Source organism: Physcomitrium patens, chromosome 15, assembly GCF_059467195.1.
Source record: "Physcomitrium patens ecotype Gransden chromosome 15, ASM5946719v1, whole genome shotgun sequence".
Classification (NCBI taxonomy): Eukaryota; Viridiplantae; Streptophyta; class Bryopsida; order Funariales; family Funariaceae; genus Physcomitrium; species Physcomitrium patens.
The window spans coordinates 796921-941099 of record NC_143424.1 but is presented as its reverse complement, the minus strand read 5'-3'; the positions used below and the strand labels follow the sequence as shown (position 1 = coordinate 941099).

Below are 144179 nucleotides of genomic sequence, written 5' to 3'. Positions count from 1 at the left end.
TGTGACTCTTCATACAATGTTCATGTTCAATGAGTCGTCTAATTATTCTTTTAATATGATGATTAGATTATATTTCATATATATATATATATATATATATATATATTAAATCCATACTGTCCAGATATATAGACCAAGTCATTAAAATCAATTGGTGGAGCATATTTAAAATCATGTAGATTGAAGGGCTTTATTTCTTTGGATTGAGGATAATTCATACATAAGTGAGGTGGTCCAATCTTAGCTACATTTTGTTTCAATGCATTTCAAGAATTTATGTAAGATATACATATGAGAATGTTAAATAGGCCTATGCTTATATTAAATAGATCCACCTTTAATGGAAAATATGATAATTATGGTGAATGTAGTTGGTTTTTATTGATTGCAAATCCAATAATGGGAAAATGAATCTAAAAATCATTAATTTTTTCATGATGGTTAGGATGGATGAATCGATTTAGTAAAAAAAATAGGTCTATTTAACATTCTCTTATATATATATATATATATATATATTTATACATATGTATTATATAAAAAATAGATTTTTTTTTTTTCAAATCACTATGTTTCTTTCATTTTTTGATAATTATATCTTTATGCCAAATAGGCCAAATAAATACAATTCTTTTACATGCTTAAGGCCTAAATTATATATCTTACTAGTGAAAAGAGAAATCATATTCTAATAAAGAATTTTATTCTTTAATATTCCAAATTGAAAGGGATTGAATTATTGTGTATCACAAATCTATTCATTTTTTTTATATAGATTAATTATTTAGTCCTAACAAACTAATGATAGCTACTAAGGTAAAAAACGAATTCAATTACAAGGTTTTATAACAATTTGATATTTTTGTCCCTATAATAGTTAAGTACAAATTTAAAGCAACTTTGATTTTTATAAAAATTCTTTTGCTTGATACTTGAGTTGATTCAAATAAGAATATTCTTAGTTGATTGATAAATCTTCATCACAGCATAATCTTCTTAATTATAAGCCAACATAATGTATTTCAATTTTGATTCGTTCTTTGAGTACAAATTGTGAATTTTTTTAAGATCCTTTGATATTGAATAGAAAGTTAAAAGATAATTGTAGGAAGATTGTCACTTTAATGAGTATAAATCAATTCAATCATAAATTTTGGAGGATAAAATTTATGTTGTATTGGTTAAAATCAAAGTCTTGGAAGAAAACTAAAACAAATCCAAAAATATGTATTATTTGAGTATGGTTTGAATTTATAATCAGCTTCTTTCAATAATAAAAGATAATAGATTTAATTATATATAAATATATTTTATTCTTTTGAAGCTATTCACATAGAGTGAAACAACATTGCAAGGATATGAATCTTAGAGAATTAAAAGTTCGATACACTCTTTTGTCACTTGAAAAGATTAGAAAATCATTTAAAGATGGTATAATATTAAACTAGAATAATTATTATCAAAGACAAGAAGACTTGAAAGTCTTGAAACAAGTCTAAAGACTAAAAATGCATTGACAAGAGTAGAGAAGGCTTGACTTTCATCTCTATATATACTATCTAACTAAGAGCTATGTAGCAACATTCTATAGGACCTCCAACACATATTTTACCTTGCAAAGTAAGTTTCTTATATATGCACTATATCATTAGCTTGTATACCAAGCTATTTACATGTGCAACTTATAGCTAATTTATTGTCCAAGTTTCTAATCTACCAATCAATTATAAACATGTGTAAATTCAAATATGCCTCTATGAAACTTCTAAGATATTTTGCTATAAGATAATATCAAATCTTCTTACATTTACTTTTTATTTAGCACTTCTTATCTAGATAAATATGTATGTCTCTGATATTATCTCCTCTTCTAAAGATGAGTTCTACAAAGAGTAATTATCATATGTTGAAGAAGTCCACAATGTAGTGAATTGTGTTTGCCATGTATTTAAATTTTGTTCCTTTTAAAAGTAGTTGATAGGTCTTTTCATCCATTAATAGTATCCTATATCAAGGCAAGAAGACTACTCTATTACTTGATCATTATTGATGTCTTTGTAACTCCCTTCAAATAAAATATTTGGAGCTATGTTAGGAGTTGTTCTTATTTCTAATAAAACCACCAAATATCAAGAGTCACTTCTAAGATTGTGATATAAAATACATTATACTTCACCATCTAATTAAGAAAGAACATGTGTTTTTTGAAGATCTTCATCTTTATTACATCTTTTTGAAGGTTGTGGCAATTGTAATGTCTTGTCCAATAAGTTACTAAATAATACTTTTAAAGTTGAATCTGCTAGTTGTTGATTTTTTATTTCCTTAGTACTACAAATACACAAAAATTACAAATAAGGATAGAAAATAGAATACAATTTTCTATACATCTTATTTCTTTTATAACAAAGATTTGATATTCTTCATCTTGATTTTGATGGATGTTGTTGATAAAAAATATCAACTTTCTTTACAACATTTGTAAGATTCTTGGAAAACTTCCATGTGCATTTATTAATATCACATCTATACCAATGAATAAGATATTCCAACCTATTTTGGCATCTCCTTGAATCTAAGTCCTTTTTAACTTTATATTTTTAATTATTGTCCACTTCTACATAAAGAGGTGGTATTTGTCTTCTTCTCAAGATATTCACTATCTTATATGGCTCAAAAAGAGGCATGTAGAATACATGATAAATCTTGATAGATTTTAGTAGATGTAATTAATAAGCAACAAGATTGATTTGTTTACATATAAAAAATGATCTAAGTTTATGATAATCCAACTTATTTTAAGTACAATTAGTCTTAATATTGTGACAAAGTAATTATATCTTTTTGTCAATGTGAAATTGAGGTTACTCCTTGCAATAGGCATCTATGTTGGTCTTTTGTTTTTTTGAGCTTCTTTTAATTAAACCTTCATTGTTGTATTTAATTCAAATAAATAATTTTCAAAATATTTTATTATAGAATTATGAACTTTTGAAAAATTAAAAGTATCAAGTTGTGGATGATAGTAATAATTAAAAAAATGATATTTATTATGTAAAAAAAAAACTATATTATTATAATTAAACTCTGCCAATGTTTAAAGAATTGTCTAATCATCTTATTAGTATTTAATTATACACTTCAAATATTATTCTAAAACTTGATTTATGTGTTCTATTTATCTATTATTTTGAAGATAAAAAGCCAAAGATAGCTTTATATCCACTTTTAGAATCTTGAAAAGAATTTTTTAAAATCTTAATACAAATTGAGTCTTCTTATTTGATATAATATCTTTAAATAATCTATGATAGTAATAAATATTGTCAATGAAAAACTTAATAATTTTTATTTATTTATGATAGATTTTGTAGATGATACAAAATGTGTCGTCCTAATAAACTAACTACTATTACAAATATAAAATCATAAGAATTTGAGACTAGAAGATCTATGATAAAATCCATAGAAATAAAAGACCATAGTAGTTCTTGAATAGATAATGGCTAAATAACTCTATAAGGTCAATAATGAAGAGTTTTTGATCTTGAACAAATGTTACATGATTGTACAAAGTCTTTAACTGCCCTTGTCATTTGAAGCTACAAAAAGTCTTTAGTTTCAAAGTCTTATTGTATCCAAAATACCTAATTGTTTAAAAGTCATGCAAGCTTAATCAATACATAATTGTGCTTTATCTTTTAAAATATATAATTATTCTTTGAAATAAAGTAGATTATTCTTAAACTTAAACTTAGAAGTATTATAAGTCTTAAAAGAATTATTCTAAATATCATGAATAAGAAAATTAGAGGACATATTCAATAGAACTTGCTTAAGAAAGGTTGAACCAATAGTTAATGTTGAGTCCTTGATAGTCCATATACATCCATAGAGATCCATCTTTTTTCTTTAGAAATTAAATTGAAGCTCTTATTGGAGATTTTGAATGGCATATGAAGTTCTTAGCCAAGCTCTCATCACTATATTCTTTAAGTGCATCTAACTTATTTTGTGATAAGCTATAGATTGGTCCAAATAGTAGTTGAGCTCTTTCTTGAAGATCAATGGAACAATCATAAAGATGATGGCTTAGAAGAATATTGACATTCTTTTTTTCAAAAATATCTTAATATTCTTGATATTGACTTGGATTGGTATTTGAAGTCTTTATTCTATGAAAAACATGTGTAGCATATATACTAAAAATTAACCATTTTTTTGTAGCATGCATGAAAGCTCTTGCACCTAATAATAAGAATTTGGTTGTATTGAACCTATAAACTTTTGTTTAACTAATAGAATCTTAGATTAAATTAAAAAAAAATAAGATTATAAAAAATTTAGTATATTTGAAGGTTATACTTCTCTAGTCACAACAATTCTAAAATAATTAGATTAGAAGAAAATATAATAAAATTAATTATTACTAAACTATTATAAACTTTAGTTACTACATCTAAAGGAATTGTTTGATGGATAATGTCTTTAGAGGACAACAAAAGATTATCTATGATTTTTACATGTACAAATTTATTTTTCTTGACTAAAGATATTTTTTATTTTTTAAGAAAGACATTATTTAAAAAACAAATTGAGGCTCTTGAATTTAACAAAACAAAGACTTTTTAATTTTTTGATCATAAAACTTCTATTATAAAATAAAGTGAGAGATCTAAGGAAAGAATAGAACTTTTATTAGATGTTGTACAAGATTTTAGTCACATAGTTCTTATTGTAGCTGGAGAAAATCATTTTCTAATATATCATCTTCTTTGGCAACTATACTCCTCATTTTGTGGTTACATTGCTTTTATAGATAATGTTGAGAAATGTGCTTGGATTTTCTATAATATATATATAAATCTTTTTGACAACATCAATTATTTTTTATTCAATAAGAAATTTCAAATATACTATATCAATTTACATAGGCTCTAGCTTAGATGAATAAGCTTTCAACAACTTAAGAGGTGTTTCTATTGCTTGACTTGTATCTCTGAAATCAAATCTTTATTCTTAGCATCTTTTAAAGAATTGATTGTTACATGTAATGGCTTGAATAATAAACTGCTTCAATGAGTTTCTTTTCAAGAATGTCAATAAAATATCCTTGGTATTATCTTTCAATCTAAATCAAAATTCATTGATAAAAGCTTTGTCATTCCTATCCATGTTGCAAATAAGGTTTTGGAATTTAGTAGCATATATGGTTGCTTAATATGATTCTTAACTTGAAGACATGAATTTTGTCTCAACTTTCTTTTCTTAATTACTTTCTCTAAATGTGGCCGTAAATACTTCTAGAAATAAATTCAAATTATAGAGTAGTTGTGAATATTTTTCCATCAAATGTTTAAACGAAGAAAGAGCACTCCTAAATAGAAATGCATCTATAAATCCAACTTGAGTAAATATATTAAAATATTAAAAAAGATGCAACCTTTGATAGAACTTCATTTATTATAGAAATCCTTGAAATTTTGATCTTATTTTATGAAATTTCTTTGGCATACTTATTCTTGTATCTCTCATACTTATAATAGAAAGGCTTTTTAGATTTGATTGTAAATTTGATTTTCTTGCTTCTCTTAATTGCACAACTTCTTGGCATAATCTTTGAATTTCATTGTTGACTTCTTTCATTGGCATAGAAATAATACCTCTATGATATTAGAAATACATGAGATTTGTATCCTAAGAGTGTTGAAAATCTTGTAAAGATCTATAATAGTTATAAATCTATTTTCACTTTTACCAAGAATAACATCCATAATTTTTCCTTCTATAGACAACTCAAAAAATCCATAAGTCAAATTAATGGAGGATAATGTGCAACTTCTGGTACCAAATAAAAATTTCCATAAAAAAGAATAATTCTTTCTTTTCAAGGAAAAAAAATTAATATTCTAAAACTAAATATTAATTTAAAGATAGATAATTTATCATACAACAATAGAAGTAAAATAATCTACTTCATTCTAAAAAAAAAATAAGAAGAATAAATTAGTATTTTTATCAAATTATTAAAAAAATAAATCTCGAAGAATTAAAAGATCAATAGACTCTCATGTTACTTGAAAAGATTGGAGAATTACTCAAAGATGATATAATATTAAACTAGAATGGCTATTGTAAAAAACAAGAAGACTAGAAAGTCTTGAAACAAGACTAAATACTAAAAAGGCGTTGATAAGAGTAAAGAAGGCTTCACTCTTGCCTATGTATATACTATCTAACTAAGAGCTATGTGGCAATGTTTTATAAGACCTCCAACACATGTTCAATTTGCAAGAGACATATCTTAACTTGCAAGGTAAGTTTCTTATATGTATGCCACATTATTAACTAATACTTCAAGCTATCCTCACATGTAGTATATGGCTAACTTCTTAGCCAAGTTTCTAATCTACTAATCAACTATAAACATGTATAAAGTCAAATATACATCAAAGAAGCTTCTAAGAAGCTTTGGAATAAAATAATATCAAATCTTCCTACATTTATCTTCTACTTAGCATTTCTTATCTAGGTAAATATGTATGTCCGAGACACATTATTACTTGAAATGACATAATATGTTGTAAGAAGAAATGCATGATTCTACTAAAAAATTATATTTTAAACTAAATTATAAGCATTTGATTTAGATAATTAAATAAATAATATCATAGGCATCCATATTTTTCCTATCTTGTTTCAATTTTTAAACTTATACTTTGTTTATGCTTTATGCATAATATGTATTAAAAAATAAGCTATTATTTTTTAAGAGATATATGCTCTATACACATTAGCCTAAAATATAAGAATTTTTGGATGTTTAATTGACTTGGTTGTAATGTACATTTTATCCATTTTGCCAAAAGAATTTCGGTTGTATCTTTTAGATCAATTAAGCCTATTTTTTTTTTATTATTTTCTTTAGATATATAACAAATTAATTAAGCTACTTTGGACTAAGTTAGCCTTTGTATACTATCCATAGAAAGTTTTAGACAAGATTCAGAATTAAGTAATATTCAAAATAACAAGGCTCTTGCAAAAATAAAATTCTAATAATTAATTTTTTCTAAATATATTCTAAATATATTATCAAATTTGATTAAAATCCTAGTAGCAACTAGCTTGAATTCTTTAGCTAGATATTTAAAAATAATCAAAGTAGGAATGTAAAGAGCACTTAATATAAAAGCCATATCTAAGTCTTATATTTCTTTAGATTTGAATAGCAAATTCCAATGTTATAATGTATATATATAATATTTGGACTAAAGTAAGAAGTTGATTTGAGTTATACAAACCATCTTTTTAAAGTTTTTTCAAAGATAAAAGAATTCTTCTCTTCTAATTTAGAATATTGATAGAGATTCCTTCACTATATTTACATAAGTAACAAGAAACTTTTTAAGAATTTTAAAAGGTGGAAACCCTTTAAAAAATTACAAAATTATATCATATTTATGTAATAATAAGGTTATATCAACCAACTATAGTAGAATCAATAGTAATTTTTTAAAGTTTTTTTTTTTTTAAGAAATTTAAAATAATATCAATTGTAGTCATTACAAAGAATCTTTCTTGATTGCATCTTTATTACATATAGATGTCTCTCTTACCTCTATTTGCCATAAGCTTTAGCCATCTCAATATGTACATTGTTGCACTTTCCTAAGGTATATTTGGCTTGCGTTTGAATTCCTCTATATATAAGAATATTGTTTTGAATAATATCAACAAATGATACCATTGCAATCAAATATTTTTAATCATTTCTTGGTTTTGGGAAAAAAAATAACATTATTTTTTTGAAAATAAAGAATACAATGCTATAATAAAAACTTCTAAATGTCTAGGTTTGATTAAAAAAGAAACAAAATGCATTATACATCAATAATTTCAATTTAGAAGTAAAGAGAAAATAATTTGCATTGAGTTTTCAACAATGGTAAAATATACAAGACACTATTTAATTCATGCATTTTTAGGTATAATACCTAAACAAAAAATCGAGTGAAATGTACAACTGTTTTTGAAATGCTCAAAACAATTGTGGAGTGTGTTGTCAAATTTTACTCCATAAGGCATGTAGAAAGCAATTTATATTTCATTTCACTCTATCATGATTTTAAATCATCACCATCAAGGAAATAGAGTATTGCCAAGATGCCTCAAGGCCACATCAAAGTTGGGTAAGCTCTCTACTCTCTCATCGCTCACATTATCACAATTTTTTTGCATCATGTACTTATTTATATAAAAATACAATAATATTAAAATTACGGAAATTTTCACACTGCTCGGTCCTTGAAATCACTATTATAAAAATGAAAAATAAAAATAAAAATAAAAGTTTCAAGGAATCAAAAACAATTTACTGCAATTATCACCACAGCATCCAAGTAACTTCCTCCGTCAGGGTCTGACCAATGTGAACAGAGCATAAAATCATCCATTTATTGTTTTCCATCCACGATGTTCAATCGACCTCGTGGATGAACTCACCTTCACGAGAACCATTCGCGGGGATGTCACGGGATATTAAGATGCATGATTTAGCTAAACTGGCGGAGGATTAGGAGAGCTTAATTAACCATGCCTTAGCAGGAAGAGATTAGAAAGGTGTTAATTAATTGCCCCCAGCGGCCCGATTCTCATTTAATTGAGCAGTTCCTCGCGCGCGCTCCTCCATCGTCTCCTCTCCTCCTCGCCCCCCATTCCCATTTCCATGTCGATTGCTTCTCGTGTTTCTACCTCCCTCATCTTAAGTCTTCTTAATTTTCTCTAACTACTTGTTTTTAAGAACGCGTAACTTGCAGTTGGAGAATCGAGAAGCGGCATCCACGAAGTGGAGTTTATTCGTCGCTGTAACTAATTCGGAAGGGGTGAGGAAATGAATGTACAAGGATTTTTAATGTTGTCGCGCTTAACATCTCGGCGTTCATGTGCTGCATGTAAAGCTTGACATGTATCTCTTGTGTGGTTACTGCTTGTATCCGCGAGGTCATGTGATGCTTGCAAAATTGTCTCCTCTAGATGACATTTGCTTCTCACTGGGGTATGATTGTTGAAGAGTATATCATCTCGCTGTTACGCAGCGACTGGGATTGTAGTGACTGTGGATTGGCCTCGGAGATTGTGATCAGAATTGATGGTTGTAATTGGTCAGATGCAGTGATATCGTTGAATCTGGCTTGCTTGATGTGGTTCTGTATCTGAATGTGGCTCAAAGCATTCATAACTTAACCTAACCAGTAAACTTGTTGAATTGAATGAGGGATACTTTGCAGGAGGTGAAACGTTACTTTGTAGAAATGAAGTTTTCGTCTTTTTGGATGTGGAGTCATTTCGTTTCTGATTCGACAGTGAGATTTTTTTAGTTGTCTCTTCAGAGGTTCTGAGTTTTTATTGTACTTGAAACTTTAATTCTCGTCCAGAATACCTTGACTTGTCTTTTGCGGCGGAATGTGTATCGGATTCGTTCATGGAATCCTTCCACCCCGAAAATCCGTAGTTTTGATCTCATTCTTCTGCATTCAAGAATATTAAACCGTGTTTTTCTTCGCTGATCGGACCTAGGATCTTGCATAGTGTGATTAGAATGCTATGTGAAGCCATTCTGCGAGTCCGGCATCCTTTGAATTTGCTGGTTATATAACGTTGCTGATCAGTGTGATGCTGCTGATAAGGAATGTTGGATTAACATGTTACTACGTTGCTCTTGAGGTTCTTTCAGGACTGAGGCCCGACCTTAAGTCAGACAGCGATACTACGTTGCTCTTGAGGTTCTTTCAGGACTGAGATCCGTAGTTAAGTCAGACAGTGAGCGAGAATGTTCCAACGAGGTCAGAGTTGCGGTGGAGGATATAGCTCTCTTGGCTACTTGTTCGGAGGTGATGATAAACCCCGCGTCTTTCCAAAAAGCAGACCCCTGCAGCAAAGTATCCATGAAGAACCTGTTAACGAGCGACAAAGTGTAGGTGTTAGTGGCCGAAGAAATTCACTCCACGGCTCGTCCCGTCCTTTAATTTCTCCAGAAATTGAGAAGCCGGCTGCTGGCAAAGTTTTTCATGATGAGAGGGACACGCCACAAGGCAGAATGGGACGAACAAACAATAACTACCAGCGCGTAGACGGCCAAAACTGTGGCAACTTCATCACGGTCAGTGAAAAGTTCCAAACTTATTGTTGTTAGGTGATGATGTAGCCTCTCTTATTGAATTTGATTATAATGTACTCGTTACGATTGCTGGAAGCGTAACATTTTGGATGCAAATGTGGAAATATCACTGCTCTGACAGAGATCGTGATAGAGGGATTGCAGGTAACACCTATTTAGGGCGGTTCGCTTTCACAGAACTCCTAATTACAGCCAACCATGAAATGTTCATATATAATATTACTCTTCTCATGTAGTTAATCAGTGCTCTAAAATTTTGTGCAGTATATTGCATGTCCCAAAATAAGCACATTCTCTTGTTTCTCTGAAGATCATGTCACATTGATGAGTATGTTTGTGGCCCATGAAACAGGATCGCCCAAGCACCAGAGTGCAAGCATCTCCAGGCGGCCAGTCGTCACTGGGCTATCTGTTTGGTTGAGCCGGATATTTGGTTAATATATCCCCTTTGTCAGAGGGCCTCTAATATTTTGAACATTGTGAAGCGGAAACAAGGATTTTAAATAGGAAAAGACAAGTATTGTGCACATGTAACTTAAAATTATGACTTTCAGGTTAACAGTTTTATTAAGTTAGCGTTTCATATTGGCAGCGGGCATTTTGAAGAAGCATTTTGCATCACTTCAAATCGTGAGGTTCAAGACGCAACAATCCAGAGTGGCATGCATTAGGATGCAGCGTACCAACTCAAACAGCACGACAACAGATTACATAACCTAGACTTTCTCTTAAAGATAGGATAAGATGTTTTCATTGCAAACTCGTGAATGATATCTACATTTGTGTTCATCGAGGAGTTCAACAAGCAGAACACACGATTCGTGATGATTCCAGCGCCTGGTTCAATAGAACGCCAGCCAACCGGAAGGAAATCGCTCCTCGTTTCCCGAAAAAAAAAACCTTCATCATTTCAAGGATTTGAAATGAAATAACTATCTAGTATAAGCTCACTATTGTGGTTGGCTACCATTCTGTACACATGCTTCACAAGAATCAGCACGAGGTCAAAGATCAACACACTTGAGTAGTCGAGAGTAATGTCATCCTGGATAAAAGCCCTGTAGCAAGGGATTCCATGATCGGTGTGCATTCCGAAACTTTTTTTCAAATTTCTCAAATTGGGCGCTGCTTAGATTCTGTAAAAGAGTTTAACCAGCATTGCCGGAGTTTCTGTATGCACCCAAAAGAGTGGCGTGGATCAGTAATCACGACCCAGGAACTCGGCAAACTCAGCGTCATCGCTTTCTCCGCTCTTATCGACGCCCTCTTTCTTCTTCTTCGGTGGCAGGAACGACCGCGGCATGGGAGGCTTCCCTATCCTTTTCGGGATTGGGGCCTGCTAACAAGAAATGAAGCAGTGACATTAGCAGATATCATGCAAGAATGCATTCATTCTTCATCGGTTGATTACTAGCGAGAAAGTTGGAGGAAACATACCTTGGAACGAGCAAGGGCTTTCCGCCGACGCTCCTCCAAAGCTGCTGCCAGTGCGGTCATATTATCTTCTCGGGCCTTCTCTCGTCGTTCTTTCTCACGAGCTTTTTCCGTAGCCTTCATGAACTCCTGTGGGATGCCTTTCAACATCTGCAGACCATCTTCCATCCTTTGCTGCACAACCACAAACTCTAGGAGTTATCAACAACGAAGCGCCATGCGGAAAACACATGGTTGTCATTCAGCTTAATTCTATTTTAGGTCGGTGACTCATGAAAGCTGTAAATATAAGTCAAAGATGATAGAGAATGGAGGAGTTAATTGTGCCTCAAATCTACACCTCAATCATGGAGAGCATTTGCAGGGTTCCAAGGCTCGGGTCGGGATCCATTCCACACCTCAAATACGTGGACAATACTTTGGTGCACAGCATTTCAAAGGTAATCTCATGCTCCGTGCCCTCCACGTTTAGGCTCGCGTTCCTCTTCAGAGTTGCTTGTTTTTCATCTTCTAGCCTCACCTGAGCTTGCAAAGCCTAGAACATATAAAGCCACAACCACAAGTAGGGTACTAAGTTTGAGTTATTCCTAATCTTGCAAATTATCAGGGAAGCTGACTACTTTCTAGACTCAAGCAAATGCTTATGCATTGAAGTCCGAACAAATAGAAGATACTTAGAACCGTGTGTGGTTAGTGTTCCAATAATATACAGCAAGTTGGGATCGCAAGCTGTTAATATCAGTGTCGTTTGTAGCCCTTGCATCTCGCATTTTGGTTTTAAAAGACTCAAGCATGCCCTCTATTTCTTGGCATTGTTGTAGAAGCGCAAGATTTGAAACTTCTATGTCGTTGTAGATCTCTAGCAGCTTCAATTGCACATTCATTGTAAATTCAGTTTCTTTTCCATGATATTAAAAACTCCCCAAAAGCTTATGGCTATATGAATTAAGTAACAATACATGGTTACGTGTTTTAGAAGTAACACATGTTCAAACAAAGAAAGAGGATATATATATATATATATATATATATATAGATTGAATTAGCATTTTTATATTTAATTTTTTCTAAAATAATTTCATTCTATGGTGGGACCTGATGAGGATGCTGAAAATATGTCACTTCCTCCTCCTCTTCCGGTTCAGTGGGCGTCGTAACACCTAACTCAAAACGGGTCTGGTTATTAATGTAGTTCTGTTATCAGATGTTGTAAACAAATTGATCCGTCCGATGAGTGATGCAATTCGAGTAATGGGGATTATGCCTCTAACAAGTACCTTGACTAGCAAGGTTTCGGCGCTGCTCTTCTCGTTCAGACTTCAGAATAGCTTGCTCTTCAAACCACTCGAAGGGAGTAAGCCTCACCAGAAATTCCTTGTACTTCTTGCAGTCTTCGAGTTGCTCTTCATACTGCAGTCTTCATCCCAACCCACACCAGGTATTCCATGCCACGGACTTTCTTAGTGGGACCCTCCAAGTTGAATAACCCAGCTGTGTACCCCTGTATCTAGAAACTATTTCAAAACTTCTATCTCTAAGGTGCTTCCACATCAGTTCGTCATAGAATGAGAGGTCACTTAGCTGTGGTGCTGTATGAAGGAAGCCCTAAGACGCTGTAAGATTACTGTCAATGATTGCGATCGGATTGAGAACAGCATCTGATAAGGAAATGTGTGACCTACCTTGCTCACTTCGGCCCTCACAATCCCCATTTCAGTGTTCAACTTCTTGATTTCCATCACCTGCGGCACGTTGTATGAACGTGGTTGGCTCGATGAGTGCACTCATAAAGATTATATATATATATATATATATATGAATAAGAAATTAGGTTGGACTAAAGGCGATTATTTGTTAGGATATTAAGCTGGGATGAAATGTCACCTTGTCTTGTTTCAATTTGGTGTTCTTTTCTGCTTTCTTGAGGGCTTCTTGCATCTAAAAAAGCGAATTCAAATTTTAAATTTGCGAAGACAATATACATAAATTTCCCTGGTTCTATTGAATTCTATAATAAGCTATAGCAATGTATTTCCTACGGTTCGAGAGGAGTAGGTTTCAAGATATCTAGAAAAATGGAAGAGAAAGGCGTCTTTTGGAGATTTGACGTGCAAAACAAGAGACAAAATACGAGAGAGTGATATCACTTTAATAAGCGGAGAAGAAAGAATGGTTCAGACCTTTTCATCGTTCTTTTTGAGAAATGCATCGAACTCGATACTGTCTTCCTCTAGCATCTCTTCACTTTTTCTGAGTGCCTATTAGAATTTTGACGACAGCATTCATTACTGTTCAAGGACAGAAACTGAAATACGCTTTGATCGAAGATTCCCGTGCGTAGCAGCCAACTGGTTTCAAGAGATAACAAAAATATCCAAACAATACTATGCAACCTTTAAGTCTATCATTGTATGATGATGCTTCTCAAAAGCTCTCAAGTAGAGGTGGTAACAATTTTGAAAGCAAACTTGAAAGCGAAGTCGAAACCTCTTCTCGCTGAAAAATACGTTCTTCAAGCTTGCGAATCTCCGATCGTTTCGTATCCAAGCTCATTTGAACAAAGAAAATTTCTCTCTTCTTTGCAACAAATTCTTGCAGGTTTTCCTAAGCGTAGGAAAGAGAGACGGTCAGGGAAGTGGAATAACTTCATATGTCATTTCATCGACAAATAGAATATGAAATTATATGTTGAATCCAAATCCATCTCGCCTTATCACGATGATAGTAACATGTTTGAAGCATAGGTGGCTGCTGCTTCAGCGATAGCAAAAGCTGCTCCATTTCTTGATCCATTGCTTTCAGTTCCTGCATCCATTCCATACCAATCATTAATCAGCATAGAAGTCACAGTGAACTAAGAATATGATTATATACACACACACACACATACATACATACACACACACACACACACACACACACACATATATATATATATATACAAACACATACATATGAAATGAGTTAAAAATTGCTGACATTTTTTAGCCTCTCTGAGCCAACAAAAGCTGCAGATCTAGATGCAAATGTGGTCTTGTCTTGTACAGAACGAAACATATCCCTCTGCGCATCCTCCCTTTCCTTCTTCTTTGAGAGGGCTCGAATATGATACACTTTCTCATCGGATGGCATGACGAATGGCATTTTCGCCCATTCACTGCTCAAAGGGTTTACCGATCCAGCAAATCAATAAGACATGCTCACACAAATCATCGAGGAATAAAAACGAACCACAACGAAAATACAAAACCAACGTGAAAACATAGAAATAGAAACCTACCGCGATCAGGAATTACTTCAGAGACAAAAGCTAATGTAAGGATTCATCCTGGAATATGTTCAGATTCTATCTCAGTGAAAGAAATGAGACGATTAAATTACGGACATGCAGACATCGTCCAACTCTGATTCAGGTGGAGACAGTTTGATGCCGCCAGCTTCAAGGTCTTTTGCCTTCTTGTTAAGGCCTGTCAATTCCTCATCCAGTATACCCTGCTCCACCAGGAGAAGATAGAAGTTATGCTAGTATGCATAGTCACGCCAGCATTAACACTCTATTTAGAAAGTTTGAAACTTGACGACAAGGACACATGACTAACCACACGGATCGAACAAGTAAATTGTTACATAAGACAGCAAGTACTTGGAACAGAAGACATTCAACTTCAAAATTTATGCCAGAAAGAAGCTACTTCGTATTCCTCAGATGACGACGACGATTCCTTTGACAAAGGTGGCTCCCTCTTGAAGGTCTGCACACTTGAAATACATTAGCTCTGGACAAAGTGACCTTGAGGTGAGTTATCGTCACAGCTAAAAGCCAGGGTTAAATAAACAATGAACCAATAAATAGAGCCAGCTGGAAAGAGTAAAGTTGAGTGAAACATTATGCTGTCCAATTAGTTTGGTCTGAATCCGAGCACACAAATTATGCAAGAGTGACGAAACCACTTTAGGGCAGCTTGAGCTTCAAATTGCACTGAATAACGACAATATTATTTATATATGTGCATGAAGAGCGAGGACATTCATCTCAATTCAGATGGAAACTTAGTAATTGAGAGCCAAGCATTGAAGGATTCACCCCTTACCTCAAGGAAGGGAGCATCGGTAGCAAGGGCCTTGAGGAAGAGATGTCCTTCACTAGCCGTGCGATCACGAATGGAAGCATCAGCCTTGCTCAAGGTCCGCTCCTTGAAGAATGTTTGGACCTGGCTAACGCTCCTGAGCTTTAGGTCCCCCGACTTTGCCCTGGATTTCCTTGACGACGGCGGTCCGCCATTCAGGGAGGATCTAGTGCCGGTTGAGAGCGAGAGCCCGCTCTTCCTCGCAGCAGAAGCCCTCACGGACGGCCACCTTCTCCGTACAATTGAACCTCCTCTTGAAGGAGGTACGTAGGGTATTGGTGTGCCCAAAGGTGATTCTATCAAGTCTGAACTGGCCATTGCGTCCAAATAAGTCACAATACTTCTCTCAAAAATTCGAATAACCCAAATCGCTCCCAAACGTCAATTCCACAGCGTCAACCAGACAACAACAATCCAGAGAGTGCTAGTGAATGCCTACAGACCCTCCACAATCTTCACATGCACGGCGACGAAATTAAGCGTCTCTGCTGTAGGCTCTAGAACTTTCCCATGGCACAAAAACCTGCCTTTCCCAATCCCCTGACAATAAACTTCTCCCACAACTAATCATCCTCAGCTTCATCTTTGAACACGAAAACAGAGAACCTAAGCGTCAGGAAAAAGGTGTTTGCCATCTCCCCATCTCCCGAATTCCATTAGAAACTATGAGCAACTCTGAGAATGAGCGCGCAACTGGCACCAAAGCGTGAACGATGATCTATTTGTCCGGATGCAGGGGTTTGGGAGATGCAGAAAAAGTGACTTGCACAAGGCACTCAAGCTTTCTCGGCAAGCGTGTACAGCGTGTTGATACCGCGACCTAAAAGCTGGGGCTCTTCCAGATCGCGTTTTCATTCCGTGACCAACTATCAGGAGTGGCTACATTGATTTGTCATGGTTACCACCCATCCGCCCTTCGTCCCATATGACATTTATTGCCACGATACAGTCTTCGCAGAGTCAGTTCAGGTATGATGTAGGTGTTTGGATGACACTGAATTTGCTATACTCAAACCACAATTCCAAATTAGTAAATGGAATGGGTCATGTACAGTTCTGAAACCATTTCATAGTGCAAGGTTATAAAAACTGGAGCGTTCCAATACATTGCCTTTATATCCGGTAGTTTGTTAACCATAACTTGGACTATGTTGCATGACACTATCTGGTCATGTGGTTTGTGTGTTCGTCAGTCACTTAATCATGTTGATTTTACCAATATTCTGAGACACAACTGAACAGTGCTTCTCACACATGACAATTCATTTCATGGGGAAGCGTGAGAAAAACCTTCCCAGCTCTATTTAATTCAGTTTCGGTGAATAAAAGTCAGTGCACAGTGCCATCAACCTTAATCTTCAGCTGGTCACTTCAAGTAGGCTCAGAATTAAAAGGTACATCTCAAAGGCACTTCGCCTCGTATTCGGGAAAAAGTTCTCGTCATGGCCTCATGGTTAACCCTAGACACATTCATAGTATTCTACCACAAACCCTTAAGACAAGCGGACACATTATCAAACAAATGTCGCAACCCTTTCGAGGCTCTAAGCTCAGGAGTCACCAGATCCCGGAGGGGTTCACATCTCTCTGGTCTGCACCTCAAAGCATCTAAAGCCATAGCTGGGTGTTTCAAGTCCAACCGCTCTGATGCTCTGCCTTAAAGGTGAGACAAATTATCCCTAATACATACAAATGGTAATACAAACATATGATACCAAGAGGATGTGTCAGCTGTCTGTTGTGACCCATAGCAAGATTGCTAGGCCTCCGCTGAGTTAGACTTGCATATCATATCATCAAAATCACCCACATCCTCTCTCCACGAAACAAACCCACAAGCCCAAGACTAAAGCAAACCCACCACCAACTAAGACCTACTCCAGAAGCACACAGCAACAAAAAAATCGAACCAACTGACTCTACAAATCTGACCGCAAAGGGAGCCAACATAATACACGCTGAAGTGGTCATGGACACCGACGACACAACCAGAAGGCTCTACGGTGAAGACTCTACGGCGAATACAAGACGATGAAAGAATGGACGAAGGAAGTGCTATTTGTTGACCCAAAAGCTCCACGGTGCGGCGCTACCCGGCAATCATTAGGGTTTTATTTCAACCTAGAAATCTAGGGTTTGTTTCCATAATAGTTCGAAGCTCCATATCTACGAACATCTTTGGTAGTAACAAGATGAATCTCCGAAAACACTACGAATGTTTGAAGCGAACAATCTGATGCTGCAAATCATGTTCCAACTTTGTTGTAAAAATTGTTACGTATAACGGTGTCTGTGATTGACTAATGTATACAGAAGTGAGAGGGTTTCACGGCAGTTCGTATATTGCTGCATATGTCTGATTGTGAAAGCAATAAAATAATATGAAAAAAAATGATGTGGAACTAAATCATTATATTCATGCAAGTGAAGAGTTAATTTGTGGTTGAATAACTGAATTGATGAGTTGTATGATGATGAAGGTGATGAGGACATTTTTAATTCAAAACGCAAAGCATAATCACAACATTTTCAAGTTCAAGTCATGGTTTAAAGTTTACTGCAATGTCTTTCAAAATTGTGCTTAATTTGTTTAAGTGAGAAATTTTAAATGCTTTTGGTTGTAACCTGCTTTATTCTGAAGTTAAATATTTCATGGACATTTTTTAAATTACTAACTTAGAGAGTAGTTTTTAATTGAGATGATGAATTGAACTACTTACAAAAAAAAAATACTAAAAGATTAAAAATGCACCATGATATGAAGTGCAGAAACTAGTTATTTAAAAGAGAGGATTCAAAATACACGTGGATTTGACTACAATATTAGAAGATTCTTGACCACAAGAAATAATTTAAAAGCATATATCAAATTTATGTATTGGAAAACCATTATTAATGTAAAAAAAAAAACTATTATATTTGATTAATTTAAAGCCCACATACTCCTTTATAATTCTAAAACTAATTCAAAAATTAACATTCCTAATATAATATCCAAACAAAATCTCTTAAAATCAAGTCAAGGTCAAATAACTTAGAAGATATGAAGTTTTTTTTTTTTTTTTTTTTTTTTTCTTCTTCTTCTTCTTCTTCCAATATGCACCTCTTTTCTATTAAGAGTCAGAATATTAGGAAGTCAATACAATTGGTAGTATGTTGTAAAGGTATGACAATAATAATAAACTTTCAAAGTAGTTCTTTGTAAATTAAAATCTACTTAGGCTTCACCATATGATTAATATTAGAAAAAGACTACCTCTTGTAAATTATTTAATTAAACAAAGAAAAGAAATAAATAAATCTTAGTGTTAGAAAAAATCTTCTTTCCAATCAAAGTGTGTTACAAATCAAAATAATATGAAAATCCAAATTTCTTTTGAAGAACTCTTTTAACTAAAGAACTATTGTTATTAGAATTAAAATTAAGCTTCAATCATCTTTCAAAAACAAAGAAACATCAAACATCAAATATACATATTGAAAAGAATAATATACAAAATCATAATAAATTATTACATTATATATTTGTTTTTAAAGAACTTTGATTAACTTGTGGATACTATTTTATTGTGGTTTATTGACCTAAAATAAAAAACCATAGAATTATTTAATTAATTGAATCCACCCTCTTAACCATGTATCGACAAATAATAGCATTCCATGAAATAATAAAGTGAAAGAAATCTAAGAGTTCAAGTCATTACCTACTATCTAAATAATAATATTAACTAAGTGTAAGAAAATAGATACAAAAACTTGTCAAAACTTGTATTAATTGCAAAAGAATCAAATAATTCTATAAAAACATATTGAATTGGTACAAAATTTATCAAAAACAAATATATCCTAATAATTTACAAGCTACACAAATATCATATGTTGTTTTGTTAGATCAAGTTTTATAAATACACATATTATGATACTATTTAGCATTCTATTTGTTAGTAATGCAATGACCAAATAAAGCCTCATACTAATATTTGAAAATAACTTTAGAGTAAAATTTTATTTATTTATTTATTTTTGAGTATATAAGTAAGCTTTATATTATTTAAAGCTTAAAAATATATATTTCTAAATATACATTATTTATTAAAAAAATTAACCTAGTTAATATAATATATTTAGTTAATCAAAATTAGAATTAAGAAAAAAAAAAAATGAAAGATAGAAGACCAAAACACACCTAACTTACAAATTTAATATAAGCTTGAATTGATTTTTAACAATAAACAAGAACAACACAAAAAATCCAAAGAAAATTACTAGAATCCAACTATTAGTAGTCAAAGTTTACATTAATCTTTGAATTAATTATTTTTCTTTCATTTGCACACATGGCACAACTTAGATTCAACTCATCGAAAAGCACACATTTAGCACCATGGCACTAAAATGATGTACCACGAATAATATTGAAACAATAAAATAAAAATTAAATTAAATTAAATTGCTATCGATTCAACGATGCTTTAGAAATCAAATTATTTATTTATTTTTGGCTATTCCATGATCAACTGTTGCTCAACGAAGACCATAGTAATAATCCAAAAAGCAACAATGTGCAACCAGCTCTACAACAAGCATGGGTGCGAGCTCCGCCGCAAGCTCTGCGACTGACTCAATAGGAGGTGCTACTATAGGCTCTGTTGTATTCTTTGGGACAGACTTTGCAACTAGCCCAACAACAGAGTATAATATTCTATTGCACCAAGTTGGATTGCGGCAAGCTCAAAAGCAGCATGTTGGATAGATAGGACTGATATTTTAAAATGTCATGGATTTGGAGTAAATTTACTAACTAGATTGTCTCTTACTCCATGATGTATCAAAATATGAAGGTTGTGAAATTTCTTGTTATTTTGAATAGATCAGCAAGGCTTGAATGATGGTAGAACAATTAGCTTGTTCTAGAATTAGAGGAATTAGATACATACCTAGTTGAGATAAGGATTGGAAATGTTTTTGTTTGGAAAGAGATTTTGTAAATATATTTTCTCTCATATGTGTGGTTGGCACATATTTCAATTTGATTTCCTTGGCAAGGATCTTTTCTCTAGTAAAATAGTATTGTATGTCCTCATATTTGCTTCTAGAGTGATATTTTTGATTTTTACTAAGAGTAATGGCACTTTGACTATCTGAATATATGGTGGTTGATACATGTTGAGAAAATCCAAGTTCATATAATAACTTTCTTAAGTATATGGCTTTAGTTGTGGCTTTTGTTAAAGCCATGTATTTTGATTCTATAGATGATAAAGCTACAAATTTTTATTTCTTGCTGCTCGAAGAGATAACTCCTCCATCTAGTAAGAAGAAAAATCCAGATGTGGAACAATACATGCCCTTGTCATCTATCCTATCTGCATCAAAATAACCATGTAGAATATCAATGTGAGATAAATGTTGATATTTAATTCAAAAATTTAATGTGCCTTTTATATATCTCATAGTTCTTTTCAAAGTTTGAATGTGTGTAGAGCCTAGTTTAAAAAGATATTAGGCTAAACTGCTAATAGCATAAACACAATCTAGTTTGGAATTAACAATGGCATGCATTAAAATGCCAATAATTCAAGAATAGAAATAATCTTAGAAAGTAATGTAATCTTCATTACTCAAATAAATTCTTACTTGAATTGGACTACTTAATGGGTTGAAACTCAACATATTAAATTCATGAAGTTTATTTGTTAAATATTTGGCTTCATAGAGGATTATCCATCTTTCTTTTTGGTTTCTTAGAATGTCATTGCCTAGAATGTAATTTTTTTTTTTTTTTTTTTTTCATCTGACATATCAAATTATTCTTGTAAAATGTTTTTTACTTGCTGAACTAAAGAAATTTTGTTGCTAATAATGATACAATCATCAATATAGATTGTAATTATAGTAATTTTTTTTTTTTTTTTTTTTCTTTTGATCTAAATGTTTGCATATGATTCTAGATGTTGATATTTATGAAGAAGTAAGTATTGATTTAATCTTTGATACCAAGCTTTAGAAGATTGTTTAAAATCATGGAGGGATTTATTTAATTTACATACCTTGTTAGTATATGTAGGAGGTAATCTTTCTGGAATAGTCATATATATGTATCTTCTTCTATAAAACCATTTAAAAATGCTATTTTTCCATCTAGTTGATATATTTCCAAATTATGTTGAGTGACTAAGACAAGAAGAACTTTGATAGAGTTAAGTTTGACTATGGGAAAGAATGTTTCTAAGTAATCAAGGCCTTGAACTTGGATGAAATCTCTTATAACTAGCCTTGTTTTATACTTCTCAATACTTCCATCAGCTTTAGTTTTGATTTTAAAAATCCATTTTGAACTGATTGGTTTTCAATTAGGGTGGTAAATTTATCATTTTCTATTTATTATTTTTGTTTAAGGATGTAATTTTAGCATTAATTGCTTTTTGCCATGCTTGAGCATTATCCCTCTTCATTACTTCTTGAATGGAGTTTGGAGCTTCTATGATGGTAGAAATAAGGTGGACTTAGTGATGCCTATGACATTGACATTTATATTCTTTTGATCCTTGTATAGACTCTAATAACCATGTGGTTGGTTTAATAATTCTTGTTGGTCGAGAACTAAAAGGAAAATTTGAATCTTGCAATGTGGAATGAGCTTCATCATGTTCAAGAGGTAATATCTCATCATCATTGGATAATAATAGTAGTTGTCAATGACATCAATGTGAGAAGGAAGTTGTTCTTCCATATTTTGAGAAGTACTAGGTAGTAGATATTGATCAAATACATGGATGTCTTGGAGGTGTGGCATTGATGGTGAAGACATTCCTTGAATAGGAGGGATATTTTGCTCATTGGTCCTTATAGTTGTTATAGGGTGCTTAAATAATTCTAAGTCTAGTAAGAGCTTTTCATTTTCATTTGGTAAGTATTTTGCTTTTGAAGCATGTAAATCTTCATTAAAAAAAACATCTCTGGAAATAAGAATTTGTTAATTTTGTATATTTATAAGTTTGTAGGCTTTAGATTCTTCACTATAGCCTAGAAAGATAGTTTCTTGTGAATGAGAGTCTAACTTCTTTCTTATTTCTTTAGGAATAAATACATGAAATTTGCAATCAAATATTATAAGTTAAGATAAATTTAGTTGGCATTTGTACCGTAATTCAAATGAAATTTTGTACCTTATACAAATTTGGTAAGGCTCCTATTTTGGAGGTAATTGGTAGCTAGGAGTCCTTCACTCTAATATTTTTTAGATAAGTTTGAATAAGATAGCATTACAAGAACTACTTCTACTAATGTTTTATTTTTCTTTTCAAAAATGCTATTTTATTGTGATATATAAGCTATACTATATTCTTATTTGATTATTTTTTTGTTACATAAATCTTTAAATTCATTTGATTTATATTCACCTCCACAATCAAATCTTAAGATTTTGATTTTGAAACTTATTTGTTTTTTCACAAATTATTTTGTATAAGGTAAAATTTTCAAATGCTTCAGATTTATGTTTCATCAAATACACTTGGCAATATCTTATTAGATTATCAGTAAATGTAATGAAGTAAGTACATCCTGAATGTGTGCCTTCTTCTTTAAGGCCACAAATGTCAGAATGTACAAGTTCTAACAATTAGATAGTTCTTTGTGCATCTTGTATACAAAACTTCTCCTTATGTTGTTTACCTCCTATGGAAGCTTGACATAAGGTAAATTTCTTTTCATCCAAGATTCCAATTCTTTTTGCCATTGTTTGTATTTGTTTGAGTCTTTGTTGATTTATGTACCTACTCTTAGGTGCTAGAAATCAGCTTTATTGAATTATATTGTTGCTAGAATTACAATTTGAGGCTTGTTTAAAAGTATTGTTATACCTAATTCATATAAATTAGGGTTCAATTTGTAGATTGCAATAGTATTACCAAATTTATTGATTAGTGTAGTTGTTCTAGCTTTTATGTAAATTTCTCGTTCTGCCTTATCCAATTGTTTGACAAAGAATTAATTCTTGGCAAGTCATGGTATTTGTAATACATCAGATATGATCTTTTCATCATCATTTATGAGTTTGATATTTACATCACCATGTCCATCTATGATATATGTTGTAGTATTGTCTTTTAAGTAGATGACTTGTTTGTCTTTATTTTTGATATATTTGACAAATCCTGCTAACTTATGACATATATGTTGTATTGCTTTGTAGTCCACATGTCATATTGAATTTGAGTTTTCTTTAATTATAAGTTTTGTTGTATATAGTTTATTTGATTTTATAATAATATTTGTTTTTTTTTTCTATTATTATAATTTTTAATTGATATTTTTGTTTTACAATCTTTGATCAAGTGATGAAGTTTCTTATAAAAAAAAAATACTTCTTGTCAATAGAAAAATTGCTCTTTTCATGTGGCTTGGAGGTACTATTCTTTCTTTGTGGACTCCTTTTGAAATTCTTATTAAAATAAAATTTCTTATTATTATTATGAAATTTCTTGCATACATAAAAGGTTAAATTATTATCAGATGTTAAACTCATGTTTTTTATGAGTGTTTTTTCTTGGATCACACCTGTTATCAAAGATGCTAATGTGATCAAAGAGCTAATAAAAGATCTATAACTTAAAAGCAAACTTCTTATTAATGTAAGAATTGCTTCATCATTTGGAACTTTTGATCCTGTTGCTAACAATTATTCCATATGTGCTCTAAAGGTATGTATGTGTTTAATAACACTATCATCTTCTTTCATTTTTAAGATATGTAATTTATTTTTTAAATACATCTTAGTTATTGCATCATATGATTCAAATATTTTTACAAGTTCTTGCTATGCTGAATTTGTTGTTGTGCAAGATTGTATATATGAAACAATGTTGTTTTCTAGGCAATTGTTGATTATGGTTAAAGACAAGGTACCCTTGTCTATCCATGTGCTTATACCTCTTACTCCTATCGTAGGTAAAGTTGGGATTTTGGCAGCAACTTTAGCTATTGTTGATTCCATTAATAATCATTCTTCACCACTTACTATGAATCATAACTTTTCAGCCTTGATTAGTGTTAATCTATGTTTTCATATGTTAAAATATGAACCATCAAATTTTGAAACATGATTGATGTCCACTTTTTGTGTCATCTTCAATATTCTTAATTTGAAGTTGCATTAAAATTATTTATTAATTAATTCTTAATCAATTCAATTTTATCGTTGCTATTTTCAGGTTAAGAATTGCTTCTCATGGTTTAAAGAACTTCAAGTTCTTCATCAACCTTTCCTATTACAATAGATTATATTATTGTTGTCATCACAATCTAGTTTATATTTTTAGCAATTTTTTTCTCTGTAAAGCATTTTTTAAAGATTTCTAAGGATCAAAAATTTCTATTGCTTTGATACCATGTTGGAAAACTCTTGTATATTAATATGATCAATTCTCACACAATATATTATGTGTACAAGTGTGACACCAAGAGTCACAACTCTTTGTAAGGTCATAATTAAGTAGATAGTATTCTATACTGGAAACTAGTGTACTATACTGAATATTTCTCCCAATAGTGATTGCCGCCAATGTTTCCATCTTCACCACAAGAGCACTACCATCAAGCTCCAGCATTCCATTTGAACAAGTCTGTGAATATGCACACCTTTCAGTGCAGTCCTTAGCAGAATACATTTTCGCTGCAGGCGTTGCGACCATGAGAGTTTCGAGATCTTGGACCTGAACCTGAAAATGTGGCGGGTCCAAGTCGCACTCTATACACCCCAACAGTGAGATTTGTGCTGGGGAAAATTGGTAGAGAGGGAACATTGGACTTTTGGATTATTTGAGGAGTTTTGTGTTAGTTTGCTGCTGAGTATCGGCTCTTGCGTCTCCTGGTTAATAATAATGCAGATTGGCTGCTAAGCGTTGAACAGAGTCGACTCCGTCAACATCTACATGTCTCTGATGGTCACCAGTAGAGCTGGTGCATAAGTTTAAATATTGTTTGAATAACTTAGTGGCTTTGACGGCTGACCATGAGTTTGGAGAATCGGATCTGAGGCGAGGTCTGAGTCGCCAAACTCATGATCAACTTAGGTCTTGTATCACTAGGGGGAATATACTCTGGTTCCATTTCTTTTTAACGGCATCACAGTGGAGGTTTGTTTCACAGGCTGGATAGATCAACTGTTTTCCAGACCTCGTTGGAGCGATCCCGGTTATTAAGTCGATTGTGAGTCTGTGCAGAACCTGTCATGTCTTGTTCAATACTTTGTTGCTTGATCTAGACTAATCGGTTACGAGACTTGACACGTTAAACCTGGTGTCGATTAACGCCGGTTAGCTCTTATGATAATTCCAAGGTCCTTGCTTCATCGTAATTGGCAACTTCGTTTATGATGCTGTTCACACTTCCGGGTTACGTCGCACATAAATCTTCGCAGTGTTCAAATGTTCTACTTTCTCACATTACAAAACACTGCGGCAGTGGTATTCGGATGTGGCTAGGCGGGAACAAATAATGGCTTCTCCGATCAAAAGCCTACCACTCCCTCAATTGTGGAAATGCTGCTTCGCGATTGCCTGCAACTTGTTGGTCTTAATGATGGGCTCAACCGAAGCTGGCAGGGGATTACACGAAGATGAACCCTGGCTGAAACTCCGGGCGTACACTGACGATACCAACAGGCCTAGGCACGCTCCCCCAGCTCAATCTTACCTGGTTTCAGACGGTAGCTGGGTAGATTGTGTACCCATCGAGGGACAAATCGCAGCTCATCACCCTTCCCTTAGAGACCACATTATCCAGTTGAAGCCGTCGATATCTGTCAAATATCACCCTTTCCGAAGCGGGGAATCGCACCCACAATTGTTTGCTCGGGAGCATGGCGGTTGCCCCGACGGCTACAATCCAGTTCAACGACACGACCGCAGCCGCGTCCGTTCGCGAAAAACTCAAACCCCGCAAAGCCCTAGTGCTCCTGCAGCGGGGGGGCGTAGAAACTCATGAGTACGCCGTGACAAGCGTGCCGGTGGTACCTGGTGCTTACTATGGAACTTCGATTATCTCCAGTGTAAATGCTCCCACCGTTGCAGGTGCATCAGATTTCAGCCTGTCCCAGCTTTGGATTGCTGATGCCATATCTCCTGGCTTCATTCAGTGCACAATCGAAGTCGATTGGCAAACGTTTCCTCGTCGACACAAAAACAACCAAGAATCTGCTCCTCACCTTTTCGTATTCTGGACTGCGAACGGTTACAAAGGATAAGGATGCTACGATCTGAATTGCGCCGGCTTTGTCCAAGTCAACAACAGGTGGGTGATCGGTGGCGCCATGCCGTCCTCCACCACTCTTGCAGAATTGTCTCATGAGGTGCAGGCCGAAGTTCTCACTGCAGTGCAATACGACCCAACCCAGCGTAACTGGTGGTTATATATCAACAATGCGCCGATTGGGTACTGGCCAGCGGCGATCTATGGTCCCACCTGTTTGCAGGGGAGCGCAAGCCAGATACAGTGGGGAGGAGAGATCGAGTATCACAGAAATAGTTCGGCTCACACGAAGACTGTGATGGGCTCCGGTGCATTTCCTCGCTATGGCTACCCTTTAGCTGCATATATCAGAGACATCACATTCACGGATGTTGGGACTGGATATACTGGTGTGCCCGTCGATCCGGCGGTTTTGATGGTTCCAGGCAATTTGCAGCGAACAGATCCCAACTGCTACGATATTTCGGTTCAGATGGGGAACAGTTTGAATTGGGGGACTTACTTCTTTTACGGTGGACCAGGAGGACTCAATCCTGCTTGTGTAGGCCAGCTTTAGTGCCGTTGGAAGCACGAATTGGATTTTAGACATCAGAAATTGGTTAGGACGGGAATAGGAGTGTGTAATTGGATGGTGACAAACTGTGCTTCGAATGAACCTGAGGGTAGGCGAGGTTTAGAACAATCTGCGGTTGAATGAGCACAGAATCCTGCAAATTCATGTGCAGAGAGTTTAATCTACCTGTCTTTGTCTTCTTGCAAAGAGCGGCGAAAACTGATGCTCTCAATACCTGAAAGACAGTAACTGCACCGCTCTTGCAATTGTGACCAAGCTCGTTATGGGTCAAAAAACTCAATTGCTACTATAAACAGCGGCGCTCGGACGACACATTACCCCCTCACTCCAACAGTGAAAACTGGAGGATGGACAAATTTTCACAACGTCATGATGTTTCCAGCATGGTATATTCCTACATTACCTGATCGAAGGAAATGCATCTTGTCGACCGAGCACTTGGCTTGATTCCAGCTGTTCCAAATTCCAGCTTGAACTTCTCGCAGAAGTTGTGTTACTCCGTCCCCCTGGTGATACTATGCCAATACAAAACCTTCATTTCCAGTCACTCACATGAATGTTGACACACACTCACACAGACAAAAAACTCCGGTGAGAGTCATTCAAGTGTCGATCCACAGGGTGGATATCTAATCAGCAGCCATGCTCCAATCTCATTGCTCAATGAACTCATAGTTGCACTGCAGAGTAACTGCACAAGCAACCATGCATCTTCTTCTTTGCTCATCTTACGATGCTTCACTATGACAAGAATACTACAGGAGCAATGTGTATTTTATTTTTTCAATTACGTTTCTATTCTTTTTGAATTGAAGATACAAAAGTATTTTTACACCATTCTCTAGTAAGGAACCGTGATATTTATTTATTTATTTTAACTGTTTACAAACTTGGGATTCAATACTGGAACTTATGACTAAAGAATGTGGTTTTCAGATGCTTTGCAACTGCTCACAATGTCTTTGAATAATGGTTTTTGTTCACTGTATGGATGTTGATTCCATCTGAACAAAACTTAACTGCACTTGTCGATATATTTGGCTTTGCTACATGGGTGGTTCTAAGGTTGGGTGTTGGTATCTAGTGTCGCTCTGTGGTACTTTTGTCCAAAATTTTATTTTTTGTTTCCTACTGAAGTAAAAAGTGCACCCTGTTGTGAGAATATTTAATGAAGTATGGGTTCCTGTATTTGTACAAAAATTTATAAGTTACTAAAGTTAGTACTTCATATTTGAAAAATATGAAGTGCTCAAAATCATAGATGTTCATAGATGTTTCAGATGATCATGTACATGTTTCAATGGTTTTTTGGAACAATTTACACTATATGCATTCATATGTTATACAATACTGGATTTTATTAGAATGCTTATAAATAATTGGAAAAAATATTGTTACAATTTTAAACAAACTGCATGTTGTTTTTAGAACTTTTAACACAAGCTAGGATTTTTAAAAGTGAGGAATTTGATTTTTAGGGATTCTTCTTATTTTTGATTTTACAATACCAAAAGTACCACAGAGCGACACTATATACTGTCTCCATATACTAAACCTTCTACATAAAAGGTAGCTATCTGCTTGCGCCTGCACTTGCTCACCTTGATTATTGTATCTTCCATCATCTCAATCATTGTCCCTTCCATCGCCTCCATCATCATGCCTTCGATCACCTGGCCGTTTTCTTTGTTAATTGTGCCCAACATTTTAGAGTCACTTAAATCTCCTTTGCCATCCTCCAGCTGCCAATTTTTTCTTATTGATAATGAGTTTTTTTGTGATAAAAATTTGACCGTAGTGCTTTACATGTAATGTGTGGTGAATTTTTGAAAATGATCGAGTCCAATATTCAAACATGTAGGAGAGTTGTGTTTTTAGATGTAGTTGGATGACTATTAGAGATTTATTTCTTCTATGGCCAACAACATTACTTTTCAAATATAAAAAGGAAATTTTACATATTCTAGTATTACAAATAGAATGAGAATTGATTTATGTTTTTTTGATTGACTTTCTTTGCATGCTTAAGATTTCACAGTTGAATTATGCTCTTGTAGTTACTACAATAAAAATGGAGTAAGGTGGTAGAAGCTTGCCATTATATTACATAAAGTCTTGCTTGCGAATGCTTTAAGAACTTGGTTGTAGAAGGTAAATTAGAAATTGCAACAAGAAGATTCTAATAGCTCTAATAGAATCCTAAGTAAATTCCAATTAAATCTTAATAATCTTATTCAAACCTTCATCAAATCCAAAAGAAGTTATATAAAGAATATAAAAAAACATAAAAAAATCTTATTTTTTTTAAAAAAAATCATAAAAAGCTTCATAAAAAATCTATAAAAATATAAAAATTTGAAATTTTAGTAAATTCTAATTTAATCTTATACAAATCTTAATGAAACCTAAAATAAATCTTAAGAAAATTTTAACTTAATCATAATCAAATTCTATTGAAATCTTAATCTAATCCTATATAAATCTTAACCAAATCCTAATCAAATCTTGGTCAAATCCTAATGAAATTCTAAATCCTAAACCAAATTGTAATAAAACCTAAATAAAATCTTAAATCCTAAATAAATCTGTAATCAATCATATAATAGATTGAAATCTCAATAACTAATAATTAAATTGTATATCCTTCAATTACTATATCAAAATTTGTATATCCTTCAATTACTTAATTAAAAATCAGCACAAAGAATTTGAAGAAGATTGAAATTACCAAATAAAATATAAATCCTATAATTGACTTAGATATTAGCTTGCCTCCTTCTCCAATCTTGATGCCATTCTTCTAGTGCCAATATTTTTTGATTTTACCATTTTATGGCTTTTAAACCTTGCACAATTTTTGAAAATCAAGTCTACTATTAATATGCAAAATTATATCTTAATTCAACTAATAAATTATTACAAATCTTAAAAATCATCACCAGTCCTGTAAACTCCTATTCCTATGACTTCAATACTTTGAATTTCAATAACCTTCAAATAAATCATTCAATCAAGTTCAAATTTACAATACACATTTGATACAATAATGATCATTCATTTACAAAATTTTAATTCTAGATTATCTATCAATTATACAAATTTTTTTGAAGTATTAACTCTTTATGTTTCTCAAAATCCAAATTCACCTCAAAACAATCTAAACTTTGCAAAGCCTTTGCAAAGTTATTACAAATTCAAATCATTCAAAATAATGCCTAAAAAACTTTTTTTTAAGAATTTGCTCAAATTTTATTTTTTAATTAAGCAAAGAAATCTTGAACTATTGTAGGTATGTAATTTTGTATCTTGGGATCTCATTTTAATCTTATTTCACAATTGGTCTTCTTTACATACCAACTCTTTATTTTTTAAAATAAGTCTTGCCATAAATTATTCTTAATTTTTATTTAAAGATGCCTACACTAGTAATTTTTTTATTTTACTTTTTTTCCTTCATTTATAGCTATATAAAATAAGTAGAAGCTTATTTTATAAAGAAGCAATATTAGAACTTAATATTTTTATTACTCCTTTGACTATTATCTATACTTTTAAAGTAATTTTTTACAATATTTTTACTTAAGCTCTTTTATAATATATATTTTTTTTCTTTCATCTAATAGCTATATTACAATACAACATCTCATAGTTAAATCTTTATTTGGTAATGTAGTCATAAGTTTAATGAGCTATAAGAGTACTATAAGAATGGCAAAGTAGAAGCCAATCAAGCTAAATGGCTAGTTGAGATATAGAAGCAATTACGTTATTGAACAAAAGAATAAACAATATTATTCTTATAGCCTATAAATGGAAGAAGAAGTAATGTCATCAATGAATGGGTAATGACGACCATTTCTATTTAACTAAAGAGGTTTTTTTAGATAGAAGTTTAGTGATACATTGACAAGTATACAAAAGAGGCATTAGTAGAGTAATTTTTGCAAACACACCTTATAATGTGTTACTTATTTGGTTATTTTCTATTCTATATGTAAGCAAGGATTTAATACAAAGTTATCAAAAATTCAAGGAGATAGTTAGCCTTAATAAAAGAGATGTAGTCTTTGAAGAAGTTGCAATGTAAAAGAACACTCTTGAATGTAGTTGTGAATGGTGATATGTATTGTTAAAAAAAAACTATTTGAAGAAACTTATGTGTAAAATCTAGTAGTATATAAAAAGTAGCAAAAAGATAATCTATTCATAAGATGAAGATTTGGCTACTTTTTAGTTGCAAAAATATAAAAAAGAGGAAATTTTCTACCTTCATATGTTGAATGATTTAAAGGCTGGTAGACGTCAATGACTTAAATTTTAAGTAATAAAAAGAATATAGTAAATAAATAGGTGGGATGTAATAAAAAGATTTAATACTTTTTTATATGCTTCTTAAAATATTAGTATGTTGATTACTTCTACTTTCTAATTTAGATATGTTTTTTAGAGTTTAGATTTTCTTTAAAATTTTTAAAAGCTAATGGATGAGAAACCTAATACATAAAGCTAAATTAAAATATAAATCTAAAAAATCATAGATGGATAATTTAGATTCTTGATGAATATAATTGCTATAAATTCTATTGTAGCAATATCTTTGTTCAACAATTCTCTTTGAAATAAGAAGAGATAAAATTCATGGACTATTGATTAAAGTAACCTTTCTTGAATAGATTACAACATTGGAAGCTAGTCCTAAACTATAAGATATGTTCACAAGTATAATATTAGAAGAAGCTAAAGTAAACTAAAGATAATAGATATTTTTTTCAAATAACAATCAAATGTGGATCTTGTCAATTACCACATAATACCATAGTCAAATTGGTACAAATCTAGTAGGTCCAACAATCTACTAGCCTTTGTAATTCTAAATATAGAACAAATTACCTTTAAGAATATTCAACAAGATTACAACATGAGTTGATGAACAAGGTGCTATAACTACATTATAAAAAAAATAAGAATAGCAACATATTACAATAATTAGAGCTTACTAATAAAAATTGGAATAGGAAAAGAATTAGAAAAAGAAGAAAATAGGAGAAATATTGAAAATAAATCCAAATCCTACTTTGACTATGCTTCTTTTCAAAAAAAATCAAATTCCAGCTTTTTTTCATTCAATAGTATTTTATCCAACTTTTAGCCATTTTTTTCTTATGATTATATTACATGATTAGATTTAATAGATGCCATTTCTTTTCTTTATAAATATCATGATAATTAAGCCATTACAAGTAGAGGCTTAAACTAGTAAGACTTAAGCCTCTACTTGTGAAAGTTTATTTCTTACTTTTCTATCCATTCTTTTTATAATTAACTATAGGAGAATAAAAATTCAATGCCTAAAATACTATCATTTTTAAAAAGTTATACTAAATTTTTTACTAAGATCTATTTTTCTATTATTAATACTAAATTCTTTATCTTTATAGGATTTGCTGCAATAACTAACCTTAAGTTTTGTTTTTAATTCTAAAAGTGCATTCTTTTGTTCTAAAACTATAAATGAGTGAATTTGATGATTTATAATATGTTAGCAAGATATATAGTATAAGTTAGCAATAAAAATTCTATTAATTGGAATAATATTATTTATTATGGATTTTATAAAAAAATATTGATTTTAAGTTGAAAATGATTTCTAGAGCTTATATTGTGCAATCTTTAAAAATATTGCACAAATGTTTTAGTTATTTTATGCTGTGTAACTAAAGTCTTACAGAAATTAGAAGAAATCTACATATGAATGTATAAGAATTAACTTAGCTAGGAGTGCTTAAGGAAAAAAAATTGTAGTTAGCTATGAGTATTGAAAGAAGGTTGATGAGGGCTTAAAGGCAATAGATTTTTATTGATTTTTGTTGGAAAATTAGGAAAAATCAGTAGTAACATGTTAGAAGTAAATTTAGTGTGTAGCCAAAGTAGATTAATGAGCCACAAAGTTATATGTACAACTATTCTTAAAGAAATCGTATTGAGATAGTTTTAGAATTTTGTTGAGAATGGAATGTCTTATTGAAAGGTTCATTAAGAGTTGACTCCAAATTAAGTTCAAATGCTTGATTGTATAGACGGGTTAAAAGTATCTAAGAAAAAAAAGAATTAAGACACTAATTGAGTTTTTTTGACTTATTAGACAGATGCATCAAATAAAGGGTGGCAATCAATCTTTGAGAATTGATTGAAAGTGGCAAAAGAGGAAGTTTTGTAGTTATTAATTCTTGATAAGATTAGACTGATGATGGACAATAAGACGAGTAGATTCACCAAAGTTGAATGTAAGTAAGTAGAAGATTATTATTGATTAGTAAAAGAAGAATGAAATATATTAAATTTTCTAAAAATACTTAATTATTATTTTATTTTATTTTATTTTATTTCTTTTTTGTCAAAGAATAGTTTTGACATTGCAATATAAAAGCTTTGATCTCTTGAGCTCTAAAAATCAGCAAATGGATTGATTTCAAGGTAGATAGTGCCCTTTAAAAGAAAAAGTACTAGGTTGAAGGGCATTTTTGTATGTAGAATTTTTTATTTTGTTCCATAATAAATCCTTGATCCTTCTTATTTGTATTATTTTGGTCTTGAGTGGTGGTTTTTGATAATGCAATTGCTATGCTTGAAGAGAAGTTGTACTAGATTTTTCCTTGAATATTTTCAATATTGAGCTGCGAGAGTAATGAATAGAGAGAATTATGATTGCTCAATTGTGCATCAATACACCATTGAAAATAAGGGATATGGCTAAGAAGTGATACTCTAAATGACCAAAGCTAGTGATTAGCTTGAGTATGAATTTGACTTCATTTGTATGCTATTCTATAGTGATGAAGGTTTGATTTATAAGAAGAGTCTATGGACTCTATTTTTAAAATTCTTCTTTTCAAAAGAAATTTGGATACAAAAAAGATCCTATTGAAAAAAAAGAAGTCTAAAGGCTACAAACACTTAGCATCAGCAATGATTGTACTCTAAGAGAAAGTGTGGAGAAAGATAATTCTTACTTCCAACACTCTTTACTTATAGGTGGTGGTTTGCACACCAACGAGGCAACTTCCATCCATTTGATATTACATCCATTTCTACTTCATCTTACTAAAGCCTCGGTACCACCACAATAACTTACTTTACCTCTTTGCTACCTTTTTACTATTAACAACATACTATGCTTAAACTTTACATTGTCATGTTGTAACACGAGTATACCGTGAAAATTTAAAGAAAGGAGACTTTTATTAATGTTCAGTTACCTCGAATATTGGGAGCAACGACCAACTCCAGTGCAAATACTGAGTGGTCAGGTTCAGTCACCCCATTACAGTCAGCCAGGGCATACTGAAATGCTCCATTCGATTCCAATAACGGGAGTCAGCAGGAAGAGAAAGGACCAATTCACACGACGGGTGAGCCTAGTTCGAAGAGCCAATTGGATCCAATTTCAAGAATCCAATTCGGGTCCTCTTATCCAATATGAGACCTGAATTGGCCGGACAATCCAATGCAGTCTTACTATGGGCCTCTTAGCCAATCTGACACGAGGACCAATTTGACCCAATTATGCGAACATCCAGGTTACTACGGGCATCTTACCCAATATGAGACCTGAATTGGTCGGGCGACTCAATGTGGACCCGAGTACGGGGTTTCGATTCTGTTTCAGACTGTCCTATTCTCTGTGCCATTTCAGGGAATGTTGTTTTCGGTAAATGGATCTCTTAAAGGTAAAAATGGAGGAGAAAGCTCTGACGACGAGAGCCAATTTCGGATCTAAGCTCTGACGGTTGGAGCCAATTTCGGATCCAAGACGGAAGATTGAAGAAATTCAGAGGATAAGGTTAGGGGAGGTTTTTTTTTATGGGGAGGTTTTGAAGAAGGAGGGGGCTAGCTTCATGCTTCGAACGGGGGAAAGAAGACAGAGAATTGGGTTTTTTTTCTTCATAGGGTTTTGGGAAGATTGAGGCAATCATTGCTGAAGTCAGTGTTGTAATGGTGAATCGGGATTTTTAATGAAGTGGGTTTGATTACTCTTGACTGTTTTGTGAAATCGAATTACGTCTGTGATGAAGAGTTAAAAGGGTGTGTATAGGATTGAGTATGCGGAGTGAATGAAATTTATTGGGTTAATCTAACAAGACAGTCAATGGATACAAAATCGTGAGTATAAAGCGGTATCAAAGATTAGCAGTTTGGGTTGTTCGAGGTTCTCTGTAACGTTTAGAGACCTACCGGTCGGGACAAAAAGGACTTCGGCGAGCAGTCGAAGGGCATCCGTATAGATTTACGATGTATTCTTGCAGTCATTTATATTCTAACAGTCAAAAGCTGATAGACTGCTTGACTATTGGCGAATCTCCATACTACCTTCTACAGCCAGACGCCCGGCACGTTCTCGAGCAGGAAAGCATGTAATACGACAAAAGTGGTGAACCCGACGTGAAAGCTTGAGGTGGAAGGTATTGGATTTTGGTTGATTTTATCTTTATTTTATAGAAAACGAAAATAAAAATTTTGAAGGATTTTTGGGAGGAGTTTCTGGTGGGGATTCTTCTAAAGGACAAGATATGCACATGGATCCGTCTATTGCTAGTATGTTTCAAGCCTTCTCATTATCAATGCAACAAGAGCAAAGCAATGATCGAAAGGAAGCTTTGGCAACTAAAGCATTGCAAGCAGTGGTCAATAAAATTGATCAATTTGATGGAAGGAATATTTCAAGGTATTTAAAATGTTATGTTCGTGAAATGAAATTAAATCGGGTTTCTGAGAAGAAAATGGTTGAACTATTTGGACTTGCCACGATACTGGAGATAAGAGACCACATTACATCGATTACGGATCGTTATGGGAATTCATGGGAGATTTTTTCACATGCATTAAAAGATGAATATTTCTTGGAAGATGCTGATCGCGTTACTAAGAAGCTGTTTCTGGAATGGATTCAACGGCCCAATAAGAATTTGCAAGCAACAGAGCTACTAAGGGAATTTGAGAGGCACTACTTTCAATTGTCGAAGGTAGAAAAATTGACATTGGAGCCGAACAAAGTTGATCTATTTCTTCAAGTTGTTGATGGAGAATTGCAAGGAAAATTAGAACTCTTTCTTGAAGACAAAGAAGAAGATGAAGGATTGACAACGAAGTGGAAGAACGTTGAAGATGCGGTGGGGTTGCTTACAAAAAAAGAAAGGAGGAAGGATAGGAGCAATATTCCGAAAACAGTACAAGCATCCAAAGCTCCTGTATGTACAACACCACCAACAATGCCTACAGTTCAACCTTCGACATCCTTATCAAAGAAAGCAGATATGGGAATGGAAGAAATTATACGAGGAATGCGAGATCTTCAAATCAAATTGGCAAGACTTGAAGAGAATATTTCTATAAAAAATTCGAAGAATGTTTCAAAACAAGGATATGTACAAAGATGCATTTGGTGTGATGATGCTTCATACACCAGAAAAGATTGCAATGAATTTAATAATATGATACGGCAGGGAATTATTTGCTGGAAAGATGGGAAGATAGCATTGAAAGATAGGGATGATCTTCTTCAAACCAATTTTGGCAAGGGAGGAATGAGAGCATTGATTCAAGATTACCTAAAAGAGCATGAAACATCAGCACGAGAAAGTGCAAGTTATGATGTTAGAGTAGACGATGAAATTGGTGGAAGTACGGAAACTAGTGAGTTTTGGGCTTCTGCCGTTTCTACAATGCAAGAAGAGAAATTACCTCGAGAAGCATTATTGAGGACTGCAGCTACAATACGAGGTAGAACAGATTGGGAGGATCCTGTTGAGTCTCTTTCAGTTCATGCATATATTGCTAAGAGCCAACATGAAGCTTTGACGGAAGAAAAGAGACGAGGAAATTTTGATGATACTAGAGAAGGAAATTCTTCTAAGAAGCAAACTCGAGGAGACAAGGCTCTGGAGGCAGCTTCACAAGAATTGCCTGTAAAGGATACCTCAGCATCATTGGGAGAAAAAACAAAGGAGACAAAAGATAAAGGCAAATCAATTGCTGATAAGCTACTTTCTAACATTGAAGCGGCAACAAATTTGAAAGGGGTGTTGGAAGAACGTATATTACACGCTAAGGTGGAATTCACATTGAAAGAAGTCTTGGGAATTTTAAAGAAGGAGTTTCATGATGTTATCATTGACAACATTAAGTGAAAGAGGCAATTAATGGGCAAAACCGGAATGAGTCATGCTATTGATGCAAGAAAGTTGATGATTTTAAAAGAAAAGAAAGAAAAAGATTATATGATATTGAAGGACAATTACGCAAGTTAGGTACATTGCAAGATGATGAGAGGATTTTAGGTATTTATGAAGAAAATGGACTAGAAGATTCATTGGAATTGATTACATCTATTGGATTAGGGGATAATGATAAGATTGTTGAGATTCATTCAAGAGAGGTTTATACCATACTTGAATCTTTTCAAGCACCAGAAGTCACTGTAGAGACGAGATATAAAACGGCAGATAAGAAGGTAAAGCCTGTTGCCGGACCATTACCAGAAGATTCTAAAGAACAAATGGGAGAATAATCAAAAAAAGCAAGTTTAAGAGATCCAATGAGTATTGGACATTAGTTTACTAAAGAGACTTTTGAAGAATTGAAGATTGGTTCTGATGGTTCTTTATTACCGGAGGAAATTACTTGCTTCAAAAAGATGTTGGCTAAACAAGGTAGATCGTTTGCCTTCGAATCTAATGAAATTGGGTGTGTGGATCCAAATATTATAACACCTATGGTTATCTTCACTGTACCACATGTACCTTGGAATCTAAGACCGATTCCAGTACCGAGGGCACATTTACCTAAATTGGTTGAGCTATTAAAAGAAAAGATAAAGATGAAAATATTGGAACCCTCGTTTGCGCCGTATTCTAGTCGATGGTTTACGGTACCTAAGAAGAATGGGTCACTACGGTTTATTCAAGATATGCAACCGGTGAATGCAGTAACTGTCACGAATGCAGGAATTGGACCTATTGTGGATGAATTTACTGAGGCGTTTGCTGGAAGGGCGATCTATTCAATGGGTGACTTGTATTTAGGTTATGATCAATTTCAACTTGCCGAAGGAAGTAGAGATATGACAACAATGAGGACACCACTTGGATTAGTTAGAATGTGTACTCTTCCTCAAGGCGCGACCAACTCAGTTGCGCATATGATGAATGGGATGAATAAGGTATTGAGAGATTTTATTCCGGAAAAGACTATGTTTTTTTTGGATGATGTTCCTATAAAAGGGTGCAGAGAAGGAGACAAGGATGAAACTTTAGATACGAGGGGGTGTCGCAAATATGTTGTTGATCATATACAAGATTGTGAAAAGATTTTAACTCGGCTTGGAGAAGTTCATCTTACATTATCGGGTATGAAGTTCGTATTTGGGGTACAAGTGGTTGTGATTGTTGAACATTTATGTGGATCTTACGGAAGAAAACCAGATCCGACTAAAGTTGATGCAATTGGAAGGATGAAAGAGGATTGTGATTCTTTAACAGAGGTTCGCAGGTTTTTGGGTGCATGTGTATTTTATCGAATCTGGATCCCTCATTTTACTCACATAGCAGATCCATTATATGAACTGTTACGCAAGGGTTACCGATTTAAATGGAAAGAAAGGCATATTCAGGCAATGCAAAGATTGAAGAAATTATTGATGTCACCTCCAATATTGAGGAAGGTTGATTATAAATGCAATAGACCAGTGATTCTTACTGTGGACGCTAGTCCAATTGCCATTGGATGGGTTGTGGGTCAAGATGATTCAAATGGGAATAGATTTGCAGTTCGATTTGGGACTAAAGTTTTAAGTATTCATCAGCGTGCATATTCGCATGTCAAAAGAAAACTTTGGGGAGTTGTTTCGGCTATGAAAGCTGAAAAGGACTATTTGATTAAGGCAGTAGTAGTAATTGAAACAAATTGCTTGCCATTGCTTGGAATGATTATTAACTGTTCAACGCCAGATATTGCAATGTTGAGATGGATTGCTTATATTAAGTCACTAAATCCAGAATTTAAGCATATCACTGGAAAGGACAATTTAGTAGTTGACATGCTATCTCGAGCAAGATACGAGAGAGAGGACGAAATGATTGAAGACATTGATGACGTCGGATAGAATTATTTGCTGGAAAGATGGGAAGATAGCATTGAAAGATAGGGATGATCTTCTTCAAACCAATTTTGGCAAGGGAGGAATGAGAGCATTGATTCAAGATTACCTAAAAGAGCATGAAACAGCAGCACGAGAAAGTGCAAGTTATGATGTTAGAGTAGACGATGAAATCGGTGGAAGTACGGAAACTAGTGAGTTTTGGGCTTCTGCCGTTTCTACAATGCAAGAAGAGAAATTACCTCGAGAAGCATTATTGAGGACTGCAGCTACAATACGAGGTTCCCTAAACCCTAAACCCTAAACCCTAAAATCTGGTCGCAAAAATGGCCAATTGATATGGAACATGGATGGGCAATACGAGCAGCTAATAACACACGAGGCGAATTATATGGAGCTTGTCTAGATGTCAAAATTCGGATTGGGGATGTTGCTACGGAGCAACATTTCTTCGTTCAAGATACAACGTCTTATCCGTTGATTTTAGGACAACCTTATATTATGGCAACACGGATGGAAACAAAAGTACTTGACGATGGTTCTGCTTATGCAAGGGTACGGAGCGAAGATGGGAGGAAAGCTGTACAATTTCTAACAGTACCTCCTAACCATGAACGGAATCGAGATAGGTTGAGGGAGAAACCATTGCCAAAGATTGTTGAAGGATTTAAGGATTTTGGGGAGGTACCACTGTAAAGCGAGATTATGGAGGTACAAAAGAGGAGGTACTCTCGCGAGATGAAGGTGCCTTTGATGCGAGTTTTATTGATATATTGGAGAATGGAAATATTATGTATAAGAAAGTTGATGATTTTAAAAGAAAAGAAAGAAAAAGATTATATGATATTGAAGGACAGTTACGTAAGATAGGTACATTGCAAGATGATGAGAGGATTTTGGGTGTTTATGAAGAAAATGGACTAGAAGATTCATTGGAATTGATTACATCTATTGGATTAGGGGATAATGATAAGATTGTTGAGATTCATTCGAGAGAGGTTTATACCATGCTTGAATCTTTTCAAGCACCAGAAGTCACAGTAGAGACGAGATATAAAACGGCAGATAAGAAGGTAAAGCCTGTTGCCGGACCATTACCAGAAGATTCTAAAGAACAAATGGGAGAATAATCAAAAAAAGCAAGTTTAAGAGATCCAATGAGTATTGGACATTAGTTTACTAAAGAGACTTTTGAAGAATTGAAGATTGGTTCTGATGGTTCTTTATTGCCGGAGGAAATTACTTGCTTCAAAAAGATGTTGGCTAAACAAGGTAGATCGTTTGCCTTCGAATCTAATGAAATTGGGTGTGTGGATCCAAATATTATAACACCTATGGTTATCTTCACTGTACCACATGTACCTTGGAATCTAAGACCGATTCCAGTACCGAGGGCACATTTACCTAAATTGGTTGAGCTATTAAAAGAAAAGATAAAGATGAAAATATTGGAACCCTCGTTTGTGCCGTATTCTAGTCGATGGTTTACGGTACCTAAGAAGAATGGGTCACTACGGTTTATTCAAGATATGCAACCGGTGAATGCAGTAACTGTCACGAATGCAGGAATTGGACCTATTGTGGATGAATTTACTGAGGCGTTTGCTGGAAGGGCGATCTATTCAATGGGTGACTTGTATTTAGGTTATGATCAATTTCAACTTGCCGAAGGAAGTAGAGATATGACAACAATGAGGACACCACTTGGATTAGTTAGAATGTGTACTCTTCCTCAAGGCGCGACCAACTCAGTTGCGCATATGATGAATGGGATGAATAAGGTATTGAGAGATTTTATTCCGGAAAAGACTATGCCTTTTCTGGATGATGTTCCTATAAAAGGGTGCAGAGAAGGAGACAAGGATGAAACTTTAGATACGAGGGGGTGTCGCAGATATGTTGTTGATCATATACAAGATTGTGAAAAGATTTTAACTCGGCTTGGAGAAGTTCATCTTACATTATCGGGTATGAAGTCCGTATTTGGAGTGCGAGAGGTTGTAATTGTTGGACATTTATGCGGATCTTATGGAAGAAAACCAGATCCGACTAAAGTTGATGCAATTGGAAGGATGAAAGAGGATTGTGGTTCTTTAACAGAGGTTCGCAGGTTTTTGGGTGCATATATATTTTATCGAATCTGGATCCCTCATTTTGCTCACATAGCGGATCCATTATATGAACTGTTACGCAAGGGTTACCGATTTGAATGGAAAGAAAGGCATATTCAAGCAATGCAAAGATTGAAGAAATTATTGATGTCACCTCCAATATTGAGGAAGGTTGATTATAAGTGCAATAGACCAGTGATTCTTACTGTAGACGCTAGTCCAATTGCCGTTGGATGGACGGTGGGTCAAGATGATTCGAATGGGAGTAGATTTGGAGTTTGATTTGGGGCTAAAGTTTTAAGTATTCATCAGCGTGCATATTCGCAAGTCAAAAGAGAACTTTGGGGAGTCGTTTCGGCTATGAAAGCTGAAAAGGACTATTTGATTAAGGCAGTAGTAGTAATTGAAACAAATTGCTTGCCATTGCTTGGAATGATTATTAACTGTTCAACGCCAGATATTGCAATGTTGAGATGGATTGCTTATATTAAGTCACTAAATCCAGAATTTAAGCACATCACTGGAAAGGACAATTTAGTAGTTGACATGCTATCTCGAGCAAGATACGAGAGGGAGGACGAAATGGTTGAAGACATTGATGATGTCGGATTGAAATTCTATTCAATATCAAATTTCAACAGAGAAGACAAGCTATTTCTTGAAGAAGCTTATGAAGGAGAATTATTGGATATTGGTCATTATTTGAATACCTTGTCTAAGCAGGGGAATTGGTCTACAGAAAAATTCAAACAAATAAGAAAAAAAGCATATGGATTTTTACTTCGAGATGGATTCTTATGGAAGAGACCGAAGAAAGGAATTGGGATGCCACGACGAGTGATAGGCAAAAGGGAAGAAAAACTAAAATTATTAAAGGAGTTTCATGATAGTTTATGGGCAGGGCATAGAGGAATGTAGGCTACTTTTGCTAAACTCAAGGAACGATATTGGTGGAAAAATATGTATCGAGATGTGCTCTCATTTGTAGAGTCATGTGAAATCTGTCAATCGTATTCTAATATCCGACATCGAGATGGTCTTCATCCTACGTATCCTCTGGCTATTCATTTTAAATGGGTTGTTGATTTGGTTATTATGCCAGTTGGGTTATGGCAGATGAGATATTTGGTTTTAGCTCGTGAAGATTTATCAAATCAAGTAGAAGGAAGAGCATTGAGGACAAAATCTACAGAGGGGATTTGTAGGTTTTTGCTTGAAGATGTCATTTGCCATTACGGGTGCGTAGGAAAAATCACTGCAGATCGTAGAGAATTAAATGCACAAGAAGCTCGTAAGTTCTTTGAAAAATGTGGAGTTAAACTATCACTGACTACTGCTTATAATCCGGAAGGGAATGCGAAAAGCGAACGCGGTCACCCGCCGATTGTGAAAGCATTGGTTAAAGTTTGTAATGGGAAGGTTAAAGAGTGGCCACGACTTTTTTCATTTGCATTATGGGTTGATCGAACAACACATAGTTCGGTGACAGGATATATGCCAATAGAACTTATGACAGGTCGAAAACCAATTATGCCGATTGAAGAAAAGGTACTTACTTGGAGTATGCTACCATGGGAAGATAGATTGACAAGAGAAGAACTTCTGGCTATTAGGATTCGACAATTGGAGCAAAGAACGGAAGATGTCCAGATAGCATTAGAAAGGTTAAAAAGAGCAAGGTTACAAAAGAAGGCGCGATTCGATAAGCAACATCGATTGAGACCAAAAGCAATCGAGGAAGGTGACTGGGTACTTGTTTATGACAATAGTCTGGATAATCAACATAGTACTTTGTGGAAATTTTCAAAACGTTGGTTTGGACCATATGTAGTAACAATTGTTCATGATAATGCGACTTACTCATTACGGGAGTTAGATGGTACAAAATTGAAAATACCAATTGCAGGGAAGAGCGTAAAAATATTTAAACGAAGACACGCAGAGATGAATATGGAAGACCTTAATGAAGGTACAGAGATTCCGTAGTAAGAAGATGAAAGTGATATGGATAATGAAGGTGACGAAGACGAATTGGACAAAGACGTAGGGGATATATTCTGAATCAAACAGCAATTGGGTAAATTGGTGCATACCGGAGGATGCACATGTTCAGAGGAGGTGGATGTCGTGTTGTAACACGAGTATACAGTGAAAATAAAAAGAAAGGGGAATTTTATTAATATTCAGTTATCTCGAATATTGGGAGCATCGACCAACTCCAGTACAAATACTGAGTGGTCAGGTTCAGTGACTCCGTTACAGTCAGCCGGGCCATACTGAAATGCCCCGTTCGATTCCAATAACGGGAGTCAGCAGGAAGAGAAGGACCTATTCCCACGACGGGTTCAAGGAGCCAATTGGATCCTATTTCGATAATCCAATCCGGGTCCTCTTACCCAATATGAGACCTGTATTGGTGGGGCAACCCAATGCAGTCTAGTTACGGGAAATCCAGGTCTTACTATGGGTCTTAGCCAATCTGACGCGAGGACCAATTTGACCCAATTACGGGAACATCCAGGTTACTATGGGCATCTTTACCAATATAGGACCTGAATTGGTCGGGCGACTCAATGTGGTCCCGATTACGGGGTTCGATTCTATTTCAGGCTGTCCTGTTCTCTGTGCCGTCTCAGGGAACGTTGTTTTCGGTAAATGGATTTCTTAAAGGCAAAAACGGAGGAGAAAGCTTGACGGCGAGACCCAATTTCGGATCCAAGCTTGAGGTGGGAGCCAATTCCGGATCTAAGACGGAAGATTGAAGAAATTCAGAGGATAAGGTTAGGTGGGATATAGTTTTGGGGGTGGTTTTTTTTTGGGAAAAATCGGGGGGGGGGAGCGAGTTTTCAAGCTTTTGCAAGGTTACCAGTTCGGTTTTCATTGGAGGTTTTTTTGAAGATCAAGGGAATTAGAGAGAAGAGCTTCATGCTTCGGGTCGGGGAAGGAAAGACAGAGAATTTGGATTTTTCTTCTTCGTGGAGTTTTGGGAAGACTGAGGCACTCGCCGCTGAAGTCAATATTGTAATGGTGAATCGGGATTTTTAAATGAAGTGGGTTTGAATACTCTTGACTGTTTTGTGAAATCGAGTTACGTCTGTGATTGAAGGATTAAAAGGGTGTCTATAGGATTGAGTATGCAGAGTGAATGAAATTTATTGGGTTAATCTAACAAGACAGTCAGTGGATACAAGATCGTAAGTACAAAGCAGTATTGAAGATTAACAGTTTGGGTTGTACGGGGTTCTCTGTAACGTCTAGAGACCTACCGGCTGGGGCAAAAAGGACTTCGACAAGCAGTTGAAGAGCACCCGTATAGATTTACTGTATATTGTTGCAGTCGTTTATATTCCAGCAGTCAAAAACTGATAGACTGCTTGACTATCGGCGAATCTCCATACTACCTTCTACAACTAGACGCCCGGCGCGTTTTTGAGTAGGAAAGCACATAATACGACAACGTATCCTCTGGCTATTCATTTTAAATGGGTTGTTGATTTAGTTATTATGACAATTGGGTTATGGCAGATGAGATATTTGGTTTTAGCTCGTGAAGATTTATCAAATCAAGTAGAAAGAAGAGCATTGAGGACAAAATCTACAGAGGGGATTTGTAGGTTTTTGCTTGAAGATGTCATTTGCCACTACGAATGCGTTGGAAAAATCACTGCAGATCGTGGAGATTTAAATGCACAAGAAGCTCGTAAGTTCTTTGAAAGATGTGGAGTTAAACTATCACTGACTACTGCTTATATTCCAGAAGGGAATGTAAAAAGCGAATGCGGTCACCCACCGATTGTGAAAGCATTAGTTAAAGCTTGTAATGGGAAAGTTAAAGAGTGGCCACGGCTTTTGTCATTTGCATTATGGGCTGATCGAACAATACATAGTTCGGTGACAGGATATATGCCAGTAGAACTTATGACAGGTCGAAAACCAATTATGCCGATTGAAGAAAAGCTACTTACTTGGAGTATGCTACCATGGGAAGATGGATTGACAAGAGAAGAACTTCTGGCTATTAGGATTCGACAATTGGAGCAAAGATCGGAAGATGTGCAGATAGCATTGGAAAGGTTAAAAAGAGCAAGGTTACAAAACAAGGCACGATTCGACAAGCAACATCGATTGAGACCTAAAGCAATCGAGGAAGGTGACTGGATGCTTGTTTATGACAATAGTCTGGATAATCAACATAGTACTTTGCGGAAATTTTCAAAACGTTGGTTTGGACCATATGTAGTAACAACTGTTCATGATAATGCGACTTACTCATTACGGGAGTTAGATGGTACAAAATTGAAAATACCAATTGCAGGGAAGCGAGTAAAAATATTTAAACGAAGACATACGGAGATGAATATGGAAGACCTTAATGAAGGTATAGAGATTCCGCAGCAAGAAGATGAAAGTGATTTGGATAATGAAGGTGACGAAGACGAACTGGACAAAGACATAGAGGATATATTCTGAATCAAACAGCAATTAGGTAAATTGGTGCATACCGGAGGATGCACAGGTTTAGAGGGGGTGGATGTTGTGTTGTAACACGAGTATACCGTGAAAATATAAAGAAAGGGGACTTTTATTAATGTTCAGTTACCTCGAATATTGGGAGCAATGACCAACTCCAGTACAAATACTGAGTGGCCAGGTTCAGTCACCTCGTTACAGTCAGCCAGGGCATACTGAAATACTCCATTTGATTCTAATAACGAGAGTCAGCAGGAACAGAAAGGACCAATTCACACGACGGGTGAGCCTGGTTCGAAGAGCCAATTGGATCCAATTTCAAGAATCCAATCCGGGTCCTCTTATCCAATATGAGACCTGAATTGGCCGGACAATCCAATGCAGTCTTACTACGGGCCTCTTAGCCAATCTGACACGAGGACCAATTTGACCCAATTATGCGAACATCCAGGTTACTACGGGCATCTTACCCAATATGAGACCTGAATTGGTCGGGCGACTCAATGTGGACCCGAGTACGGGGTTTCGATTCTGTTTCAGGCTGTCCTATTCTCTGTGCCATTTCAGGGAATGTTATTTTCGGTAAATGGATCTCTTAAAGGTAAAAACGGAGGAGAAAGCTCTGACGACGAGAGCCAATTTCGGATCTAAGCTCTGACGGTTGGAGCCAATTTCGGATCCAAGATGGAAGATTGAAGAAATTCAGAGGATAAGGTTAGGGGAGGTTTTTTTTTATGGGAAGGTTTTGAAGAAGGAGGGGGCTAGCTTCATGCTTCGAGCGGGGGAAAGAAGACAGAGAATTGGATTTTTTTTCTTCATAGGATTTTGAGAAGATTGAGGCAATCATTGCTGAAGTCAGTGTTGTAATGGTGAATCAGGATTTTTAATGAAGTGGGTTTAATTACTCTTGACTGTTTTGTGAAATCGAATTACGTCTGTGATGAAGAGTTAAAAGGGTGTCTATAGGATTGAGTATGCGGAGTGAATGAAATTTATTGGGTTAATCTAACAAGACAGTCAATGGATACAAGATCGTGAGTATAAAGCGGTATCAAAGATTAGCAGTTTGGGTTGTTCGGGGTTCTCTGTAATGTTTAGAGACCTACCGGCTGGGACAAAAAGGACTTCGGTGAGCAGTCGAAGGACATCCATATAGATTTACGGTGTATTCTTACAGTCGTTTATATTCTAACAGTCAAAAGCTGATAGATTACTTGACTATTGGTGAATCTCCATACGACCTTCTACAGCCAGACGCCCAGCGCGTTCTCGAGCAGGAAAGCACGTAATACGACAACGTGATTGTAACTAAGCAAGTACTTGGTGTTATTCAACAAATCCAAGTATGAAGATTTAAAATTATATAAGAACGTGGTAGTTGAAAAAGGATACTAAGAATTGAAATACACTTAAGAATATAACTTTGGTGCATTCAATTGACCTTTAAATTGAATATAAGATGAGCCTTCTAAAATTCAAAGGACATGCATAATAGAGAATTTAGAGAGAATGTGTTATAAAATTTGCTATATATTCTACTATCAAAGATAAGAACTCAGTGAAAGTAGATAAATATAAAACTTTTTCAAAAAAATATGATAAAATAGAAATAAGGAAATATATAGATTAAAAAAAATTGAAATGGCTATTGCCAAAACACAAGAAAACTATAGATTCTTGAAATTAAACTAAAAGAAAGAAAAGAATTGAAGAAGAGTGAAGAAGGCTTCATTCTTATATATATATATATATATATATATATATATATAATCTACCAACAGCTATGTGGTGATATTCTATAGGACCTTCAAAACATGTTGACTCTACACAATATGTAATTTAAGTTGCAAAGCAAGTTTTTTATATAAAAGCCATGTATTTAACTTATTTCACAAGTTATCAATATTTATGGTACGTGGTTAATTTTTTGATCAAATTTCTAAACTATCAATCAATTATAAACATATATAAAATCAAAACAATGTCTATAAAGCTTCTAATAAGCTTCTTCAAAAGATATTATGAAACTAATTTATTTTTATCTACTTCTATCTATTCATATCATATAGATAATAATTATGATAAGTATATGTCCATGACATTATTTCCTTTTCTAGCAATGAATTCTGTGAAGAGTTGTGATTACATATCAAGGAAGTTTAAGATGTTGCAAATTGTATTTGCTACATACTTTGATCTTTGTTCTCTTTAAAGATAGTTGATAGGTCCTTTTAGCTATTGGTAATATTCCATTCTAGAGTAAAAATACCACCCTTCTATTTGATTACTGTTGAGGTCTTTGTAACTTTTTTCAAACAAATCATTTGTAATACCATCAAAAGTCATTCCTACCTCTAATAAAATCATCAAACATCAAGAGTCTCTTCTCAAGTTGTCATACCAAATGTATTTTATCTCACAATATATTTGAAGAAGAACAAGTTGCTCTTGAAGGTCTTCATTCCAATTCTATCATCTTGAAAGTTGTGATAATTACAATGTTTCATCTAATAAGTTAACAAATAATGGTTCTTAAGTTGAATTTGCTAGTTGTTGGTTTTCCATCTCTTTAATGCTATAATTACATAAAAACTACAAATATGAATAGAAGATAGAATAAAATCTTTTCTAAATTATGTTTCTTTTATAATATAAGATAGATTTTTATGGATTTTAATAGATGTAATTGATAAGTGATTAGATTAATTTGTTCATAAATAGGAAATGGTCCAAGTCTATGATATTCCAACTTATTAAAAGTGTAAATAATTTTAATATTATGACAAAATAACCATAGTTTATCTTCAATATGAAAATGAAGAAATTCCTTGACATATGCATCCACATTTTTCTTTTGTTGTTCTTGAGTCACTTTTAGTTGTGCCTTTATTCTTATATATAGCTCAAATAAATAATTTACCAAATCTTTTGTTGCAAGATTATTAATTTTTAAAAATTCAAAAGCATCAAGTTGTAGATGATAATTATAATTAAAAAAAAGATGTTTGTTACATAAAAGAATATATCATATTATTATAAGCAAACTTTGCCAATAAGAAAAAAGTTGTCCAATCATCTTATTGATAGTTTATGGTGGACCTCAAATACTACTCCAAAACTTGATTTACATGCTTTATTTATTTATCAATTTAAAGATGGAAAGCCAAAAATAATTTTATGTTTATCTTTAGAATCTTAAAAGATATTCTATAAAATCTTGATACAAATTAAATTCTTCTATCTAATATAATATTCTTAAAATATCCATAATAATGATAGATATTATCAAAAAAAACTTGATTGTTTTCTATGTATGATAGATTTTGTACAAAGTACAAAATATGCCAACTTTGTGAAACAATCTACTATTACAAATATGGAGTCAAAAAATATGAGACCAGAAGATTAGTAATAAAATCCATAGCAATAAAAGATAATGGTTGCTCTAGAATGGATAATGATTGAAAAAGTCTATAAAATCAATGAAAAGGAGTTTTTGATCTTGAGCAAATACCACAAGATTGTACAAAATCTTTGACTGCATTTTATATTTGGGGCCACCAAAAATCTTTAGATATTAGTTTCAAAGTCTTATTGTATCTAAAATTTTGTGCTATTGAAAAGTCTTGACGAGCTTGAAGCAAACATAATTAAGCTTTAACTTTTAGAATATATAAGTGCCCTTCAAAATATAATAGATTATTCTTGAATTCAAACTTGGAAGTATCATGAGTCTTTGAAGGATTTTACTTAATATCACAAATAAGATGATCAAAAGATATTTTTAATTGAACTTAGTTAATGAAAGTTGAATCAACAATTACTTTTGATTTCATTGCTCAAAGATGAAGATGCTCTGACTTCAAGAAAAGTATTTGCTATTGATCACAAGTAGCATCTCTTTCTTTTCATATAAGATAAGTTTATTTAGAAAGTAAATTTGACAAACATTGTTATTTTTTTAATTGATAAGTGATTTTGAATTCAAATCTTAACCACGACATGTTCTAGTAGGCTTGACAACAATTCAAAATGCATATTGATATAAAATATTTAAGATTCTTATGATTTGTATACATGATGAGTAGATTAAGAGCGCTTTTTAGATAATAGTGCCATTCTTAAAACAAATCCGCAATTGAAAGAAGTTATTTATTGAAGATCTTATAGTTGATTTTGGTTGCTAAATTTTTTTTGAAATAAAAAGCAATTAGATGAAACTTATCATTTTTTTCTATTTGTAATAATAAAATAATCAAAGTAAAGTTTGATGAATCTATTTTCATAAAAAATGGCACCAAGATATAATAAAAGATATTTAAAAATGGCTCTATTATCTAAAAGTATAATATAGTATAGATTGGTCCAAATGACAATTGAACTCTTTTTTAAAGGTTAATTGAGCAATCATAGGGACAATTTTTCAAAAGAGCATTTGCATTCTTCTTCTCAAATACATCTCAAAAATCTTGATATTGGCTAAAAATACTATTTGAAGACTTTTCACGATTAAAAACAACTGTAGCATAAATGACATAAGATAATTCTTTTTTTGTTGCATGCAAGAAAGCTCTTGCATCTACAAATACAAGTTTGATTATATTGGACTTATAAATTTTTACTTGATTAATTTTATTCTTAGCTATACTTTAAAAAAAATAAAAACTACAAGAAATTCAATCTATTCAAAGATTTTATTTTTTTAATCACAATAAATCTAAAATGATTGAATTAAAAGGAGATCTAATAATATTAAATATCAAAAAACTACTATGACCATTAGTTATTACTTCTAAAAGAAATATTTCATGAATAACATCTCCAAAGGACAACGGACAATCATCTATAACTTCTACTTGAATGAATTTTGTTTTCTTCACTAAAAATATATTATGTCTTTTAACAAAATTTTCATCTAAAAAACAAGCTAAGGCTTTTGAATTTAATGAGGTAAAGGCTTTGTGATATTTAGGTTCTAAACTAACATCTATTAAAAAAGAAAGAAAGGGTTCTAAGGAAAGAATAAGACCTTTATTAGATATTGTACAAGGTTCTAGCCATGCGGTTCCTATTGTACCTAAATAAACTTATTTTTTGACATATTACCTTCTTTAACAATCATACTTTTTATTTTATGATTGCATTGCTTCTTTGAACAATGTTGAGTACTATGCTTTAGTTTTCCACAATATAAATACAATATTTTTTGACAATAACAAGTCTTTTCTTTCTTAGTAAGAAATTTGAAACATACTGCATCAATTTGTATATCCTTTACTTTCAAAAGTATATATTGAGAAGACATTGGCATTGCCATTGAATTATAATAATATTGAGGCCTACTTATGCAATTCTTGGACTAAAATTCAAAAAATTGATTATCACACTTTATAGAAAAATCAATTATTTGATTTAGTATTTGAAGATTAGATAAACTGAGCATCAATTTCTTTTTTTTATATTTTAATGTATAAAAGAATTGGCTAATGAGTGCAACATCATCTTACTTGATATTAATTGCAAGTTGTCAAAATTTTGAAGCATACAATGTTACAGATTAATTTTTTTGTCATAAAATACAAATCTTGTTTGTTGTAATATGAATTACATAATGTCCTCTATACATAGTTTAAAACTTTTTCAAGAAAGCTTCCAAATTATTCAATATTGGATCACATTGTTCAAAAAAAGATGAAAACCATGAGATAAAAAAACTATATACTTTTGAAATTAGACTTAAAGCAAGAAAAGAATTGACAAAAGTGAAGCACGCTTCACTCTTATTTCAATATATACTATCTACTTAGGAGCTATATGGTGACGTTCTATATCACTTCCAAAACATGTTGACTTTGTATAATACGTATCTTAACTAACAAGATAAGTTTTCTATATGAAGGCCACATAGTTAACTTATTCCACAATCTACCAACATGTATGGCACGTGGTTACCTTGTTGATTAATTTTCTTATCTATTTATTAATTATAAATACATATAAAATCAAAGTAGTATCTATGAAGCTTATAAGAATTTTTTTTAGATATTATGAAATTAATTATGAAATTAATCTACTTTTACTTATTTTGATCTATTCATATTACTTAGGTAATAATTACAATAAACATATGTCCATGACATCTACTTGGACTCAAAATTAATATTCAATATTTTTATTAGATTTACCTTACAAAGAAAATTTTGTTGTTTGTGATAGTTTTTTTTTAACTGTTGAGTGAAGTTGAAGTAGAAAAAATTCTCTAATCTTAGTAAGATAAGAATGGAGCATATTATTATTATGACATATTCTAATTGTAGTTTGAATTTCTAATATTGATCCTAAGTTATTCTATGGAACTAAAATATTAAAGATAGAAGTTTTTTTTTAGATTAAATTTTATTGTATATTATCTATACGACATATACTATCAAAGCCAAAAAATTATAATAATGATTCATATTATTTACATGTATAATCTAGTACATATAATAAACAATGAAAAGATAGAATACTACAAAGACTCCTACTTTTAGATTAGTGATAATAAATCACATGACATATTATAAGTCTAGCATTGCTTGACAAAGCATTAGATTTGATTGCAAATAATAGACATTATATCTATACAACATTAAGTTTGGAGTAATAAGTGTGCCATCCAATTTAAATCATATTGATTAATATATTTTATTGCAAGATATTTATATTTAATAATAAATATCAAATAAAGTAGCAATTTTTTGGTATTATGCATGAAAAAGATAAGATTTTATTTAGCTATTGTTACTCTATTATGTACTTTATTAGTCTTTATTTATAATATTTTAAAGTCCTTTTTATTCATGTTGGTAGTATTTATTTTATATATTATTAAATAAAATATATAATTGAGTTTTTATCACTTTATAGGAAAGTAGAATAAGATAGATACATCAATGAAAATAAACTTGTTCATGAACAACTACATAATCTAAAGTTAAGGCTCTAAAAAGTATCCAATGTTGTCAAATTTTTACATAAGATATTATCTTGTTGCATGAAAATGTCCTCTAATTACAAGATTGAGATTCTATTTTTTATTATTTCCATTATTAATAAGAAGATGACGTGTCAAGAGTTCAATGATGGAATTGTAATAAAATTACTAATTCTAGATCTTTGCACTTTATTTTAATTATTTTTGTAGCCAAACTAATCCAATTAATAGTCAAAAAATTAGCTTATCTTTGTAAGCATTTCTAAATGGAGGAGTAGAAGGACCATGAAAATTTAAAGTCTATATTGTTAAGATATCAAGGATATGAATTTTAAAGAATTAAATGATCAATAAATTCTTATATTATTCAAAAAGACTAAAGAATTACTCAAAGATAGTATAATATTAAAATAGAATAGCTATTACTAAAGATAAAAAGATTAGAAAGTCTTGAAACAAGACAAAGGACTAGAAAGAAATTAAGAAAAATAAAAAAGGTTCTACTCTTGCTTCCATATATACTATCCAACTAAGAGTTATGTGACGTTCTATAAAACCTCTTACATATATCAACTATAAATATATATACAGTCAAATATGCATTGATTCTTCATCTTGATTTTGATAGATATCATTGATAAAAAAATCATCAATCTTCTTTGCTATATTTGCAAGATTTTTAGTTGGCTCCTATAAGAATTTATAAATATCATATTTGTACTAATAAACAAGATATTTCAACCTATTTTGATGCTACCTTGAGTCTAAGAATCTTTCTACTTAAACTCTTGATTATTATCCACTTTTATAGAAGGAGGTGGCATTTGTCTCTTCATCTTATTGATTAAGTGATTGAATTGATTTGCTCACAAATAAGAAATGTTCAAGCCTACATTAATCTAACTTGTCATAACGGCGGGTAATCTTGATATTATAATGAAGTAATTATACTTTATTACTAATATAGAGTTGAAGTTATTCCTTATAATAGGCATGAGTTGTGATCTTTTATCATTCTTGAGCTTCTTTTAGTTGTGCTCTTATTATTGTATATAGCTCAGAAAAATAATTTACTAAATCTTTTTCTATAGGATTATCAACTTTTGAAAAGTCAAAAATATCAAGCTATTAATAATAACTATAATTAATAAAAATATATTTTTTTTATAAAAAAATATATTATATTATTATAAATAAATTCTACAAATAATAAAAAAAAATATCTAATCAACTTGTTGGTAGTTGATGGTACATCTCAAATATTGCTCCAAAACTTGATTTATGCACTTTGACTATACATTGATTTGAAGATAAAAAGTCAAAGATAGTTTTATATCTATCTTTAGAATTTTAAAAATAATTCTTCAAAATCTTAATATAAATTGAGTTTTCACATCTGATATAATATCTTTGAGTAATCCATCATAGCAATAGATATTGTCAAAAAAAAATTTAACTATTTTTTTTATCTGTGTTAGATTTTATATATGGTACAAAATGTGTCATCTTAGTAAAACAATCTACTATTACAAATATAGGATCATACAAAACTTGAGATTAGAAGATCCATGATAAAATCCATAGAAACAAAAGACCATGGTTGTTCTAAAATAAGTAATGGCTGAAGAAGTTCATAAAATTGATGACAAAGAGTTTTTAATCTTAAAAAAATGTTACATAATTTTACAAAGTCTTTAACTACCTTCCATATTTGAGGCTACTAAAAACCTTTTGATATTAATTTTAAAGTCTTATTATATCAAATATATCTCGCTCTTAAAAAATTATAACAAACTTGAAGAATATATAATTATGGTTTGCTTTTTGGAATATATAATCGTATATTAAAATAGAATAGATTATTTTTAAACTCAAACTTAGAAGTCTCATGAGACTTAAATAAATTATTTTTAATATCATAAATAAGAAGATTAAAGGATATATTTGATTGGACTATGTTGAATAAAGTTGAATCCATAGTCAATATTAATTTTATTGCTAAAAGATGAAAATACTCTAACTTCAAGAAAATTATTCTTTTTTGATCAAAAGTTTTATTTTCTTTTTAATAGCAATCCAAAATATATATTGACATAAAGTATTCAAAGTTTTTGTGATTTGTATATACAAAGATTGGACTAAAAGCATCTTTTAGATAATAATGCTATTCTTAAAATGAAGCCATGATTATAAAAAGCTCTTTGTCATAGATCTTATAGTTGATTTTGGTTACTAAAAATTTTATAGAATAAAAAGCTATCAAGTCGAGCTTGTCATTTGCTCCCATTTGTGACAACACCAAAATTCTAACAAAATTTGGTGTATTTATTTCTATAAAAAAAATACCTTGAAAAAGTCAATGCAATATAAGATTGGTGTAGAAAAAAATATTGTCTATAAACCCACAAAAGATGATTCAACTTCTTTGTTCCACTCAAATATGTCTTTACATGTCAAACATGTATGAAGAACTACAGTTTGAAAAAAGTTTTTGATGAAGATCTAGTAATAATTGGCAAATCCCAAAAATATTGTACATATTTGATTGTTTTTAGAATCTTCAAAAAAATGATAGTCTAGACCTTTTTAAGATCCATCATAAGATTATTCTTTGAAATGATGTATCCTAAGAAATTAACTAAAGTAGTATAAAATACATACTTTTTTTTTTTTATTTTGGCATATAATCTTACATCTTTTAATTTTTGTAATAAATAAAAAATATGAAATTCATGCTCTTTTTTGTTATTAGAATAGATTAAAATATCATTTAAATAATAGATAATAAAATCATCAAAAAACTCACAAAAGACATTATTCATTAAATATTAAAAAGAAATTGGTAAATTTGTGAGTCCAAAAGGCATGACATTATATTTGAAATGTCCATATTTAATTTAAAACATAATTTTTCTTTCATCTCTTTTTTTAATTTCTACCAAGTTGTATTCTTATTGTAGATTTATTTTGATATAGATCTTTGCATGATTGAATTGATTAAGCAACTCTAAAATCAAAGATAGAGGATACCAATTCTTGATGGTGATTTTGTTGACTTCTTGATAGTCTATACATATCTTCAAAGTTCCACCTTTTTTTGTTATAAATAAGATAAGAGCTCTTGTTGGAGATTTAAAATAGCATATGAAGTTTTTTAACTAAATTCTTATTAATATATTCTTTAAGTGCAGTCAATTTGTTTTGCAATAAACTATAGATTGGTCCAAATAATGGTTGAGTTCTATCTTAAAGATCAATAGAACAATTACAAAGATGATATTTTAGAAGAATATCTTTATTCCTTTTTTAAAAATTATCTTGATAATCTGATATTGGCTTCAAATAATATATGAAGTCTTTTTTGTATTAAAAATAGGTGTGGCATGTATAGCATAAGTTGACTCTTTTTTTATTACATATATAAAAAAAATTGTATGTACTAATATGGATTTTTACTTAACTAGGAAATCTCGGATTAAACTACGAGAAAAATCAAGGTTATAAAAAATCTAATATATTTGAAGGTTATGCTTCTCTAGCCATAATAACTTTAAAATAATTGTATTGAATAGAAATCTAATGACATTGAATATTACTAAGTTATTATGATCTTTAATTAATATATCTAAAAGAATTGTTTTGTAGATAATGTTATCATATTATATGAAGTCCTCATAGAGAATGAACTAGGTACTTGGTTGTAGAAGATAAAAAAGAATTACAACAAGTCTTAATAATTTTAATAGAATCATATATAAATTACAATTAAATATTAAAAAACATGATCAAATATTAATCAAGTTCAATTGAAATTACATAGAGATTATAAAAAAAATACAAAGAAATCTAAAAGAATTTTTGAAGAAATTATAAAGAAATAATAAAGAAATTCTAAAGAAATATAAAAGAATCCTTAAAAAAAGCTTTAAAAAATTCTTAAAAAATCCAAAAGAAATCCAAAAGAAATCCAAAAGAAATATTAAAGAAATCTTAAAGGATCCAAAAGAAATTCAAAAAAAATTCAAAAAAAATCTTAAAAAAATCCTAAAGAAATTCTAAAGAAATAATAGTCAAATCTTAAATTCTAAACCAAATTTTAACTAAATCCTAAATCTCAAACCAAACTCTAATCAAATCTTAAATAGATCCTAACTTAAATCTAATTTATTCAAAAAAATCCTAAAGTAATTTAGAACCTTGATATCTATTGATTAAACTATTGATCTTGCTTAAAATTTTAGACATCCCTCAATTTTTTAGTTAACAATAAACATAAGAATTTTGAAGAGAATCGAACCTACAAAATGAGAGAAAAATATCATAATCTACTCAAGTGTTGGCTAGCCTCCATATCTAACTTTAATATTAATCTTCCAAAAGAAATAACTTATAATTGAGCTATCAACTTGCTTTCAAATTTTACAAAAATATTGAAACTCAAGTCAAATATTAGCTCTAATAAAAATCACCTCAATCCAATTAGAAAATTGATTAATATTTTAGATAATCTTATAAAGTCTTCTCTCAAATTCTACTCTTTAATTTGCAAAAAAAATCCTAGAGTTGCCATAAGTGCATAGTTTTATCCCATAGAATCTGATTTTGATTCAAATTGACAACTAATCCTCTTTAGATATCAATTTTTGATTTTTTGAAATAACTTTTACTAAAATCAACTTCTAACTTTCTTATACATATGTCTATATCATTTATTTTTTAATCTAACTTATTTTTCTTTATTTATGATTTTACAAAGTAAATAGAAGCCAACTTTGCAAATAAAAATTGTGTGGCTCTAATTAAATCTTTTTTTTTAGCATCTTTCAAAGAATTAATTGCAATATGCAAGTACTTGAGCAATAAATTTCTTTAGTGAGTCTACTCTTGGCATCATCAATTATAAATCTTTGACCTTATATTTTAATCCATATCAAAATTCATTGATAACAACTTTATCATTTCAATCTATATAAGAAGTAAGATTTTAAAATTCTATAATATATATAGTAACTTAACATGATTTTTATTATAAAGATACAAATTTGGTCTTTTCTACTCTTTTTCAATCAATTTTTCTAAAGATAGTTGAAAATACTTCTAAGAATGAATTCAAGACATAAAAAAGATATAAATTTTTTTCCATCAAAGATGCAAATCAAGAAAAAATACTCTCAAAGTGAAGTATATCTATGAATCCAATTTGAGTAAATCCATTAGGGTATTGAGAAGGATATAACCTTAGATAGAGCTTTACTTGTTGTAAAAATCCTTGAAATTTTGATCTTGTTCCATTAAACTTCTTAGACATACTTATCCTCGTATCTTTCATATTTGGAGTAAGAAGACTTCTTAGATTTAGTTGTAAGCTTGATCTACTTGCTTCTCTCAATTGCACAACTTCTTGGCATAGTCTTTAAATTTCATTATTGACTTCTTCCATAGGCATTAAAATACTAGCTCTATAATTGACATTAAAGATACATGAAATTTTTACCCTTAGAGTATTGACAAGCTCCTAAAGATCTACAACAGTTATAAATTTATTTTTACTTTTACTAAAAATAGTATTCATAATTTTTTCTTTTATAGATAACTCAAAAAAATCTATAAGTCAAATTAAAGAAAGATAATTTTTAATTTCTAATATCAAATGAAAGTTTCTACAAAAAAGATTAGTCTACTCTCTTTAAGAAAAATAATTAGTTTTAAAAACTAAAAGTGAGTTTAAAAGTAGATAATCTATGACTTTCAAATTACAATCATAGAAGTGGATAATCCACTCACTTTTAATACAAGGACAAGAAGTTAGCATTCTTTTCAAATTATCAATGACATAAATCTTAGAGAACTAAAAAATTAATATACTTTTATATTACTTAAAAAGATTAGCAAATTATACAAAGATGGTATAACATTAAATTAAAATAGCTATTGCTAAAAATAAAATAACTAAAAAAATCTTAAAATAACACCAAAGATTAGAAATACATTAATAAGAGTGAAGTAGGCTTCATTTTTGCTTCCATATATACTATTCAACTAGGAGCTAAATGGCGATGTCTTATAGAACCTTCAACATATGTCCAATTTGTAAGATACATGTCTTATCTTGCAAATCAAGTTTCTTATACATGTACCACATCATTAGCTTATATTACAAGTTATTTACATGTGTAATACATGGCTAGCTTATTGGCTATATTTCTAACCTACCAATGAAATATAAACATATATAAATTCAAATATACATCTATGAAGCTTTTCAAAAGTTTTGCCATAAAATAATATCAAATCTATCTATGTTTATCATCTACTTAGTACTTCTTATCTAATTAAATATGAATATCATTGATATAAGGATATAAATTATAAAGAACCAAAGAATTAATATATTCATATATTACTAGAAAAAAAAAAAAACATAATCATTCAAAAATGATAAATTATTAAGACTAGAATGGCTATTATTAAAGGTAAAAAAATGAAAACCTCTAAAAATAAAACTAAAAATAAAAAAAGGCATCAAAAAAATTAAGAACTTCATTCTTGCATCCATATATATTATTTAACTAAAAACTATGTGACAACATTATATAAAACCACCAAATCTATGTCTAACTTATCATACATGTTTTGCATATACACCACATAGCAAACTATTATCATAAATAGCCGACATGTGGCATACATAACTACTAAGACAATGAATAAGCTTTGTTATAGATAAAATTTTCCTAAATAATAGGTGATCATTATTGTACCAAATGCTTGAATTATTTGGAATCATAAAAAATAAGACGCTACTTCCCCTTTGGACTCAAAATCATCCCATTTGAGGTAGCTCTCTAGGTTCAATTTTAAAACAACTCTAACAATTTGCAGTGTTAAGTCGAAGGCATTGTCAACCAAGAAGTGTACAATATTGTTAACCAAAACAATGATAATTGTCACAAGAGCAAGAGAATCTGGATCTATCTAAAGGAAGAAGCCAAAAAAACATCACAGATTCCAAAGCACCCAACCAGCATCACCCTCACACGCTCTACAGTAACGTAACAGAAGAAACTTTTTCACACGCATAGGTATTGACGCATCTGGGGTACCAATGGTTAAAGCTACCGGACATGAGGACCCATGTTGTGCTGTTCGAAGTTTAAGGGTCGTTGCCGGAGTAATGCTCGTCCGAGTTTCCTCGGTTATACTCTGCCGAGGCAATGCTCGTCCGAGTGTTGTTGGACCGGTCCATCTCCGAGAAAGTTCCTAAATGGCCGTCCTCCAATACGATGGCTTCATGAAGCTGCTTCACCACGTCCCTCATGAATGGTCGGTGGATGCCCAGGGGCTCTACGCACTGGATAGCCAATTCCGCCACTTTCCACACACTGTCCATGTTGGGGTGGCAATCTCTGATGGTGGGGTCTAGGATGCTTTCTATGTCGCCAGCTAACATCAAATTTCTCACCCATTCGACGATGTCGGACTGGCTCTTGTCTAGTAGACCGTTGTTGATTGGCTGACGGCCGCAGAGGACCTCCAGCAGCACAACTCCAAAGGTGAACACGTCACTCTTCACTGACAGCTGGTTTGTGGACAAGAACCTGATGATCGTGATAACGAATAGTGAGTGATTGCATTATAGAGTTCAGGTTCTACAGGAGGACTGGACATCGATCAATGTTGGTGATTCAGCAGAGGATTGGTCACATGTAAGCAATGGCTTAGTGTTGAGAAGCGGCAGAGAGCTTACTCTGGATCCAAGTAGCCGATGGTCCCTTTCACCACAGTCGAGACGTGAGTGGCTCCAGATGATTCTTCCGGTCCTAACCTTAAGACACCGAAGTCTGCCACTTTGGCAACGTATTTATCAGTGAGTAGAATATTGTTACTCTTGATGTCGCGATGGATAATGTTAGGGCTGCATCCTGTGTGTAAGTATTCCAGACCTGAATAAACAAGCACCAGAGGACTTTAGAATTTAGAAACCACTCGGGGTGAACAACAGTGTAGGACCGTTCACGTGTTCAATCCTGAATAAGCCTACAGAACCTGTTAGTGGATCATGTACCTTGAGCAGCATTCAGAGAGACGTCCAGGCGTTGTTTCCAATCCAATGGCTCCTTAGCCAGTGGACGCTCTGCATCGAGCCATGACCAGGTGCGCCATAATACAGCGCATTCAGAGTAGGCAACAAGAAGTTTTCACGATAGATCACTTTATCTGCAGCAGAGCCTGTCTTGAATAACCAGCACCCCACATTAACCTAACAAAGAAATCACCATACTAATCGAATTTTAAAAGATCTTACACCTGGGGCTGCTCAATGAAAGGCTTACCCCAGAGATGCTCACGGACGGTGCCCTTGTGCAAATACTCATACACCAGCATTTGTTGTCCGTCTTCTTGACAATATCCAAGTAAAGAAACAAGGTTTTTGTGGTGTACTCTAGATAAGAGTTGCACCTGAAAGAAACTCACATATTTAGGACATGTTTCCAAATTCAAAATACGATTTTAGATTGTGCAATGTTGCACGGATTCTGCTAGGAGAGACACATTCCTGACAGATTACACAAGAAACAGTCGAGAATTCATTACAGACAAGGATATTGCAACAGGAAAAATACATACACAAAAAATAAATAAATAAATAAACGACCCTCACCTCATTGTTGAATTCAGCAGCTCCTTGATGAGAATTCACGTCAGATACCTTGACAGCAACTTCTCTTCCATTGGCAAGCTTGCCGTAGTACACTGGACCGAATCCTCCCGATCCAATCTGCTTGCTGAAATTCGACGTGGCTGCTTTTATCTCTGGGTGCGAAAATGGCTTTGCCCCTTGTGCGTTTGTACCACTCAAATTCGGAACTTCGAAGTTCGAAACACCTGAAAAGTCTCATCTTGTTCTTTAATAGAAGTGTTTAAGATGCAAACCACAGAGATTCATAAACATGACCTATTTTTGTCATGAGAAATGATTGCAACAAGTTGGACATGAGCAAGTACATAAAAAATAAAAGAAGAACCTGTTTAATGAATATCAGTCGTGTGCTCGACTAGAGAACATACCGTCCTTGACCTTGCCCTTGCCGCCAGAATTATTTGGATCAGAGTTTGATTCAAGCAACTAGGGTTCCATGACCCTGATAGTTTGGCGCTTCCTGCAGAAACAGAAGAGCAAGATACCCGCTACAGCGAGAATGAAACTCGCTACAACTACTCCAACAATGAGACCCACATTGGGCTTAGATCCTGAATCAGAATTCGTGAATGGTGTCGAGCAAGTAGGCCCACATGCAGGGTTTCCGTTTATGCTGCATACATTGAAGAAAACAAGCGGTCAACCACGGTCAAGTCGCTCAGCACAACAATCAACCAAAACCTAAAGAACTAATGCTAAACCGTGAGCTGCATTAAGATGTGCGTTTGAAAGCTTCTGATTTGTAACAAGGATGGAGCTCTTACTTCAACTTCAGCCAAGGCTTGTTCTTCAAGGCGTCGGGGACTGTCCCGTTGAAGTTTTTATTCTGAAGAAATAACTCTTCCAGTGTTGGAATGAAGCTTAAGGAATTAGGAATGGAGCCAATTAAAGCATTGTCGTTCAGGTGCCTACATAACAGGATTAAGTCATAATCGATTAGTGAACATCTTAACCAGATACCACACTACTTCTGAACCAGGCAAGCAGTTCACCTACAATTTCACAACGAAAGTTGTGCGGTTGCTGTTCACTTACAATGACTTCAGTTGTTGCAATGTCTGAAGATTTGGAATGATGCCATCTAGCTTGTTATTATCCAACCATCTGCGCAGTTGTATGGCCATCGTGAGATACCTTTGGTTCACAGAGTTTGGGTTGGTAAATATAAAAACACCGATCGAAAGCATTCGTTGTAGTTCAAGAGACTAACAAGGTTTGAAGGGCAGTTAAGTTTGCAAAATCCGCAGGTATGATGCCAGTGAGGTTGTATCCTGACAATCTCCTGTGAAAACACAATGGGAACTTTAGTCCACTCCGTAAATTGCGACTGGACTCTCAGTGGTCCAAAACAATGCACACAAACTCATTTTGTCCAAAACGGCACCCGACGGAGAACATACACTGAAATTACTCTGGCAGCTGATGACTTCGTTGCGGGGCTGCATGATACCCAGGAGTGTGGAACGGGAAGGCATGGATCTCCTCCCCAGCCAGTCAAACGAAGAGCCACTTTGATTTTCTCCATCGCAGCAACTGCATTGACAGCAGCAGGAAGAAAATACAAACTAACGTTAGCATCTAAATGAAGGACCAATGGGTCAGAGAAAGACGACATTTTCACTGAGATTTTAGTTGGTCTTGTGGAAAACATCACCCAGCAAAAGTAAAGAAAAAACTCAACTTAAACGAAGGCACAAAATAGTGAACAATATTGGTGCTGACCGTCTAGCTCATTGGTACCAGCGACTGCGTCTGGAAGATTAAGGTAGATTTCGAGAGCATTGAGCAGTGGAGGAAAAATTGACCCAGGTTCTGGAATCAGACTGACAACAGTGTCTGAGGAAATCAAATATTCCGCAGTTCCCCATACCGAGGAAATGAAGGCTCCCCCCGTATCGTTGTAAGGGTTGAAAAGCATCGCACCATCTGTTCCTCCTAATTCAAGGCGGAAGGACCTTGAAGTCGCATTGGCTGAAGCGTCCAGCTCAGCTATGTAACAATACAGAGTAGCTGAAATGGAATCCAAGCCGTGCGTGCTGTAATTAACTGGTAATTTTACCAGTGAGAGTGTAGGAGAAGTTATGGCAGTTTGCATCACTTCAGAAACAGGTTTGATAAAGTAGCCAGAATCAAATACCGGCGTCACTATGGATATTGTTGTTAATGTCGGAGGTTCGACCCAAGGAGTCCACAGACGATCGAATGCATCATCTGGATACCTCCATAAATTTCAAAACATTTCTCACACTTCTTAGTTTCATCACCTAATAATCAAATCTATCATTCCACGACTGAGATGAAACAACTGGAGCAAGATTGGACTTCTAGGAACAACCTCGCATGATCGAATGCGAAAATGTAATAAGTAGTAAGTTCGTCTGTACTCCTGTGATGAGCTTACCTTATGACAGCATAACCACCGTAATTGAGTCGTTCCAGAAGAATCATAAAATTCCCTCCAAGTCTGCGGGAATATGAATATGAAAGATCTGGCACTTGTCTGAATACCAAAGAAGATATGAAGGGTGTCCCCTTAGATGTAGAATCTTGAAACAAACAATATGAAATATTCGTAGCAGTTCCTTTCGTTCGATAAATTACTTCAGCATGCTGAGGCTCATCAGCCAATTGGCTTATGTCTATGACACTTATTCTTGTTGAGTCTATAGCGAAGTTGAACTTTGGTGGAGTATTAGTCCCGTCATAGTTACCGTACCAATAGGAGGATCGGATGATGTACGTAGAATTTGGCTTGATAGGTACTACGTAACAAAACTTTTCCCGTTTCTCCTGAAAGTACCGAAGACTACTCAGTTCACTGTATAATCCATCAGTTACTGGAACAGCCGCAACGGCCTGCCCGATGGAAATGTACGCATCGTCAGGGGTCAATGATAATATTAATAGTAAATCCACTTTTATGTCTGAAGGAAATGATATGATTATCTTTATGGATAAAAAAAAATGGAAATAGATAGAGTAATATGTTTCAAGTTTATGGATAGTGAAAGATTCTATTGGAGAAGATATTAATTCTCTTTGGCATAATCAATTCTAAACATATATATATATATATATATATAAAATAAGGGAACCTATAGGTGGACACCACTTGATACTGTGTTGACACCCAAATGCCATATATTCTCACATAGACATAGTAAATCTCTTATTTATTCTAAAGAATTTTAGAATAAATTTATAGTAAAAGATATATGTACAATGGCTTCTAACAGTTGTTTTCTTTTTTTTCTTATTGATTAAGATTAATCTAAATTTATAATACATTTTATGTAATTTTTTTGTTTATTTCAAAAAGATTATTTGTCTTAGTTAAGAATTTTTTTATTATAAATTCATATTAAGATTTTTTAATAAAAATAAGAATTTTATTATGTATATATAAAGGTGCATTGTATAAAGAGGGTATATATCTTGCAATGATTTAAAATAATTTCTAAATAAGAAAAAAGTTACAAAAAATATTTTAAAACTTGTGCCACAAGATAAGACAAAAGATAGGCAAAAAGAAAACAAGCACACTAAGTAAAGACAAGATAAAAGTTAAGAGGCAAACAAATGATTGAATGAAGACAAATAAAGGACTAAATGATGTTTTTATTTATTAAAGTGTCAAGGACAAGAACTTGATGAATGCAAATAAGCAAGTAAGATGTATATCAAAGAGAGATGACAAAATTAAAATAATAAAATATATATATTCAAGAAGAAACTAAATAAGCTATTGCCAAAGTTAAGAATAATTAGAGATTCTTGAAACTAAATTAGAATCAAGAAAAAAATTGACAAGAATAAAGAAGGACTTATTCTTATTTCTATATATATTATCTAATTAGGAGTTAAGTGATGACATACTATAAGACCTCTAATATATATCAACTCATAAGATATGTATCTAACTTACAAGGCAAGCTTTCTATATATGCACTACATATCTAATTTATACTATAAGTCACTAATATATGCAACATGTGGCCAAATTATTAGACAAGTTTTCAACCTGTCAATTATATAAACATATATAAAGGCAAAACTACATCTATGAAGCTTTTTTATAAGATATTATGAAATTTAATTATTTTAATCTATTTCTACTTATTCATATTATTTAGATAATTATTAAAAATAAATAAAGATATTTGTGACATTATTTGCCCTCTTTTTAGAAACAAGTTCTATAAGAAGGAATGAATATATGTTGAAAAAGTCCAAAATATAACAAATTATATTTGTGACATACATTAATTTTTAATTCCTTTGAAGATAGTTAATAGATCCTCTCAACCATCTATATTATCTCAAACTAAAGCATAAAGACCACCCTAATATTTGGTCATTGTGTAGACTTTCATAACTATTGAAGAAAAGAAGTCTAAAAAAACTACAAACACTTAGCATCAGCAAGGATTGTAGTCCAAGAGAAGTGTGGAAAAAGTTGTCTCTTACTTCCAACACTCTTTACTTATATGTGGAGTTTACATCCCAAGTACATAGATCTCATCCAGAGTCTCGTTTAACATTTCAATCTAGATCTAGATCTAGATTTATCTTAATCTAGCCACCACCTTAAAACCCTAGCCGCCACCATAGTAACTTCTTTTAATCCTTTGGTGCCTTATGATTATTAGCAACTTACTATGATTAATCTTTATATGGTGATAACTAAGTAAGAACTTACTGATCTTCAACACTCTCACTTTGCTAATTTTTAAAAGGCTTTTAATCTTAATCATTTAATCAAGTCTTGATGTCTATCTTTTACTAATGTCTTTGTAAGCACATCAACAAGCATATCATTTGTAACACAATACTTCATACCTATTATTCCATCTTCAATCTTCTCTCATATGAAATGATGTTGAACATCAATGTGCTTGGTCTTTGAGTGGTGTTTTGGATTCTTGACAAATGCAATACATCTTTGATTGTTACACTTAATTAGAGTTGCTTCTAATTGTACTAGACCAATGTCTTCTAATAGTTGCATTATCCAACATGCCTCCATTGCATAATGACTTGCTGCCATATACTCTGTTTCCATTGTTGATCTTGCAATGGTAGGTTGTCTCTTGCAATTCTATGAAATGGCTCCTACTCCAATGTAGAAGACATATTTCATTGTGGATCTTCTATCATTTGCATCTCCAGTCTAATCCGCATCATAATAACCTTGCAAATCAATGTTCTTACTACCAAGGCACAATTTGAAATCCTTAATACCTTTTAAGTACCTCAATATCATCTTTATCATTTTCTAATGCATTGGTCCAACCTTAGACATGTATTGGCTTACAACACTTACTACATATGTAAGATCCACTCTTGTGGCCACCATTGCATATATGAGTGAGCCTACTGCTCCCTTATATGGAACACTTTACATTTCACCTTCAACTTACGTAAACTCCTTATCTATGAGCTTCATCAACTTCAAATTTGCTTCCAAGGGTGTTCCAATAGGCTTGCACTCCTCCATGTTGAATTGTTTCAATACTTCTTCAATGTACTTGATTTGGCTCATTATAATGGTCTTGTTATTACGATCTCTTACAAATTCCACTCCCAAGCAATAGTATAATTCTCCCAAATCACTCATCTCATATTCCTTCTCTATTTTGGCCTTCATCCAATCCATCTTTTCTATATTGTTAGCCAAGATGATCAAATCATCAACATAAAGGATTACAATCAGCAAGAACTCTTTAGATTGCATTACATACAATGAGTGATCAGCCTCACTCTTCACAAACCCTTCATTGACAAAGAAGGTGTCAATTTGTTGGTATCATGTCCTTCGTGATTGTTTCAATCTATACAATTATTTCTTCAATTTGCACACAAGATGTTCTTTGCCTTGTTGTATAAATCCTTGAGGTTGGTCTATGTAGATGTCTTCTTGCAATTCTCCATTCAAAAAGGCCATCTTCACATCTATTTGGTATATTTTCAAATCCATTGCTGCTCGAATTGCTACAATAGTCTTAATGGTGGTGAATTTGGCAACGGATGCATATGTCTCATTGAGATCAATTTCAGCAAATTGTGAATATCCTTTGGCAACTAATCTTGCCTTGTACCTTATCACCACACCCATTGCATCTCTATTAGTTCTAAATACCCACTTACAACTAATACTAGATCGATTTGTTGGAAGAGGTGTCAATTTTCATGTACCATTGTCCATAAGAGATTGGTACTCTTTTTCTATAGCCTTCTTCCACTTGATTGCATCTTCACACTTCATAGCATGACACAAAGATAATAGATCAGCAAATAGAATAACATTTGCATATTCTTTACTTACTTGAGAGAAGATGTGATCCTTCCATTATTTGCCACGTTGCCTTCTTTCTCTCAAAGGATATCTCTTTTCACTTATAGAAGAACATTCACCTTCTTGCACTCCTTGTTTTTTTCCAACTTTTAAACCTTGTCATTTCTCACTCAATGGTTGATACTCTTCATCATTATCATCATCCCAATCTTCAACATCTTCATTTCTTTCATTGCTAGTCCTATCAATTGTAAGAACCTTCATCTTTTCAACTTTCTTTGGCTTTTCATCTTCATCATCTTCATTGTCTTCATCTTCTTGTTTCTTTACTGAATTCAAAGATGTATCCACAAACACACCATTACTCTTACTTAAACATCTCTTTAAATGCTTACAAGCACTTTTGTGCTCTAAAAACTCAACATCACGACTTTTAATGATCTTCTTGGTTTCCAGGCACATTAACCTATATGCCTTAGTACCTTCACAATAACTAAGAAACACACACTTTATATCTTTTGCATCAAGTTTGGACCTCATACAATCTGATTTTTTTGCATATGCAATGCAACCAAAGGTTTTTACATGGAAAATACAAGATTGTCTCCCACTCCAAGCTTCTTGTGGTGTCATTGATGCAAAAGCACTTGTTAGATACTTATTTCTTATATACAGTGCATTTACTACAACTTCTGCCTAAAATTCATATCCAAGGTTTTGAGCATGAAGCATGCTCCTTGCCATCTCTACAATGATTCGATTTGCTCTTTCAACAACACCATTTTGTTGTGGAGTATATGGAGTTTTGGTTTATCTAGCAATTCCTTCATTCTTCAAATAAACATCAAATTGCTTAGACATGTATTCACCTTAATCTTGCATTCACTTTGTTCTCAACAAGTGCTTTAAAATCATTAAACCTCCAAAAGTATTCACTCTTGGCTTTAAGAATGTAGATCCAAATATTTCTTGAATAATCATCAATGAAAGTGAAAAAATACCTTGATCCTCCAATACTTATATTCTTCATAGGTCCACATACATCCGAATGGACAATCTCCATCAACTTAGTAGTACGTGTTGCTACACTCTATGGTAATGAAGTCCTTTGTTGTTTGCCTTGTATGCATCCTTCACATGCAAGTTGTTTTGTATTTTGGCTTGTATTTCCAAGTTCTAAGTTACTTATCATAGTCTTGAGCTCTCTCATGCTCTTTACATTCAAATGGCGAAGGCAACAATGCCATATATTCAACTTGTCTTGATTTGATGTAAACTCAACAAATGCGGCTACCTCCATTCCATTCACCTTCTTACAAATGAAGTAGTAAAAATTTCCCTCTTTCAAGCCTTTGAAGACCTTTTCTCCATTTAGTGTTCTTATAAAACATCCATTTATGTCAAATTGAACTTTAAAACCTTCCATTACAAGTTTACTCACCAAAAGTAGGTTTTGCTTCATCTTAGGCATAAGAAGGACGTTTTTGAGTCTGATCCTATTGGTTTGTCCATTCACAACCACCTCCACCATAATAGAGCCAATTCCAATGGCTTCACATGTACCACTATTTGCCAATACCATGTTTGATGCTAGAATAGCCTCATAAGTGTCAAATGAACACTTATAAGGTGTCATATGCTTGGAACAACCTGAATCCACAATCCATCTAGACATGGCAGCCATAGAGGTCCCATTTGTTGCCATGAATGCATAATCTTATCCTCTAAACTCATCTTGCACACTATTTGCATTCTCTTTTTTCATCTTTTTGTCTTTGTAGCAATTTCGAACAAAATGGCTTACTTTGCCACAAATGAAGCATGATTTAACATTACCTCATTGATTTGGATAGTTGCCCTTACCTTGACGTGAGTGGAGTGCAGAATCTTCACTTTGGGGCTCCTTTTCTTTCTTATTAGTTACTTCATGGACAAGTCTTGCCATCACATAGTTCATTGTAAGCTCTTTTAGCTTGATAGATTCCAATGCCACAATAAGGTAGTTGTAGGATTCAGAAAGGCTCATTAGCAAGGTCATAATAATGTCACTTTCTTCTAAAGGCTTATCAACAATTGTAAGTTGATTTACAAGAGCCTTTATCTTATTGACATGAGCCATGAGATTTTCACCTTCTTCCATCTTGCAAGTGAAGAACTTCCTCTTTATAAAGATGATGTTGGATAAGTTTTTGCTCTCATAGATGTTACAAAAAGACTTCCATGCTTCCGCTGGTCCTTTACAAGAGATAATGTGGGAGAAGTTGGCTTCATCCACATTTGTTGCAATCAATCCAAAAGCCTTCTTTTTATGACGTTTGAACTCCTTCTTCTCCTTCATATCAACAACTTTGCTTAGAGCCTTTTTACTTTCATCTACAATATCCCAAAGATCCAAAGATGCCAACAAAAGTTCTATTTTTATCTTCCAATGGTAGAAATTCTCACCTCTTAACTTCTCAATAACTCTCAATCCTTCACTTTCACTTGAAGCCATATCTAAAGAAGAGTTGTATCAAAAAAGATTGTAAGAAGATGTCACGGACACAAAATACAGACTTGAAATCTAACAAGAAGTTCAAGAAGAAGTGGCAGAACTAGATTAAACAGATGAGTACAAGAACAACACCAGAAAGGTGAACTAGAACTCCAAGAGATGTGTTGTCGAGACTGAAGAACTCTTCAGCCTCGATCCCTATATATACTCCTACTTAGGAAGCTTCTCGAGCTACTTCTATTAACTAGGAAGCTTCTAGAAGGTTCCAGAGGCTTCCTTTCTAGAAGGTTCTAGAAACTTCTCAAGCTACTTCTATTAACTTGGAAGCTTCTAGAAAGTTCCAGGAGATTCCTTTCTAGAAGCTTCTAGAAACTTCTCTTCTAGAAGGTTCCAGAGACTTCCTTTCTAGAAGCTTCTAGAAACTTCTCTCTAAAAGGTTCCAGAGGCTTCTCTTCTAGAAGGTTTCAGAGGCTTGTTTTCTAGAAGGTTCTAGAAACTTCTCTCTAGAAAGTTCTAAGGAATATGTCCCTAACATCACCCCCTCTTTTAGCTTCGAGGTCTCTGAGAAGCAATGTTGTTGATCAGTACTAACGCAAGAAAATAAAGATCTGTCGCATAACTTCTGCTATGAACTCCAACTGTTGTTCACGAGGCAAGTGGTTCATCGACCCTTGAAGCCAACGGTAGTGGCCCATGCCTTCGACTTCTGACCAAGCATGAACTTCCGTGTCCTCATTGTGAAATTGTCCTGCAAACACGCCTTCTGGTTGACCATTGTAAGCAGGCTCGATCTCAAATACGATCACCAGTGATCGGTTACTCGGTATCTTCCGTCGTCATCGTGGTACATGTAGTTCTTCATCTCGGAGTCGCCTTCGTGAGCTACTCGGTTGCGTTACTCTGACTGGCATAGTATCTATCTCTTGGCTATCCATATCAAAAGACCAAACTACCATCTATCTTGGAGAAAATAACTACATCAACTATGAATTTTGCTGGTGCTCTCCCCTTTTCTTATATTGTTGGGAGAACAAGCTTTAGAAAGAAGCTATCATCGAATTGATTTAGGTTTATCGGGATGTCGTTGATGAAACTCCTGTACTTTTTGTAGCGCATTCACAAGATTTTCAACTGGCTCCCACGTTCGTTCATTAATGTCATAGCCGCACCAATGAACAAGATATTCTAACTTTCCCCACCTTCACCGTGAATCCAATACCTTTTCAACCTCGTATTCTTTGTGGTTCTCGATTTCAATACTAGGTGGCGGACATTGCACTCTTCCAGGAAAAGATGACTCTCGATAAGGTTCCAACAGAGAAACATGAAAGACTGGATGTACCTTCATAGAAGCCGGTAACTCCAACTGGTATGCCACTGGATTAATTTGCTTCTGGATGATAAATGGTCCCAATCTTCGATAGTCCAACTTATCACATAGTCGCTTGGTCTTGATATTTTGTCGAAGAAGCCAGGCTTTGTCTCCAACTTTGAAAGTAGGTGTTGGATTTCAAAATCTATCTGCAGACGTCTTATAGGATTCTTGAGCGGATTGTAATTGAAGCTTCAATATAGTTTGAAGCTCTGATAGTCGCTTCGCAAATCCTTCAGCTGCTGGATTGTTATTTGTTGACGGACTCAATAAATCAAGCTTCGGATGATATCCATAGTTGGAAAAGAATGGTGTTTGTTGAGTCGACGCATGGAGGGTGTTGTTATATGCAAACTCGGCTAGCGGTAGATATGCAGTCCAATCGTCTTGCTGATAGTTGATGCTGCATCGTAAGTACTGCTCCAAGACTTGGTTCACCCGTTCCGTTTGGCCATCAGTTTGAGGATGGAAAGCTGAAGAAAGCTTGATATCCACCTTCAATATCCCAAAGAGAGATCTCCAAAACTTTGACACGAACTGGGTACCTCGATCTGATATGATATCATCTGATAGTCCATGATATCGATACACATTATCAAGAAAGAATCTTGCTGTGACTTCACTGGACGATGTCTTCTTACAAGGAATAAAGTGTGCCATCTTCGTAAGCCGATCTACCATGACAAAGATGTTGTCAAATGAGTTTGATGATGGCAAGTCCGTGATGAAGTCCATAGAAATTAAAGACCATGGTCGACGTGGAATTGGCAATGGCTGTAGAAGTCCATAAGGGCGATGCTGAGGATTCTTAGATCTTGAACAGATGTCACAAGAGAGGACAAAATCTTTCACATCCTTCCACATTTGGGGCCACCAAAAATCTCGGGAAATAAGCTCCAAGGTCTTGTTGAATCCAAAATATCCCGCAGTTGGAAAATCATGGCGAGATTGAAGAACTCGGAGTCGTGCTAGTCCTTTTAGAATGTACAATCGCTCTTCAAAGTATAAAAGATCTCCCTCCACCTTGAACTTGTCGTCATTGGTACGTTGCTTGATATCAATGGCTACTGAATCTTTAATGGTCATAGCACATACCTGGTTTAGGAAGTCAGCATCAAATGATACAATAGTAGCACAAAGTTGAAATCTCTTTGGCTTCAATAACATTGTACATTGTTGATCAAATGCTACTTCTCTAGCCTTTGGTGCAAGATACGATCTCCTTGATAAAGCATCGGATAGTCCTTGCTGCCTTCCAGGTCGATAAGTGATAACAAAATCGAATCTAGATAGTGACATATTCCACCGAGCTTGACGCCGATTTAAAACTTGAGTCGTCATGAAATACTCCAAATTCTTATGATCCGTATATACGGTTACTGGATGTGCAGCTCCTTCAAGAAAGTGACGCCATTCTTCGAAAGAATCCACTATAGCAAGAAGTTCCTTATCGTGGATCTCATAATTGATTTCAGCAGTAGAGAACTTCCGAGAATAGAATGCAACTGGATGGAGCTTCTTATCTTCACTCATTTGTGAAAGCACAGCTCCCGAAGCAAAATCTGAAGCATCAGTTTCTAAATAGAAGGCCTTTGTAAAGTCTGGATGTACCAAAATTGGAGCTGTAGTAAATGCTGTCTTCAAATCTTGAAACGCCTTCTTCGCCAAAGGTCACCATTCCAACTTATCCTTGCATGTTAATCGAGTGAGAAGAGCAGCAACTTGAGAATAATTCTTAATGAAGATCCGATAGAAGTTAGCAAAACCAAGAAAGCATTGTACGTCTCTAACCGTCTTCGGAACCTCCCAAGACATGATTGCTTCTACTTTCTTGGAGTCCATCTTCAAACCTTCTGTAGTCGCAATGAACCCCAAAAATTCCATCTCCGTCTGGTGAAATAAACACTTTTCTAATTTGGCAAATAGTCCTTGCTTGCGTAGTTTTTCCAAGACCAAACGAACATGCTCCTCATGCTCTTCTTCGTTTTTAGAGAATATTAGAATATCGTCCAAGTAGATGACAACAAAATCGTCGAGGTGTTCTCGAAAGATGTCATTCATCATATGTTGGAAAACCGCTGGAGCATTGGTAAGACCAAAAGGCATGACATTATATTCGAAATGACCATACCTTGTACGGAATGCTGTCTTCCACTCATCTCCTTCCTTGATTCGTACGAGATTATAAGCTCCCCTTAGATCAATTTTTGTAAAGATCTTCGCACGTCCAAGTTGTTCTAAGAGACTAGAAATCAAGGGTAATGGGTAATGATTTTTCTTTGTTACCTTGTTGAGGCCTCGATAGTCCACACACATCCGTAATGATCCATCTTTCTTCTTCACAAATAAGATGGATGCTCCAGCTGATGATTTTGAATGACGAATGAAGTTCTTGGCTAGATTCTCATTGATGTACTTTCGTAACTCTGCCAACTCCGTTTGCGATAGATTGTATATTGGGCCAAAAGGTGGTTGTGCTTCTTTTTGCAAGTCTATGGCACAATCATATGGTTGGTGTTCCGGTAGTATATCGGCGTTCTTCTTTTGAAACACGTCTTCAAAATCCTTATATTGCTCCGGTATACTTGCTGTTGAGATCTTCTCCTCGGTAGTTGGAGCCGCATAAATGACAAATGGAGTGCCTTCCTTAGATGATCTTATAAACGCTCTTGCTCCAATGAATAAGGATTTCTTTTTTCGAGGTTTTTTACTAGGTTTTGTCTTGGGTGGTTTTGTGGGAAAAGTCATCTTCCGCAACCTCCAATCTATCAATGGATTATGTTTTTCCAACCAAGAAAGACCAAGAATAATAGGATTTGATGGGGTTCTAATAATATTAAAAATAATATGACTACTATGGTCTTTAAACGTTACTTCTATAGGTTTTGATTCATGGGTGATGCTACCAGACAATAAAGGTCGTCCATCTATGACCTCAACATGAACAAGTTTTGATTTTTGTACTAAAGGGATCTTATGACGCTTTGCAAATTCCTCGTCTAAAAAACAAGCAGATGCTCTTGAGTCTAGTAGTGCTAAGGTTCTCAGTTTTTGTGGGCCGATAAATAGAGGGATTGTAAAACAAAGTGTAGGTTGGACAGAAAGAAAGGAACCTAATTGTTGTTGGGATATTTCATTATCCAGCCGCACGGTTCCTATTGTGGCTGGGCATCCTCGTTTTCCTGAACAAATACTCCCCTAGTCTTGACTATGCCTCGATTTTACTTTTTGGGGCAGTTTCCGACTTTGTGGCCTTCTCCACCGCAATACAAGCATAAATTTTCCTCCATACGTCACTTTTTTTCTTCTATAGTAAGAAATTTGATACGTACCGCATCAATTTGCATGTCTTCCATCTCTGAATGCGAATTTACACCGCTTGCCAACATAGTTGGAGCATGGCGAATTGTATGTTGTCTTGAGCATTGGTCTTGGCGACGTTGGAATAGGCGATTATCACACTTCACAGCTTGGCTAATGGCTTCATTGAGCGTTCGTGGATCAGGAAGAGTTAACAACAAATCCTTCACATCATCTCTTAAACCCCAATAGAATTGACTCATCAACGCTTCTTCATCCCAATTGATGTCGCATACTAATTTCCTAAAATCCGAAGCATAGACTGATGTAGAATGCATCCCTTGTCGTAGCGACCGGATCTTTGTTATAGCCCATCGAACCTTATCATGTTCACCAAATGCTTCTGCAAATGCTTCCAAAAAGATTTCGAAGTTGTTTAATATGGATGATCATTTCTCAAACAAAAGAGCAAACCATGAGAGAGCTTGTCCCGTAAGTAAGGTTCCAACAAGCCCAACACGTGACTCCTCCGTTGGATATCGTTCGGGCTATAAAATTGTTATCAACCTGATTTGATTGACGAATCCTCGAAACTTGGAACATGTTCCATCAAACTTATCTGGAAGGCTAACTCGAGGCTCCTTATGTTGTAGAACTAGTGGTTCTTGTCGAACATGAGGTAAAGTTGTTTTTCCAAGTGCCGAAATTTGAGGCTGGTGTAGTTTAGATTATGATATCCCAGATACTCCATCATTATGAAGCCTTGCCACCACTCCTTCAATCTCTACAGTTCTTTGTGATAACGTAGCAAGGGCATTCATAATAGCATCTAACTTAGACTCCGAACTTTCTGTCATACTAATGTCTTGACCTCTGGCCATTCTAAAAGAAGGACAAAAAATGACCCTATAAGAGGCAATATTGGTTTATAGGAGGGTAATCCACAACCTATAAAACGCCTTAAGAATTTCAAGAAGAGGGGTAATCCACTCTCTCCAAGAAGAATAAGACTCCAATATTATAACAGAAGAAGTATCAGTTTAGAGGAGGGTAATCCGCAACTTCTAAAAAATGCTAATATACCTTCAAGTAGAGGGGTAATCCACACTCTACTAAGAAAGAACTAGCTCTGATATCTGAAGTTAGTGTAGTCTCGACAAACTGTCACGGACACAAAATACAGACTTGAAATCTAACAAGAAGTTCAAGAAGAAGTGGCAGAACTAGATTAAACAGATGAATACAAGAACAACACCAGAAAGGTGAACTAGAACTCCAAGAGATGTGTTGTCGAGACTAAAGAACTCTTCAACCTCGATCCCTATATATACTCCTACTTAGGAAGCTTCTCGAGCTACTTCTATTAACTAGAAAGCTTCTAGAAGGTTCCAGAGGCTTCTTTTCTAGAAGGTTCTAGAAACTTCTCAAGCTACTTCTATTAACTAGGAAGCTTCTAGAAAATTCCAGGAGATTCCTTTCTAGAAGCTTCTAGAAACTTCTCTCTAAAAGGTTCCAGAGGCTTCTCTTCTAAAAGGTTCCAGAGGCTTGTTTTCTAGAAGGTTCTAGAAACTTCTCTCTAGAAAGTTCTAAAGAATATGTCCCTAACAGAAGAAGTCTTAATGCTCTCAAAATCAACAAGAAAGTTTTGATGCCTTAGAATCACAGAATCCTTCTTTGTGAACAAACTACAATTTTTTTTCTCAAAGACACTCTCAACTTCACTTCAAAAACTTCTCATAACTTTGATGACGTATTTAAGTATCTCAAATTTGATTTTTCAATCTAATATCTCTCTTATGTTCACAAATCACCTCTATACACTATAAGAGGCCTTTTAAGTACAATCAGCAACTCTAAGACATGAAACTATTAAGTTCGATCATCAAAGATCTATCTCAGTAATAGCACAATGCAAACTTTTTTTTTAGGTGAAAAAACCAAATACCAACACCAAATTGCTCTTAATTCACAAGTAAGAGCAAACCAAGATCTACATCTAGATCTGAATCTGAAAGTTATATACTTTTAAAGCCTAACATCAGCAACAACAACTTGATCTACTCCACACTTACAAAATCACTTCAGAGGACTTCAAAAAATACTCAAGCAAATGTGAATGGGCCCATAACCTATTGAAGAAAAGAATTCTAAAAAAGCTACAAATACTTAGCATCAGTAAGGATTGTAGTCCAAGAGAAGTATGGAAAAAGATGTCTCTTACTTCCAACACTCTTTACTTATAGGTGGAGTTTACATCCCAAGTATATAGATCTCATCAAGAATCTCATTCATCATTTCAATCTAAATCTAGATCTAGATTCATCTTAACCTAGCCGCTACCTTAAAACCCTAGCCACCGCCATAGTAACTTCTTTTAATCATTTGGTATTTTTTTATTATTAGCAACTTACTATGATTAATCTTTATATGGTAGTAACTAAGTAAGAACTTGCTGATCTTCAACAATAACTTCCTTCAAAGAAAATATTTATTATACTATTAGGAGTCATTCCTACCTTCAATATAATTACCAAACATTGGGGTTATCTACTAAGGTTGCAATATCAAATGTGTAGTATTTTGTCATCTATTCAAAGAAGAATATCTTCTTCTCCAAGGTCGTCATTTTTATTACATCATCTTGAAGGATGTGACAATTGAAATGTCTTATTTGATAAGTTAGTAAAAGATAGTTTTTGAATTGAATTTGCTGGCTATTGATTCTTCATCTTGTTATTGCTATTAATACAAAGAACTCAAAATAAAAGATAGAAGGTGGAATGTAATCTTTTTTATATATTATTTTTTTATTACAATTTTTTTTTTGAATCTTCATCTTGATATTGATGGATATCATTGATTTAAAAAACTTTGACTTTTTTTATTGTATTTGTAAGATTCTTTTTTGGTTCTTTTATGTATTTATTAATATCATATCTATGCCAATGAATAAGATATTCTAATTTAAGTCAATGTCTTCTTGAATTTAAGACTTCTTGTACTTTAAAATATTAATTATTATCCTCTTTTAAAGAAGGCAATCACATTTTTCTTTTTCTTAAAATATTTATTATCTTATATAGCTCAAAAAAAAACATGTGAAGTATAGATCTTCATAGATTATAATAGATTTAATTAATAAGTAATTAGATTAATTTTTTTATATATAAAAAATAATCTAATTCTATAATATTCTAACTTATTACAAAGGCAAATAGTCTTAATATTACAACAAAGTAACCATACTTTATGACCAACATGAAATTGAAGTTGTTCCTTACAATAGGCATCATTGTTGATCTTTTGTTATTCTTGAGTTTTTTTAATTGTGCCTTAATTTTTGTATTTAACTCAAATAAATAATTGGCCAAATCTTCTTCTATAGAATTATTAATTTTTTAAAAGTCAAAAGCATCAAATTATAGATACTACTTATAATTAGTAAAAAAAAAAATTATTAAATAGAAGAAAGTATTATGTTATTATAAAAAAACTTTATTAATATCAAAAAAATTATCTAATCATCTTATTGGTAGTTGATAGCATAATTCAAATACTAATTAAAACTCAATTTATATGCTTTATTTATCTATCAATTTGAAGATAAAAAACTAAAAATAGTTTTATATCCATCTTTAGAATCTTAAAAAAAAAATCTAAAACCTTGTATTTTTATAGATCTTGTAGTTGATCTTAGCTACTAAAATATTTCTAAAATAAAATATTACAAGGTGGAATTTATAATTTTCTATTATTTGTGACAATAGAATATTCAAAGCTAAATTCAAAGTATTTATTTTCATAACAAATGCCTTAAAAAAGTCAATACAATATAAAATTGGTATCAATAAAATAAGTTTTTTTAGAGCTTTAAAAGATGTTTTAGCTTCTTTACTCCACTTAAATTTGTCTTTACATGTTAGACGTATAAGTAGAGCTATAATTTGAAAAAAAAAAATTGATGAAGATTTTATAGTAATTGACAAATTTCAAAATACATTAGATATTTCTTATTATTTTTGAAACTTCCAATCCATGATAGTTTGAACTTTCTTAGCATCTATTATAAGGCCATCATTTGAAATGATGTATTCTAAAAAGTTATCTTGAATAATATAAAATATATACTTTTTTATTTTGGCATATAAGCTTGTATTTTTAAGTTTTTATAATACACAATAAATATAAAGTTTATATTCTTTTATACTCTTAGAATATATTTAAAGTCTTTTAGATAATAAATAATAAAATCATCAAAAAATTCTCAAAAGATATCATTCATTAAATGTAGAAAAGTTGCTAGCACAGTTATAAGTTCAAAAGATATGATATTATATTCACAATGTCCATATCTAATTTGAAATATAATCTTTTATTCATCTCGTTTATTGATATGTATTAGATTGTATGCTTCTTATAGATCTATTTTAATATAGATTTTAGCTTGATTTAATTGGTCAAAAAATCTAGATATTAAAGATAGATGATACTTATTCTTGATATTAATCATATTAAGTTCTTGATAATCCATATATATCTATAATAATCTATCTTTTTTCTTCACAAACAAAATTGGAGCTTCAATTGGAAATTTTGAATGGCGTTTGAAATTTTTAGCAAAATTTTCATCAATATACTCTTTGAGTTCAATCAACTCATTTTGTGATAAATTATCAATTGATTTAAATATTGATTGAATTTTCTCTTAAAGATCTATTGAAAAACCATAGGAACAATGTTTAAGAAGAGTATCCATATTTTTTTTTCAAAGACAACTTAATAATCTTGATATTAGCTTGGAATACCACTTAAAATCTTTTTATTCTTAAAAATAGGTATGGCATAAATAACACAAAGTGATCTTTTTTTTACAACATGTAAAAAAGCTCTTAATCTATAAATATAAGTTTGATTATACAAGAATTATGACTTTTTACTTGATTAACAATACTCTTAGTTATAGGCTTAAAAAAATCAAGACTACAAGAAATCCAATTTATTCAAGGATTATATTTTTATTATTACGATAAATCTAAAATAATTAAATTAAAAAAATATTTAATAATATTAAATATTATAAAGCTATTATGACCATTAATTACTACTTTTATAGAAAAAAATTCATAAGTAATATCTTTACAAGACAATGAATGACCATCTATGATTTTTATATGAACAAGTTTATTTTTTTTCATTAAAGCTATCTTAGGTCTTTTAATAAACTCTTCATTTAAGAAATAAGTTGATGCTTTTAAATCTAGTAAAGTAGAGGCTTTGTGATATTTTGGTTCTAAACTAATATTTATTGTAAAACAAGGAAAAAGTTCTGAGGAGAGAATTAGATTTTTATTGGATATGTACAAAATTTTAGTTGCATTATTCCTATTATAATTGGACAAACTTATTTTTTGACAAATTATTATTTTTAAAAATCATATTCATCATTTTGTGGTTGCATTATTATTTAAAATAATACTATATAGTGCGCTTAGGTACTCTATAATATAAGTGTAGAATAGGTAAATAAACTTTGTGGTAAGTTACTAGTTGGTTATTGACAACCTTGAGAATTAGACTGATAGTTAGGCAGTTTAGTTGGTAACAATAGGTTAGTGGAATAAATGGTTAAGAATTCAAAGGGTCATAACTTTTGGAATCTGATGGCCAACAAATCATCTATTTCTTAGGATAAATAGATTGAAGAAAGAACAATCAAGGCCAGACTGTGAGAGTTGTAAGCCGAGAGCCAGATTGAGAGTCATAAGTCGAGAGTCAGACTGTGAGAGTCGTAAGCTAGGGTAAGCTTGGTGCTACCTCTTTGTTTTTTTTATTATTTACTTATGAAGAATTGTGTTTGAGAGAAGTATTGCTGAATTGATAATGATAGAATGGATTATGGGTTGAATTAAGATGGAAGTAGTAAGCCTTGATGTTTTGAAGTTTGATACTTGATTTTAGATAGCCAGAATACAGTCAATTGTGACACTAACAGACCCAATTCATATAACCAGTCTTTCCCCGTGTTCGAACTGACCTCTATTAGTTCAATTACTTTGGTCTACTGAAGCTTGAAAGTAATGAGAACAACATTTTGGTGCCGCTGCCGGGGAAATGATAATAATATGAAATGTTAAAAATTGATTGTATGGGAGATGGAATTATATGTTGAATGAGAACGTAAGAAGAACCAGTTTTAGGGTTACAAATATATGAATTATAATTCAAGTTAGTATTGATTTTGTAAAGAAGAATAAAAGATTATGAATAATAATGACTAGGGAAGGATTATCAAAGAATTAATCGACAAGCAAAAAAAAGACAGGAGCAATTACGCAAAAGAAATAACCTACGGAGTCGTATTACGTGCTTTCCTGCTCGAGAACGCGTCGAGCATCTGGCTATAGAAGGTAGTATGGAGATTTGCTGATAGTCAAGCAGTCTATCAGTTTTTGACTGCTCGAATATAAACGACTGCAACAATGTACCGTAAATCTATACGGATGCTCTTCGACTGCTTGTCGAAGTCTTTTTTTTTGCCCCAACCGATAGGTCTCTAGACGTTATAGAGAACCCCGAACAACCCAAACTGTTAATCTTCAATACCCCTTTGTACTTACGATCTTGTATCCACTAACTGTCCTGTTAGATTAACCCAATAAATTTCATTCACTCCGCATACTCAATCCTATAGACACCCCTTTAATCCTTCAATCACAGACGTAACTCGATTTTACAAAACAGTCAAGAGTATTCAAACCCACTTCATTTAAAAATCCCGATTCACCATTACAACACTGACTTCAGCAGCGATTGCCTCAGTCTTCCCAAAACTCTACGAAGAAGAAAAATCCAAATTCTATGTCTTTCCTTTCCCGACCCGAAGCATGAAGCTCCTCTCTCTAATTCCCTTGATCTTCAAAAAACCTCCAATGAAAACCGAACTGGTAACCTTGCAAAAGCTTGAAAACTCGCTCCACCCCCCCCCGATTCCCCGAAAAAAAAACCTCCCCCCTCAAAACTATATCCCCCCTAACCTTATCCTCTGAAATTTCTTCAATCTTCCGTCTTAGATCCGGAATTGGCTCCCACCTCAAGCTTGGATCCGAAATTGGCTCTCGCCGTCAAGCTTTCTCCTCTATTTTTACCTTTAAGAAATCCATTAACCAAAAACAACGTTCTCTGAAACGGCACAGAGAACAGGACAGCCTGAAACAGAATCGAACCCCGTAATCGGGACCACATTGAGTCGCTCGACCAATTCAGGTCCTATATTGGGAAAGATGCCCGTAGTAACCTGGATGTTCCCATAATTGGATCAAATTGGTCCTCGCGTCAGATTGGCTAAGACCCGTAGTAAGACCTGGATTTCCCGTAATTAGACCACATTGAGTCGCCCGACCAATTCAGGTCCTATATTGAGAAAGATGCCCGTAGTAACCTGGATGTTCCCGTAATTGGGTCAAATTGGTCCTCGCGTCAGATTGGCTAAGACCCGTAGTAAGACCTGGATTTCTCGTAATTAGACCATATTGGGTTGACCGGCCAATTCAGGTCTCGTATTGGATAAGAGGACCCGGATTGGATTATCGAAATTGGATCCAATTGGCTCCTCGAACCCGTCGTGGGAATTGGTCCTTCTCTTCCTGCTGACTCCCATTATTGGAATCGAACGGAGCATTTCAGTATGACCCGGCTGACTGTAACGGAGTGACTGAACCTGACCACTCAGTATTTGTACTGGAGTTGGTCAATGCTCCCAATATTCGAGGTAACTGAATATTAATAAAATTCCCCTTTCGTTTTATTTTCACTGTATACTTGTGTTACAACACGACATCCACCCCCTCTGAACCTGTGCATCCTCCGGTATGCACCAATTTACCCAATTGCTGTTTGATTCAGAATATATCCCCTACGTCTTTGTCCAGTTCGTCTTCGTCACCTTCATTATCCATATCACTTTCATCTTCTTGCTGCAGAATCTCTGTACCTTCATTAAGGTCTTCCATATTCATCTCTGTGTGTCTTCGTTTAAATATTTTTACTCTCTTCCCTGCAATTGGTATTTTCAATTTTGTACCATCTAACTCCCGTAATGAGTAAGTCGCATTATCATGAACAGTTGTTACAACATATGGTCCAAACCAACGTTTTGAAAATTTCCACAAAGTACTATGTTGATTATCCAGACTATTGTCATAAACAAGTACCCAGTCACCTTCCTCGATTGCTTTTGGTCTCAATCGATGTTGCTTATCGAATCGCGCCTTCTTTTGTAACCTTGTTCTTTTTAACCTTTCTAATGCTATCTGGACATCTTCCGTTCTTTGCTCCAATTGTCGAATCCTAATAGCCAGAAGTTCTTCTCTTGTCAATCCATCTTCCCATGGTAGCATACTCCAAGTAAGTACCTTTTCTTCAATCGGCATAATTGGTTTTTGACCTGTCATAAGTTCTACTGGCATATATCCTGTCACCGAACTATGTGTTGTTCGATCAGCCCATAATGCAAATGACAAAAGCCGTGGCCACTCTTTAACTTTCCCATTACAAACTTTAACCAATGCTTTCACAATCGGCGGGTGACCACGTTCGCTTTTTGCATTCCCTTCCGGATTATAAGCAGTAGTCAGTGATAGTTTAACTCCACATTTTTCAAAGAACTTACGAGCTTCTTGTGCATTTAATTCTCTACGATCTGCAGTGATTTTTCCTACGCACCCGTAATGGCAAATGACATCTTCAAGCAAAAACCTACAAATCCCCTCTGTAGATTTTGTCCTCAATGCTCTTCCTTCTACTTGATTTGATAAATCTTCACGAGCTAAAACCAAATATCTCATCTGCCATAACCCAACTGGCATAATAACCAAATCAACAACCCATTTAAAATGAATAGCCAGAGGATACGTAGGATGAAGACCATCTCGATGTCGGATATTAGAATACGATTGACAGATTTCACATGACTCTACAAATGAGAGCACATCTCGATACATATTTTTCCACCAATATCGTTCCTTGAGTTTAGCAAAAGTAGCCCAGATTCCTCTATGCCCTGCCCATAAACTATCATGAAACTCCTTTAATAATTTTAGTTTTTCTTCCCTTTTGTCTATTACTCGTTGTGGCATCCCAATTCCTTTCTTCGGTCTCTTCCATAAGAATCCATCTCGAAGTAAAAATCCATATGCTTTTTTTCTTATTTGTTTGAATTTTTCTGTAGACCAATTTCACTGCTTAGTCAAAGTATTCAAATAATGACCAATATCCAATAATTCTCCTTCATAAGATTCTTCAAGAAATAGCTTGTCTTCTCTGTTGAGATTTGATATTGAATAGAATTTCAATCCGACATCATCAATGTCTTCAACCATTTCGTCCTCCCTCTCGTATCTTGCTCGAGATAGCATGTCTGCTACTAAATTTTCCTTTCCAGTGATATGCTTAAATTCTGGATTTAGTGACTTAATATAAGCAATCCATCTCAACATTGCAATATCTGGCGTTGAACAGTTAATAATCATTCCAAGCAATGGCAAGCAATCTGTTTCAATTACTACTACTGCCCCAATCAAATAGTCCTTTTCAGCTTTCACAGCCGAAACGACTCTCCAAAGTTCTCTTTTGACTTGCGAATATGCACGCTGACGAATACTTAAAACTTTAATCCCAAATTGAACTGCAAATCTACTCCCATTCGAATCATCTTGACCCACAACCCATCCAATGGCAATTGGACTAGCGTCCACAGTAGGAATCATTGGTCTATTGCACTTATAATCAACCTTCCTCAATATTGGAGGTGACATCAATAATTTCTTCAATCTTTGCATTGCCTGAATATGCCTTTCTTTCCATTCAAATCGGTAATCCTTGCATAACAGTTCATATAATGGATCCGCTATGTGAGCAAAATGAGGGATCCAGATTCGATAAAATACACATGCACCCAAAAACCTGCGAACCTCTGTTAAAGAATCACAATCCTCTTTTATCCTTCCAATTGCATCAACTTTAGTCGGATCTGGTTTTCTTCCATAAGATCCGCATAAATGTCCAACAATTACAACCTCTCGCACTCCAAATACGGACTTCATACCCGATAATGTAAGATGAACTTCTCCAAGCCGAGTTAAAATCTTTTCACAATCTTGTATATGATCAACAACATATCTGCGACACCCCCTCGTATCTAAAGTTTCATCCTTGTCTCCTTCTCTGCACCCTTTTATAGGAACATCATCCAGAAAAGGCATAGTCTTTTCTGGAATAAAATCTCTCAATACCTTATTCATCCCATTCATCATATGCGCAACTGAGTTGGTCGCGCCTTGAGGAAGAGTGCACATTCTAACCAATCCAAGCGGTGTCCTCATCGTTGTCATATCTCTACTTCCTTCGGTAAGTTGAAATTGATCATAACTTGAATACAAATCACCCATTGAATAGATCGCCCTTCCAGCAAACGCCTCAGCAAATTCATCCACAATAGGTCCAATTCCTGCATTCCTGACAGTTACAGCATTCACCGGCTGCATATCTTGAATAAACCGCAGTGACCCATTCTTCTTAGGTACCATAAACCATCGACTAGAATACGGCGCAAATGAAGGTTCTAATATTTTCATCTTTATCTTTTCTTTCAATAGTTCGACCAATTTAGGTAAATGTGCCCTCGGTACTGGAATCGGTCTTAGATTCCAAGGTACATGCGGTACAGTGAAGATAACCATAGGTGTTATAATATTTGGATCCACACACCCAATTTCATGAGATTCGAAGGCAAACGATCTACCTTGTTTAGCCAACATCTTTTTGAAGCAAGTAATTTCCTCCGACAATAAAGAACCATCAGAACCAATCTTCAATTCTTCAAAAGTCTCTTCAGTAAACTGATGTCCAATACTCATTGGATCTCTTAAACTTGCTTCTTTTGATGCTTCTCCCATTTGTTCTTTAGAATCCTCTGGTAATGGTCCGGCAACAGGCTTTACCTTCTTATCTGCCGTTTTATATCTCGTCTCTACTGTGACTTCTGGTGCTTGAAAAGATTCAAGCATGGTATAAACCTCTCTCGAATGAATCTCAACAATCTTATCATTATCCCCTAACCCAATAGATGTAATCAATTCCAATGAATCTTCTAGTCCATTTTCTTCATAAACACCCAAAATCCTCTCATCATCTTGCAATGTACCTATCTTACGTAACTGTCCTTCAATATCATATAATCTTTTTCTTTCTTTTCTTTTAAAATCATCAACTTTCTTATACATAATATTTCCATTCTCCAATATATCAATAAAACTCGCATCAAAGGCACCTTCATCTCGCGAGAGTACCTCCTCTTTTGTACCTCCATAATCTCGCTTTACAGTGGTACCTCCCCAAAATCCTTAAATCCTTCAACAATCTTTGGCAATGGTTTCTCCCTCAACCTATCTCGATTCCGTTCATGGTTAGGAGGTACTGTTAGAAATTGTACAGCTTTCCTCCCATCTTCGCTCCGTACCCTTGCATAAGCAGAACCATCGTCAAGTACCTTTGTTTCCATCCGTGTTGCCGTGATATAAGGTTGTCCTAAAATCAATGGATAAGACGTTGTATCTTGAACGAAGAAATGTTGCTCCGTCGCAACATCCCCAATCCGAATTTTGACATCTGGACAAGCTCCATATAATTTGCCTCGTGTGTTATTAGCTGCTCGTATTGCCCATCCATGTTCCATATCAATTGGCCATTTTTGCTTCTTATAAAGATCTTTAGACATGAGATTTATTTTAGAACCATGGTCCACCAAGGCAACTATTGGTTCTTCTATATCTCCTACCTTCACCAATACCTCAGTAGTTGCCCTTGCCCAATGCTTTCGAGTATAATGGCTCAAAGTTTTCATTTCCTTGTCACTAAAATCTTCGAAACGTACTCGCTGATTATACCCATTCTTTTCATTTGTTGGTTGCTTGTAACCAATATCAACCTCTTCTTCATCTCTACATATTCTTGCATCAATAGCATGACTCATTCCAGTTTCGCTCATTAATTGCCTCTTTCGCTTAATGCTGTCAATGATAACATCATGAAACTCCTTCTTTAAAATTCCCAAGACTTCTTTCAATGTGAATTCCACCTTAGCGTTTAATATACGTTCTTCCAACACCCCTTTCAAATTTGTTGCCGCTTCAATGTCAGAAAGTAGTTTATAAGCAATTGATTTGCCTTTATCTTTTGTCTCTTTTGTTTTTTCTCCCAATGATGCTGAGGTATCCTTTACAGGCAATTCTTGTGAAGCTACCTCCCGAGCCTTGTCTCCTCGAGTTTGCTTCTTAGAAGAATTTCCTTCTCTAGTATCATCAAAATTTCCTCGTCTCTTTTCTTCCATCAAAGCTTCATGTTGGCTCTTAGCAATATATGCATGAACTGAAAGAGACTCAACAGGATCCTCTCAACCTGTTCTTCCTCGTATTGTAGCTACAGTTCTCAATAATGCTTTTCGAGGTAATTTCCCTTCTTGCATTGTAGAAACGGCAAAAGCCCAAAACTCACTAGTTTCCATACTTCCACCAATTTCATCATCTACTCTAACACCATAACTTGCACTTTCTCGTACTACTGTTTCATGCTCTTTTAAGTAATCTTGAACCAATGCTCTCATTCCTCCCTTGCCAAAATTGGTTTGAAAAAGATCCTCCCTATCTTTCAATGCTATCTTCCCATCTTTCCAGCAAATAATTCCCTGCCATATCATATTATTAAATTCATTGCAATCTTTTCTAGTGTGTGAAGCATCATCACACCAAATGCATCTTTGTACATATCCTTGTTTTGAAACATTCTTCGAATTGTTTAAAGAAGTATTATCTTCAAGTCTTGCCAATTTGATTTGAAGATCTCGCATTCCTCGTATAATTTCTTCCATACCCATATCTGCTTTCTTTGACAACGATGTCGAAGGTTGAACTGTAGGCATTGTCGGTGGTGTTGTACGTACTGGAGCTTTGGGTGCTTGTACTGTTTTCAGAATATTGCTCCTATCCTTCCTCCTTTCTTTTTTTGTAAGCAACCCCACCGCATCTTCAACGTTCTTTCACTTCGTTGTCAATCCTTCATCTTCTTCTTTGTCTTCAAGAAGGGATTCTAATTTCTCTTGCAATTCTCCATCAGCAGCTTGAAGAAATAGATCAACTTTGTTCGGTTCCAATGTCAATTTTTCTACCTTCGATAATTGAGAGTACTGCCTCTCAAATTCCCTTAGTAGCTCTGTTGCTTGCAAATTCTTATTAGGCCGTTCAATCCATCCCAGAAACAGCTTCTTAGTAACGCGATCAGCATCTTCCAAGAAATATTCGTCTTTCAATGCATGTGAAAAATCCTCCCATGAATTCCCACAACGATCCGTAATCGATGTAATGTGGTCCCTTATCTCCGGTATCGTGGCAAGTCCAAATAGTGCAACCATTTTCTTCTCAGAAACCCGATTTAATTCCATTTCACGAACATAACATCTTAAATACCTTGAAATATTCCTCCCATCAAATTGATCAATTTTATTGACCACTGCTTGCAATGCTTTAGTTGCCAAAGCTTCCTTTCGATCATTACTTTGCTGTTGCTGCATTGACAATGAGAAGGCTTGAAACAAACTAGCAATAGACGGATCCATGTGCATACCTTGTCCTTTAGAAGACTCCCCACCAGAAACTTCTCCCAAAAATCCTTCAAAATTTTTATTTTCGTTTTCCATAAAAATAAAGATAAAATCAACCGAAATCCAATACCTTCTACTTCAAGCTTTCACGTCGGGTTCACCACTTATGTCATATTACGTGCTTTCCTGCTCGAGATCGCGCCGAGCGTCTGGCTGTAGAAGGTAGTATGGAGATTTGCTGATAGTCAAGCAGTCTATCAGTTTTTGACTGCTCGAATATAAACGACTGTAACAATGTACCGTAAATCTATACGGATGCTCTTCGACTGCTTGTCGAAGTCTTTTTTTTTGCCCCAGCCGATAGGTCTCTAGACGTTACAGAGAACCCCGAACAACCCAAACTGTTAATCTTCAATACCCCTTTGTACTTACGATCTTGTATCCACTAACTGTCCTGTTAGATTAACCCAATAAATTTCATTCACTCCGCATACTCAATCCTATAGACACCCCTTTAATCCTTCAATCACAGACGTAACTCGATTTTACAAAACAGTCAAGAGTATTCAAACCCACTTCATTTAAAAATCCCGATTCACCATTACAACACTGACTTCAGCAGCGATTGCCTCAGTCTTCCCAAAACTCTACGAAGAAGAAAAATCCAAATTCTATGTCTTTCCTTTCCCGACCCGAAGCATGAAGCTCCTCTCTCTAATTCCCTTGATCTTCAAAAAACCTCCAATGAAAACCGAACTGGTAACCTTGCAAAAGCTTGAAAACTCGCTCCACCCCCCCCCGATTCCCCGAAAAAAAAACCTCCCCCCTCAAAACTATATCCCCCCTAACCTTATCCTCTGAATTTCTTCAATCTTCCGTCTTAGATCCGGAATTGGCTCCCACCTCAAGCTTGGATCCGAAATTGGCTCTCGCCGTCAAGCTTTCTCCTCCGTTTTTACCTTTAAGAAATCCATTTACCGAAAACAACGTTCCCTGAAACGGCACAGAGAACAAGACAGCCTGAAACAGAATCGAACCCCGTAATCGGGACCACATTGAGTCGCCCGACCAATTCAGGTCCTATATTGGGAAAGATGCCCGTAGTAACCTGGATGTTCCCGTAATTGGATCAAATTGGTCCTCGCGTCAGATTGGCTAAGACTCGTAGTAAGACCTGGATTTCCCGTAATTAGACCACATTGAGTCGCCCGACCAATTCAGGTCCTATATTGAGAAAGATGCCCGTAGTAACCTGGATGTTCCCGTAATTGGGTCAAATTGGTCCTCGCGTCAGATTGGCTAAGACCCGTAGTAAGACCTGGATTTCCCGTAATTAGACCACATTGGGTTGACCGGCCAATTCAGGTCTCGTATTGGATAAGAGGACCCGGATTGGATTATCGAAATTGGATCCAATTGGCTCCTCGAACCCGTCGTGTGAATTGGTCCTTCTCTTCTTGTTGACTCCCGTTATTGGAATCGAACGGAGCATTTCAGTATGACCCGGCTGACTGTAACGGAGTGACTGAACCTGACCACTCAGTATTTGTACTGGAGGTCGTCGATGCTCCCAATATTCGAGGTAACTGAATATTAATAAAATTCCCCTTTTTTTTTATTTTCACTGTATACTCGTGTTACAACACGACAACGGAAACGACAAAAAAGGAATTGCAGGTCCAAGAAAAACCAAAGGAAGAAAAATTCACATTCAAATAGTAAAGAGACCAATGATAACACCAATGGCCGGAGGAGTGCCAGAAGTACCAATTGCAGTACAAATGGGAGCAGTAGAAGACCGAACTACAAGTATGGCACCATTACCTACTTTTAATGGTTGACCGGACTCTGATCTCGATCACCATATATCTCAATTCTTGATAGCCTGCATGGCTAATAATAGTAGAACTAAAGATATTTAGTTGAGATGGTTGCTAAGAACTTTAAAAGATACAGCTTTTGAATGGTATATTCGGCAACCAGTGGGTAGATTTTTCAATTGGAAGGCCTTGAGGAATGCCTTCCCAACCCATTTTAGACCAATTAGATTTGAAGATCGGCTTCGAGAAAGTTTTATGAATAGCAGGATGTTTGTAGGAGAATCCATAGAGTCCTATTATGGAAGAATCCATAGAGTCCTATTATGGCCGGATCGTGGATATACTTTGTAAATGGTCAAATAATCAAATGCCAAATGCATATATTCATTGTCGATATTAATTAACAGTTTACATCCACCAGAATTGAAAATGTTTGTAAAAGAGGCTCGACCAGCTACAATAGAGGCATCGTTGGCACGAGCAAAGGTGTGGAAAGAATGTTACTATGATCAATTGTTAACAGTGGAGGCCATGATGATTTGAAGTTCAGGAAGCCAACAAATACAACTGAAAAATGTGTCAATGGATAATTATCCTCAAATGGTGGCCTCCAATGTGAAGAACGTTATATTGCAACAATCAATTAATGCTACACCACTCCAAGCAATAGCACCAATAATGATGACACCTTATTTTACATCACCAACCTATCAACAACAGGAGTTGTTCACAAACGCGACTGTTAAAGATCCAAATGAAGCCTTGTTATTAAATCTAACAAAAAAAAATGGAAGAATTGATCGTGAATTTGGCTAAAGATAAGGAGAAACAACATAAGCCTTCTAATACGAGACCTAATGTATGGTGTAACAATTGTAAAGGACAAGTCATTTTGATACGAAATATCCATCATCCAAATAAACGGGTATTCAATGTACATTTTGTGAAGGAAAGCACCCTACCCAAAATTACTGGCATTTACAAAGGCAACAATAATTCAGTAATCAGACCATGATCCCATCGACTCAGTAGAAAGTCAATCAAGTTCAAACAAGAAATACGTATGGATAGAATGGAAATTGATTTAATCAATAAAATCAAACATTCAATAATTTTCAAAGTTCCAATTTTAGTCAGGGGTCTGCATCAAACCCCCAGAACTACGGGAAGGAGCAGCAAAGGTATCACCAATATGCTCCACTGACATCATCGAACCAAGTATCCTCCGTACTAACGGGACAATCAGGATCTTTTTCTAACCCTATATGGAAAAAACCTAGTAGGTATATACTAGTGGAGACACCCAATATGCTAGATGGAGGTGCAAGAATACCACTTTGTTGTTTTCGTTGCAGACAGATTGATCATTATACTAGTGAATGTCTCGATTCTAGAGCGAATGACAATTATGCACCCGTATGTGCGAATTGCAAGCAATCGGGACATACTTATCAGTAATGTAATGTTCCGTTCAATTTCAATAATCGAGATCAGCAGATCCAAAGCCAAGGAAAAATGGAGGAGATAAATCAAGGTCCTGAAGATTCACGAGTTCATCGAGTAGAAGTAATCCAAGCTATTCATATAAGAAGTCAGCAAAAGGAAAAAGGACCAATTCAATATTTGAGTGATCTTGAAGCGAAGGACCAATTAGACCCAATTATGGGGCCATCCAATCCATGACATGACATGGGCCCCTTACCCAGTATAAGACCTGAATTGATTGTGCACCCCAATGAGATACTAATTACGGAGGCTTTGGTTCCGTTTTAAGTTGTTCCGTTCTCTATACAATTTTGGGAAATGTCCTTTCCGTTGAAAGATCCTCAAAGGAACCAATATCAACCAAATTGGAAGAACAATCTTACTCGTTGAAAGAACCGATTATTCAGGCTCCGTCAAATTCAGTTCCAATAGCTTTACCAATTTTCAATATAGAAAAAATCAATTTACCTGCATTGGTATCTAGGATTGGGAAGAAAAAACGGACATTGGGAATTACCACTAATACACAACCATATGATATTATAAAAGATTTGGGCACCATACAGCCCACGATCTCTATGAAGAAACTATTGGCGATAGCACTTGAGTGCCGAATTATCTTGAATTCTTCATTAATTCATCGGAGATCTCGAAATAAAGAAATTCAAGAAGTAAGTTTGAATCCCAATCTAAGTGCATCTACGATTGATTTCTCAATTGATGGAGTGTTATTATCAGGAGTACAAGTAGACGAAAGATCTAGTGTAAATCTTATGAATGTTGCTACAATAGAGGAGTTGGATTTGGATCACTTATTGCCTAGTACGGTGGTTTTGAAAATGGCTGACTCCAATCGAGTTAAACCTATGAATATTTTATGAAGTATTGATATAGTAATTGAGGAGATTACCTATAAAATTAATTATATTATTTTCCAATTGCAAAGCTCTATATTGTCATACTCAATTTTATTGCGGCGACCATGGTTGTATCAAGCTAAAGCTCGAAATGACTGGGGCTGTGGTACATTGACAATTGGAAAAGGTAATGATAAAATTGTGCTTCAAATGTACCCTGTTCAATATAACGGAGAAACTCAAGTTGCCAATTTAGAATTCACATCGAATTATGAAGATGAATCTACAGAAGAAGAAATTGGTGCACCTGATTCAATTTATGTTGATGCAAGGCAAGTTGTCAAGCACACTAGAATGAACTACCAATGCAGGGGATCGGGAGAGTACTTAGTTCTTCCAGATGTTATTGACGATTCTGATCATATGATTGCATATTGGATGAATAGATAGGATGTTAATCACATTAGTACTATAGAACTGGAGTTAGAAAGTTCTAATGTATGAGATTTTATGAAAGATTCTGGAATTGAACAAAACATCAATCTAAGGACTCTTGAAATTCCTTAATATCAACTAATTAATTTAGGTACAAGGGAGGCTTTCCAAATCATTCAGATTTACGACGGTATAAAAGGCAAGGAGAAAGAAATTTGGGTGGATTACTTTTTAATGCATTAAACTGCTTTCGCATGGTCATATGTCGATTTGAAAGGAATTCCAGCTAAAATTTGTGAGCATCAAATTATATTGGAGGAGAATGCTACATCAGTACGCCAAAGGCAATATCGATTTAATCCAAAATACTCACTTATGGTAAAAAAAAGAACTAGATAAATTCTTGGAGGTTGGATTTATCTATCCGGTTCCTTTCAGTGAATGGATTTCACTAATTATTATAGTGCCAAAAAAGAATGGAAAAGTTCGCATCTGTCAAGATTTTCAAAAATTAAATGCGGCTATCAAGAAGGATTATTTTCTTTTACCATTTACGGATAGTATATTGGATGTCGGTACTGAACATGAATGTTATTCATTTCTTGATGGATTCTCCGGTTATAATCAAGTTAAGATTGCAAAAGAAGACCAGTTAAAAACTACTTTTACTATGGATTGGGGGACCTTTACCTATCAGGGTATGCCGTTTGGGCTTTGTAATGCACTAGCTACATTTCAAAGGATAATGATGCAAGCGTTCCAAGATTATCTACAAATTTCAATGGAAATATTTCTAGATGATTTTTGTACATTTAGTACGAGAGCTAGGTATTTAGAATATCTAAGTCAATATTTGAATCAATGTACCAAATATGGAATTTCTTTAAATTTAGAAAAATACCAATTTGGTGTGCCTTCAGATAAACTGTTGGGTCATATAGTTTTGATGGCAGGCATTGCTATAGATCCAGATAAAATAAAGATTATAGTAGAATTAAAGCAACCAGACACTATTACGTGTGTTCGAGCATTTGTCGGCCATATCAATTATTATCGGTGATTTATCTATCTATTCATAGTTATATACCTTCCCTTGACAACTCTCTTGAAGAAACTACTAATCGATGGGACCAGTCTATTTTGGAAAAAAGAATGTACAATTGCATTCAAAACATTGAAAAAGAAATTGGTTTCAGCACCAATATTGGTGGCACCTTGTTGGAAAAAACCATTCTAAGTTTATATAGATGCATCTATTGTCGCGATTGGTTCTGTGCTAAGTCAAAAAGATGATCAAGGTTTTGATCACCCTATTTATTATGCAAGTCATCAATTGGTAGTAGTTGAAAGAAATTATACAACAAACGAAAGAGAAGCATTGGGAATGATTTATTCCATATGAAAGTTTCGACATTATCTTCTTACTTATAAATTTATTTTCCATATCGACCATGATGCTTTAAAATATATGATTAATAAGCTTTAATTGAGTGGTTGTATTGCACGATGAGTTCTACTCTTATAGGAATTTGACTTTACTATTCAGGTAAGACCGGAGAAATCACATTCTAATGCTGACCATTTATCTTGGTTATCCAATATATTAGGTAATGAATCCATTAATGATGCACTACCTGATGTGGAACTGTTTGCGATAGATGTAATTACTCTGGAATATAGTAAAATAATTCAATACTTGATATTTCAAACCTTCCCACCTAATTTCAATAAAAAGCTTAAACGCCGCTTAATATTAAAATGTGTACATTATACGATGATTGGTGAAGCTTTATATAAACAAGGCAAGGATGGAGTTTTGCGATGCTGTATTTATCAGACTGAAGTGCGTATTATATTGAAAGGTTGCCACTTGGACAATTGTAGTGGACATTTTGCGGGGGACAACATGACTCGTAAAGCTTTACAGGCTGGTTATTGGTCACCAACAATGTTTGCAGATGCCCACCAATTCATGCGTCATTGTGACCCATGTCAGAGAATGGGTCGACCTACTGGAACTTCAGCAATGCCATTGGTACCAATTCTAGCTCATGCACCTTTTGAAAAATAGGAAATTGATTTTGTGAGACCAATTGCACCAGTTTCGAGAAATGGACAAAAATGATATATATTGATAGCAACAGATTACGTAACAAAATAGGCTGAAGCCATAGCTACAAAAACCAATAGTGCAAGTACAGTAGTAACCTTTTTGTATAAAAATATTATTACATGGTTCGGTTGTCCACAAGAATTGGTTAGTGATCGAAGAACTCATTTTATAAATAGTAAAATCAAAGCACTCACAGCTAAATACGAGATAAAACATCAGAAGACTACACCGTATCACCCTAGAGCCAATGGACAAATGGAAAAGACTAATGGAATTTTATGTAAAATCTTAACAAAAACAGTTTCAAGAGCGGAAACAGATTGGAACACTAAGTTGTTTGCAGCTTTATGGGTATACCGTACTGCGTATAAAGTTACTACCAATACTACTCCTTTCTAATTGGTTTATGGCTAGGAAGCAATATTACCTATTGAATTGGAAGTCCAAAGTTTACGAAATGCTATAGATATTAGATTGGGAGATCAGGATTCATTACGGTACCGTTTAGAAGAATTGAAAAAATTGGATGAAATTAGAGCCAATGCATTAATGATAATGGAAACGACACAAAAACAAAAGAAGACTTATTATGATAGTAAGCTTAGACCAAAGGCTTTTATGCCAAATGATTTGATACTTCTTTATGATAGTCGATTGAAAAAATATTCAGAAAAATTTCAAGTTTGATGGCATGGGCTATATCGAGTTATTGAAAGATTTTGAAATGGTTCAGTATAATTGGAAGATTTTATGGGTACTAAATTTACGACATGAATCAATGGCAATGGGCTTGAATTTTACTATACATAAATCCAGGACAGGTTTTCTATTACAAAAGGAGGAGTCGACACAATTGATTGGACCATAATAAGAAGTAGGAGGGGGGCTCTTGACAAGCATCGTATTTTCTTTTGCGATTAAGGAGAAGATGGCGAACATAGTGTCTGAGATAGTAAGAATGGAGATCGATTGGAAGAAATGGCAAGAACGGTTGCAGGTAGAGGTTGCAATGTTGCAGACTAAACTAGCCGTATTAACTAAGGAGGCCAATAATTTAGTGCAGACCAATATGCCAGTTTCAGCGACAACACCTTCGGAGATATCTTTGAAACTGACAAAAGAATGACAAAAGATGTTGGAGGAGCGTGACAACCAAATTGTCCGACGTGAGTCTCAGGTATGGAAATTGGGTTTGTTGAATGAAGATCTGATGGCATGTTTGGATGAAAAATCCTTGAATATCGATGCAGACGACAAAGATGTAGCAGAGGAAAAGGTCACCAATTCAAAGGGTGGTAAGCCAATGCCATTGACTGAAGAAGCTAACACTGCTATGTCTTTATAAGTTGAGGCTAAATAATGTTTGCGAGGATGTTGCACAATTAGGAGTGGAGCTATGTAAAATAGGTAAATAAACTTTGTGATAAATTACTGGTTGGTTATTGACAACCTTGAGAATTAGACTGATGGTTAGGCAGTTTAGTTGATAACAATAGGTTGTTAGTGGAATAAATAGTTAAGAATTCAAAGGGTCATAACTTTTGGAATCCGCTCGCTGACGGATCATCTTTTTGGTAGAATAAATAGGTTGAAGAAAGAGCTATCAAGGCGAGACTATGAGAGTTGTAAGCCGAGAGCCAGACTGAGAGTCGTAAGTCGAGAGCTAGACTGTGAGAGTTGTAAGTCGAGAGCCAAACTGTGAGAGTCGTAAGTCGAGAGCGACACTGTGAGAGTCATAAGTCGGGGTAAGCTTGGTGCTACCTCTTTGTTTTCTTTATTATTTACTTATGAAGAATTATGATTGAGAGAAATATTGTTGAATTGATAATCATAGAATGGATTATGGGTTGAATTAAGATGGAAGTAGTAAGCCTTGATATTTTGTAGTTTGATACTTGATTTTAGATAGCCAGAATATAGTCAATTGTGATACTAACACATCCAATTTATATAACCAATCTTTCCCTGTGTTCAAACCCACCTCTATTAGTTCAATTGCTTTGGTCTACTGAAGCTTGAATGCAATGAAAACAACAATAAGCAAAATCTTTCTTTCAACAATAAGTTATTTTTTATTGTGTAAGAGGTTTAAAATATGCCACATTAATTTTTATATCTTATATTTTTAAATATATGTATTGAAAAGATGTTGGTATTACCATTAAATTATAAAAATATTGAGGTCCATTTGTACAACCTTCATATCAAAATTTAAAAGATCAATTGTCTCACTTTATAGTAAAATCAATTACTTGACTCAGTATATGAGAATCAGGTAAATTGAGCATCAATTTCTTTACCTCATATTATAATCTATAAAAAAATTGGCCAATGAATACAACATCATTTTACTTAATAATAATTATAAGTTATTAAAATTATAAATCATATAATATTATTAATTGATTATTTTGTTACAAAATATAAATCTTCTTTATTATAATATGAATTGTATCATATTATATATACATAGATTAGAATTCAAATAAAAAAGCCTTTATATTTTCTAAAATTAGATTATATTATTTAAAAAAAGATGAAAATTATAATAATGTTCAACTTGAAAGAAATGTACTAATGAATCTAACTTGCAATCCTAAAATTGAATAGTTTTCGAATTGAAGTTTAATCACAAGTTGTATTTTATTGATAAACCCTCAAAATTTTGAACTTATGCCATCAAACTTCTAAAGCAAAAAACCTCTTGATTCTCTAACACTAAAATTAAGTTCTATGATAAGAAAAAGAAAATGATTTGTTGTAGATGTTGAAGCAGGTCCAATCATCTCTATATCTTCACTTTCTATCAATCTTAATACTTTTTGTAGTAGTAAATTGAGTTGATCCATGGCAAGAATTAAATCCCTCAATTTCTCTTATATTTTTGCCATTGCACTCTTCATTTCAAGAAGCTTTGCCATGATAATACTTACAAAAAAAAAATACCTAATATTATTCAAGCCAAATAGAAGAAAGGACTTAAAAATTTTAAAAAATGCTAAAAAAAATCGATTTAAAAGAAGGTGATTTACAACTTCTAATAAATTTGTATATTATCAAGAAAAAAGGATAATCCACTCTTAATCAAAAAAAAGATAAAACTTTGATATTATAAATATATTCTTATTAATCTATTAAAGATAAAAATTTAATAAAAGCAAATAAATAAGTGAGACTTTTTTAAGGAAAGTTGAAAAAATAATAATTAAAAAATATATATATTCAAAATAAAATTTAAATAGATATTGTCAAAAGACAAGAGAATTAATGATCCTTGAAATTAAACTAAAATCAAAAAATGAATTGATAAGACTGAAGAAGAATTCATTCTTATCTCTATATATACAATCTATCTAGGAGCTATATGGTGATATTTTATAAGACCTCCAATATGTATCTAATTTATGAGACATGTATCTTAATTTATAAGATAAATTTTTTATATATGTGTTGTGAAAATAAATTCCACCTTTCAATTTAAATTATAAGATGGCTTCAATCAAGAGTTGCTTGTAATTGGTGGTATAAAAAAAATAACAAGAACAAAAAAAAAAAAAAAAAAAAAAAAAAAATACAAACACAAACACAAACACAAACACAAACACAAATACAAACACAAACACAAAATAAGTGAAATAAATAAAATCAAGTAATTACATAATCCAAAATTTGATCACAATCTATTTATTATGTTTTTATATAATTTTAAAAAATTATGAAAAATTACAAAATAAAAAAAAAATCAAAGTTAATTTTTTAAGCTTTTTAATGATCTAAGAAACATATAAATTCGAATTATCATGAATAAATTATGGAGGTTCAAAGATAGCAAGTAAATAAATAAAAAATTAAGTAAAAATATTTTACTTAAAATATAATTTGCTTATAGATGAAAGATTTGAGCCTCACCAAGGCTCACATGTAGTATATTTGGATTGCTATGACAAGCCCCAAGACCTTAGTCTTGTCTTCTTAACTGCATTTAAGGTACTACAATCCATATGGGACTTATGTACCTCTCTTTCCATGAGAACTAGACTAATTATTGGTTATCTTATTTTTTTTATTAGTAAAATTAATATTTTTGGATTTTTGACTTTATTATGGTATTCAAAAATATTCAATATTTTTGAAAACTCCTATGGTCTTCAAATCTTGTACTATTTCTTTTGGAAAAAATTCCAAAGTAGTAAAAACTCAATTTTATCAAAGTCTTGAATTTTTTTTCTATAAATTTCTAAAAAATTCTAAATAAATTTCGAATAAATTCTAAAAATTTCTAATTTTCCTTAAAATTTTGATATCAAATTAGAATCATATTTTCCTATCTTATTAATTTTTTATAGTGATAAAAAAAATTTAAATCAATTAAAAATATTATTTTTAATTTAAATAATTAAAAAGATATGAATTTTTTTATAATTTTTATAACTATTAATTATTATTTATAAATTTATTAATAATTAATACATGTAGGTAGAAGGCCAATATCAACATTGGTCTTAATAAAAAATCTTTAATATTCAACAATAAATAAAAATACTAAAATAAATAAGGTAATTATCTTAAAAATTTGCTAAGATTCTATTTTTATAATTTTTTTCTAAAAAGAGTCATGTATTCTACAAACATCATTAAATTCTAATAAATACTTAAATTAGTATAGAATGGATAGAAATTCGTTTTTGTAAGATATTAATAAAGTAGATTAATCATTCCTAGGGTAGTCAATTGAGTAGGTCAGATGATTGAATTAGTTGTGAAAAATGGTTAAGTAAGGAATGATAGTTAGAATCTGGAATTTTAGGAATAAGTATATAGCAGTTGAAGAAGATATTGAAGGGGCCAGACTGTGATAGTCATAAGCCAGGATAGGTTTGGTGTTATCTCTTGTTTCTTGTTTATTTTGTTGTTTTAGGTTTTCATCAATGTGAAGTGAATTTGTAGAATAAATTAGAGATTGATTTATGAGATATTGAGTATATAATTGAAGTATTGTGTGACTAAATTATTATGAGAAAATATTGAGAGTTTGTTATCAGATTCTGTAGGAGATTGTTCATGGATGGAAGCTTATGATTGTTGTTTATTGAGAGTTGTGTGTGTTTTGACAGAGGAAGCTTGTGATTACAGAAATTGTATGAAGCCAGATTGGTTGGAGTGGAAGTCTATTATTTCCAGTGTTGAATGGAATTTATGTGTTTTGAGTAGTTTTTTAAGAGTGCAGGATTGTACTTTGTTATTATCAGTTGATGAAGGAGTATTATTAGTAGGAGAAAGCATTATAGTATTCTTTGGTGTTTTTAGTGGTTCAAAATATAATTAATTGTGTGATCCTAACGTGTAAGCTCATGCGATTAGTCTTATCCTACATTCAAATCTCCTTCTACACGTTTATTCTAAAAAAAAATTGTAGAATAAGTAAAACTATAATCACATTATGGTGCCACTATCGAGGATCAATAATAGTATTGAGTGTTGGAAATTAACTGCCGAATGAATATATTTTGGATGTTATACAAAGAGGTTATAAAATCGAAATTGGTTCGAAAGTGAAGAGAAATGTGTAGTTAGATGAGAAATAGGAAGCAAATTTAGCAGTATATAAGGAAAGATTATGATTATTAAGAATGAAAACATTGTAGTAAAGAAAACATGTCAATTGAAAGAAAGACAAGAGAGAGCGCAAGCAAGAAAATTGTTATAAAATGAGCAAGAATGTAAGTTAAAAAAGAAGCATTGACAAAGTTGGATTAAGCCATGATTGCATGCCTGTCAACATATCCGAGCATACTCAGAAGCTGATCTACCTCTAATATTTCAAACATATAAACCGTTAAAAAAATTGCTAAGAGCTCTCATAGGAAATTTTGTCAATAGTCCAGCATGTCTCTTAAGCTTGTTAACTGCAAGTGGAAGAAATGCAAAAGAATTGAGTACTCCATTAGGTACCTTTTGAATAGCAAAAATTGTCGATTTTGTCAAAACTGATGCCATAGAATGGCATAAATTATTTGTCGATAAGGGCCAATTCAGAATATTTCAAAATCCATTATTTTTACCTCTAATTCAATCAATAAACTTATTTAGGAATAATAATAGTAAATTAAGGAGGTTAGAAAGTTTAAGAAAGATATTTGGAAAAGGCAGTGGTTATTTTAATAAGAGATTAAGTGACATATTATCTTCTTCAATGACGACGAGAAAGATTAATGAATAGCAAAATGAATCTAGGAGAGGCAGTGGAATCGTGTGGCCGTGTGGTAGATATACTCTACAAGTAGCCAAATCATCAAATATCGGAGGCTTTTGTATTATCCATATTACTCAATAGATTGTAATCACTCGAACTAAAAATGTTTTTAAAAGAAGTTCAACCAAATATGATAACTGCATCTTTTAATCAAGCCAAGATTTGGAAGGAATGCCATTATGACCAATTTTTAATTACGAGAGCCACTATGATTCTAGTTCAAGGAAGTTATCAAATCATGGCATGGAATGAAGCAGTTGTTAATTATTTGAGAATGTTTGTTATATGAGCCAATTCAAGTATCAATACATAGGGAACAGTTAATGTCACCATGTTGCAAGCTACACCACCAAATATGGCAACATCGCAATCTCCATACTTCTCTTATAAACAACAACCATTGACTATGACAAAGTTGCCAATAGTATCAACTCCAAACGATTCTAATGAAACCTTGTTGTCAAATTTGACTAAAAAAATGGAAGAAATGGCAATCAATATGGCAAAAGATAAAGAGAAGAGGTAAAAATCTACCAATATTAGGTCCAATGTATAGTGCAATAATTATAAGGAATAAGGTCATTTGGTGATAGAATGCCCCATTCCTCCACAAATGATGATATAATGTATATTTTGTGGAGGAAAGCATTTGGCAGCTAATTATTGGAATTGGAAAAAGCAACAACAGTTTAGTAATCAGACCATGATCCCACCCACTCAGTGAGATGTCAATGAAGTTCAAATGGGAAGTACGTTTGGCTAAAATGGGAATTATTCAAATAGGTAAAATCGAGCCTTTAATAACCTTCAAGGTCCAAATTATAATCTGGGTTCTGTATCGAACTCCCATAACTATGTGAAGGAACAGTCGAGATATTAGCAATATTTTCCATCACTGCAATCAATTCCAATTTCCTCTGTACCAACAGGACAATCGAGATCATTTATCAATTCAACTTAGAATAGACTCAACTAATATATATTAGTAGAAACACCCAATGTACTTGATGGAGGTAGAAGAAGACCACTTTCTTGTTATCATTGCAAGCAGATTGATCATTATACTAGTCAATGTCTTAATCTAAGAGACAGTGATGACTATGCTCCAATTTGTGGAAATTATAAATAATCAGGGCATACATATTAGCAATGTAATGCTCCATTCAATTTCAACAATCGTAATCAAGAGATTCAACTACAAAGTAAGATTGAAGATAATACTCAAGGTCTTCAAGATTTTTCAATAAATCGGGTGAAATATATCCAAGTAGTACTTACTAAGAGCCAGCAAAATGAAAAATGATCAATTCAAGACTTCGGTGAACTAGTTGCAAAAGACTATTTCAACCCAATTATGAAAACGTCTAATTCAGTTCATGTAATAGACATCTTATCGATGATAAGACTTGGTCCATCTATGCAAATCAATATGGTTCCAACCACCAAGGTCTCAGCTCAATCCAAACCAATTCCATCTTCTATGTAGTTCTGAGAAACATCTTACTCATTAAAAGATTTTCTCATGAACAAACATTCCAAGAAAGCTCCTCCACCTGTTTCAATTCCAAGTCTAGGAAAGAAAACTATATTACCTCAAGGGATAAAGTTGAAACAAATGAAAAGAAAAAAGGTATTGGGAATTACTTTAAATATGGAGCCTTATGATATTCTGAAAGATCTGGATGATATTTAGCCTTTTATTTCAATGAAGCAACTTCTAGCAATAGCACCTGAGTGTCTTTTTATATTGAATTCATTGTTAATATGGCATAGGCAACACAACAAAGAAATTCGTGAGGTCAATTTGAACCTTGACCTAAGTGCACCAATCATCGACATATCCATAGGTGGCATTATGATTTTAAGAGTTCAGGTAGATGGTCGCTCCAGCGTCAATTTAATAAACATGGATACAATAGATGCTTTAGACTTAGCACATTTAGTACCCACAATATTGATATTATGGATGTTAGATCATAGCTGAGTTAAATCAATGGGTATCTTGTAAAATATTCAAATCATAATTACCGATATTGAATACAAAATAGAATATATCATTTTTTAATTATAATGTTCAATTTTATCATATCTGATTTTATTAGAATGACCTTGGATTTAAGAAGCAAAAGCCAAGAATGATTAGAGTCATGGTACTTTGACGATTGAAAAAAGTGGAGACAAGATGCTGTTACAAATAAACCTAGTACACTATCATGAGAAATCTCAAATGCCAACATCTGAATTGATATCTGACAATGAATTCAATTCTGATAAAGACACCATTGTACAAAAAGAGGAAGCATCCTTCGAGACAGCTCGGCAGCATGGGGTGGTATATCAATATGGAGGACCGGGAGAATATTTGATATATCTGATGGATATAGAAAATTTTGATTATGTTATTATAGATTGGATGAACAAATATGATGTACATTAGGTTAATGTACTAGAATGAGAATTGAGTACCTTCAATATGTCAGACTTGACGAATGGATTACAATCGATGAGGGAGTTGAAACAAAAAAAGACAACTGAACCTTTATGTCAAATTATTAACTTAGCAACAAATAAAATACTTTGGACAATTAAAATTTACAAAGGTATTTATGATTAGGAATTGGCATGTTGGAAAGAATTTTTCATTCACCATAAATCCACTTTTGCTTTGACTTATGTTGATTTAAAAGGTATTCCTACAAAATTCTGTGAGTATCAGATCATTTTGGAAGAAGATGCTAAACGTGTCAGTTAGAGGCAACATCGACTTAATCTAAAATATTTCCTAATGGTGAAGAAAGAATTAGATAAGCTTATTGAAGTTGGTTTTATTTATTCAATATCGAACAGTGAGTGGATTTTTCCAATCATGATGGTGTCAAAGAAAAATAGAAAAATCAAAATTTATCAAGACTTCAGAAAACTAAATGCAGCTACTAAGAAAGATTACTTTTCATTACCTTTTACGAATAGTATATTAGATGGCGTAGTAGGGCATGAATGTTATTCTTTTCTAGATGGATTTTTTGGTTATAATCAAGATAAAATTACAAAGAAAGTTCAGCTAATGACTACTTTCACTATGGATTGGGGAACGTTTGCTTATCGCGTTATGCCATTTGGGTTATATAATGCTCCAGCCATGTTTCAATGGGTGATGTCTCAGGCATTTTAGGATTACTTACAAATATTTATGGAGATATTTTTAGATGATTTTTGTACTTTCAGTACAAAATAGGATCATCTAAAATGCCTAGATAAATGTTTGGATGAATGTGCTACATATGAGATGTCATTGAACTCTGACAAATGTCAATTTGGTATTCCATCTGAAAAATTCTTGAGACACATAGTCTCCAGAAGCGATATTGCCACTCATCCAGATAAAGTTCAGCACATAATGAACCTGCCAAGACCAGAGACAATGTTAAGTGTTTGTGGTTTTGTTGGCTATATGAGTTATTATCGACCATTTATTCATTTGTTTGCAGTAATTTGTTAATCTCTAATTAATCTTTTAAAGAAACCTGTGTCAGATGGGACCACTCTAGTTTGGACCAAGGAGTGTACAATGACATTTGAAGAATTGAAACAAAAATTGGTATGAGCACCAGTACTAGTGGCTCATTCTTGGACAAAGCCATTTCATATGTATATTGATGCATCCAATGTTGCTATTGGATCTGTATTAAGTCAGAAGGATAAAAAGAGCTTGGATCATCTAATATATTATGTCAGTCAACAATTAGTAGCTATCAAACAAAATTACACTACTACTAAACAAGAAGCTTTGGGCATGATATATTTGGTTCAAAAATTTTGGCATTATTTGCTGGGTTATCTATTTGTGTTTTATATGGATCATAATGCCCTAAAATATATGATTAATAAGCCTCAATTGAGTGGACACATTGCCAAATGAGTATTATTACTACACGAATTTAATTTTATTATTATCGTAAGACATGGGAAGAACCATGCGAATGTTGACCATTTATCTCAGTTGTCCAATATCCTAGGCAATGAACATGTCTCTGATGTACTTCTCGATGTTGATTTATTTGGTGTGGATGTAATTTCATCGAAGTATAGTGAAATAATTCAATTTTTGACATACCAAATATTTCCACCTGTATTTAACAAGAAGCTTAAGAAACGCTTAATTTTGAAAAGTGTACTGTATACAATAATTGGTGATACTTTGTATAAGCAACGAAAAGATGGCATTTTATGATGCTATATCTTTCAAAGTGAAGTACAGTCAATATTGGATGGTTGCCACTTGGATAGTTGTGGTGGGTATTTTACCGATGATAGTACTGCTCGAAAAGATTTAATGGCGAGATATTGGTAGCCAACAATGTTTTCAAATACACACCAATATTTTTTTTGATGTCATCTATGTCAAAGAATTGGTCAACTAATTGGCACTTCTGCCATGCTATTAGTCTCAATTTTAGCCCAAGCACTATTTGAAAAATGGAGAATTGATTTTATTGGACCAATTGCACCAGTGTTGAGACATGGACAGAAGTGGTATATTTTAGTTTTCATATCTATGAAACAAAATGGACAGAGGCTATTGCAACATGATATGATAATGCAAACATTGTTGCCACTTTTCTATACGAGAATATTATCATTCAATTTGGATGTCCAAAAAAATTGATTAGTGATTGAAAAATCTATTTTATTAATTCTACAATTACAACTTTGATGGACATGTATGAGATCAAGCATAGAAAAATAAATCCATATCATCCAAGAGCGAATGGACAAATAAAAAAGACCAACACTATTTTATACAAGATATTAACTAAGACTATTTTGGGGGCACGCACGGATTAGAATACCAAATTATTTGCAGCCTTATGGGCATATAGTACAAAGTATAAAGTGACAACAATTCTACCTTGTTCAAATTGGTTTATGGGCATTAAGCGATTTCATCTATCAAACTGGAAGTCTAAAGTTTAGAAATTGTAATAGATGAACGATTGAGTGATAAAGAATTTGTGCAATATCAATTGGCAAAATTTAAAAAATTGGATGGAATTTGGGTTACTGCTCTTTTAACGATGGAGGCTACCTAAAAATGATAGAAGAGTTACTACAATAGTAAACTGCAACCTAAGAGTTATATGCCCAATGATTTGGTCTTGCTTTATGATAGTTGTTTTAATATTTTTTCAAGAAAATTTTAAGTTTGATGGCATGGTCTGTATCAAGTGGTTGAAGGATTTTCCAATGGATCAATCTAATTGGAAGATTTTATGGGCCATCAAATCAGTACACATATTAATAGGAACCGACTACGGCTGTATTATACTTAAAACTCGGGACGAGTTTCAATATTTTTCTTGAGGCTATAATTATTGGTATAAGTAGACTAGTATATAGAGACAACTAAAAGGATAGTTAGAGATGTAATTAGTAGTAGGTCAAATGGAACGGTGAGAGAAATGGACAATGTAGATAACATATTATTGTTATCACCACTAGGTAAAAGAATAGGAGTAGAGCACCCACTCAAGGTGATTTTGTGGTGTCACATTCTGTTGTTGTTTTTCTGTGTTTTGAGAGTACTGAAAAGTAGCATTGATGATTAAAGCTTAGAAGAGTGTACGTCATAGCAATTGAGAGTGCAAAGAAAGCTACGAAGAAAGAGGAAAGTGACCAAAATATGAAAGCTAAACACAATTTGGGACCACCATCCATAGTAATTGTTACCAATATAGAGCCTATGAAATTAGAGATCTACTGGACGCCAAGAAGAATACAAGATTTTTAAAATATACAAATGTTTCAGTTCTTGCGAAGGTCAGATAGCTTGCCATCAATTAATGTGGCATTAGTGGAAGAATACATAGCGAACTATGACCCAGAGGATGGATCGAGCGTAGAACATGGACGTATTATCAATATTGATGAAAAGATCTTAAAAAAGGTGTTGTATCTTCTAATTAGAGAGCTTGTGGTGGGACGCTTGATTCAAGCAATTTCAGCCCAGGAGGATTTTTCAAATGTAGAATGTCATTGTTTGAGAAGAACCAAGGTTGGCAGATGGTTGAGGCAATTACACCAGAGCTCATAAAATGGTTGCGCTTTGTATTGAGGCATTTAGGCTTGTATCAATATAACACATATATATATCAAGACGATCATTGTTTGCATAGGTAGGGATGCTTGACAAGATGGTATTCGATTGGACAGCTTATGTAGCAATCTGTATTCATACGAAAATGGGACTCAAACACAAAATAAAGAAGTTTATAATGTTGCTCTGTTTCAACTATGTGTATGCTGTGATTACATTTATATTGAGTCAAGCAATACCAATAGTAGAGAGAAATGTACCCTTGTCATTATCTCAATAAGGTGAACAAAATTTATTGGCACTGATTGTCAATTTAGGGGATGTAATATGCAAAATTGAAGAATCCAATTGTACATTGGCACAAGAGGCAAGTCCAAAAATTGCACTAGAATTGGCTCCAATTTATTTGACGGTGGAAGAAGAGAATGAAGTCTCGGTTTTATTACATATCAATTAGTTGGTATTTCCATAGGGTCGACTATCAAAAGACGTATACCTTAAGAATATTTTATTAAAATATATTTTACAAATACACTACATGGTATTAGTATTGGATGTAGAAGGTAGTGTCAAATAAGGATTGGAAGCAAGGAAAAAGGTGATATTGGAGCAGAACCGAAGAATTGCAAAGAAAGAATAAATCATCCAAGAGAATGTAGAATCAAAGTTGATATTGAAGCAAAGGTTTTTATAAAAATAGGAAGCTTGGACAAAAGAAAAAGAATATATTGTATGACGTCAACGGGAAGAATTGCTTCAGAATTGCTGGATATGAGATCTGGAATGGCCGAAAGTCACGTTCCAATTATAAGCAGAACGAGAAAAGGTAGAATTATTGGTACAAGAAAAAGTGGTAATGAATGACCAATACACATATGAAACGGAGCGGTTGAGGGCTAAAATTGAGGCCTTGAATACTAGGGTGACAAAATTGACAGATGATTTAGTCAATATTTATCAATCACAAGTATCAATAATATCAATTTTAGAAATTCCAGAATGGATGAGTCAGGATCAACATCACTTGGAATTAAGAGATGCCTAGATCCTGAAATTGAAGGCTCAAGTCCATGAATTGGGAGAGTACAATGAAGACCATTCAGCCCAATTGAATAAAAAGCCAATAGAAGGATTGGAAGAGGTTGAAAGTTTGCATTTGGAACTAGAATCAATGGAATCAACAACGGATAATGCGGAAGTTGATGAATTGAGTAGGCTAGAGGGATAGTAATTTTGTAGAATTTTGTTAAGTAGTTTTTTTTTTTTTAGATATATATCAATTTTGTATTTACAGGGATGCTGCACAGTTAAGAGTGGAGTTATATAGAATGGATAAAAATTTATTTTTTAAGATATTGGTAAAGTAGATTAATCATTCTTTAGTAGTCAATTTAGTAGATCAGATGATTGAATTAGTTGTGAAAAATGGTTAAGTAAAGAATGACACTTAGAATCTGGAATTTTAGGGGTAAGTATATAGTAGTTGAAGAAGATATTGAAAGGGCCAAACTATGATAGTCATAAGCCGGGATAAGCTTGGTGCTATCTCTTGTTTCTTATTTATTTTGTTGTTTTAGGTTTTCATCACTGTAAAGTGAATCTATAGAATAAATCAGAGATTGATTTATAAGATATTGAGTATATAATTGAAGTATTGTGAGATTGAATTATTATGAGAAGATATTGAGAGTTTATTATCAGATTCTATAGGAGATTATTCATGGATGGAAGATTATGATTGTTGTTTATTGAGAGTTGTGTGTATTTTGACAAAAGAAGTCTGTGATTACAGAAATTGTGTGAAGCCAAATTGGTTGGAGTAGAAGTTTGTTATTTCCGGTATTGGATGGAATTTATGTATTTTGAGTGGTTTTTTGAGAGTGTAGGATTGTACTTTGTTGTTATCTGTTGATGAACGAGTATTGTTAGTGGAAGAAAGCATTGTAGTATTCTTTGGTATTTTTAGTGGTTCAGAATACGATTAATTGTATGACCCTAACATATAAGCTCATGCGGTTAGTCTTACCCTGTGTTTGAATCTCCCTCTATAGGTTTATTCTGAAAGGAATTTATAAAATAAATAAAACAATAATCACAATCATTAAAAAGAATTTTTAATAATATTATTTTTATAATTAAAAAACTAAAACTTATATTTTTTCAATAATTCTATCAATTAAGATCTAGTGGTGGAACTCACATATGGCAACCATTTGAAACTATTTGTGTAAATAGAAAAAATCCAAATCTTACCTTTGACATAGTTTTTAAAAAATAAAAATAAAAGAAATTATCAAAATAGATAATACTATCTATTAAAAGAAATAGAATGTAAAAAAAAAAATGGAATTTAATCTAGGAATAAATATTAAGAACAATTGTATATATTGGATTCAACATGTTTTTATATATAGCAATTTTCTTCTTAGATGACATTAGAAAATTACATTTAATATTTAAAAGTAAGAAAATATGAACATAAATTAAGATAACATGTGAGTGATTTTTACAAACATATATATTTATTTTAATAATTACTAATACAATATAAATAGATAGAAATAGGTAAAAGTAATTTAATTTGATAATATCTTGCAAAAAATCTTTCTAAAAGCTTTATAAAGATAATTTCATCTTTACACATGTTTATAGGTGATTAATAGATTGAGTACTTTGCCAATAAGACAACCACATGTCACATATGTTGGTAGCTTGTGATATAAGCTAACCATGTAGTGTACATATAGAAAACTTATGTTGCAATTTAAGACATGTGTCTTCCAAATTATACATATGTCTTGAAAATTTGACACGTATTAGAGGTCCTATAGAATGTTGCCCTATAATTTTACTTTTATTTTATTTTATATTTATTTCTTCTTTTATTATTTTATCTTTTTTAGTAACATAAAAATAAAATTATTCTCTTAAAGTTTTAATTGAAGTGATATCTATGATATTAAATTTAAATATATAGAATACTAATATTTGAGATATTTTTAATTTTTAAACCTTGAGGTTTTATAAATTTTTAGGCATTTATATAAATATCTTAATTTATAAAATATCAAGATTAAATCTAAATAAAATTCTAAAAAATACATTTGAATCATTTTTATTTTTTTAATTCTATTTATATTTTTTAATCTATACAAATTAAATTATCAATCATATCATATTTAAATTAAAATATGCCAATTAATATCTAATTTTTAAGAAAAATTCGATTTTTAAAAAATATTTTAAATAAATTCTACATTAGATTTTGAGCCATTAAAAAAATAAGTCGTTATTGCAATAATTAAAAATTACTTAATATAAATATTTTTTAGTAATAATTATTTATAGATGTGATGATAGATTGTTAATTTAAGATATAATTTTTTAAAAAATTATATAATAAAAAATAATAAAAATATTCATAGAGCATTTTAATCTAATTATATTATTAAATAATAAAAATAATAATAATAATAATAATAATAATAATAATAATAATAATAATAATAATATATAAAAATTGAGATTTAAGTAACTTAGTTCCTTGATCCACATATAAAAGCATTGTTATTTTAATAAATTGTAGTTCTATACATACCTTAAACATAAAATCTCAACTTATACAATTTGATAGTTTTATGAAATTATGTTTAAATAGAAACATGTCTTATCATAATATACACAATGTATATCTTCATGTACAAAGATTTCATTATCCAAAAGATATTGTAGAGGGAGAAATATTCTTTAATCCTACTAAATACATTCAAATACAATATATTCAATCTTTATTTTTAAAGCATTAGAGAATATTTTATTTACAGAATTAAAAAGTATATCAAAATAATTATTATTTTGATTTATTTTCTTATTTTATTAAATTCATATGATTAATTCTCATATTATTTTTTAAAGGATTTTTTTCTATCAAAAGAATCTTTAATCATTTAAAGGTAATATTATTTGATAGTTTTTTAAAAGACATTAAAGAATTCAATTCCATATCATTAAGTTTAAGTACTTTGCTTCTTTCTAAGGCTTTAATTGATTTAAATAACTCTTTGCTTGATAGAATTTTTTCTAATAAATTTTACATAATATCTTTTATGTTTTAAAATAAGAAATAATGATAAGAAATGACCAAAAGTCCTTATTTTTTATTTATAAAATTAAAAAATAATTAAATTAGTTTTAAATTATAAATATTGATTTATATTAAATTTATGTATTAGCAACTATAAAGCTATAAATTTTAGATATTAGATGTTTATTTCTTAACTACCTAAAAACTTCTTTTAAACAAGAGTCTATTATTGCAATCTATTTAATTCTAAATCCAATGCTTTATTTATTTGCCTTTTTTTAGGACAAATAATACTAGAATATCTTTTTATAGTTTTAGTTCACTTTTAGTGATATTATGTGGATTTAAATGAAATTTAGATTTTGTAATTAAAATTTGGTAGTAAACAATAGATTATTGTTGTATTTCTAAAAGTCTTCAACTAAGATTTTAACATCTCTTCTTCTTAAGTATCTAAGATTAAGTCTATGTGATTAAAGATTTTATTTTATTTTTAAATTTATTAAAATAATATAATTATTTTTTGTTTTTACTTTTTTTTTGACACATCAAAGAAATTAACCTCTTAAGCAAGATTTCCATTAGGTATGGAAAAAAAACATATGTATTTGCAATCCATATAGTGCTTGTAGTTTTATTTTCTATAGTCAACAATAGTATTATCTAATAAAAAACCAACAAAAAAAACTACATGAGTATTAAAAAAATTCACAAATACATCTCCTTTACTTCAATTGTTCCATCTTTGTTATAGTTATACTTAAGAACAACTTCTAAGATATGAAATGCAACTTTTTTTTAAACTATGTTATCTAATTTCTTTACATTAATGTCAATAAATATGCACTCTTTTAACAATATGATGTCCAAAGATGGTTGAAAGAATAAAAAATATCCTATAGTTAAATTATTATTGAAAAATTATTAAATCCTTGTATATTGTAAGAAATAATGTTTAAATTCATATAAACAAACTTAATAAACTTATTATTTCAATAAAATGATATATCAAATAATGATCTTAGATGTTATGGGTTATGGAGATATAAACCTCTTTTGGAAAACAACAATGGACCTTGCCATTGTTTTCTTCCTTTGTCTTGTTGACATATCCAAAGGGGATTACATTTCTCTTCTCTTTCATCAAAGTTGGCTTATTTGGCTTAGCAAGGACTATGGTTCAATCCATAAAATGAGTCTCCAATTGGTAAAGATATCCGTTGTCAAAGGCAACAACGGTTATTACCCCTCTTCCTGCGTTTGTTGGTTCTTCCGATAGATTTGATGTTTGAATGGGAGCTCTTACATCATTAATTCAAACAACTTGTCTTGGACTTATTCCAAAAAGTCTAAGATTTAAACAGGAAAAACAAAAACAAACAAAACAAAAAACAAAATTACAATGAATAGTGTGAAGCATGTCTAAATTTGAAGGCGTCTAGATGTGTTAGAATTGCAGATCTGATCATCAAGCACATGAATTATTGGAACCTTTCCATAGAATCACAGAGCGCTATCCTGTGATTGTGATACCCCTAAATCTGGACCTGGTAAAGTTATAGCAAGTTTCCCTATAGTTCTGAATACCGTTATCGCTTGTAACCTTGGCGACTTCACGACCGAGCAGCAACACAACAACATCCTCCATGTAATTTATGCTTACCAGACCTTCATCCTCGATTAGGTAAGCAACTGCAGATTTGTTGACTTTGCACCCTGCATCCAAGACAACATCCAACCTGGTATGGAACCAAGTCGGTGAGAAAGGGCCCAAAGTTCCAGCAACGGTGTGAACCGATCCTTGCGCCTTGCACAGCGAGACCGACAGAAGGCATACGCCACTAGACATCACAGTGCGTGTGATCGAGCCTATGTGTTCTACAAGCTGCCTCTAGTAACATTGCGACAGCCTCTGCACCAGCAGTAGGTAGGTATGATGTACACATACTTGCAATAGGATTAAAAAGAATTCTTTGTTAAGCTACATTACTACCAACACAATAGCCTGTGCAAATCAATGGAGGGGCTTATTAGTATCTCAAGAAGTGCGATGCCTTGAGAGGAATCATTTTATCACCAGCATCGTATCCTCCGTCTTCCAGTAGATATCGAGTGTACAAGTTAACTTTTCTCGTGCACTAATAAAAAAAACATTCCCTTTCCTCTAGGATCTCAAGACGGCAGAATTCAGCAATTTTTTTGACAATCTACAAGCGATTCCTCAGTACAAGCTCTTAAGGCTTCTAAAACATAAGCCTAAGACGAGACCTCTGTTATACCACCCCATTCGCAGCGAAGCAAAAGTTCTATTCATGCTAAAGATTTTGCAATCCCAAGAGGGAATAACAAGTTGTCGTATATGAGGGTCATTTCTGCAAAACACAGACGAAATCTCTGTGATTATCGTTGTCATGATCCCATTGCTTACACCATTGGAGCAAGAGTAGGCACAATAACCTGGGAATTCGTATGGCAAAATACAATCATATTACATCAACCAACATACCTTTGGGCATTCCACCTTTGTTCTCACTGTTGAAGCACCTGTTTCGTGGTTCACGTATGCCTTTCAAGATTTGAGTACAACCCTTAAAAGTTTGTGAAATACTTCCACAGAAAAGGACATGCTGATGTTGGAACCACACATTTTTATCTACGAATTCAGAGATTGTCGACACGCTCCCCCACAAAAAAATCACGTCTCTATACAGAAGCAGCAGCATGGAGTAGATTTTGCGAATAGATCCCTGCTAACACGACTGCATCAGTAAAGTAACACCAATATCAGCTGATATACAAATGTTCAAATCTTGAGATTTTAAAATTTTCAGCGGCCAGACTGAACCACTTCCAAACCTCGAGAGGTTGGCTCTTTTGAGGACAGAAAATGTCGACATACTTTAATGACAGGCACAACCGGAGCTGTGTAGTTTCCAGGCTTTGATCTAGCATTTCAAATAGTACTATTTTACTGCACCAAAATGTTTAGCCAATTATACAAAATAACAAATATACAAAAACAGAAACTAGCAGCTTTGACTCCCTGCACCCTAAGAAACATATTGGTGCTTATGCACGATTTACTATTCGCCAGCCTAACATTAAAAATCAAAGGTCGACTTTCAATAGTGAGAAACTAGTACTACACAAAATACAATACGAGCAACGAGGATCTTAAAACGGTTCACTTACATTCCAGACAAAACAAAGAAAGGTTGTATATTCTTAATGTCATTTGGAAGACTTGATGGACTTAGACTGCTTTCTTGCAAGAAATCTGGCGCGTGCAGCATTGACATCTACAGACCGTGCTTCCTGATCAATGGGATTCGATGCAATAGCTTTCTTCTCTCCTTCTGAGATTTTCTCCTTTTGGGACTCATGACCACTCAGTCCACTGAGACTCCGAATATTAATGTTCTGTAGCTTTTCCAAAATAGGGACCACCCACTCTTTCTCAACAACACAAACATGACGAAGGAAAGCGCGCGAGCTGGCCATAAGCTCGTGGTACAGGATCCACTCAGGATACAGACCATCTTCATCCACCTGGAGCGGACTAGTTGCCGGATGGAGCTGAACCAGCTGAGATTTGTTGCCAACAGTATGATACCCATTATGTTTGGGCATTCGTTGCGCCAATCTACAAGCGTACCCTTGACATAAAGCTTTCCGCAGTGAACGTGCACTCTTGATCTTTTGCATGGCCTCATCATCCTCAAATTTTTTCCTTGACGTGATAAGTGCTAGTTGACGTCTCACATCCTTGGCGAAGAGCATAGATCTGATATTCAAATTGTTGCTTCTACACCATTTGATATCAAAATTATTTTTCTTCCACAACTCATAAATTTGCAAGTACTGCACATGATCCCCGTAATTATTTCCATTTGGCAGCTGCTGATCCTCTCTAGACCTCTTTCTATCTTCACCTTTCTTCGGTCCTTGCATGAAGATTGTTTCAGCGGAAAGCATGGCAGCCACAGTCAGGGCTTGGGAAAGACAACCAAGGTCCTCAGCAGCCAATAAAGTCCTTCCTAGAGCAGGTTCCAATGGCAGCTCTGCAATACGCTTTCCGAGGGCAGTAATCTTACCATCTGGACCGATAGCATCAATCGCGAACAGCTGGCGTAGAGCATCTTCCAGTGACTCTCTCAATGGTGGATCGATAAAGTCGAAGTGCAGGATATCCACATTTGGCAGATCCAGAAATTTGAGATGTAATACAGCGCCCGTGAGAGATGATCGTTGAATTTCTGGAACAGTGGCTGGAAGAAACTCCTCTTCAAATGCAGACATCGGATAAAGGCGGTAACACTTGCCTGGACGCGTCCGCCCTGCTCTACCTGCCCTTTGAGTGGCCTGCACCCTACTTATGCGTACAACAGAAAGTGAGTCCATGCCAGTGTTGGGATTATAGTTCCGTTGCTTCACAAATCCAGGATCAATCACATACACAACACCGTCCACAGTAAGAGACGTTTCTGCAACGTTGGTCGCCACAATAATGCGCCGGCAATTGGGAGGGGCCGGTTGAAATACACGAGCCTGGACCTCTGGCGCTAAAGATGCATGTAGTGGAAGTATTATGGCGTCAAGACAGGAACCCTCCTCCAGCATGAGAACCCTCTCTTCCAGCATCTTGAGAACCTTCTCTATCTCATCCTGTCCAGTGAGAAAAACTAAAATGTCCCCTTCAGGTTCTCTGACATGTACATCGATTGCTGTCTCTACAGCAGACTCCAAGTAGCTGCTAGGCACCTCTGTGCTGTAAAGGAGTTGCACAGGATATAATTTGCCAGGAACGTTGACAACAGGACATCCGTGAAAATACTCGGAAAATTTCTGCCCGTCAAGAGTGGCAGATGTAATGATCACTTTCAATTCAGTATCCCGATTCTGAGCAATACGCTTCAACAGGCCAAGCAATATGTCTGTATTCAAACTGCGCTCGTGAGCCTCGTCAAGAATGATGACAGAGTACTGTTTGAACTCGTAATCAAACAAGCATTCACGAAGCAAGCAACCATCCGTCAAGTACTTTATGAGTGTATTTTTGGATGTTCGGTCTTCAAATCGAATAGAATATCCCACTTCGTCCCCTAGCTGAACATCCATTTCCCAAGCCACACGACGTGCAACAGAAACAGCAGCCACTCGCCGAGGCTGAGTAACACCAATCATGCCTTTCTTCGTGTACCCTGCTCGGTGCAGAATCTGCGAAAGTTGGGTGGTTTTACCCGAACCCGTCTCTCCAATGACCACCACAACACTGTGCTTGGCCACAGCATCCACAATCTGCTCCTCATACTGGTTTATCGGCAACAGCTTGCGCCCCTCCATCGCAATCAATTACCCACTCCGGTGCAAGTGAATAAATTAATACAGCAAAGAGATGGAGCAATTAACCATATTCAACGATTGATTGGTATACGCCTGAAAGAACAAAACGCACAAACATCAACTCCTGACATTTCGAAAATCCTTACCCTAAGTAACGGTGACAAAAGCGTAATTGAAAAGAACATACACCAATCTAAATTGATACACTGTAGACACAGCCATACCCTCATCGCTCAATTCTATTGCAAAGCTAAAATTTATCATGAGCGGCGCAGGACTCTAAGAAACTCACGCAAAAATTCACTGCCCACGGGCAATGACGTCAAAAGGCAAAACATGCCTCACTCAGAAGCTGAACTGCAAAACACCGATTGTAATCCATCTCCAAAACCCCAAAACCCAATTCATCAAATCTACCGTAAGACGAGCAACACAAACCTAGTCACATGAAAAGAGCATATTGAAATCAAACACCACGCAACTGCATGCAGCGCCATGAAGTACCCAACAATTAGGGTTTCGCTTCCTCCTCAAAACCAAGGTATTTTCACAACCAACTAGGTCAACAATCAGTTGTCGTCACGAGGACAAACATAAAAAAGGATTGCAAACAACATTCAAAGTCTAGTTTTGGTTGATATAACCACACCACCCCGTTTGACCTAATTCAGTTGATCACATTCTCCACACATTTGTTTAGAAAGACATTTTAGTTGCCATTTAGTTCTCTCCAAACAATGGAGTTTTCCATGGCATCATCAAAAGTATATTGTTAGTTAAAGTTTTTTTTTCAAAAATAAATATTTGCTAACAATAAAATTAAATAAAAAATAAAAATCTTCACTATCAATTGTGACAAAATGAACCAGTCATAAGTTGTGTGGTTTCACTTTATTGCTATTGTCAAAAATGTACATGATTCAATTGGATTCTTATTTTCATTTTTTACAACTTGTTACACCTATATTTTCTTAACTATTTTTTTAATCCTTTAACTTAATGCTTTGTAGTTATAGAATATATATATATATATATATATATATATAAATAATAACATTCCCCCCTTCAAAGAAAATAATAAATTAAATTCTTTCTATCCATTACATTTGTACTATATTTTAAGATATTAAAATATATCTCAAAAAACCATTGAGTTATTCTCTAGAATACATTCAAATCCCACTTCTTCTTGTGTTTTCTTTTCTAAAATCCTTAGATATTTCAGATTACATATAAAGTTTTTTGTAAAAAGGCTATGAAGAAATGAGACTTTGGTTGAACTTGATCGTTAAAAATACACATGGGTGTGAGGCATCATTGAGGACTAAACTGCAATGACATAATAGCCCATTAGACATACATCAAAATTTGGTGCATTAATATTCTTAACTGGTGTTGGAACGCAAAGGCAAGCCCATTGACAAAGAATTTACCTTAAACAAAAATAAAATAAAATAAAATAAAACTATACTTGTAATTATTGGGATTACACACAAGAAACCCACCAAAATGGTTAAGGCTGTAGGAATCACTCTAATGCAGAAAGACAATCAAATAAAGTTGCACAAATTGACTGATCAAGTACCCACGCATAGATTTCTTAAATTAAGAAGAATGTTGCATAGCAAATTGAAAGGGAAGGCACTACACCACCAAAATATAATAATATGCCAATACTAACAACTTGGTTGTGCTTTTTGTTCGAACGGGCTTGAAGTACGACAAGACGAAAGAGGCCGCCACCACAAGAGGGTTTTGGCCGATACACTGACCTAAACCCGGTGAACGTAAGAATGTAAAAAGTAACGTTTCGAAGAAAGTAACTTTTCCCAACTTCTAGTTTCAAGCCCTCACAGCGTCTCTAGAACCTTAAAGTTGTCGAAACCTAAGAGCGAGAATTCCCCACCGACTCCTGAAAGAGAGTGAAGAATTGCTGTGTTTCACGATTTCGACACCAGTAAATGCAACCGATGCTCGGCCCATACGTGATTTTTGGGAGTATTTGGAGTTGTTCTAGCGGTAGAGCTTTTGAGAATTGAATGCTGATTCGTATCTCGCTCCAATTGCAGTCGTAGCTGAAGGAGGATAATATGTGAGTCGAGTTTTGTTCAAATTCTAGGGTTACATTATTCAGCGAGGGTTTTATTCTGTATCATTGTTCCGAGGAAAGGTGTGCTGGGAAGTAATGAACATCATCTTGCGAAGAGCATCGTATGATTTGTCGATATTTGCCTTGCATGCCTGCGTGAAGGTTTTCTGGTGCAATTACGATATGAATTGCAGTACTGAGTTGAAAATTTCTTTTTCTGTCTTTCTGTCTTCTCACAACAGGCTTGATGTGTTGTTCTGTCTTCGATGAATTTTTCAGGTGTATTATGGTATATTGAGATTGTTTAAGGAGATCGCTGTGGAGAGCGTTTTTTTTCTTTTTTCTTTTTTCTTTCCGAAAACCCTAAACCCTGGAAGGTTTTTCTGTTCTGTGCATTTGTTCTGTCCTCCCTGTGTTCTTTCGCTGCTTCAGTATCGTGCCATGGATTCATCCCGGCAGCAGGCTCCCTACCATGTGCGCATGGACGCTGACGACGCCCTAAAGCTCGTCAAGCAAGGCGCTACCATTCTCCTGCTGGGCGTTCCCCCCTCTACCTCCTTCGGCATTGATCAACAGGTTTGGTTGCCTGTTTTGACTGAGTTCTTTCTTTTCCTTCTCGTCCCATGGAGTTCCTAGCAATTCTTAATGGCAACTTTCTTTCGTTTCCAGATGTTTGTTGTAGGACCGAATTTTAAAGGCGTCAAGATGATGCCTCCAGGGCCGCACTTCATTTACTATAGTGCTGCAAGCCGGTGCGTGTTCTGCTTCTAAACTCTCGAAACAGCTTTTGCTGAGTCTTAGAGTACTAAATTAGACAAATTACTTTAGGCGCATTCATGTTTGTCAAACGAATCTTCTTCTCAAAGTCTTTATTCTTATATTATGAAGGGTGATGGCATTCATAGGCACGGATGTGACACTTCACCGATCACAGGCTTCTTTCTACACGTCTCATCTTCAGAGGTAGTTAATTGCCAGCTTTTCATTTTGCGTCTTGTGTCAATGCCATTCTTGGCGTCAAACTCTTCTTTACCCAACATGTAGTGGATGGTATCTATTCTTAACGTGGCTCAGATTTTCATCGACTCCAATAGACTTAATTCTAAAGAATAGAGAAATCTCGACTTTTTCTGTAGGTTATTGTGAGGATTTGGGATCCGAAGCAGGAGCGCGTTGTCCACGTTCCAGATGAAAACGAGGTATTGCTATGGCTTGTCCCCACTACATTAGGTCATAAAAAAGTATATGATCTCACCTTAGGTTTAAAAGAATCAATTGGTGTTTAGATCACTAATAACACTTTCAAGAACACATCCCTGTTAAATTTGGATGAGAGGGCAGATATCTACAACGCAGTGTTCCACTTCTGTGTTTCATGGAAGCGAGTGGTAACGGTGCTCGATACCATGATGACCTTGCAGCATTAGAGTCTTATGCAGGAGATTATTGCAGGTGGAGCGGTATGTACATGGAGTCAAGAGCATGGATTTTGATGCCAATCTAGCACCCTACGACCTTCCTCATCACGCCACCTGGTGTCACTTATCCAATTATGTCACCCAGGCCGTCATCGAGCGTCTCCGTAAGTGTAATCGATTATTCTACTTTGTTGTTTTTTCAGGCTGTATTTGAATATGTTGTAGCTTTTTAAAGTTGTTTTTGTTTATAATTGGGTCAAGAATATGCGTGCTGAGTCCAATTTCTTGCAGTTATTGTTTTTCACTCATTTCTGCATTTCTTTTCTCATTCCTGTAGTTATTGGTATTTCTAGAGCCTTTGGGTGGCGATATATCGATCATGGCAGAAGCAACCTTGGTTGAAACGGGTCCTATGACGCGAGCAGAGAAGAAGATGTTTGAGCATATTGCTAAGCTGCGACAGAAATTTCCAGATATGGCGGAGCCTAGAGATAGTGAAGACAGTAAGCCTAGCAACAGCGGCCGATGTTTCTTCACTAATCTTCCTGGCCTAGTTAAACGGACTGGTATGTCAACATCAGAGTTAACAGCTTTGAACTTGGATAAGGTATATAATTTTTTCTGCTTTCCTACATATTGGTAGTGGTATGTAGTTTCCTTCATAATGTTAGGTGATTTGTACAAGCATCGAAGTGAATGGAGCGCAGAAGGGCGGGGCCCAGTTTCAATTAAACCTGGGTTCAAAATATAGGTGTTTCAATTAAACTCATATTCTCATAGTTCCTTATTTTGATATGCAGAGTGAGCAGTTGGAAGTTGTATTAAAGAAGTTCTATGGAGGAGAAGAGGACCTCTTGTTAGGGGAGCTCCAGTTTGCGTTTATTGGCTTCCTGGTACGTATCCATCGTACTTAGTCCTAGCTTTTGATTTATTGCCAATTTCCTATTATGTGTCTTTAATGAAGGTTCTTCATTTTGACAATTGTACAGGTAGCTTGTTACTTTTCAACATGTCACTAATCTTATTTTATGTTCAATAGTCGCAAGACGTTTATTGTTTGTTAGGACCTGCAAAATCTGATCACAATACTCCTGAAGGGAACTACAGATTGTTTGAAATGCAGAAGATGCTGTGTTGTTTATCGTAGTTTCAATGTGATGGTGGGTACAGATGGGGCAATCACTGGAATCATTTGGACAATGGAAGGCCTTGGTCAGCTTTCTGTTTAGTTGCCACAAAGCAGTAAGTCATTGGCTTTTCTACATATCTGACTGAATGGGACTGTTACCCTAGAAGGTCCAGTACTATTTGTGACTCAGCTGATATGATCTTATACTCAAATTGTTTCAAGGTATGGAGTCCAGATCTGGAAGTCCTTTTGTATAATTCATCTCTACAATAATGTTTTTCATGTGCAAGTCGTGATAATTGTGTGTTATTCTGTGTGTTGAACATGTATTCCAGCCATTGCAATCTCGTACCAGGTTATTTGTCAAGGTACAAGAATCTATTCTTTTTCTTTCATCTCAATCTTCTCTACAATGTTCGTGTGCAGTCCAATCAGCTTCATTTTATTGCAGAACTATCTGACCATTGCCGTTGCACATCAGTTCTTGGACGTCCTACATTGGCAACTGAAGCAAGGTTTGAAGGGAGGTGTGTCTTCGGCACAAAGTCCTACATTTGACGACAGCTGGTTTACCGATGATAGTTTCTTAAAATATCACTACAAGGTAAGAGTTCCTTTGTCGAACATCTGACTCTTTCATTCAACAAGTTGAAATGTCTCTTTGCAGTTCTTGCATGATACTAATTTGAGAGGAGGCATTAACGCCGGAAAGCAGGCAACATGTGTTTTATTAGGCACGTGTTAGTGAATTTCTCTTTGAATTATATATGCGCTGGAGGTATCAAGCTCCAACAAATCATGATAACAGGTGCTTTTGTTGTGCACAGAATTTCGTTCACCTCGTAAGAGATGAGCACGCTATCGACGGTGACCTTCTAAACAAGGTACGTAATTTCTGCAATGCCATTGCAAGTGAGTCTCCATCTTACATGTTGAAGTGTCAACAGTACTTGTTGTATCACTAGAATCTCTCATGCAGAGGTATCCTTAACGGACTTACTGAGATGTTTATATTTTCATAAGGTTATCTAGGTTCGTCACGATTGAACAACCACAAAGACCCCCAATAATTTGAGAGGTGCATCGAGGCTTAGGTTTTGGTAGTATGCTATGAACGGGTTGTCGAAGTCATTTGCGAACTCATTCTTCTTACTCTTGACACGGCGCAGACTAAGAGACTGAGAAAATTGGTGGAATCAGTCTTGGGATGGACCATTGACGACGATACAGAACTAGATGAGGATGATGAGGTCAGCATTTCTTTACACCTGCCTCACATATCTTCTAAATGTTCAAGAGATTAGTGTCGAATGCGTACATGAATTGGGTATGCAAGAATGTTTTGGCTAGTGCATGTGCGGCATAGTGTAATCCACAGGATATTCACTTTTTTCTGACATTGGAGCTTGCCATTCAGAGGGTGAAATGCTACGTCCAATAAGATTTAGCTGTTCATTGGTGTGTTCAGTAATCTGTATATTGAAAATCATCGTAGCTTAGTTTGATTGTGTATGTTTTGCTGTGTGCTTGCAGTATGCCCCTGTGGTAGTCTCTGAGGAAGACGCTTCAATCAAGCACTATTAGTCATATCTGGACTAGAATTTTAGCATTGTATATGTACAGGCAGGGTTATGTACGAGCAAGATTATTATGAAACAGGTCGTCACTATTTTGAAACAATTTGAAGGAAACAAAGATCTCAAGTTTAAAATGCAGACATTACTTAAGGAATTGTTTCCTTTCCTTTCTACATTAATGAACTTTTTACTTCAGTTGAATTTTGTCATTAATTTAATTCTAGAGGAGTAAGGTTGTAGCTCCTCGGTTGATGTGACAGTATCACCTACTTCGCAACCAGATGCAGTAAGCTTCTCTCAGGTAATGCAAGCTTCTCTTTTGTTATTCAACTAGTCCTTTTCTATTCTTTTTTTTGAATTCAACTTTGTCTACAGTGTCTTCACAAGTTATGTACTCAGAAGGAGTGACATCTATTTTTAATAAATTAAACCGTGAGAATCTTTGAAGGTTAGATATCCAAGTTTGCTTTATTTTATTTTATTAATTCTTTTACAAAGAGCCTTAAAATATTGTTTCAAAAACACACTAATAAGCTGAAACATCCAATTGCTAAGTAATCATTTGTAGGGTCTGCGTCTCCAAATAACTATGCTGTTTTTTTACTCTTGGGCTGAGAGGAATGGTGGGTCGCACATTAATTGAGTGAAAGTTTTAATTGTAGTTGGTTGTTGTAGAGGGTGCAATAGTGAGGAACGCATGAGTTTGATGGCCACCAGGGGACATGTTTCACAGGTTTGGCATGGCTTCGGTTGAGTAGAGTTGGGGAAAAGTGTAAGAGGCTACCCGTGCCTTCCAATCAAAGACTTTGGGTGACAGCAACTGTTTTCTTACTAAATTAAACTAGGTTTCTCAAGTCTGACCCTGGAGCATGCCAGCTGGACAGATGATTCTCAAATCCACACAAGAGGTTCAAGCATTATGCTTCATTAAAATTTGTGCCACACCACCTTGCCAAGTGTTAAACTTGTGGGAATATGGTACTACACAGGCTAAAACAGAACATGTTACTATTATGGAGGAAGACACAAGCCTTATACCTTATTTTGGTGATAGTTTAAATCTGAACTTTTAATTATTATGATGCTATCATGTACAATTACTACCATATATGAAAGTTGGGTGCACAGGTAGTTTGTCATCTACATCATGACCTTGATATAAACAAATTTGAAACAAAAACTCATACAATAATGTTTGTGATAGTTTTTGCATGAAAAATAGAGTTTAAGAATGTAAATCATTCCACTAATTCTGAATAAAGTGAGTTCATTTCTATTTGATTCATTTCGACTTCTCATATACATAGAAATTACTTGAGCATTTTACAAGGTTTACAAAGATTGTGTTATTTGTTTGTAAAGAATTAAAAAACTTCAAATCAATGTTGATTTCATAATTTTCTTTTTCAAATGTTGTTAAATACAACAACATGACCTTTCTACACTTTAAAAATTGATTTATTTAAATCTTATTTATATTCAAATTATTATAATAAAATTATGCTTTTAGATTATATAAAAAATCATATTTATATAAATGTGTATAAATATGTATAATAATGATTTTTATAATAATTTATATATTTTATGTATTAAAAATATCTATTTATAAATGCTATAATTGTCACAATTTTACTTTATGTCAACAATTAATTCTAAATAGTGAATAAATGAGAGACAATTTTGCCTCCAAAACAAACCATAAATCAATGTAATAATACAGATTCAATTAAGTTTGTTATTACATTGTTTGCAACAATTAAAACAACAAAATTTATAGTCTTTATAGATTATATATATATATATATATATATATATTTGTTATGAATAACAACAAAGAGATTTAATGGATGTGAATTAAGGACATGAATCTCAAAGAAAGAAAATTTCAATATACTTTTATGTCACTCAAAAAGATTAGAAAATCATTCAAAAATGGTGTTATATTGAATTAGAATGGCTATTGCCAAAGACATGATGACTACAAAGTCTTGAAATAAGACTAAAGACTAAAAAGGCATTGATAAGAGTAAAGAAGGCTTTATTCTTGCCTCTATATATACTACCTAACTAGAAAGCTATATGGCAACATCCTAGAGGACCTCCAATATGTGACTTAACTTGCAAGGCAAGTTTTCTATATGCACACCACATTGTAAGCTTGTACCACAATCTATTCACATGTGCAACAAGTTTTTAACTTATTAATTAATTGTAAATATATATAAAGTCAAATACATGTCTATGAAGCTTCTAAAAAGGTTTGCTATAAGATAATATCAAATCTACCTACATTTATCTTCTATCTAATACTTCTTATTTAAATAAATATGTATATCTATGATATTATTTTTCCTTCTAGGAATGAGTTCTACAAGGAGTGATCATCATATACTGAAAAAGTCCAAGATGAGGCAAATTATATTTGCTACATACTCTGATCTTTGTTTTGTTTGAAGGTAGTTGATAAGTTCTCTCAGCCATTGATAATGTCTCATTCTAGGGCAAAAAGACCATCTTCTTGTTTTGTTGTTGTTGAGGACTTTGCAACTTCCTTCAAACAAAACATTTGTAACACCATCAAAATTCATTTCTATCTCCAATAAAATCATCAAACATTGAGAATCTCTTCCATGATCATGATATCAAATGCATTATATCTTGCGATCTATTCAAAGTTAAACTTGTTGTTCTTGAAGGATTTTATCTTGATTTTGACATCAAAAACAAAACCAATCTAAGATTCTTCAAATCTATAACAACATAAAACTTCATCGCAAAGTAGTATAAAATTGACTAGAACAAAACTAAATAAAATTATACACAAAATACAAAACTAAACAAAATAACACATGAAATGCAAAACTATGCATATGGAAATAGAAAAAAACAAAACTACATAGAAAGATACAAAATCAAACTTTATTAAGAGAGAAGGTCCAAAGCCATACTTGATCAAATGCCCAAAAGGCCCTGGCCAATCCTATTTATACTTTATTCTACCACCTTGGACTTTCTAGAATGTCCTTAGATGATGGATCCCACTTAGATAGATCCAAATATGTGGCAAAAGCTCAAGGTGGTATGCAACATCAAAAATCATTGCAGAAATGTAGAAAGGTTCAAGCCACTAAGGTGCTAGTTTACAGATTTGGGTTGATGTAGCAAGTGACAAGTTGGTATTAGAAAGTAACACCTAATCACCTTCTCGGAAGGTCTTATGCTATTGGTGGTTATCTACATATTGCTTCTACTAAATCTGTGCAGTGTCATGTTGTGATTCAACTATCATGTGAAAATATTGTGTTTATATGTTTGATATAAAATTTACTAAGTAATATAATAAGAGCCATGTTAGTAGATTTTAATTGGTTATAGAATGTAGTTAGATTACTACTTTAAAAAGAAGTTGTTTAAAAGAACTACTATTAGAATTTACATAACTTTATTTTCTTTTGATAGTATCTTTTAAGATTAATTTTGGTTGATAGTAACTTTTACATATTTAAAGTTACCTTTGTTAGACATTGGTGATCCTTGAAGTCTTATTTTGTTTCTTTTATTTGATGTTTAGGGCATGTATTATATAAATCTTATTAGAAAAGGAGTTGTAGAGGGGTCTTAGTAGCAAAAAGAAAAGTTAAAGCATCTATATGGATGAATGGAGATGGATGATAAAAATCTCCATTCCTATTGGCCAAAAATCATGCCCAATGGGCTTCAAGGAGGCTGCTTGAAGCTTATTAGAGATTAGGGTTATTTTTTTGAAGCCATTCGAAGTTTGGAGGCTAGAATTAATAAGTTCAAAATTTTCACTATAGTTTTGGTAAAAAATTTGTGTCATTTGGAGTTTATATGAAAGAGATATAGGCACTCAAAGCTAAGGTATTGATTTTGTATCTATTGTCACTCTTTTGGATATAATGCTCATATATAGAAAGAAATAAAGAATCGGCAATTAGGTTTGGCATAGTTACACTTTTGGCATACTGATTGATGGATTCCAAGCTGAGATAAAAGAGATATTAGAGGCTGAAGTCAATGCATGCAATTTAAAGGTAGTAAGTAACTCAATTTATTAGTAGTTGTATTTTGAGCTATATCTTGAGCAATTTGACAAGATTTTGGCTCAAAACTTTTTAAAATGTATATAATCATATAAATAAACTTTATACACCAATTTTGTAGCATTTGAGTTTTGAATTTTTGAGATATAAAGAAAATAATGGTCGAGTACTTATAAGTTAGGGTTTAGAGTACTTACTAGGATTTTAAAGATTCCAAAAGCTTAGTAGCAATTTTATAGTTTATTTTTTTTGTTGTAAAGTTTAAAAATAATAGCTACATCATACAAGCATTTGAAATAAATTGAATGGTTGGATCAAGAGATATGAATTTCTAAAATTTAAGAAGAAAAAATCTTTTGCGAAAAAATATGTTTTGAAGGGTTTTGCTACAATTTCGTCATTTTATATAAAGTGAAGAGGTTTTGAAAGTGAAGACTTTGCATATAAGTTAAAGGTGGAATACATCACTTATTAGAGTATAGCCAATGAATTAAAATTAAACTTTCTACAACTAGATTCCAAGTGTATTTCTAGATTGCAAATCATGCCACACAATAGTGGTAAAGAGGCAATGCCATGCCTCTTGTAAGGCCATTGTAAGCTATTGTATGAACTCTTCTATTGTTGAGTTGTTGGTGTCAATGAGAGAATAGAGAATTATTAGCATAATCAAATATTGACCATTATTAAAAAAAATAGTGAATGATTGATACTTCCTTGAATACTATTATTATAAGCAAACTCTAAGGGCGTCAAATATTCATCTCGATCATTATGATGAACTATCATAAATACCCAGAACATATCTTTCAAGGTTCAATTTACACGCTTTATTTGTCCATCTATTTGGAAATGGAAGGCTATAGATATGGCAAATCATATATTTAGTAGCTTGAATAAGGCTTGCCAAAAACTTCCTATGAAGCATAGATTGTCATTTAAAACAATGACACAAGGTAATCCATAGTGACAAAAGATAGTATGAAAGAAGATCAATGTAAGTACTAGGGCATCAATATTCAAGTACATCACAGCAAAGTAAAGTTACTTCAAGAGTTGATCAACAAAAATAGCAACTATAATGTGATTATAAGACGTTTGGGACAAATATGTAATGAGATCTATAGTCATTTATTTCCAACATACAATAGGTACTAGAATTAGCTGCAATAGTCAAAGAGACACTATATTCCATGCTTTATTATATTAACATGGCTTATAAGAGTGAACAAAAGCTTGAACATTACAATCCAAATCTGTCAAAAATCATATCCTTGAGATCCATTCTAGAATCTTCTCTTGCCTTAGATGTCCAAATATTGAGATATCATGTCCCTCTTGAAGTATGCGCATTCAGAGTATAGTATTATTAGGTATATAAATCCAGTTCTTGAAATAGAGCAAGCCATTCTTAAGATTGTAATCTTGATACTATGTATTGCCAACCTTCAGTTGATCACTAACCATCTTGAAATAAGCATCTTGATGAGTAGCTTCCTTTCATTTTTCTTCTTTGATTAGGTTTAAAATGACACTACTAATGGTAATGACTTCTACCTTGTCTTTCAATTCAGCCTTCAAGTTAGGTCTCGACTATAAGTTATCTAGTATAGTATGTTGTTGTCCTTGCTTGTACTCAAGCTGGATATCAAAAAGCTGCAAGTATTTTTTTCAATTATAATATCAAGATTTCATATTTTTTAGATGCAAATCATATAGTAAGGATTGATGGTCAATCTGAATAACCATTGGCTTCTCCAATAAACAGTGTTGCCAAACTTTTGTAGTTTTTACAATCGCTAATTCTTCTTGATTATGTGTAGAGTAATTGTGCTCTGCCCTTCTAAGCTTATGTAATCCATACGCCACAAATTGAAGGCTCCTAGCAAAGTCTTGTTGGAGGACCCCTTCAATAGCAAAGTCAGAAGCATCAATGTTAAGTATATAAAGAACGTTGAAATTATATAGTTTCAATATTGGAGCATAATGAATGCCTCCTTCAACCTATTAAAGGTACTTTGCTGCTCCAGATTCTATTTAAATGTAGCACCTTTCTCTAAGAGATTTATCAATGAGGCAACAATGTGCACAAATCGCCAAACAAAATGGCAATAATATCTAACAAGGTTAAAAAATGAGCACATTTCAAAAGCATCTTTAGGGGTTGGCCAATCTCCTACTCCTTTTAACTTATCCTATTCCATATACATACCTTTGGAGGACACTACATGCCCCAAAAAGATGATTTTCAACTTTCAAAGTTTATATTTTTCATTACTTACAATAGAAGCGACTATCTTATAGTTGGCGCAACACTTCTTGTAGGTGTTGCTCATGCTTCTTAGGGTTTTTATTATATATAAGAATATTATCAATAAAAACTATATACTTATTTAGAAGATTTAAAAACAATCTATTTAAATGACCCATGAAAGAAGTTGGAGCATTAGTGAAGTCAAAAAGATTAAACAAGCCATTCAAAATATCTATAGCATGTACAAAATGCCATCTTTTCAATATCCTCTCTTGCAATATTTATCTACTAATATCCACTCCAAAGATCCAATTTGCTAAAGATGGTTGTATCTCAAAGTTGATCAAGAAGATCATCCATGCATGGAAGTGGATATGCATTGTTAATAGTCTACTTATTGAGGCCCCGATAATTAATGCAAAGCCAAAGTCCACTATCTTTCTTTGATGCAAAGAATATAGGTGCTCTCCATAGTCATGTGCTTTCTCAAATGAAGCCTTTCTTCAAGAGTTTTCCTAATATTTTTTGTAGCTCTTTAAGTTCATTTGGTATTAGGCAATAAATTCATCGATTTCTTGGTTTGACTCTAGACAATAGTTCTATTAGAAAAGAGGCACCTCGATCAAGAGGCATGCCATTATGTAGATCAGTTGGAAAGACATTCCAATATTCTCGTATGAGTTGTTGTGCCCATTCTACTCCTTTGTCTATCTTACCTACCTTTGATATAATCTTTAGAACCACCATATATATTGATTGCTTATGTTGTATTTGCTTCTTCATGAAGATCATTCCTACGAGTAAATCTTTAATTGTAATTTTTTTTTTCTTCACTTAATGTGGAGGTATAAAGAGTTACCTTGGATCTACCATCTTTGAAAGAGATTGTCCTTCCTATCCAATCAACTTGCTTATTTTTCACTTCTAGCCATAGCAGACTAAGGATAACATCATATTTTAGCTTTGTTACTTTGAACCTCTATCTTAAGACATAAGTGTCAGTCAATCTTAAGGTTTCTTCTTCACATATCTCACTTAATATATTCTCTTATTATTTGCAAGGTATATATTCTCTCTCTTGATTATCTTAGTTTTAATTTCAAGTTGGTTGGCAATTTTAGTTGAGATATAATTTTTTGTAGAGCTAAAATTGACAATCACTTGATATAACTATCTTCTTAGTGGTCTCATTAAATGCACTAGTCGACTCTTTTATAGTTGCCCAAGGCCAAGTCATTTATCTTTGAGAGACAATAGCTATTTCTAGTATTGGCTCTCGACGCCTTTACTAGAAAGCCTCATTTCCTTATTTTATCTCATTATTGACTTAGTGAGTCTTGAGATTGTGAACTTGCCTTATTTTGTTGGTGATTGAATTTTGAGGTCTTCGACAACCTCCAATCTGATGGCATGACTCTTGACAATAGAAATACAATTCTTTTTGTATCAATATTTGCCATCTTTGTAGTATTAATAATCCTTGTAAGGCATCAATCTCCATTGGCATTGATTGTTGTGCCATAATATTAGATAGCGGCATAGGACTTTGTGCTATAGGCTATGCTTGATAATTTCTAAAATCTATAGCATTGACCCTCTCTACAATCCGAATTGCTTCTTCAAGCATTTGTAGATTTTTAAGTTCCACCTCTCGTTGGACCCCAAGTTTTAAATCTCATAGAAATCGATCCATCATCTCTCCTTCCAAAACATTGCCAATTTAGAAAGATAGAGATTTGAATTGGGAGACATAATCTTGTATTGACCTAGATTATGTAAGATTTGTCAATTGATCTTGTCTTATCTTTCCCATATTGATGGGCCAAAATTGATTCCTAAACTTGGTCTCAAATTCCTCTCAATCACAAAATCTACCTTAAGCTCTACAGCTTTGAACTTGATGTCGCTACCAAATAGCTGACACATCTCTCAAATAGTTTGTTGCATACATTATTCCTTTAGTGGTATTTATTCTATATAGTTGGAAGTATTGTGGCATGTTGAAGAACCATTGACATATATCTTTTTGTCATGAAGTCCCAGAGTATGTACTAGGCTTACTCAATTTTAACCTAAGAAATGTCAATTCCCTTATCCTTGAGGCTTCTATTTGTCATTGCAAGATAACTATCTAATTTAAGAGGTGCTGTATTTGAGCTTCCATCTAGGATTGCTCCACGATATCTTACATGTAATTTCTTCCTTGGACTCCTCTATTATAATGCCTTTTCACCTTTTGGTTGATTTTTTAAGAATAGCTTGTAGTAGTTTTAACATAGTATCTAGTGACACCACAACAATTGATCTCGAATTAGATGATGGCTATTGATACATTACCAAAGAATATTCTAATATTTACTTTGTTACCAATAAAATAGGATTAGTCTATCTTGAAAGTCTAAGACTCTTTAAATCTACAAGAATATAAAATTTTATTACAAAATAGGACAAAATGGACTAAAAAAAAATTAAATATAAATAAACAAAATAGTACACAAAAGACAAAACTATGCAAATGAAAATAAAACAAAATAAAACTAAATAAGAAGATACAAAATCAAAATTTATTAAGAAAGAAGGTCCAAAGCCATACATGACCAAATTCCCAAAAGGCCTTAGCTAATCCTATTTATACTTTGTTCTATCACTGTAGACTTTTTAGAATGTTCTTAAATGATAGATCCCACTTAAATAACTACCTTAAACTCCTTCTAGAAGGTTCTATGGTAGGCCCTACGTAGATAACCACCTTAAGCTCTTTGTAGAAAGTTCCATGATAGATCCTATTTAGATAATCATTCTAAACTCTTTCTAAAATATTCTACAATAGATCCTACCTGGTCTACTAACCTAGCTCCAATTCTAAAAACTTTAATTTTTCAAACATGGTTTCAACTATCTATCCGTATGTGTCAATAATACAAATATCTTATCTATGCCATGTTACAATCATCTTCAAAGTTATAATAATTACAAAGTCTCATTTAGTAAGTTAGCAAACAACAATTCTTTAGTTGAATCTGCTAGTTGTTGATTTTTCATCTCTTTAGTATCACATATAAACCACAAACAAAGATAAAAGGTAAAATGAAATTTTCTTAAATATATTTCTTTTATAGCAAAGATTTGTTATTTTTTATTTTGATTTTGATGGATGTTGTTGATAAAAAGTATCAAGCTTTCTTATTGTATTTGCAAGATTTTTAGCTAACTTCCATGTACATTCACTAATACCATATTTATGCTAATAAATAAGATAAGTTAACCTATTTCAATGTTGCCTTCAGTCTAAGACACCTTCTACTTCAAACTCTTGATTATTATCTATTTTCATAAGAAGAAGTGGTATTTGTCTTCTTTTCAAGATATTCATTGTTTTATATGGTTCAAAGAAAGACGTTGAGAATACAAAATGGATCTTCATGAACTTAAGTAGATATAATCAATAAGCAATATGATTGATTTATTTACAAATAATAAATGGTGAAAGCCTATAATAGTCCAACTTATCATAAAGGCAGTTAATCTTCATATTGCAACAAAATAACCATATTTTATTGCTAATATATAATTGAAGTTGTCTCTTGTAGGAAGCATATACGTTGGTCTTTTGTTGTTTTTTGAGCTTATTTTAATAGTGCATTCATTATTATATGTAGCTTAGATAAATAATTTTTCAATCTTTCACTGTAAAATTATCAACTTTTGAAAAATCAAAAGTATGAAGTTGTAGATGATAACCATAATTAGCAAAAATAGATATTTTTTTGCATAGAAAAATATATTATATTATCATAAGAAAATTCTATCAATGAAATTTTTTGATTTTATTTTAAGTATAAAAGAGGTAAAATAAATATGTAAATCTATTCTTACTTACACCAAAAATAGCATCTATAATTTTTCCTTCCAAAGACAATTCAAACAAATCTAAAAGTCAAATTAGAAAAAGATAATCCATAACCTCTAATACTTCTTATTTAGATAAATATGTGTGTCTATGGCAATGAATGGATTGTTTTTAGTAAGTTATTAAAAATAAAATAAATAATAAATAATATACTTCATTTATTTCATTTAGATAATAAACTTTTAAGACTTAATAATTAAAAAAAATTGAAAAAAAAAATCACATTGTATTATTATTAAAATTTTGTGTTATCTTTTTTATAAATGTTATAAAGCAACTTGTAAGTTAAAAACATCAACATAAAAAGAAGATGTAAAACAATAAAAGATTAAGTATTTATGTCTCATATATATATATACATATATTTGGCTCTTTATTATATTCTAAAAGTTTTTATTTTGATATTTGTTATAAGTATGTAAGTTTAAATCATTTCAAAACTATTACATGTTTATTCTTGTAATAAAATCTTATAAGAATTCAATCTTCATATGAATTTATTGACAAATTATTTCATAAAATTCTAATAGAATAATATCTATGTTTAGAGAGTTTTTTTAAATTAAGTTTGTTTTTATTAAGATTTAAGATTTAAAAGTTATCTAATCTAAATGTTTGAATTAAAATTCATGAAAATCATTATTTACCACATTTTTATTGTCTGATTATAACAATTTTTGAATCTATTAGATTTAGTTTTTACTATAAAAATATAATTTTAGTAATTTTTAAATTTTTACTTAATATTTTTAAAAAATAATATAAACTTAATAACATATGATATTAAAATACAAATGATTAATATTAATATAATATTTTATTAGTATTTTAAGTATATTTTATTTTTAATATTTGTCTATTGGTTTCAAACCAAAAAATGCAACAATTATTTTTAATTTTATAAAAATCACAACACAAACTTTTAAAGAACATTGTTATATTTGTTATTTTTTTTGGCTTAAATTCAAGTTGTTAGGAAGTATCAAAGTAAGTGGATGTAATAGAGAAAATTTTACAAAGAATTAGAAGCCAAAAGGATAGAGCCAATACACAAATCATTAAAGAATATAATTTGCTAATAAGATAGGAAGAAGATAATCCATAACTTTAGGAGAACATTAAATGAAGGCATGAAAGATGAGGCAAAAAGTATTGGGACCCACTTAAAACTACATTTCATAGTTGTTTTCTTCTAGTTTCAATTGGAGACAAATTTATTGTGGCCAAAAGTGAAGAAAATGAAGATAAGTGTGCATTGCTATTGAAGAGAATCTATTTCACTTTTGAGGAGGGATTAACAAGGGACATCAACAATCTTAAAACTACTATTCACATGTTGTGATCCATATAGATTTTTCTAAAAAAACATTCTCCACACCATTGTCTACACCATTCTCCTATTGCCATATACCATATCCACAACTATTTATGCCAATAGATAGAGGATTTTTATTTATTTTTTTATTTTTTAAAACATTATACTTATCTACTGGAATATTTGAGTGAGTTGGTCATAACTTTTTTACAAATAGCAAGAAGAAACAATCACCCTTCAACACATTATAATATTATAAAAAAGTTAAACCAACATCAATCACATCCAAAACTGATGCTTTTGCACCCCAAAACCCTCACTTTTACTGTGCAAAATGTGTATGATATACGCCTATAAAACACAGATTGAGAGAAAGGATTGAAGCTTGTCATTGCTAAATCCAGGCTCAAGCTCTGTCTCTTCACTGTCGGTGACAGTTTTCTTTGTGTCGGTGGTGGATCCACCAATCGATTGAACCGCGGATCTTCGACTCTTGTCATCGGAACCCGTGAAACTCACCGATTATAAGCACCAGCTTTAAGTGTCCTCAAATCCGCGGTCGCCATATCGCAGAAGAAATCGCACTACATCGATATTGTTCATGATGATACTCTGGTGCCGACACAGGGTGGTACTGTCGGCGGCCCTGCCGTGAATGCATGCGTTGTTATGGAATCTGCCGCGGCTGCTCACAATCAGATCCCACACGCAATGCATGCTGCCCTCTTTGCTCATCGTCACAGCTAGGGGGCGCAGAACTGCATTGGGCTGTATGCAGCTCACTCGCAGTCGGTATCGCTGCAATCGCTGACGATCGGTGTGGGTAACTTGCGATATCGATCTGTGTGAGCTGCAATTAAGAGCGGGACTTGAGAAGCTGGTGGAGATGGTGGTGGTGGTGGATGGTAGTGGTCAGACCAGGCGGCAGTGGTCGGGTGGTGACGACGACGCGACTCGGATCACGGCGCCTGGAGCCCTTCGAGGAGTCCGAAGGGATAACGCCCACTGGCCTTCTACTGCGTCGCACAAGGTGCAGCATCATGCTTCTGTGGTGATAGGGTGCTTGATTTGACGTCGCTGGTGTAAAGGACTTGGTTCACCTGTCGTCCTTGCACCCACTACATCAAGAAATGTTCTTTTCTTCTTACCTCGACAGGTTGAGGACGTCTATGTGCAGGGGGTTATGGCGATGCATTATCTGTGGATCACTTGGGTGGGCAAATTTGGACGCGACACCAGGTCCTGCACTATAAAGATATGGCTAAGGTTGTGGCTACATACTCACCTTTGACGTGACCCATTTGGCTCCTGCTGCAGTGAGGAGCGAGCTGCGTGCTGAGATAACCCAGAGACCCCGTTGCGGTAGTGCTGGTGGATATTCCATTTGCTTATTGCTGATCTCCTCTTTGCGAGGTTGGAGCTTCGGGCTGGCTAACACTGGATTGGAGTTTTTGAGTTTCCGGCACTGTTCTAGCAGTTGCTGGATGCTTCTGAGCTGATTCTCGCGGTGTTGCTGATGTGCGTGCTAGAATTTTGTCCCTTCTCCCGCTGCTTTTGTAGTTTCTCCTACTGTTCTTTGGTGATGCTTGGGCAGAATGTATTGAAAACATCGCAAACCAATTTACTCTCTGGCTGGAAATAGGTGTGATTGGTGGAGCTCATTTCTGTGGTTGCAGAGATGCTTCATACTGATCATTTTATCCACGCAACAATCTTGGCATCGACAGGCACAGACAGTTCAATGCCGCAACCGTCGCGGCTCAATAACCTTTTGAAATATAGAGGCAAGTGAAACTGCTACAGCCTTGCTGTCTTGTCTTGTCAAGCACCTGGCGACAAGAACGTTGGATTTATTTCATTTGGACTCCATGGCTAGCTATGCCTCTCATCGCCGACATGTATCTGGAATCCTTCTTGCAGCGATGTCGATTTGTGTGTTTGCCCGAGGAGCCGCTTTTGCGATCGGCAATAAGGACCCCGCTTCCTCCAGCTCTTTTCCATCAGCTCTGTACCATCCTTTCAGGCCATGGCCAACAGCTGCCACCGATACTGTGTCTAAGGTGCTCGTGAAGGACCCGATCGTCGACATACAGTACCACATGGGCCCTGTGCTCACGTCGGCGATCCGCGTCTACATAATCTGGTACGGTGCGTGGAAAATCTCCCAGAAGAGCATAATCCGAGATTTTCTTGCCTCCATCTCTGCGCCTGCATCCGTGCCCTGTCCATCAGTGCGGCAATGGTGGTCCACGGTGCAGACTTACACGGATCAAACAGGCGCCAACATCAGCGCATCCATCGTAGTGGCTGGCGAGCACGAAGACCGTAATTACTCCCACGGGAAGCTTCTCTCGCGTCTGAGCGTGCAAGAGGTCATCCGTAGCGCCCTGGCTGAGAATCAAGGGACTCTCCCGGTGAATACCAAGGGTGGCCTCTACATGGTCCTCACGAGCGAGGACGTGATGATGCAAGACTACTGCCGAGCCGTGTGTGGATTCCACTACTTCACGTTCCCGGCGAAGGTCGGCTACACACTCCCCTATGCGTGGATCGGAAACTCGGGCAAATCGTGTCCAGAAGTGTGTGCCTTTCCGTTTGCGATCCCGGCGTTCATGGGGGAGTCTTTCGCCCCGCTTAAGAGCCCCAACAACGACATTGGCGTGGACGGCATGGTGAGCGTCATCGGTCACGAGCTCGCCGAAATCTCCAGCAACCCGCTGATCAATGCCTGGTACGCGGGGAAGGATCCATCTGCTCCCTTCGAGATTGCAGATCTCTGCGAGGGGATGTATGGGTATGGCGCAGGAGGTGGGTACCCAGGCGATGTGCCGACTTCGACGTATGGCGCGAGCTATAATGTGCATGGCGTGCGAGGCCGGAAGTTTTTGGTGCAGTGGCTGTGGAATGCCGACATGAACTCCTGTCAAGGTCCTGTTTGAAGACCAGCAAGACTGTCACCGCAGCTCATTCGCCTCAGATCTAAATTCCTGTCGGTAGATGCTGCTGAGCTTCATACTGATTCCGAATCTACTTGATTGGGTGAGACCTTGTGATTCAATTTCGGAAAGCTTGTCCCCCTGGTTGCTTGCAATCAGTCGGTGTCGGTAAATGTAGAGCAGATTGCGAGACCTTTCTCTTCTTCTTCTTTTTCTTCTTCTGCAGTTTTGAATCGGATTCTCTCGGATATCAAGTAATTCCTTGTTGAAGATGATGGATTAATGGATCGGTTAATTCTCTTCACAAAGCTTGAATTTGTGTTCCCGTTTCCAGATAGTCCCTTCCCCTGTGGCCATGACCCTCCTCTCCGTTGGCAGGCTGGTTTAGTAGGGTTTTGTAACGGATGGATGAGAGGATGGGCGGATTGTGGATGAAATTTATTCGTCCTCATTCAACCTCATGCAAATTGGCACTTGGTTTAAATCATTCACCAAGGTCTTAATATGATCAATCATATGACCTCACTTTCTACATCGTATTAAAGTAGGATCAAGTCTACTAATGTATTTTTTGGAATAAAATTTATCTCTAGAAATATTGAGATATCATACCTTTTCAAAAGTTTGATATGATTAGCTTAAAAAAAATCTAAAAATTATAAATATTTGTAGTTAGATTGTAAGCCAAAAAAACACATCATGTGATTAAAAAAAAATGAGTTTAAAATTGATAAGTTTAGAATAAAGAATATTATGTAAAGAAAAAAAATTAATGAGTGTTTTCATTTTGGCTTCCAAAAACTTTTACATATCTAAAAGGACAAAAAAATCAAGAAATCTTAATTAGAATCAATAGGAGTAGGAAAAAAAATAAAACAAAAACAAAACAAAACAAACAAACAAACAAAAAATTACAATATATATATATATATATATATATATTAAATTGGCCAAGCATTATAAAAATCCACATAAGTTTTGAGTATTGTTCAAGGTCACACATAAAATCTATTGGAACTTGTATCAAATGCACATAGATAAGATTACATGAAATCTAATAGAAAAGACAAAAAGATATTTGCTATGGAACACAATGATGGCCATATGAGGTTTGGACAAAAATATCCTATTGCTAACTCTAGCCCCTTCTCCAAACATGCTCCAAATTAAACCTAGATTGGCCCACCTTCCTCCCTCTCTTCTTTGGAGCCCTCTATGAGGACTATTAAAAATAGTGGGCAATGCCAACTAAGAGAATTCATAATGCAAGACAAATATCAACAGAATAAATATTTTTTATAGAATTATATTTACTTTTAATTCTTTAATTATCAAAAAAACATCTAACAAATACAAAAGAATTTTTTTAAAAAAAAATGTGTTACATGTAGTAGAAGTATTATTGTATAAAAGTATTGTCGATTTTATTATACTTTCGAAAATGTGCTAAAATAATATAAAATTATAAAAAAAATATTTATAAGGAAAGAAAAGTTCTTAATGTACCTAAATAATGAATTAAAAATATTAAATATAAAAAATATTAAAAAAAAACTATAAAGAGAGAGAAAAAAAAAGAAAAAAGAAAAAAGAAAAAAGAATAGATTATGTTTTAGTGTTATTTAGAAGAAAAATAACAAAACAACAAAATAAATGATAAGATGTTTTATTTAGCATGACAAAGGTTTGTTAAAAAAACTAAATCTTAGAATATAAAATATAATTTTTTTAAGATTGTAACAACAGCAATTAATAAGTTTAATTACTATTTGTGAGATAGAATAAAAGAATAATCTATAATAATAATTGAACAAACTAATAACCTATTAGAATATTCAATTAATATTTTAGACCTAAAAATTAAAGATTTGATATAAAAAAATATTAATTTTGATAAAGGCAAAGTTAATAATATTTTTGAAGTGATGAAATCTTACTTTAATATATGAATAAATAACAAGAAAAAAAACTTATTTAATATTGAAGTTTAGATGATTAAAATTTTTTTTTAAAAATCAATAGAATTTATCTTTCTTAATACTTAATTTCTTTTAAAAAAATTGTCTTAAAAATAATATTTTATATTTGAAACTTATTTTAATATTTATAAATATTATTTTGAATATTTATAAATATTATTTTGAATATTTATAAATATTATTTTGAATATTTATAAATATTATTTTGAATATTTATAAATATTATTTTGAATATTTATAAATATTATTTTGAATATTTATAAATATTATTTTGAATATTTATAAATATTATTTTGAATATTTATAAATATTATTTTGAATATTTATAAATATTATTTTGAATATTTATAAATATTATTTTGAATAATTATCAATATTATTTTTAATATTTATCAATATTATTTTTAATATTTATCAATATTATTTTTAATATTTATCAATATTATTTTTAATTTTTATCAATATTATTTTGAATATTTATAAATATTATTTTGAACATTTATAAATATTATTTTGAATATTTATAAATATTATTTTGAATATTTATAAATATTATTTTTAATATTTATAAATATTATTTTTAATATTTATCAATATTATTTTTAATATTTATCAATATTATTTTGAATAATTATCAATATTATTTTTAATATTTATCAATATTATTTTTAATATTTATCAATATTATTTTTAATATTTATCAATATTATTTTTAATATTTATCAATATTATTTTTAATTTTTATCAATATTATTTTGAATATTTATAAATATTATTTTGAACATTTATAAATATTATTTTGAATATTTATAAATATTATTTTGAATATTTATAAATATTATTTTGAATATTTATAAATATTATTTTTAATATTTATCAATATTATTTTTAATATTTATAAATATTATTTTTAATTTTTATCAATATTATTTTTAATATTTATCAATATTATTTTTAATATTTATCAATATTATTTTGAATAATTATCAATATTATTTTGAATAATTATCAATATTATTTTTAATATTTATCAATATTATTTTTAATGTTTATCAATATTATTTTGAATATTTATCAATATTATTTTGAATAATTATCAATATTATTTTTAATATTTATCAATATTATTTTTAATATTTATCAATATTATTTTTAATATTTATCAATATTATTTTTAATATTTATCAATATTATTTTTAATATTTATCAATATTATTTTTAATATTTATCAATATTATTTTTAATATTTATCAATATTATTTTTAATATTTATCAATATTATTTTTAATATTTATCAATATTATTTTTAATATTTATCAATATTATTTTTAATATTTATCAATATTATTTTTAATATTTATCAATATTATTTTTAATATTTATCAATATTATTTTTAATATTTATCAATATTATTTTTAATATTTATCAATATTATTTTTAATATTTATCAATATTATTTTTAATATTTATCAATATTATTTTTAATATTTATCAATATTATTTTTAATATTTATCAATATTATTTTTAATATTTATCAATATTATTTTTAATATTTATCAATATTATTTTTAATATTTATCAATATTATTTTTAATATTTATCAATATTATTTTTAATATTTATCAATATTATTTTTAATATTTATCAATATTATTTTTAATATTTATCAATATTATTTTTAATATTTATCAATATTATTTTTAATATTTATCAATATTATTTTTAATATTTATCAATATTATTTTTAATATTTATCAATATTATTTTTAATATTTATCAATATTATTTTTAATATTTATCAATATTATTTTTAATATTTATCAATATTATTTTTAATATTATATTTAAATATTCTAATTTTGATATAATTAGATTATAATTAGAATTATTTTAATATATATATTTATAATTTCTTTATATATATATGTATTTATATATATATATATGTATTTATATATATATATATATATATGTATTTATATATATATATATGTATTTATATATATATATATGTATTTATATATATATATATGTATTTATATATATATATATATATGTATTTTTATATATATATATATGTATTTATATATATATATATGTATTTATATATATATATGTATTTATATATATATATATGTATTTATATATATATATGTATTTATATATATATATATATGTATTTATATATATATGTATTTATATATATATATATGTATTTATATATATATATATATGTATTTATATATATATATATGTATTTATATATATATGTATTTATATATATATATATATATGTATTTATATATAAATATAAATATATTATAAAGTGACACATTACAAGGTAATACACTATATGATCTTAAATGCTCCATGACATGTTGGCACATGCTAATATTCTACTTCAAAGTGCAATTCGTAGCATTCCTCAACATTACAGATATGTATTTGTATTTGGATGCTTTTGCATTACTTTCTTTAGCTAACTGATGCATGAAATTCTATTCATCCATTAGATTTTACTATTTCTTTGTTTTATTACTTCTAACATAGATAATTATTTTTTGCATGTTTAATAGTCAAGCAATGTTGTTACTTCATGTATAAACTATTGCATAAAAAGAAGTTACATTCTATTGTACATATAGTGATATGCATGCATTAAAATAACTTAGTTAATTTTGCTATCAATGGATGCTTAGTAAAATATTTTTGTAATATTTTTACAATTATTTTTATACTTGCAACATTTGTTTAAAGATGGACTTGTGTGCCTCCAACTTGTGGATGACATCAATTAAAAGCTACATCAGCTTAACAATTAATATTGCATTTCTTTAAAAGGTTGTCTTGTAGATTGTTATTAAGCTATTGAAATGGGTCTTATGGCATATGTTCTTTGTTGCTATTGCCTACTTATTTGACATGATCGGCTTTTTTATAACTTCTTCAAAAACTATGATGCTTTTGAATATAAAAAACTTAGTAGCAAAGTAAGTAATCATAGCTCTCTAGAACCTTAGTCTACATATACATAAATACACAAAAATAGCAATCATTTCCTTATCTAAAAGTATATATTGCTATCTATAATATAAGTTGTTTATCTATGCTATTAACTTCATGCTAGTTATTCACTCTATTATACTCTTGTTTTTTACATATATAATATCAGTGATATAATTTATTCACTATCTTTGATAGTTTAGTCATCAAATTGGTAATATTTAAGATCTTAGTTACCATAGAAAACTTCTTCTTGGTTGCAAAGTACTGACATTTATATGCTTGAAAATTTACTGCTAAGGCTTTAGAAATCTATTCTTCATGCTCTTTCCTTGCTACAAGGATTTCTTTGGTATTATCTATGAATTAGTCCATTAGATTGGTAATTTCATTGTGATTAATTAACTTCATTTGCTTGATAAGCAAATTCTTAATCCATTCTTTCTTATTAAACATACCAACAACTTTGATGACTTGCAAAATTAGTTAGAAGGTTCAGCCATTGCATTGTATGTTGAGATATGTTGCAAATATTGTATAATTACAATCAAGTAATCTCAACCAAAGTTATTGGTAAAATTCTTAACTCAATAATTAATTAAAAAAGTAATCTATGTTTTTGAATAATAATCATGTTTTTCTTATTCTTATATTGAAGTAGGTCAATATTGCTCCAATTTCTAGTTTTATAATTGACATACTTGAATTTAAGTATTAATACATGAAATCTACATTAATAGAGAAATGAGATGAAAATGATCCTCTAAAAATTTATAAAAAAATTATATTATAGGAAAAAAAAAAAAAAAAAAAAAAAAAAAAAAAACTTTGTTCTTTTCGAATTTGATTCCAAAATTTCTTATTGTATTTTGAATTGTTTAATAACTTAGTTTGATTTAATAGTTTTTTTATCTACTTAAGTTTTTT

General features: G+C 33.1%; 7 protein-coding genes across 16 annotated transcripts; 3 read left to right on the top strand and 4 right to left on the bottom strand.

Annotated features, from left to right (window-relative positions):
* The first annotated feature begins 8624 nt into the window (after nt 1-8624).
* Nucleotides 8625-10763, top strand: LOC112292513 (protein SPIRAL1-like 5). Of its 2 annotated transcripts, none has more exons than XM_024541071.3 (3): nt 8625-8954; nt 9737-10162; nt 10533-10763. In XM_024541071.3, the coding sequence occupies exons 2-3, from the start codon at nt 9833-9835 to the stop codon at nt 10599-10601; spliced, it is 399 nt and encodes a 132-aa protein (XP_024396839.1). In that variant the 5' UTR covers nt 8625-8954; nt 9737-9832; the 3' UTR covers nt 10602-10763. The 2 variants fall into 2 exon arrangements, with proteins under 2 accessions (XP_024396839.1, XP_024396838.1); XM_024541070.3 differs by having other exon boundaries at nt 8626-8885.
* A 152-nt stretch (nt 10764-10915) lies between these two features.
* On the bottom strand, nt 10916-18159 carry LOC112292511 (cilia- and flagella-associated protein 100). 2 transcript variants are annotated; one of them, XR_016506518.1, is made up of 15 exons: nt 15706-18159; nt 15307-15366; nt 15000-15106; nt 14594-14771; nt 14324-14419; nt 14102-14218; nt 13795-13872; nt 13499-13552; nt 13297-13356; nt 12892-13024; nt 12710-12774; nt 12325-12480; nt 12013-12149; nt 11618-11788; nt 10916-11516 (listed from the first exon to the last, which is right to left on the bottom strand). XR_016506518.1 is itself a non-coding variant. In XM_090256158.1 (15 exons), the coding sequence occupies exons 1-15, from the start codon at nt 16057-16059 to the stop codon at nt 11379-11381; spliced, it is 1962 nt and encodes a 653-aa protein (XP_090112284.1). In that variant the 5' UTR covers nt 16060-18157; the 3' UTR covers nt 10916-11378. The 2 variants fall into 2 exon arrangements, 1 of the variants encoding a protein (XP_090112284.1); XM_090256158.1 differs by having other exon boundaries at nt 11955-12149; nt 15706-18157.
* A 42015-nt stretch (nt 18160-60174) lies between these two features.
* Nucleotides 60175-64100, bottom strand: LOC112292611 (putative LRR receptor-like serine/threonine-protein kinase At1g67720). Its single transcript, XM_090256635.1, has 11 exons — nt 63378-64100; nt 63188-63259; nt 63013-63081; nt 62742-62885; nt 62405-62590; nt 62329-62332; nt 61939-62172; nt 61610-61736; nt 61342-61410; nt 61024-61219; nt 60175-60874 (listed from the first exon to the last, which is right to left on the bottom strand). Exons 1-11 carry the CDS (start codon nt 63626-63628, stop codon nt 60430-60432), a joined length of 1797 nt encoding a protein of 598 aa, XP_090112761.1. The 5' UTR covers nt 63629-64100; the 3' UTR covers nt 60175-60429.
* Nucleotides 63659-114079, bottom strand: LOC112292610 (leucine-rich repeat receptor-like serine/threonine-protein kinase At2g14510). Its single transcript, XM_024541267.1, has 3 exons — nt 113894-114079; nt 64379-64833; nt 63659-64196 (listed from the first exon to the last, which is right to left on the bottom strand). Exons 1-3 carry the CDS (start codon nt 114077-114079, stop codon nt 63659-63661), a joined length of 1179 nt encoding a protein of 392 aa, XP_024397035.1.
* LOC112292661 (putative pre-mRNA-splicing factor ATP-dependent RNA helicase DEAH4) lies at nt 113654-118196 on the bottom strand. Of its 6 annotated transcripts, none has more exons than XR_002972796.3 (4): nt 118056-118196; nt 115423-117666; nt 114737-114989; nt 113654-114602 (listed from the first exon to the last, which is right to left on the bottom strand). XR_002972796.3 is itself a non-coding variant. In XM_090256157.1 (2 exons), exon 2 carries the CDS (start codon nt 117571-117573, stop codon nt 115462-115464), a length of 2112 nt encoding a protein of 703 aa, XP_090112283.1. In that variant the 5' UTR covers nt 117574-117666; nt 118056-118196; the 3' UTR covers nt 115177-115461. The 6 variants fall into 6 exon arrangements, 2 of the variants coding, with proteins under 2 accessions (XP_090112283.1, XP_073395276.1); XR_002972794.3 differs by having other exon boundaries at nt 117866-118163; XR_016506517.1 differs by having other exon boundaries at nt 114737-114977; nt 118012-118160.
* Nucleotides 118197-119456: 1260 nt separating this feature from the next.
* On the top strand, nt 119457-123987 carry LOC112292011 (uncharacterized). 2 transcript variants are annotated; one of them, XM_024540082.3, is made up of 14 exons: nt 119457-119665; nt 120095-120238; nt 120332-120414; nt 120568-120625; nt 120799-120861; nt 121115-121244; nt 121434-121687; nt 121881-121973; nt 122251-122322; nt 122545-122577; nt 122691-122813; nt 123037-123093; nt 123379-123459; nt 123743-123987. In XM_024540082.3, exons 2-14 carry the CDS (start codon nt 120104-120106, stop codon nt 123791-123793), a joined length of 1233 nt encoding a protein of 410 aa, XP_024395850.1. In that variant the 5' UTR covers nt 119457-119665; nt 120095-120103; the 3' UTR covers nt 123794-123987. The 2 variants fall into 2 exon arrangements, with proteins under 2 accessions (XP_024395850.1, XP_024395849.1); XM_024540081.3 differs by having other exon boundaries at nt 119942-120238.
* Nucleotides 123988-134916: 10929 nt separating this feature from the next.
* Nucleotides 134917-138577, top strand: LOC112292314 (protein EXORDIUM-like 7). Of its 2 annotated transcripts, XM_090256156.1 has the most exons (3): nt 134917-136362; nt 136650-136850; nt 137009-138577. In XM_090256156.1, the coding sequence occupies exon 3, from the start codon at nt 137201-137203 to the stop codon at nt 138269-138271; it is 1071 nt and encodes a 356-aa protein (XP_090112282.1). In that variant the 5' UTR covers nt 134917-136362; nt 136650-136850; nt 137009-137200; the 3' UTR covers nt 138272-138577. The 2 variants fall into 2 exon arrangements, with proteins under 2 accessions (XP_090112282.1, XP_024396418.1); XM_024540650.3 differs by lacking the exon at nt 134917-136362 and having other exon boundaries at nt 136369-136850.
* Nucleotides 138578-144179: the final 5602 nt, after the last annotated feature.

Coding starts and splice junctions, on each gene's coding strand:
- LOC112292513 (XM_024541071.3), top strand. CDS start 9,833: ATGTTCCAACGAGGTCAGAGTTGCGGTGGAGGATATAGCTCTCTTGGC. Junction 10,163..10,532: donor ACTGTGGCAACTTCATCACG/GTCAGTGAAAAG, acceptor CCCATGAAACAG/GATCGCCCAAGCACCAGAGT.
- LOC112292511 (XM_090256158.1), bottom strand. CDS start 16,059: ATGGCCAGTTCAGACTTGATAGAATCACCTTTGGGCACACCAATACCC. Junction 15,107..15,306: donor CGTCATCTGAGGAATACGAA/GTAGCTTCTTTC, acceptor CTGGTGGAGCAG/GGTATACTGGATGAGGAATT. Junction 13,357..13,498: donor CCAAATTGAAACAAGACAAG/GTGACATTTCAT, acceptor AACGTGCCGCAG/GTGATGGAAATCAAGAAGTT.
- LOC112292611 (XM_090256635.1), bottom strand. CDS start 63,628: ATGTTTTCCACAAGACCAACTAAAATCTCAGTGAAAATGTCGTCTTTC. Junction 61,737..61,938: donor CTGCTGAATTCAACAATGAG/GTGAGGGTCGTT, acceptor AGTTTCTTTCAG/GTGCAACTCTTATCTAGAGT. Junction 61,411..61,609: donor CGTCCGTGAGCATCTCTGGG/GTAAGCCTTTCA, acceptor GGCTCGATGCAG/AGCGTCCACTGGCTAAGGAG.
- LOC112292610 (XM_024541267.1), bottom strand. CDS start 114,079: ATGTCTAGTGGCGTATGCCTTCTGTCGGTCTCGCTGTGCAAGGCGCAA. Junction 64,834..113,893: donor TAATCGAGGATGAAGGTCTG/GTAAGCATAAAT, acceptor TCCATCGGGCAG/GCCGTTGCGGCTGTTCCAGT. Junction 64,197..64,378: donor GGTGGTTATGCTGTCATAAG/GTAAGCTCATCA, acceptor AAATTTATGGAG/GTATCCAGATGATGCATTCG.
- LOC112292661 (XM_090256157.1), bottom strand. CDS start 117,573: ATGGAGGGGCGCAAGCTGTTGCCGATAAACCAGTATGAGGAGCAGATT.
- LOC112292011 (XM_024540082.3), top strand. CDS start 120,104: ATGGATTCATCCCGGCAGCAGGCTCCCTACCATGTGCGCATGGACGCT. Junction 121,974..122,250: donor TTGCGTTTATTGGCTTCCTG/GTACGTATCCAT, acceptor TGGTGGGTACAG/ATGGGGCAATCACTGGAATC. Junction 122,814..123,036: donor TCTTAAAATATCACTACAAG/GTAAGAGTTCCT, acceptor TGTTGTGCACAG/AATTTCGTTCACCTCGTAAG.
- LOC112292314 (XM_090256156.1), top strand. CDS start 137,201: ATGGCTAGCTATGCCTCTCATCGCCGACATGTATCTGGAATCCTTCTT.